Raw genomic sequence first — 117,013 nt, forward strand, 5'->3', positions numbered from 1 at the left:
GACCTAAAAGATAAAATAATAATGACAAGGCTCTTCACCAGACTAAGACTCTTATGGGACTTTGTGAGTTATCTTAAGGTGGAGCTTTAAGGAGAAGGAAAACAATTCAACTCTGCATAATCTGGAATGCTGTGCTTAGTGTATAAAACTGACGACAAGTCAAAACAACTGAGACTCACTGAAGGGAAGGCTTGTGAAAAGAAGGGTGTATTGGTCATGGGTTGTTTTTATATGTTAAAGGGAAATTAGATCAAATAAAGATTTCATTTATTTGCACAATTTTTCTGCACAATAATAGTTGCCCAGTAATTGTGCACATATAAAGACATATAAAGTCCTAAGAAAGTCACAACCTCGCTCACTTCAGCTCTGATGTTTGTTAATAGTTTGATCGACTGACACCCCTAAATTTTTTTAAAATAATAAAATTAATCACCAAAAATACAGCTAGCAGTTGTGCACATAGTGTACTTGCTGCAGCTAAATTCATCTTTACACTGATTAATCTAAGCCGTTGACAACAGTGGTGGCTGATGTCACAGCGTATTTCTACTATGGAATAAGAGTTCATAGATTAATTTGCAGAGAATATTGACCTGAAAATTTTGATCTAGATGTAGATTGCAGTGGGAATGCAACAAATACACATAAAAAGCATAATCATTTAGAGATTTTAGAGAGTAACATTAATTAAACTCATCCACCATTGATTAGCATATGTCACTTCTTATTTCACAAATTGACTTGTTTTAATTTACAGCAGTGCATCTTTCCTCAGGAAACGTCTTTTAGATGAAAAAAAAAATTATGAGAATGCCATTGATAATTGATGGTTGATTGTAATCATTATAAAGGTGCTTACTTGACTTCACAAGTTTTTCCATTGTGTTAATGCCCTTTGAAGAAAAAAACTTTCTGGTATCAAAAGTAAATCACTTATAACAAGAAATGTTCTGGTGTGTTTAAGATGGTAATAGATCTGACGGCACTATTTGAAGTTATACATTATATATTTTTTACATATTTTTGGAGTAAAAATAGAAAAGAGCAGAAAACCAAGAGCAGGGGATGAGCTGAGGATAATCCTTTGCAACAATCATTGCAGGTTTATTATTTTTACAGAATTCCAAATGATACATTTATTTATTTGAATTTTTCAAAAGAGAAAACAAGAGTGAAAAAGACAAAAAAAAAAGAGAAACTCATATATAATGTAATGTAATCTCTTTTCCTTGCTGTCAGGATGATGCATGACTAAATTGTTTTGCAGATGTAACAAATGTGTAACAAAAGCACTGAATTGAACATTGAACATGACAGAATAAAACAAATCTACTTTAACTAAATAAAACAAAAACAAGAGCATGAAAAAACTATACAATACAGGGGAAAGATTAAATAGATGCATTGTTTCTGCTTTATTTTTCCTCTGATAAAATTCATAGTACTGAAGGTTGAGTGCTATTAGACAAAACTTGGAGTATGCTTTGCTTTCTTTGTATGACCGTCAGTTAATCACAGCTGAATCATAAAGATCCTGACCCCTATTATGTTCATAATTCCTCCAGCAGCTTCGCAGCCCGGAGAGAGATTTAGTGCATCGCACCTGAACATCTTCCATATTATAGGAGCTGCATGACTGATCACTGTACTCACTGGCTCCCGGCCAGCTGTGATAGAACCAATTAAACCTGCAAACCAGCCAGTGGCCCACCTTGACCTGTGAAAATGATGATATGGTGCTAATGAAGTGACTGAATTAGAAATGCCATCTGTTGCTGCCAGGCCACCACATTTCTCAATGGCTACGATTCATAAGGGCTCTGTGTTAAAAATAAAGTGATACTCTCAATTCCAATTAGGTAACAGGTCTAATGTGAATGAGTACTCTAAGTCATCCTTAGTAGAAAATTTGTTCCTTTAGAGCAGCAATGTGTCTTTTTAAACATTGCTTTTCCCCGTAGTTTGTTGGAAAATGGTTATAATAAATCCTGCAGTAAAACTGTGATTTAGGGACACCTCTGCAAATGCCTGATAAACAAGATCAAATGTATATCCATTTTATATGTATTAGGTATAAATATATAAACCTTTAAACCTTTTGTTTGTTTATTAGTAACATAACTGATTTACAACATTATGTAGGCAATATTTTAGTATGGTGTTAAATTTTTCTCATCAAATCTGCATTTGACATTCACATTCATTTGACTATGCATTAATTTACTTTTTTGCTCTTGGGAGAATAAGAGATTGATTAATAAAATAACGCCCATTTTATCATAAATGGCATTAATGTCCGCTTGTAAAATTATAACACTGTAAGATTATATCTAGCAAATAACTCGCCTTATTTTAAATGTGTATCATGGTCCTCTCAGCACTATGATTCTCATATTTAGCTTTTCCACCACCATCCTTTGAGTTTGTTGACTCAGCAATCCTTGATTATTGTTACCTGATGCAACCAATAAATTCAATGTATTGGACAATTGTCAGTAATGTTTTCTTTTCAGTTTTTCATGACCTATTTCTGATCTGGACAGCAGTAGTATTTGCAGACTTAATCATGGTGGTTACAGTTTAGATTTTGTAACTCTATTGTCATTTACTGACCTAACGTTAAGATATTAGGTGGATATATCTGATACAGCAGTGGATTGGTTTTCTTATATTGTGTCTAGAAATACTTTTGCTGCTAAATCTAAAGGTAAACCATCTTCAGATTTATTTAAGCATAGCGTGTTTCAAGATTCTGTTCTTGGATCTGTGTTTTTGTTATTTATACCCCTTATATTGTCTTTTAAGAATGTTTAGTGTTAACTCCTATCATGGCTACACAGATGATATTCAGATATTTACCCTTAAAACTTCTGACATGTCAGTCTAAATTAATCCATGGAAATGGTTAAAATTTGAAGTATCTGATCATTTTTTTCAGTTGGATAATGATAAAACAAGAGGTTCCTATTTGTGTTCCAGGTCCTTTCCCAAAAAGTTGTTTGCTTTTGACCCAAAAAGAACAGTGGAAAAGTCTAGCAAGACATAGTATGTAATAGTATACCATATCCTGCATACTATTAAATGATGAATATGCACGACTAAAGACAAAGTAAATAAGCGTACTGTCACCACTCAAACACCATGAACAACCAACATTGGTTAATAAAGTTGTAAGTACTGTTTCCCTATCTGTTCTGTTTGTAGATATTTGTAAATATTTCTATTTACATATTTATTTGCTGTTTATTTTAATTTCTGAATATACGAAAAGCCTACATTGGTTGATTAAAGACCCAATGTGTGATCCTGACCACATCTATGGGAGCCATTGCCCAGACTATTGGAGATCAAGGTTTGTCTTCTATTTCAGCTATTTTAAAATCAGATGTGCTTTTGGGTTTCAATACACTACACCACAGTAACATTATACATTCTATGAGATCACTGGGTTGCATTTTTTATAGAATGTGTCTCTAATTTAGTGAAGAAAACAGAAAAAAGTAGTTTCTTTTTCACTAAACAGGTGAATTTCTCCAACAATTTCAGTGCCACATTATTTTATAAAAGGTTATTTTATTTTAAGGCTTTTGATACTATCTGTGCTAATGGTGAAAATAAGTGTGGAAGATGCTGTAAATGCTGCAACCATTAGCAAAAATAATAGTTTCTTAAGCTTATGATCTGTGAAATATTTTAAAATAAAAAAACTCCAAAATGTATCCTAAATATAACTATCACAAAGTGCAGAGTAGCTCTGTCATAACACAAGCAGTGATTCCAGCAGTGAGTCTATTTCTTCTGTAATTTGCTGTTTTCTGAAAATAATACCAACACAGTTTTTCCAAAAACAAGACAAACTCTACAATCTGGATGTTTCCCTAACACTGTGAAAATAAGCCACAACACATTTTCAAGGATGGGAGGCAGATTTATTTCAAAAATTCTTATCATCCATGACTGTACAACAGATGCAATGAGTACAAATTATCCGTAATAGTCACACCTTGAACATGCTGAAAACAATTAGTCATCTTCAGATCACTATGAAAAGAATATAAATACATTTTAAAAAGCTCCTTATTGTGAACAACAAATGAGAAACATGGTATGCATCCAATACAGCGTGAAACACAGTATAAATCATGTGTAGATTTCACCCAAATGTACAATTAAAACAAATCACATTGTCATCAGGTGCCAAAAAATACGAGTTCAACTTACATTCATATTCATCTCTCTCCCTGCAGTGTGGCTGACTCACAGAAACATGAACATACAGCAAAATACAACAAAAAGAGACCATTTCATGTTCTTCCCTTCACATAACTGTATTTTATATGCACAATACAGAACAATAGATGATAAGCACACAATATACTGCGTTTGTCTGCATTTTTTAGAAAAGCAACCGTTCTGAGTTGAGAATATTCAATGCTCTTTGCATCTTGCAGTATTCTGGAGAATATTTATATCCTGCATTTTGATAAAGCACACACCAGGAGTGTGATGTTTGGATGAGGCAAACAAGCTGCAACACGTCTGAAAACATCTTCCTCTGCTGTCAGTCACTTCCCGCGTTGTTTCCTTTCACTTTAAACACACCTCCCTGATCAAGAGGATTTTGCTGGTATCCAGTGTCACAACGTCTTTGTGGATGGGAAAAAAAAGAAAATTAAGAAGGTGCTTTGAAATGTATTATTTTAGTCACATGTAAATGGTGGCTACCTTGTGAGACTCTTTTGTCTCAAACGTTTTACTATTTAAGATTTTTACCAATAAAGAATGCCCCTGATCATTCTCCCAGATAAAGACTGGTCTTAAAAGCAATGAGCTGCTGCTGCATGACTTTAAACAGGCAGCTCAAGCTCATGGATCCTCCAATTAGGATGAATACAAGAAAATATGCAAAGTACAAAGGGCCAAAAGACTGTCTATATATCTACCTATGAATATTTAAAATGCATTGATATTTAATTAACAACTTAATATAAGGAGTTTGCATGTTCTCCCTGTGCATGCGTGGGTTCTCTCCGGGTACTCCGGCTTCCTCCCACAGTCCAAAAACATGACTGTCAGGTTAATTGGGCTCTCTAAATTCTCCCTAGGTGTGAGTGTGTGTGTGCATGGTTGTTTGTCCTGTGTGTCTCTGTGTTGCCCTGCGACAGACTGGCGACCTGTCCAGGGTGAACCCCGCCTCCCGCCTGGAACGTAGCTGGAGATGGGCACCAGCAACCCTCCTGACCCCATTAGGGACAAAGGGTGAACAGAAAATGGATGGATGGATGGAACTTAATATAAGTTTGGAAAACATAAGAAAATACCTTTCAGACTGATTTGTAAAACATTTAAAAAAGCAGTTTCTGGGAAGAAGTTAAATTTGGACACTCCCACATTTATTCACACTTTAAAGTGACTATAATTACACGAAGATATATTCCATCAGGTGCACATAACGAGAATACTTTTACTCTGTATTTTGAGGGAGTTTTTCCCTTTTTAAACTTTTAAACATTTAGTTTGGTGTGACTGCTGAAGTGAGAATGAATTTCATGGTAACATCCAAAGAGATCAATGGGGCCATTAGAAAGAAGATTTCACAAGTTTAGAAGTTTTTAAGGGATTAAAAGTGGCCTCAATTTTTTTTAAATCACCCATTACATTATATTTCACATATATTTGTAAATCCAGAAATCAAGATCAAAACTCTCAACTAAAAACGCTAAACTGATCTGAGCGTATAAATCTATTGTGCCGAAAGAAAATCCCAAGATAAAAGATTTCTGTTCTCGGGCACTTGAGTACAACAGGAACAAAATGTCAGGCAAGAGTCAGATTGACTCTTATGGCCATTTGTACCCATAAAGTAAATCAGGGGAAATTTAAATGTCATTTGATGAAAAGTGCAGATGTTAGAGGGTCATATCCGTCCTTATTCCCAGACAGCCATCAGTGATAGCTGCAGAAAAATGGGCCTTACATTTTCTCCCAGATGAATAAAACAAAGCGTCATTTAGAAGAACACTGATTAAAGTCTTAAGCTGTTTAATTCAAATTCTCTGTCTCCTTTAAGGTAGATTTAAACATTTAAAACCTTGAACTGTTTCTGTGACTGTCATTATCTATAGTCACCTACAGGTACTTTTCAAAAGAAATAAGTAAGAGAGTTATGTTGATAAAAACGAAGTAAACACTGACCTTATTCAGTTGTCAATGTCCGATATGTGGTTCTCTATCTGCAATACAAGCAATTGAGGCATCAGTGCAATAATCTATAGAAATAGACAGTCTGACATATAACATTTTATTCAGTTGGTTTTGTAATTTAAGAAAAAAAAAGTATGAGGGATATGTGCAATTTTACTGTTTTATATGATCAGGCCACAGATGTAAACTTAATTCTGAAAATACAATGAGAGACTCCCTTATGAAACAATTTTTATATTTGTGTTTAGGAGGCATCCTCACTCTACCAACATCTGTTACATCTCAATTTGACGTAATGTGTTTACAAGGTTATCAAGAATTTCAAAAACCTCCTGAAGACATGGAGTATTTAACATGACCAGGTCAAAATTCACAAATATGTGCTTTGTCAAACTATGTGAGGAATTGTCTTATTGGTAAATATTACCATAAAAAACACCTGGTAAAGAAACCACTGCTTAAAATTTATACAACTAGATGGCTTCAGGTTGTGCCTCCGATCAAACAGTTTTTTATCTTGTATAAGTTTAAGGTGGTATTAATATCAAAAATGCATTGAAATTACTTCCTTTTTGTGTTTTCAGAAATTCAATAAAGGTTTCGTAATCTCAAATTGTGTCTATAAGGATATATATTTTAAATTGTACAAAGAAATGTATCATATCTCATATCACACAGAAGCATAAAACGGTTCTGTTTTAGTTAAAATTTTTCATGACCGGTCTTTGTACCACTTGGGATAGCTTACGGTAAATATTAGTGACTGGGCACAGATTCAACTCAGACTACAATTTCTGTTCATAGCCAAAGACGGTACATTGCTTTCATTTGAGAAAGTGAACAACCCACTCACTCCTCGCAGAGAGAGAGAGACTATCTGCTTCGGCTCCTCACCATGTCGCTGGTTCCTTCATCTTCAAAGTCATCCTCGCCTCCGTCCGTCATCTCTCCTGCCTCTACCTCGGCTGTTCCCTCCACCTCCTCTCCTCCAGAGTGGTCTTCGGCATCACCATGGAGACGATCACACACCTCCTCCTGTTTCCTCTGCATCTCTGGCAAAAGACAACGCAGACAGTAAGAGGCCGATGCCAGAACAAAACAGATTTTTTTTTTTTTCAGTTTTATAGAAGCGACATTTCCAAATTAGTTTGCCTCTTTTGTTTGTGTGTCTTTGTTCAATACTTTAAATTATGCAAACACTTTTTGTCTCTTCCAGTTAATATATTGACAGGCGCTCCTACAGCAGACAGGTTCTGCCCTCCCTCTCTGCTGTTTCTCACCGGTCTCGGAGCGATGTTGCCTCTCAATCTTTTCCAGCCTTCCCAGCAGTGAGTCGATCTTTGTCTTGATCTGCGACAGCTCCTTCTTGATGGTTAGGAGCTGGTCTGTCTTCACTGTGAGCACACATACATAAAGTTAAAAAGCATAGTTAATGTGAGACATTAACTTCACCAAATGCACATCAAAGACCTTTTAAAACCCCTTAAGACCTAAGTTTCAAATCTCCGCCTCAGTATTCTTGCTCATTTTAATGTACGTAGTTCTTTCAATGTCCTGTGAGAAAATATATTTGCCCATCTATCCATAACAAATAGAACTTTTAATTTCTAGAAATAATTAAAGGAGTGCCCCTCAGATTAATTTCACTCCCTGCTACATTGAGAATGAAATTACTGTAATAACCTGGTATTGGTTGGAAAGCGCAACATCTCATCTTTCAGAAACCGTTGAAATTTTTCAGATAGCGCAAAGTGTGGCGGAATTACGGTACTGCTAATTTGGGTGGATCGTCGCTGATATGTTCAGTCTGGAAGCTTTTAAGTAAAACTGGAAGCGAAAATCAACAAACATTATATGAAACGATTTGATTTGATTTGATGTGTGACTGTTTTTGAATATTTGATTTCTTTATTGCAGGTTAACAGCTTACCTGCAATAAAAAAGCATTTTGAACAACCTTATTGTGGAAAAATTGAAAGAAGTGGAGCAAAGAGAAGGTCAGTCTGGTCTTTTTCGAAGTGAATTTCTCCCAGTTTTGTGAAGCGAATGTTACCACCACCATACTGTATTTACTATAATATACCATAACTGTAACAGACAGCATTTCAAAGAAGCGTTTAAATCCACTGCATAAAAAGAGATATGGCCATTTTTTATCACCATCTAACAGTAGAAATTAGAAAGATAGAGAACAGAACCGCTAGTTTCAGCAAGTCACCAAAGTCATGAATCCATGAACCCACATGAAATGGGAGGTGAAAGGTCGCACCGGGTCATAGAGAGAGAATATGATTCATCGCCTGTGAATTATTGCAATAAAGTTGTACAGTTTGAACTGGAGCAGAAAACAACTACTGAAAATATTGTGCACATCTTAAGACGCAAAGCAGCCCAGACCGTCAATCTACCACCATTACACTTGACTTGTGCAAATGTTGTTCTCACAGTTTTATGTCAGCCTGATTAAATTCTTGTTTATTGCATTTTTTTTTCTTGGCTTCTGTGACCTGCATTTGAGATTAACTGACCTATGTTTCTATTATAGAAAATTACAGTTTTATTACAGAAATGAAGTAGTGTTTCTTTAACTGCTATTAAGGAAGTTGGACAAAACGAAATAAATTTTCTTTTTTTAGCATTTGTCACAAAAACAATCTGAAATTTTTGAAGCTGGTAAAGGAATAAAGCTATGTTGATGTGAGAGAGAAATGGCAATCAATGGAACTTTCTGACCTATATTTAGGTTTCAGATACAATTCTAGAAATATTTTAATCAGATTATGATTCAATATTTTTTTCTTTATCTTTATAGCACTATGTAGAAAAAAGTTAATTCAAGGAAAATAGATCAAAATAAATGGGAAAGAATTTCTGAAAATGGTCAAATGCTTCTATAAATATAGGTAATTTTGTCACCTTAATATTTTACTCAAATGTACTTACTTTTTTTCATTTGCAAAGCCTTTGTTCCCTGGTCACAGCTTTTACTTTGGCGAGTACATTCTTTTAAGGAAAACAACACAAACAACACCAAAGTTGTAGCAATCCATAATAATTAACTCTCTCCAAGCAAAGCAGGAAAAATTCATTAGTGGAATGAAAAAGGGGGAGAAAAAGTAAACATACGTTTAGGACCAGTGATGGACGAGCCAATATTGATTGAAGAGGAGGAGGAAGAGGAAGAAGAACAGGCTCTGACCGGAAAGGAGGATTTGGCTCTGCGATTGGACGGAACAACTAGCCGAGAACGTTTAATGGGGATGACGGCTCGGGTCGGGGGCGCCACGCGGCCGTGGTACTCGAAGAGTCTGAAGGCACAAGAAACCATCAAGCTGGGAAACAGAAATGTTTAAACAATTCTAAAATGTAGAAAGAAAAGATGTCTTACATGGAGAAAAGTAACTCATGGTTGAATATAAACAAAAAAAATGCTGTTTATTGCCTCATTCACTTAGACTGAGAAAGACTCGCAAAGTATCAAGATAGACTTTAAAACTGCCACATTTATAATAAAATCCACCTCAACTTGTTAAAACAAGCCAAATTCCCCTTACATTTCACAGAAAACTGCAGATTTCAACTCTCCTATAAATAAGAAACCAGGGAGGAAGTAAACAATCTGCTTAAAATGTCAAAAGTAGGAAAGGTCTCTGCCTTGCTGGCGCAAATGACCAGCCAGGGGACTATCTGACATTCTACGGATAAAAGCATCATTAGCAAGGAGAGGGGAAAAAATCTCCTCAATATGACATTCATTAAGGCTATGATAATGCATTTACTACTCAGATGGAAATGAGGGTTATTCTGCACAAAAAATGGAAAATTGACAGGAAGGATTTTTTCACTAAAGGGCAACAATATCACAAGAGAGGCACTTGCTGACGAAGAAGTGATAGGTTGAAGCTTTTTACATACCTGCTGTAGAAATCATCTCTGTAGTAGTCATAGTCAAACTCATAGCCACTGTGGACAAAAATAAAACAAGCATTGTTTTCATTGTGTTCTGTGCATACATTAGGAACAAGAAAAGAAACATAAAAAAGGAGGTAAAATCTGGAACATTGGCATTTAGGCTGAATAATGTATTCAGTGGTGTTTTTTAAAGTAAGAGGCTGACATTTTGGAAAAATGTCATCGTCTTATTAAAGGTTTTATTAGAGAAGACTCTTGATTTGAGTATACATGAGGTGTACTGTCACTCAAAAGGGTTTTAAAAGCATATGTTACTTTATTCATGTAGACCAGTTCTTTTGTGATTATGATTAATGTAGCTGTCAGGAGCATTAATAATATTTGAAAAACATTTTTTTTTGAGAATTCAGTGAGGGAGACTATCGGTCACTGAGCGGACAAAGAACCTAATAGTCACAAAGATACAGCTCCAGTTTTAACTGGATGATCAAGAACGTGGCCAGACAGACACGGTAGTCTGCTTGAATTTAACAGAAATACAGCCGAGAGATTGTCAGATTGTGAGAAACAAGGTTTTAGGCTGTACTCCAAACATCATTCTAGGAGAAAAACAAACAAAACTCACCACATGGCTAACACCATTTCTACTGTGAAGCATGGTGGTGGCAGCATCATGCTGAGATTGTGGGGGGTTTTATACCAGAAACTGATAAACCAGTCTGCATACAAGGCAAAATGACAGCAGCCATATATATATAGAGAGAGATAACCTGCTTTACAGTGCTCTGGACCTCTGGCGAAGTCCATATTTCAACACAGAAATGACCTGAGGCAAACATTCAAAATATCAGAGGAAGGCTTCAGGAGCCGCCTGTAAATGTCTTTTAGTGGCGCAGCCAGAGCTCGGAGTTAAATTAGATATCTGTGTGCTGAGGCTGTCCATCCAACCTGACTGAAGTTGAGAAAATATACAGACAAATTGTAGAAAATACCCCGAAACAGGTCTGCCACCCAAGAAACATGCCATACCAAGAAACACTTGAGGCTGTGATTGCTGCCAAAAGTACCTCACATAAGAACTAAGCCATTGCTGTGAATACTTATGTGTATTTGAATTGTTTACATGAAAAAATCCAGATGGATCTGAAAATATATTTTCAGTTTGCCATTATGGGCTAGTTTGCACTGGATCCCTGAACTGACTGCTGTGTTGCTTAGTATTCATGATGCTGTTTGTTCACTAATGTTGTCTAAAATACCTCTGAGGTCTTCAAAGCCCAACTGTCATACTGTCTGATTTTTTATTTTGTTTATTCTTTTTTTTTTTTTCTTTGGCTACTAATATACGCCACAGTTTTCAACTTTTTATTTCCATAGCTGCATTTGAAAATCCTGCACCGTTTCTTTCCATTTCACGTTGATCACAAACAAACTGCAATAAAGTATAAAGAAGCTATTAGCTGTTATGTGACAAATTGTGAAAAAAAACAACAAATTCTTATGGCTGACATCAGAAATTAGCAAACATTCTTGTCAGACTATTTGCTTTTTCTCATCTTCAGCAGGTGATTGGACTGTACTGGTTTTTATTAAGACTGCAATTTAAATACTAATAAGAGCAAACATTTTGTTGCCAGCATTTGAAATAATATAATATAACATAAATGAATTATGCTACATTGCATACTAATAAAATATATAACTTTGCAGATACAATTAGCATTATGTTGCTTTGAGGGGTTAATGTGGTGGAATACACAAACAAAAAAGTTTAATTTCTCTGAATTATTTCTTTGGTCTTTCTCTAGACTAATGTTTTATTGTTCGATCTGCTTGATTTTGCATTCCAACAGGTAGGATTTGCAAAATATGAAAGCACCTTTTAATAATAACAGGAATGCCTCACAATCCAAGCCCCACCCTCAAAAGTTTCACCTCCATCCTGCAGTAAATTATCATCTGTGTTTTCATAGAAACACCAAAAAGTCCAAAACGTTCCCTGTATCTTCTGCATTAATTAAGATAAATTAAGATAAGTCAACAAACTTGTGGCTTCATTCAACATTTCTACAATACAAACGAAAAAGACAAAATCATTACTACAAAGCTATAACAAAAGATGACTTGTATTTTTGTGTTTAGCTCTTTAGCTTTTTGCGCGTAAAGAAAAGGGAAGACGTGTAACATACGCAAAGAGAACATTAAAAAGCACCAACATAGACTTCTGCATTTCCTTCTCTTTGACTGCAGACAATGAGAAGATGATCCGAGTTGACAACAAAAAAATCTGAAATGAAACACTGAAATAATATAAACTCATCACACACACCTGTAAATGGATGAGAGAGGTCTCTTGGAGAGGATCTTCGGTCTGTATGGCTTTGGTTCTCCTGCCATGTTGATATCTGGAAGTAAACACATGGTTATTCAGACAAAACATGTCATCAGCAGGGAAGCCATGTCAGCTTTAGGTTTTTAATGATCAATCTTAATCTTAGTTCTTTTTTCAGCAAAACAGAACCACTGTATAGTGCTACCACCACCATGCTTAACAGTAAGTATGATGGTATTAGACTTGAAAGCCTTACATTTACGTTTACATTCTTTAATTCAAAGAATGTAAACCATTAAAAATACTCACAGCAACTTTTAGCTTTTATTAAATTCCAAAAATATAAATTTTACTGCCATAGATTCTTTCTTAGAATTCTGACCCTCTGAGGTTATGGTTATGTAAAACTTGTTAAGTTTACTAGTCTATGACATAAATAAGTGTTGGTGGTTCTTCGTACTCATCCTTTCCTATTTTATTTCATTTGGGAGCTGTAATGCCGGTCAGAACTTTGGACCTTGGACATTTTTAGGTGATCTAACATGACAATAATCTCAAATTCACATTGAGATTTAGGAGGGATAACATGGACTAGCGTTATGTTTCTGTAAAGTCCCAACCTCGACTGAGCTTAAAAGTCTCTGTTTGTTTATAATAATGTGTCTCAACATTAATTTTGAGCTTTTCCATGTAGGCAAAAGTAAAATAAAAAAAACTCAAAATTAAAGTAATTGTCTGTGGGAGAATAAAATTTAGATTTAAAAAAAAACTGGAAAAAGACACAGGAAGACATGCAAGCAATTTAAAATGTAAATCAATAATCTTCAAATTGTGGGAATCTGGAGAAACCAGTCAGGTAGAACAAGAAAATGTTTGGGATACAAACAAAAACCCACAAAAACCTTCAGCTGACATACAGGATTATCTGGAAAAAAACAGCGTGACTGCTTCAAGGAGACAGTTGAAGATAAACGAGAGCAACACATGATCCAGAAGAATGGTATTACTAAGCTGGTGCTACAAAGCATTCTGCTTCCAATATGCTGAGTGATAGTGACAAACCTAAAAGCCAGACTAGACCAAAACTGAACTTCCTTGGCATGACAAGTTGATTACTGATGTTTTGGGAATGTGGAGCTTAAAAAAACTAGAGTGGCAAAATGAATTAAGCAAGTTGGAAAACTTGCATTCATCATCCTGAAAGCTGCGAATAAGACGTACTTGAACGCTTCAAAATGAGAATTATTCCAAACACAATCCCGAGATGACTTTTTATTGGCTACAGCAGGAAGATGAGAAGGTTCTGGAGAGGTCATCTCAGACTTATGATATAACTGAGCTACTTAGGGGAGAATAAACTCGAGGACTTACAGGAACTGGGGGCTTTTTGCCAAGAATAATGGGCAGCTTTACTGTCTGAGAAGATTAAATTCCTCACATCGACATCCAGCTCTTGATGTTAAAAATCTCATTAGTTGTTTGCTGAAAGAGCTCCAAAAAATGATTGCAATCCTAAAATTGTTGTGAAAGTCATGTCTGTGACGATTGTTGGTGAACCACTGATTGGAATTATATGTTACAATTACAGATTCTCAAGCACTTTTAAACCTCCATGACTTCATGTATTAAAAATAAATTATGCTTTATTTCTTTTAGATTTTCCTGTGAGTTGTATGAATCTGACAGTTAGTCAGTGTGGAGCATATTACAGCAAAGAAATACAAACTGTAATAATGAAATGATAGCATAGAGAAATGTTTCCCAACCCTGGTCCTCAAGGCACACTGTCCTACATGTTTTAGAGGTTTCCCTGCTTTAACTTGCCTGATTCAACTGACTGCAGTTCAACAAACACCTGTTAATCAGTCATCAATTGAAATCAGCTGGACTGAAGCAAGGAACTACCTAAAACATGCAGGGCAGTGTGCCTTGAGGACCAGGGTTGGGAAACACTGGCATAGAGAAATGTTTCTAGGTAAGTTGGTATTTTACACATATGCAATTATTTAAAGTGTAACTAACCCCCAAAATAACTTTTTTGCATATAAACTGTGTAAATAGGTTTTGAATTTTGACATTTTTGTGTAAATTTGTTTAATTCTACATTATTTTTGCCTAAAACCGTCTCAGTGCTGCCCACCTTAGAACAAACAATGCCTAATCAATTGATTTCTCCAAATGGTACGGATTTACTTCACCCAGCCCCAAATTCAGGTATAAAACCATACCACTCAGACTCACAGTTTTTTGACAAAAAGTCTCTAAAGATGTCTGGAAAGTATCAGTGCTTCTATCGTTCTGACCACATCAGTTTGTGACCTTATGATTTAAGTTATGCAAAACGACGATGGTTAAAGCGCACCGGCTGGTCCACATCCAAATTGTTTGGCTTTATACAGGCATAGTCAAAGTCTGGATGTAAAAACTGATTGAAATGCTGCAGGCTGACCTTGAACAAGTCATTAATGCTAAAAAAAACCCAAAAATGGCTCAGCCAAAACAACTCAGCAAGGAAAGTGAGCCAGATTGTGATGTAAAAGACTACAGCCAGTTTTCTGAAATGCTTGACAGCATTTGTTGTTGTCAAGAGGGACACAACCAGAACATTAGGTTGCATTTCAAATTTCTTTAAAGTATAATTGAATTCTTTCAACATGTCAACTCTGTTTTATATTAAATTCAGAAATGCTATTTTGGATTTATATCGTTTTAACTTGCTTGAATAACAACTCAGATCCTGAACATTTTCTGTTTACAAAGTTGTTAAAAAGATGTATTGTCACAACAGGAAAGAAGCCAAACTTTGAGATGACAGCAAATTTCATTAGTGGAAAGAGCCAGATTATGCAAGACAGAAAAAAAGCTCAAAGTCAGTGTTAGGACAGAGCGGGGAAAAAACAACAACAAAGAAATCTCCTTTAAGTGCATTAGGGAGAGTACTGTGACTGATCTGTACGCTGGTCACGGCTCCCATCATGACTGACATCCCCTCTCTACCTGCCAAGAACTGTGCTGCATTAAAGCCGGCATGTATCATTGCATTCAGTCTGTCAAGCTTGCTGTCAGCGCCTCTGCTCAAAATCAGCTCAATATTCCTTGAGTGCTGCTCAAGGGCATATACAAAAACACAAACAACCTTTTTAAAAAAACTCACTGATGATAAAACATCTGCAGCTCTAGGGATTTGGCTGTTGAAACATGCCACAACAGGGTCTGAAGTTAAGTCAATGTACCTGAAGGTGAAGCAAGTGCATAAGATGATAATAAGTCCTCAGCTGCAATGTTAACATTCTGAACTTATGAATTAGAAAGCCTGTTAGATAGGTTTCCATTTTCCTCCGGTGTTTCTTTTCTTTCAGAAAACATCTAGATCTTTATAAACACTTTCCGTAAACTCGCCACAGTGCATCCTTTCCTCATCTGCTCTCTTTCTTTAGATTGCCTTTATTTCCTCTTCCCGTCCCTAATAGACTAATGGAGTGGGGATGTGTCGGCGGCTCCGAGGTGCTTGGGGACAGCTGTACCATTATCATTAGGACAGAGGAAGACGTGAGCAAGCTTCACATTGTTAGAGTGTCTTCTCCTCTAGTTCCCCACTAGGATTATCAAAGAGTGAGCGGAGCACTAAAAAGCACTCTAAAACGACCACCTCCATCCCTCCACCCCCTGGCAGACACAAACACACACAGAGCCTCTGATTAATTACAGTCATTATTCTAATCATAGTCAAAAGTGGCATGAATATGGGTGTGTGTGCTTGCAGACAGACTTGTTTGCCCGAGCATCCATAAAAGTTGAGACTGGATGAAGAGCACAATGAGACTGTGTTGCTAAGCAATAGCCACTTAGGACTTGATGGATACTATAAACTATGAGCAGCATCACATTGAGGGGGGAATTAACAGGCTATTTATGATTGAACCATTATGAACTGGTTGGCTGCAGCAGGACCCGGCAGCTACCAACTCAAGGTGTGACAGAGAAATATGAGAAAGTTGACTATTCCCAAAGCGAGTGACTATTGAGGGGTTCTCTTGCTCAGGACAAATTGCTGGAAAAACAGCTATAAGGAATCACTTTTAGACTCTGATATCTGATGCCTGCAAACCTGCTTTGTGGATTGCAAGACTAGTAAGAGCCGAGCAGAACAGAGCATTATGAGTCCAGTGATGTATCACTAAAGTGACCCATAGTCAGTTGTTTTACCAAAACTAAACTTTGTTTCATTTAGTCTCGGTTTTATTAGTTTGAGGAGATGTTGTTTTTAGATGTGCAGCTATTAAAGTTGGAGTTTTTTTAATTGTCTAAGGAAAAAAAAAATGAAATTCACTTTTTAAATGTAAAACGATTCTGTATAATTGTGTGTGTGTGTGTGTGTGTAGGGGCGTGTGTGTGTGGAACACTACTACTGTAGGTCTTTGAGGTAAATTTTAATGTTCTCTACATTGTTCAGTGGTGCTGTGTTTTAGAACAATACAAGATGTTTCTCTGATAGTAACGTAAAACAGCAGAATGTTAGTCCCTCTAAGATTTAAGAAGTTATTCATTCAAACTGGACAAGATTGCAGCATCCATTAAACACTGAATTCTTTCTTGTGAAATGTTCACGTAATGAAGTCTACGCTTACTTTTTATGTATCTTGGGAAGGCAAAGTCATTAAATTGTACTTCATAAAAAATAAGAAGTACCTGGAGAGAACCCACACACAAACTTTATCCAGAAAGAGTAGGGTGGGATTGGAACCCATGACCTTCCTGCTGCAAGGCAATACCACTACTAGCTGTTCCACAATGCAGCCCGTTTTATTCCAGTTAGCTGAAATAATTTGATTCAGACACTTCAGCTAATCGCAAACATCAGCCTGAGAAAAATTTGCTAAAATCCTCAGTTTAATATGTTAGATGTTTAAAGAGTTTCTTGCTTTTCACACATTTTAAGGTCACCAAACAATAAGTCTGTGGAGGATAAAATATGATTAGGAAAATAAGGAAATCACTCAATCAGAATATCTTGGACAAAGGTTTGCAAAGACTGTAACTCAGAGCACCTGCAACACAGCAAGCTCTTTCAGATTTAAAATCTAACCTACGGACTTTAGTACAAGTTTTTTATACCAAGGAACAGAAGTGCAAAAATATTTATAAGACAGACTGTGAGAGCTACAGTAGCTACTCTACAGGCTGCTGTGAGAACTAAGCTCTTTATCTTTTGTCTCTTGTAGCTGCAGACTGAGCTCTGACAGATGACCTACAGAGTGGCAAAGCAGAGAAAGCTTATTCCACACAGAGTCCGTAGGCATGATAAAATATATTACAAATACCATAAAGTTCAACAGTTATGAGACTTTAGCAAGATACAAAACATCCCATTAAAACTTCTGTAAAATTAAGAGCTGGGCTTTGCTTCAGCTCAGTTTTTCCATTTCTGAGTTTTTTATTCAGCCTTTGGTGAATTTGCTGGTAATTGCTTTTTTGTAGTAGTTATGTTCAGTTCTGATCCATTTTTTTTTTAAATATGGTCTCTCATAATCCTAAAGCACATGTTAGAGCAGTTCAAATATGTAAAGATTATCAGTCTCTTTCTTACTGTAGAGTCACATCCTTTCAGATCATATAACAAGAAAGGATGTTGCCTATTCTATTGTGACATTTTAAGGTCTATAAAGATTTCTTTTAGTGTCCTGCTGTCTGGGCTAAACTGCTTGGAAAGCCAGACCAGACTATGTTAGTAGATGCTGTCAATATCTTCCACTTGTAGACTCATAAATTATTTTTTGAAACATCTTCAAATCTTTTACCAGGTTTGATTGAGTTTGGTAAAATCTGTTGATTTTACAAATTGAGGAGGCACAGCAAACTAAACATCTTATGTCTAAACAGTTAAGAAGGAATGCTCTCATCACACGTAGAAACCAAAGCTACACACCTGGTGTAGTTTAGGAGAGTGCGAGGTAGAAGTGCCTGCCGTTCACAGACACAGAGGGTTGTATTCAGGTCTTAAATCTCCTTCCTTCGGGTGGACATGGCATTGTCAATCATTTTAATGAGACCAACAAGTTAATAATGAGTTTTTCTTTCACTCATATGCTTCCTCATTTATTCCTTATTGTTTGATTCTTTAAAAGAAAACGGCAGAATTTACAGAATTTTTAACAGCAGAGACAGAAGCTTAAAATCTTCATTACATTAATTTGCTGGTCGTTAGACTCTAAACCTTGTTTATAAAAAGGAACATTAAACTTTAAATAGAGAAGCAAAAGGACCGAAGGCATGGATGAAAAACACAATGGATTCCATTTAGCACTTAATATTTAATTGAAGATGCTGTGTTCCCTTGTTGGTCTCACTATAATGAGGGATTATGTCCAAATGGAAAGCTGCTAAAATACAAAAAAATGCTGTACACAATTTCTTTGGCTATTGATTTGCAGTAATTCTTTTTCCATAAACATACAACTGTGTTTTGTTTTTCAATCCAGGCTTTCTGAAAGTATAAAACCTTTTACCATATTCTACATGCTGTGCAGGAAACGTTGACATTCTCTAACTCTACATTTCTACTAGCAGGGACATTTGAAGGTCACTTTTACTTATTTACCTCAGATTTTGTTTATCTTGGTTCTTTTTTCTGCTCATTTCTATTAACATTCATTTGAATTCTCAGTATTTCCATCATAAACCCTCAAATGCTTTTAAAAAATAGCAAGAATTACTGACAAATAGAGCTGCAATGAGGTACTGGGTTCAAATGCTGGTCTACATGGAGTTTAAATGTTTTGGTATTCTAGCGTCCTCCCAGTCCAAAAACATTGACTATAGTTTGTCCCGAGTGTGTGTGTACGTGTGTGTATGGTTGGATATAATCACCAGCCCTCCCTGGAATCAAGGACACGTGGATATAAACAATGAACTGATGAGAAGTAATTAAGGGACCATTTAGCCTAACTGTGGCATTAACATCGTTTGTATCAATGTCAGTTATTTTTTTTCTCTCCTATTATAAATTCATGTACTGTTTTAAAGAAAGTCCCATCTGGATTATCAATTTAGTTTCCTTTTAATTTTCATTTTATTCTCAAATAGTCCGTTTTTAAATGAGTCATAGTGTTTTTTATAGGACTAGCTCCAGGTTTATGAGACCCCAGTGTAACTTTATCTGCCTCCAACGGAAAAGATGAGTTTTTATTCATCCAACCCGGATCCCTGAAGAAGACAGCCATCTCCACCTCAGGGCCCCCGACTCACTTAAGACTCATTTATATTAATGAAGCCGAGCCTGTGAGTACATTGCTCTCTTAGTGAGGGCGTATTTGTCTGTTTCCACTTACCTCTGTGTGCCCCAGAGCGGTGATTATTAGATGGACTGGGCAAACGCAAACAGGTTAATCTCAATACCTCCAACTGGTAATTCAGATTGTTTTGAACCAAATATCCACAAAAGTGTCAGAGGTTCAATGGTATACAAATTGTATAAAGACTGTTTAAAATGTCGTGACATTATCACCATAAACTTTTATGTAACTTCTTAGGATTTTATTTAAAAGACCAACACAAAGTAGTGCATGAATTTGGAAGATGGCCTTCAAATGTTCTGCAAATAAAAATCTGATAAGTTTGGTATGCATTTGTATTGATGCCCCCTGAGGAAATATTTTTGTAGAACCACATTTTGTTTCAGCTACAGCTACAAAGCATTTGCACATCTAGAGACTGAATTTTTTTAATGATTTTTCTTCTTTCTTTTAAAATAGCTACAGTCAGATTAAATGGAGACCATCCAAGAACTTCAAACTTCAAGATTTGGGTTTGAACTTTAATGGGTTAGAATGTCTAATGCATTAGACCATCCTAATAAATTAATCTGTTACATGTTCACGGTACTGCTGGAAAGTGAAACCCCACCCTAATCTCATGACTTTTTCAAACTGGCACACGGTGTGCAGTTTCAAAAAGCACACAGTATTAGAACGTGTTGCACTAATAGAGCTCTGCATCATTAAATCTTAATGTTAATTCACACCAAGTGATTCTGGTTACATGCCAGACTGCTGGACTTGTTGCTGCATCCCCACAGGATCCCAGTCCAACAATAAATAGACAGCGGGTTACAGCAATTGATGGGCTTTTTATTGGAGTCAAACGCTGAAAAAAGGGAGGAGGAGGACAGAAAAGAGACAGCTGGGAAAACTCATAAATGTGTAAAAATGGAAGAATTAAACGTCACTCCCAGCAGGGGTCAGACTGCATGATGTTGCCAAAAAATATCAGAGGCTGCTTCATGTGTATCGCAGGCTGGGCCGGATTTTAGCAGGGGCTTACAGGGGCTGCAGCCCGGGGCCCCGGCATTTCGGGGGCCCCGAAGGATGTTTTATATTTTTGTGAATGGATAGTGTCAGAATTTAATCAATGACTACGATGATTTTGACAGCACCGATGAAAAATGTTCCAATTTGTTCTGGCAAACGTCCATCTTGAATGCTTGCTTGTTATTGGTCCACTTTTGACGCATCTTACGCATTGGGGAGGAGGAGCGTCAAGGGAATATTATTTTACAATGGCGGACAACAGAAAATATGACAGCGGAGCGCAGAAAAGAAGGAAGAGAAAAGAAAAAGAGCATCGCGCCAAAGAGGCGACAAACAAAATGCCTAAACTGACAGGCTTTTTTAAACCTGTTAGCGGAGATGGAGCAGAAACATCATTATCCCCCGCTTACCAAGAACTTTAAAACCAAAGAAAAAGTTTGAGTTTTGATATATTCCACTTGTACTTATATGGACTTGTAAATGCTGGGGATATTTGTATAAATATATATCGTTTTACTCGCTTTGCTTTGTAAAAGTATATTTGAGCATTGCACTTTCTTGCACTCAATCTGTTTTATAGTTTGTGTTGAAGTCCAGGCAACAATAACTATTCAGTGATTTTATTTTGTGATGCAAGCATCATATTCTAGTTTCAACCCCAACATGTGGTTTAGTCTTTCTAGAAAAGAGTTCAGAGTTGTTTGTAGTTTGTGACAACTGGCTTATTAAAGTTGTAAGTTGTCAAAACTTACTGTTCGGTCATTTTCTGCTCATCCTCTAAAACAAAACAAACACATACAAAAAAATATATATATATTTTTTTTTTTTTTGACTCTAGCCCAGGGGCCCCCATCCTCCTAAATCCGGCCCTGATCGCAGGTCATCTTCAGAGGTGGGTACAATGAGTTAAGGTAACTTGAGTAACTGTAAAAAATGCAGTCTTATTGCTGCACCAAATTAATTTTATTTTAACTTCTTATTTTTGGAATAAAACGTCTCTTACTAATGACCACTGATCTAAGCTCACAACCAGAGATAAACAATATTAGCCAAGATGTGAACCTGGTTTGCACCAAACATGTCTTCTGTCCAGCAATCTGCTGGACAGAAGAAACACATCCACATAGCATGATGCTGCCACCACCATGTTTCAGGGTGAAGATGTTGTGTTCACAATGGATTGTTTCCATTTTTAGGTGGATGAGAATGTAAGTTTGTAGTTGTGCCACTCTTAAATGAAATTACGCACATGTGGATGGTTTTTAATAAGGTGACTTCTGAAAGTGGGTTGGCGGCACTGGATTTTATTTAATGATAGTAGAGTGAAGTGGCATAAATGCAAACGCATGCCACACTTTCCAGATTTTTATTTATAAACCTGTTAGAAGACCGTGAATCACTTTGCTACATAGAAGGGTCTAATACATAAAATACTGATAACCGTAGATGGAGGCTCAAGGAATACAAATAGCTTTGTTCGGAGACTTAATTTTTTTTTTGTATGAACTTTATGTTTATTTATTGTTGCTACTGTTGTTGCTGGTTTTGTTCTTTTATGTATTTTGTTGCAGCACAACATAAATTTGTCCTGTGGGAGAAATAAAAAAACAACAACCTTGAAAGCACTGCAGCTGTTTCTGTTGAGCCAAGCACAACTTCCAGAGAAGTTACTTTAACATTGATCAATAGACTTTAGGCCTTCTGCTACTATTTTGTGTCGTTCAGGAAGAGTGAAGCAGCGGTGCGCTGTCTAAACGTTTAACACATAAACGACCTTGTGGTAAATGCTGTTTGGAAAATAAAACAGGGGAGGCTGTTTTCCTTCCTCCTCTTTTGGCTGAACAGAATTTTTGGCACAAAATGGATCACTCCTCGCAAAGAGGAAGCTCCATCGCCTCGATGATACGCATCCTGAGAGCAGGTGAGCTGTGTTTGATAAAGAGATCATTCAGGGTAACTGCATGAATGCAAATGTGCACCTGAGGGACGCCTGGCATGACACCGCTCCACAGATTCCACCTACAGCCTGTAAATCTGACAGCTGGGACTTGTATTAATCTCCCATCATGGTTCAAGGGCAGGGTCTCTTTTATTGCACCTGTGAGTGTCAGCTCGCTCTGGGCTCAGAGACCGACGGCTCCGATCGAGGAGAAGGCACAGTGAGTGAAAGTGGGCTGCAGTTTTAGCTGGAATTTTATGTGTATTCAAGCATGGAGACATTTACTGTAGCTGTCAAAGCAAAGCAGGATGAAATCAGAGTTTGATGTACCCGTTACAATTATACCACAAGCTAGGCACACTTTCTCACATAAACAACATTTACATAGTCAATATATCAATTTGTCTAAGCTTGTAAGGTTCTTGAGTGAACTAAAAGATCATTTGAAACAAAATTTGCATTTTTCTATAAACTAAAACTAGGATAAATACACCAGGCAAGCCAATTTGCCGCTCTACAGCCCATTTGAGGTAGAATTTACCGACCTAAAATCTAAATGCAGAGCTGAGCTCTCTGAAGTTTTTTTTTTTTTTAAAGCAAGTAGGGCTGTGTTTCTGCTCACTCATCAGTCAGGCACAGGATGTATCCTTGGACATGCTATACAGCACACTTCCATATAAATACTGCAGTTACTTTCCCTTACATTTGCTGCATCATATTTTAATAAAGCTGAATTCTTAAGCAGTTCTTTCCAAAACCATAAATTAATTGAGATTTAAGCTTGAAAGGTTTCAGTTTCTATATCTCATTAATTTTCTTCAACGCATCAGGAGTTGAAGCATCCTAAGCAGTACCAGAAACTGCTTTTTGTCCATTTCCAAATGGCTTTTCGACCTCAGAACAACCTACTCTCATTTTCCCTATATGTGCTTCAAAATGAAAAAAAAACAACTAAATCCATACAAATTACTTTGTTAGTTTAGTTACTGTATCCCTGACTATAAAATTGAAGTCATATTTAAAAAAATTTCTATCATCTTTGCCACCAACATTATACTGCTTTACGAGACTGAGCTTTTTTTTTTTTTTTTTACCATTTTTGTGCAGCTGTGACTTTCCTTTATGCCTTTTTGAGTTTTTCTAAGGTAATTTTGATGTATGGAAAGTTGAAGTTTCAACACATCAAAGAAAACTCAACACTCTGCACAGGTGGAATCTGATGACAGCACTCAAACCTTACTGATTGACTGGAATCGACTTGTTGTTTTCAGCTTTCAGTCTCTTCAGGTGGATGTTTTTGTTTAAAAAAAACACACTTACAGAACAAATACATCCATGCTACCTTACAATACGAGTATTGTTGATTTTTTTAAATTAACCCATAATAAGCATATTGTCTAAATCTGAAGATTCAGATGATTTAAACTTTCATCTTTCCTGTAGCTTCTAAGGGATTTCCATCTTTTTCTCCATTTTGGCATCTTTTTATTATGATGCAATAACTTGGCTTTTATGTGCAATGCTGTGAAACACATGAAGCCGGTCCGGTACATCCACATGTCCACAGGCTCATTAATCTCTGCAAGCAGCTGGCAAACAAACTGCCAGCTGCTTGAAACCACTTGTACATCTGCTCCAAAAAGTCAGTGTCTCCCTCATGAGGTGACTGTAGAAACGTGGATCTTTAAAAAATATCTTTGGAGTGCAACATCGTCCATGTTCCATACATCCAGCGTTCCTGCACATGTTTTATTCCAAACTTCCAGACTCAAATTTACAGAGTTCTCAGTCCTCATTATCCATGAATTATAAATTTGTGGAAGATATTTCTGCAGTGACCAGGCTTTAAATGCAGAACCTCTACAAACCAGAGATAGCCAGAAAGAAGAACATGGAAGGAAGGATCCTATTTGACCTAAATATACCTGAATGTCATTGTTTTACAAATTGCTTAGAAATTATGTGAATTATTAACTTGCATTTCAATGGCAATACTTCTTAATTAAGATAAGTCTTGTTCAACATTTGGATCTCAAACTCATCAGAGCTGAAATTTCCAAATAATAAATGTAACTCCATGAACAAATATCCCTTCAGCAGTCAATATTCAATTTGATAGGTAGCACGAGTCTTGCTCACAAAACTTCAGTAATGTCAAATATTTTATTTCTAAAGGACTAATTAAGAAGTTTGAGGAAATTCAACATGTTTTCAAACAACTTCAACAGAATCCCTAGTCGTGCATATCATTGCTTTTCGTTATTGAAAAAGAATGACAAACTTTTCTGCAGATCGAGAAGCCTTTTTGAATTGCTGGAACTCGTTTGTATACAGAGACGTTTAGTTACTAAAAAACAAAACAGAGAAGTTCAAGGATGCTGACATCTTGTGAGGTTTGTTTTGATTAAAGTTAGATGTTTCTTAGCATTACAGTTTTCAATTGCACTGACTATAAGCCCAGGTGTTTTTGTTATTAATTCTGTTATGTAAATGTCACCAACATTTTAAGGAACATTTTTGTGCTGTAAATAAAAAAAAAATCTTCATCTTCTTTGATGGCTAATAACTAACCTGTGAGAACAACAACCGTTTTGGTACCGGCTTTAATGTCATTAGATCCTCCCTGTACTTGTTAAGCTCATAAGATCTTTAAAATAAACAAGATAAATGAAACAACAGTTTTATGAAGATGTAAATCTGCTGTTAATTTCAACAGGCTTCATGATCATGCAGAATCATGATCAGCTCATAGGAACTGTAGATAGACAAGCTTACTGCCTTCTGGAAAACACCATTTTGTCACAGTGCAACCTAAAAAAAAAACCAATGGATTTTATCTGGACTTTATAAACTAAAAGATGTAGTGCATAGCTTTTAAGTAGAAGAAAATTGAGATATTTTCATTTTTCACAACTAAAAATGTCAAAGATGCATTTTGTTCAGATCACTTCACTCTGATACCTATAAATAAAACCAATCTTTAGTAAACATAGTCCACCTGTATTTAATTGAACATGCATTCTGCAAAGGCTTCATAACCAAACAAACTGTCTGGTGTAGATAACACCTTGAACTCCTAACTGTGAAACATGGTGTGGCTGCATCATGCTGTGGGAATGCTTTTTTTCCCAACAGGAACAAAAAAACATGTCGAGGAAGAAACTTTACTGAGTTGGAGTTTTACCTTCCAGCGGGACAGCAATCCTAAACATACAAGCAGAGAAACGGCTTAGATCAAAGTCTCCTTTTGTGGCAGAAGAAGCCAATCCACATAAATCCAATGGAAAACATGCTGTGAAACTTTAAATTGTTGTTGGCAGACTCTCCATCTCATCTAAGTAAGTTTGAGCTTTGACAAAGAATACGATTTCAGTCTGTAGATGTGCAAAGCTGGTAGAAATGTAACTTGGATGCCAGTTCCTTTAGATGTTTATTTGCAAACCATATTAAAATGCATACATTTTCTACACTTCACAGTTACCGTGTTCTTTGTGTTGGTCTATCAAATAAAACACCTCACATAATGTTGCATGACACTGCACTGTTGAGCTGAGAGTCTTCAATAAATAACCAATGTGTGATTAAAATCTGAAACAAACAGGGAGCCTTCTCCTGCAGCAATTACAGTGGAATATTCTGCATTGTAATTATAGTACATCCACCTATGTCTACTTTATGAATACGTGATTACGATGTACAAAATGTATGCAAAGTGCATGTAAAAATACAGCACCCTCTCCCTGCTTATATTAGGCCAGAGGCCAGGTACATCCTGAATAGACTGACGGTAGAATGCAGGGCATATGAGGTTCATTAATACCATGCATTATTCATTTAATCACAGCTATATTACCCATGCAAAAAAAGTCTGTCCGCACTGGCAGGCACAGGAGCACACACACCTGGAGCGGCCATGTGCATCCAACCCTCTGAACAACTCCCCCTTCCTGAAAGGGTGACAACCTGAATGCTCATTTCACTCACAAAACAAGCAGATTAAGGCTGCAGTCAGCAAGCACGCTACAATACAGGCAGCAATCTCACTGACTATCAACATAACATCTGTGTTCACAGGAAACGAAAGCGTGTGGGTTTTCTGTGTTGGATAAAGCGCTGCTAGTGTTGATGCAAGATTTGCATCATTGCTTGTTTTTCTTGTGACAAAAGAAAAAAAAAGCCTCCTGAATAACTGAAAGCAAACAAAAAATAGTTTTGGCATGTTAAAATAATAATACTAGACTTAATGGCAGAGCTCAGGCTCTTCAATCCGGAGATTATTATCAGAATTTGAAGAAAATCCAACATGAACAAACGTAAAACGTGGTTAATTAACTTTTCATCTTTTTTCTAAAACTTAAAAATTGAACAACAAAACAAAAATGTGAAAACGTAAACTTGAGCGACCTTAAATTCACTAATTAGAAACAACAACTCACATATCTGGTTGCGACGCCTGCCTTTGTACATGGTCATGTCGATGCGAATAAAACCCCGACGCTTCTGCGTTGCAGCCGAACCGCTTTCTCTGTCTGCGGACTGTCTGCTGGCGGCGGAACACCAGAACCTCCAGACCCCCAGCAGAGCCGCTGCGGACCGAACCATCTGACCGCCTGCTCCGGGGGGGAGCCGGGGAGGCGGAGCGCTCAATGCAGCAGCCCAAAATTAATCTAAAACCGCCTTTTACTCTTCCTGGTTGGCTGAAGAACCGAATAAAATGTTTTTTTATTGTTCTGTTATAGTTGTACAGGTTGTACAAGAACCTTAAATTCACTAATTAGATACAGAAAGAAAGAATTAAAGATAGATAGAAGGAAAGCGAGCAAGCAAGAAAGAAGTATATTTGTATTTCAAATAAAAAAGATTAGTTAGTTAGTTAGTTAGTTAGTTAGTTAGTTTGTTTGTTTGTTTGTAGAAATAATCATAAAGATCATCTCAAATCAGATTTCTAACAGGGTGACCAACCTCAATCTCAAAATCCAACATGGCTGCTTTACTGCAGTCATAAACTGCATCTTTCACACTTGTTAGATCCCTATTTTTGAACTTTTTTTTCTTTTCTTTTTTTTTTTTTTTGTAGTTCAAATGCATAGACATAAATTTAAAAAGCTGTTGGATCTCAGGTTATTCCCAGGTCAAAGTTCTGAAGCCCCTGAAACAGTATTGTCCGCTTCTTTATGGGTGCTTGATTTTATGTGTGTAAATTCCATCTGTAGCTCTATTGCAGCATGATGACATGCTGCAGTAACTACCATGTTTACATATAAGCACCATTTTATGCTAATATTTACTTTAAAACATTTTCTTGAAGGCATTTTTTTCACAAGCTGGCATTATTTAAGTGATTACTCACCCTTTGTGTACGTGCAAAATGCTTTCAACACAGCTTTCACACTCACATCCAATGAGACTTTGTGCCCCTCATTCTTCCTCTGGCTGAAAAAGACTTCTACTTTAATGTTGATTTCTCCATTGTTTCCCTTAAATAACCTTACAGTCCTGATAAATGACTTGTTAGAGAATTTAATTTTTTTGCCTGTACAATTTGCTTTAGTGTTAGCCATCAAGGCAAAAATGTCTTAGGAAATGCACTAAGTTCTTCTACTTTTCTATTATGGTGGATTTGAAACAACTTTAGGTGCATACCACCACCTACTGTACACAAGTGTGTAGCACTATTACTTTACATCCATTAAAGTCTATTATTGCATTGAGTTCCCCCACCTCTGCCATTATAATACTATTAGTTTGTCTGAGATTTGCTCTATTTCCGCAAGTGGGTGGAGCCGGCGTCATGCTAACACCTTGTGTAAGTCAGGAGATGCATATCTTCACAAACATGTTAAGCCTTTCCTGTTATTATATTTTCTTTTAAGTACTTAAAATAATTGTAATCTTTTTTTTTTAATTACATTTAAGTCCAAATGTATTCTACTTTTGACGGTTTATTTTTGAGTTATTTCTTTATCGTTTTATTCATTTTTTTCCCTTTGGTTTTACCTGCACTAAATTATTTACTATGGCACAAATTACATGAAGTAGTTGATCAAAGACTTCTTTTCCAAAACAGGAGAGATAGTTAAATATGCGTATAATAAAATAATTAATTTAAATTAGTTAGATTATATATAGAGGCATAACCAATAAATTGGAATATATCAGACTGAAAGTACCTTTTGAAATTAACAGCCCTTAAACAATTATCTAGCGTACATTTCGTTATGCCTGCATTTCTGTTTTAAAAATGTTTTTTGTATCGGCCTGACAATGTTCTAACCTTAAATGTTGTGTTTTCATTAACTCTAAGCGTAAAATCATCATAACTAATAGAAACGAGGCTTGAAAACATCAGTATGTGTATAATTCATCTATACGAAGTGATGGAGTTACTGAAATTAATGAACCTTTACATATTATTGTAATTTATTGAATGTGCACATCTGGCTGCCTAATTAAAAGAGCTGGTTCCTCTTCACCTGAGTTTCACCAGTAGCGGTCATATTTCAGACAGTCTTTCAGGCAATGCCTTCTGAAACCTTCTAGTTTCAAAAGAGAAGCTTTCTTCTCCTGGTTTCAGAAAAGAAGAAAGCTTTCCTTATCAGATCAAACTCTTCTCTCTGTAACCCACGTGTGTCAGACTCAAGGCCCGCGGGCTAAATCCGACCCAACAGAAGTCTTTATGTGGCCCTCAAGGCTCTAGAAATATAACCTTCAAGCTAACAGTTGTGTGTTTAAATATTATTTTATCAGTCAAACAGCCAAAAGTCCATCGGTGTGAAAAGATGTTTAACATTATTTTATCTCAGAAGTTGTCATTTGGAGACAGCTATTTATTCATATTTTAACAGTTTATTGGCAGTTTTATCAATACAGTCTGATTCAAACATCAGGTTCTGCTTAGAGTTCCCCTCCAGTCCTCCACACAAGCCTCCCCCTGTCAGCCACTGGCTTTTCTCCAACACCCTTCAACAACATAAGGACCGGGAACATTCCCACAATCTCTCAAACTCTACCAGAGTTTCACCAGTTTAACTGTAAAAGTAAAACCTGTAATCTTTCATCGCACCAAAAAAATACTAACACTTTGGAATCCACAGGAACTTGCTTGAGAGACTCCATCCATCCATCCATCCATCCATTTTCTGTTCACCCTTTGTCCCTAATGGGGTCGGGAGGGGTGCTGGTGTCTATCTCCAGCTACGTTCCGGGCGAGAGGTGGGGTCACCCTGGACAGGTCGCCAGTCTGTCGCAGGGCAACACAGAGACATACAGGACAAACAACCATGCACACACACACACACTCACACCTAGGGAGAATTTAGAGAAACCAATTGACCTGACAGTCATGTTATTGGTCTGTGAGAGGAAGCCGGAGTACCTGGAGAGAACCCACGCATGCACAGGGAGAACATGCAAACTCCATGCAGAAAGATTCCCCGGCCGGGAATCGAACCCAGGACCTTCTTGCTGCAAGGCAAGGCAACAGTGCTACCAACTGCGCCACTGTGCAGCCCGCTTGAGAGACTCACTTTCTCTATATATAAATATACTTTGTCACCTTATGATGACTTAGAAAGTGTTCCTGAAAAGAACAATATCTGGGTTTCCCTCCTCAATCAGTTGTGACTCAATCTTGGATAACAAGACATCGATAATGTATGAGTGAATGAATGGATGAATAATTAAGGTGTTAGGATTCTCTCTCCTCCAACATTTTAACATGCATGCAGCTAATGATTGTCTAAACATAGCAAATCTAATAGAAACCATGGAGCTTCTGATTCTGAAACTATCCAGTGGATTTAACATATTTATGCAGAATTCTGTCTTCAAAGATCAACTCAGAGAAAAATATTTAAACACTGAACATGTCAAGCTTAAATTAATTTCAACAGGACTTGGAGTTAAAGTGACTTACATGCATTCTGACATGAATAATTTCATTTATTCAGACACTTACATAAAATGCTGATATTTTCTTTGCAGTTAGTGCTTTTTAAAAAGCAGTTTTCACTCTGCCTTTATGCACAGATGTCTTCATTATTTCAGGAGGAATGTAATTCTTTATGAAGGATGAAATGTTTTGCTCTCTGCAGTACTTCATCAGAGTGATGGTTTGATGATAGAAAGCAACAAACACACGCACAGAAAAGGAATAAATGAATGCATAAAGAGTAGAGATCTTTTCTGCAATAAACATGCGTTTGTTTTTCTTGTTGGCATTAAAAAAACAATTAAAGAAAGGAAATAAAAGTGGTGAAAAAATCTACATTACAAGAAAAGTGAAGGAGAAACAAAGTAAGCTTTTTATGCATTTGATTGAATGCGGACACTTCAAATGCAACCCAGCTACTTTGTAGGAAATAAAACCATGAGCTTCGTACAAAGATGAGCTATTCAGTATTCAATGTTCAACTCAGAAAATCCTTTTATTCATGACCTTTAAGCTTTCAGCAATATTCTCAAATCATCAGGCAGTTCATCTCTCTATAGCCACAGTCCTTCTATAAGCATTTTTTAATGTCTTTTAAAAATGATTGGCTTTGGACTGAAGAGACACATTAACAAAGAGGCAAAGCCATTCCAGCGGCTGCGGTGTTTGGACTCGATGGAAGATGGAGTCTTCTAATTGTGATATCTAATTACGGTAATATGGAGGTTACAGTTGCTGTGTTTCTGTCTGATGCTTTCAAAAGCCCACCGGCATATTCTTTCTTCTAAACACAAAAGAAGAGAAACTGAAAGAGAATGAAAGCTGAATATGACAAACACATGGCGTCAAGGCCGGACTCCTGGATCAAATGCAAATGCCATCAACAGTAAAGGTTCTTTCACAGATGCAGAAATTAAATGAGAAATCTGCAACTCTTCAACATATTTAGTCAAGGTTTATTTTAAAATTGTATATTTGGAAGCTTGTCTGTTATTATGCATTATTTAAACCTCTTTGGGAAGAAGTAAGGTCGCCTCTCATGCAGTGATCCATAAATTTTAAAAGTTGCACAGGTGCGCTTATAGCTCCCTCTAGTGTTCATACACGCAACACGCAAAACGATCCACCAAGTTTAGAATTGAAGCTGATCTTTATTTTACCATAAGATTTGTGAAAATGCCTTTACAAAGTAGGAAAAGTAAAATAAAGCGAGGTTCAGCTGTTTTGTTTTTAATGAAATTTAATGAAAACAAAATTCTGTTAAATTTATTTACTTGTTTTGATTCCGAACAGGTTACACCTCTACAGTGCTGCTGCACACATAAATAAAATCGAATGAAAGTATTTCCCGATTTTAAAAGAGAAAAAAAGTCACCATAAAAAAGTCCAGTAACAAACCATATATACATATTTTTACTTTTAATAGCTAAAATCTTCTTCAGCTTTAAAAAAAAAACTATTAAGATTTTTCTTCAGTGCATTTGTTATGCTATTCTATCAACTAAACTTTACAAAATCAGCATTCATATTAATCTAGAACATTCTAAATGTAAGAGAATTCTTGAGGAGGGATTGTGTGGTTTATCCAGATAATCTTGTGTTGTAATAATGTATTTTATTTTAATGCAAAAATGCAACAAAATACCATAAACAGCCTCAGTTTAGATCATTTCTTTAAGTAGTGATTTAATATACAATTTTGTGAAAAATATACAACTTCAATCCCCAAAATCCAGCTGACAGACCCTAGCCCTTACAATAACAGACTAAAATGGTAACAAGTGTCCTATTGGCTAAATTAAAGTACATCCAAAACATATTGTTTTACTGGGGATCAGTGGAGTATTTATCTGTGAAAGTGTGGTGAAAAAGTGAGTTGGCCATTTCCCACCCAGTGAAAAACATTGACTATTAAAAATTAAAAAGTGGTTGAAAGGTCTCAGTGTCTCCACAGTCAGATAATAGGCCTCGTATTTATTTAACTCTTAATGATTTGCATTAATACAGACACGATAAAAAGGGAATTTTCAGAATAAATATTATTGAAATTAATTATTTTTTCAAATTATTGAAAAAAAATCTTCAAAAGTAAATGAAAGAATAAAATATATAGTAATATGGTTTTGTGGTTTAGCATAAACCCAGTGAAACTCAGATGTGTATGCATCCTTCTTTCATGTCATGTTTTTATGATGTAAAAGATTAAATAATGATGAATCCTTTCTTAACTTTTTACACCTTTGATTTAGCTTAAACTGATTGCATTAGACTTAATATTTTGTTGTATTTACTCTTTGATCCATTGTTACCCTCTTGGATTTGCGTGTACCATAGATAATGGAGAATCTGATTTAGACGGTTTGAAATGTTAATTGTTTCAGCTTTAAACCCTTTACTTTACTGTCAGAAAGCTGAAGATGAAAAGAGATTTCTTTTTTCAAGAGCACTATGAATCAAAATCAACAAAAGCATGAGTTCATGTGAGAAAAATGTACGTTTTGGAATGACTTGGACCCAAATCTGAGATGAGATGTCCTCACAATGTTAAAGATTTGGAGAACAAGTCAAGAACTGGGATGCTGACTGCAGCGTTGAATGCTGATAATGAACCAAATTGTGCTTTAATGCTGTTTTACTTTCTGTGTTGATGTATTTACTGGGCTTATTAGGCCTTTTTAATGTATTCAATTTTAAAAAATGTATTTCTTTTTGGGTGGATTGCGCATGATAAATGTAAAATTATATACAGAAAAACACTGAGATTATTTATCATGCTCTCATTTCATCACATTAAAAACGTGGCATTTTTACACTATATTCCAGGATGATTTTAATTTCAGGTTAAAATTAGCTTTGTTTATTGTCATTAATGTATATTTAACTTTTTTATAATATGTAAGCCAAAAAAAGTCCAGTTGATATTTATTTACTTTTTACTAAGCTAATAACCTTCTCCAAATTCAATAGCAACCTTCTTCTGATCTGATTATGGAGAGTTTTTTTTTTTTAAGTTGCCCTCCTCTGTTATAAACACAAACTTTTTCCAGGATGATGTGCAGTACGTATCTTAACCACCGAGTGGCGCTCACACTCTACCAAAGAGATGACAAACACACACTATCTCTGACACCAGCTAACCCTAAAGCAGATAAAAATCAAACAGATGCTTGATTATAAAAACATTAGTGTGGTTATAGTGATAGATCAATGTCCAGACAGTAGCTGAAGAAGGAGGAACAAGATGGAGGAACGCCGGGTTGCTGAATCAGGGAGTCAAGTAGCTGCTGGGTGAGAACAGCCACCATCACTGTGAGTGAATGCTTCTTTTGTACCCAAAAGCCATTGCAATCCAGTCATTTTCGGAAAAGTTAAAGTGTGTAAAGACATCGTTGCAGCTTCAGTGTCTTTTAGCTTTTAAATCCACTCAAGCGCGGGGCACATAGGAACCTTAGAGGGCCGAGCGCGTTCAGGGCGTCACAGGTTTGACCTTCCTGTCACATGTCATGCCATCAAGCAGCCACAGCCCGCTCCCCGCCGCTTCTCGCTGGGTGTAATTCAAAAGTCCTGAAGAAAATATCAAGGAATCTCATAGGGTGCAGGTTGCGCACGCCGCTGGAGCCTAATCAGATATCAAGTTCATGTATAAAAGATAAGGCGAGGAGGGTTAAATTTCACCGAGGCAGCAGAATAAAAGCAGAAGAGATCATTTCCAGAGCATAGGGAGACATTACTGCAAGCAATATACCTCTGGCACTTACGGTGCATTGGTAATATGCTGGATTTATTGTGAGCGTTTGTGTCTGTGTGTTTACAAGGACTCTGTGGATGCACCATGCCACGTTAAGCAAAGGAATATTTGTCTTTGGCTGCTACAAGAAAACATTTGCTCACCCAAGAAATGTTGGATCATTTACTATATTTTCATTTTTCTCTGGACAAATACAAGCAAAGCTTTGTTCTAAGGACATATGGTTCGTCAGCATGTGTAACAATGAGGTTGGGGCTCTTTAAGTGCATGCAGATTGGGCATGTGAATTTATGCTGACATTAGAGTGATTATTTATCTGCGACTAGTTTTTCTTGCAGCTCATTAAGTGAAAGCCTGAGGAGGCTACACATTTTCTTTCAGGGGTCATTTTATAGCTCCACTCTCATTATATATTACTGAAATATTTATTTCCACTGGAGCAGAACCTCAACTGGCTTCATTTATGAGAAATGGTAGAAGTAGCAGCCAGAAAACTATCACATTAAGCTGCTACATAGGTTTAGCATTATCTAATAATTACTGTATGCTGTAAGTAACAAGTATTTTCAGGTGCATCGACTAACTTTGTATCTTAAATTAAATTGAAAAAAACCCCACAACTGTTTAGTCTAGTTTTCTGTGCAAATATCTTAGTACAAATGCAGTAAGACAAATTGAACTAACAAGTAATTTTTTAGGAAGACATAGGTGTTTATTTTATGTCAATAATCCCTTAACATTGATGAAATAACATTGGTTCCACTGTCAGATTATGTCATAACATGGAAAAATGTCTAGTTAAAAGTGAATAAGTACATTTCATTAATATTAAGAAATTATTTACTTATAATAAGCTCCTATATCTTGCAGGAAAGTTAATTTTTCTTATTTCAAGAGTACTAAGATATTTGCACAAGAAACTAGACAAAATATTTAGTGTTTTTGCAAAAATAGCTCCAGCTCAGTCAAAGTGGATTGAGGACATTAATGTTCACATCTGGTCAGATTTTCAATTGTATTCAGGCATGACCTTTGACTAGGCCATTCTAACTGCTGTACATCATAGTTCTGGCTTTATGTTTAAGATTGCTGTCAAACTGAACCTCCAGCATTGTGTAATTATAATTAAGCGCAGAATAATTCACACAACTTTTAGTCTGCATGTTTAAAAACCAGAAGTAACTTGGAGTATATTAATGTTCAAAAGTCCAGACTTGAATTCTGTAAGTGATGCTTTCAAGGGAGCTAAAAATTGATGTAATGTCAATGAGGATCTCCAGTCCAGAAGTTAATCACTAAAGATAAATGATCAAATACCAGAGAAATCCTGCAAAAGGCTGTTCAGCTGTTATGTAACAGGTTTCGCTGCTGTAATACCAATAAAGATTTTACCATTGATCATTGAGAATCATATGAATAATGTTCAAAATGCAATCTTTAATAATATATATAAAATCAGTCTTTTCTTTTGGATGTTTTATGACTCAAGTCCTATGAGAATCACACTTTGTGGATGAATGAAGTTTCAGTAAAACTCTAAATATTAGGTACCCTGACAGTGTGTGAACTTCGTGGCCATCCATTAAGTGAGGTCGATCAGATTCCTCAGTTTGGATCATGCTTCACTAGTTTGGAAATAGCGAGGCAGACGTGGGCCAGTTCTCAGATCCCCTGCTGCCATCGTAAACTTGATTGATTTTCGAAACGCTTGGGACTCATTTGCTGCTAGGAGGATCATTTGTCACCATCACCAGACAACTTCTCTGTCCTTATCTTTAAAGGTACCCTGGATGTCTTGCAGATTGAAATGGTTTCAGCTCTGACAGAAAATGCAAAAACGTTTCTAGAAAATGAAAAACTGAAAATTCTGCATTTAAATTAGTGGTAGGAACACAGATTGTGTGTCATAATAATGTCAGTCTAACTTTTTCCTTGCCGTCACTTGGTGCAATGGACTGTTTACTTGGGTCCACCTTTACATGCTTCAACCAGTTACAGTACCTTGCAAAAGTATTCACACCTCAAGAAGTTTCACATTTTCTCACATTGCCACCATAAACCTCAAATTAATTTGAGATTTATAAGACTGCATTGCAAAATCACAAAATCTTACCAAGTATTTTTGGTCTAGATTTAAATATCTTAAGACACTTGAAATGAGACAAAACTAACATACAAGTAACTTTGCAGCAAAATATAGAGGCTCGTTTTAAGTAAATAATTCCTTAATATTGGTTTTAAATCAAATCTGGAACTGAAATATGTACTGTGTCATTTAGAAAGCTTGTGGCAAACAGATAACAGGAACTCTAATGACTAATAATTAATTATGAAGCGAATCTAAAAAGTGTGGCATGCATCTCTCTTTAACCTGATACTCCAAACTAAAATCCAGTGCAACCATTAACTCATCAAAAAAGACATGATTTGTAAAGTGCAGCATTAATAGTTTTCCTCTCAACAGTTTCTCCCACCTAAGCTGTGGATTTCTGCAGCTCCTCCAGAGTTTCTGTAGGCCTTTTCACTGTTTCGCTGAATAATGTTCTCATTCTGCAGCATCAATTCAGATGGATAATAATGTCTTTGTAGGTTTTTAGTTGTGCCTACTCACACTGTTTGTGGTTATAATGTGACAAAATATGAAAAACCCTGCTGGGTAGGAATATATCTGCAAGAAGCTGTTGCTTAGTGTAGCGTAAAACACAGAGGGAAACTATTAGCCAGACTCTGTTTTATTTATAAAACCATGACCTTTTAATGCGCACTAATTAATACATTATATCTTATTCAGGTATTACAAACAGAGAAGTGAAGACAGCGATCCTCTTTTTGCTTATAGCTGTAAGACAAACTGAATCCCTTGAGGCACATCTGTTTCCCTGCTAACCTCACAGCTGCCCCTTTTAAGAAACTGAAACAGTTCATAGACACAACATTTCCATTAGCGGCCTTAAAACCAGCAACAGCAGACATATTTTTAAACCACCTTCACTGAACACGCTAGTTCCTGCCATTATTTATGCTATGCTTAGTGAATCACTTGCTGGCTCCAGCCCCAAACTAAAGAGTGTTGGCAAAAAAGCCCTGCTAAATGGCATATCGTTCCTTTCACGCCAGAGTTTGTTATGTACTGCACTTATTTGAATAAATAGTTTGAACATGGCGATGCTGCTTAATCAGGACCTGGAGACTCGGAGCCACTCATTTTAAAAGCTCCATTTGTTCGTAAAACTAACAGGAAGTCAGTCTGATGAAATGTAAGAAATCTTCCACCTGACTTAGAAAACCTCTTACTATTAGTAGTAAATACAACATAAGGATGAGGAAAGGGTTATGCAATGTTATTGTAATGCGTTTCACATATGTTGCAGCAAAAAAACCTGAAAATGGATAAGAATCTGAGCCATAATATTAAATTAAACTGAAAAAAAAAAGACCCAAAAGTTCTCAAATAAAAAAAATAAAATAATTATTCGATTGAAAGGTTGCAGGTAATTTTCCTCCGATATCCTTTTTTTCGTTTTTTTCATACCGGACTTCTTCAGATAGTAAAAGTACCAGCTGTTGACTATGATAATTCAGGTAATGCATCATTTTAATTATTTCATTTCTTAAAACGTCCTTCAAATTCTTAGCATACATTACAGGTTGGAAAGCCACCTTATCATTACCCTAATCTCCACACATTGTGGTATTATTATCATTATTTTCTAGGCACAGAGTGTGATCTTGTAGTATAATCAAGTAACTATGTTGCCTTCAATTGTGTTTAAAATGTTAGATATATCAAATATGAGAAATTTGACTTCAAAATTTGATGCCTTGAATTTGACCTCTGTCTCTTCAAGAAGTTTTCCGACACCTTCAACATGTCATCACAATAATCCGTCTACCACCATTATTAAGAGTGTTGGGCTAACAAATGGTTTGTATTGTGGAGATTAGGTATTTACTAAATGCTGTTGCTAGCCTGGAGTAGCAGGGTATCAGAGAGGGACGAGGGAGTTATCAAAGCAGCACTCCAGGTATGTTTTAGATGAGGAAATAACATTATGACATGAGAACTAGCTCAAAAAAGTTGAATACTCTCCCTTTAATTCTACTTATAGTCAGGAGAAACAAGTTAGTAAAATACAAAATCTATATCTTCCAGAGGCATGAATAATTTTGTACTTAACTCCATGAACACTCACTGGCCCCTTTATTAGGTAAGCTGTATACTATTGATTTGATATTGTTACACACTTGCTGCAGATTTATCAGCTGCACATCAACAATGCAAATCTCCTGTTCCAAGTCGCCCCAAAGTGCTCAGCTGGACTGAGATCTAGTAGATTACTGGAGTGCCGTGATCTCATTGTAATGCTCAGGAAACCAGGCTGAAGTGATTTAAGGTTTGTGATACAGTGCAGTATCCTGCTGGAAGCAGCCATTAGAGAACGGGTACACTGTGTTCATAAAGAGTTGGACGCGGTCAGCAACAAAAGTCAGTCAGTTTGTGGCATATAAACAACATTCAATTGGCACTAAAAGGCTCAAAGCAAAATTCCCTGCAGCATTGCACCACTACCAGCAGCCTGAGGCGTTAACACCAGGCAGAATGGATCCATGTTTGATTATTTTTATGATAAATTCTCATAATACCATATGAATGTTGCACCTTAAATTCAAAACAATCAAACAAGCAGCAGGATGAATCCATCTGTTCTCATCAGATTTTAACCAGTCTGTGAATTTTATAATTAGCTCACTGCTGTGACTTTTTACTTCTTAAGCTTGTCATTTCCCGTTACATTTAACATTTTAACAGATTGTATATAGTACAGCTTGCTTGTATAAATGGTTACTTTAGCTACTGTATTTCTTTCTGTCATCTCAGACTAGTCTGTAGATTCTCAGCTGATCTCTGACACCAAATACGCATTTTTGTCCACACAGCTGCAGCTCACTTGGTAAATGCTCTTTTTATCCATTATCTGTGCAACTGAGAAAATGATTTGGTTTAAAGCCTCCACAGATTATAAGAAACATCTGACATCCACAGCCATGCACCATTTAAAGCCACTTAATTTCTATTAGCACCACATTCTGATGCTGGGTTTGAACCTCAGCAATTTTTTTTTTTTTGTTTAACAAGAAATTAAATTGAATAAAGTTAGTGGTTAAATCTGTGATTCTGAAGTTTGTCATAATTAGTCATTACTGGGTTTTAAGCAGAAATTAGCACTAAAACTCATTTGGGTTATGGTTTCAATGAACTGTAGTCAACTATTATTTTTAAGAGGTTGAAATTTAATGTCGTATGATGCAAGAAGGTAATTGTCAGTTAAATATTGTTACATCCCAAGGCCTATTTTTATTAACATGTATTAATGTCTGTGTGCAGTGTTAGCATGATATGCAGTTTCACCACAGAAAAAGCAGCATGAAACTGGACAAAGTGAGGTTACAGACGTGACCCAGCGGCGCTTTTTTTAATTTTTAAAGAGGAAGCAGAAAAGACTTTTATTTTCCATGGATGACGCTGTGAACAAATCAATAAGTAATATGGGAAAGCTTTACGGGGATCTATCAAACTCCCATATGGATTACGCTGTGAATGCCCTCTCTCCCTCGCTTTCTTTTCATCTTCTCGCTTTTATGTGTTGCTTTTACCTTTAAGGATTTCATACCTTCACAGTAAATACGTCCAATTTTATGGAATGGTTTCTAAGATTTAACTGTCCATTTTAATATTGCCAAGCAAATATATTGCTTTCTTTATTTTTGTCATAAACAGTATGAGCCAGATCAAAATATTAAAACTCCGACTGGAGTGTTTGTTTGTCTTTCTGGGTTTGGGGGTTTCAATAATGAAGCTCGAAGATCTCATACTCGCAGAATACGAACTGAATCTTCAACTTTAAAGTTTTTTTTTTTTACGTATATATGAAATTTACTTTTCTTATTTGTATTGACTCCAGTTTTATGACTCTTGCCTCGCTTTTATTTAAACTCACATTTTATTGCGTTTGTATAAAATTTGATTTGTTATCTGTAATAAAGTTTTGAACAAAGCTGCTGAAAAAGATGCTCTCACAAGAACATGTAAAGAATGTACTACTGTTTGAAATGCTTTTTTAATTAGAGATATATGTTTAGTTGAAATAACGATCTATAAGTGCATATTTATTTGTGACATAGAAGCAGTAGATATTATTCACCCTCTTATTTCAGTTGTCACTAACAACAAAAGATTAAATTACTAATGACATGTAATGTCATTGTAGCATTATATTCAAATATTTTTATATATTTATATATGTACATACATATATTTAATTCAAAAGGTTTTATCTGAGACAAGTTAGCTAGTATAAAGTACTTATATACACTGAAGTGAACAGAAACTAAGTAAAATTAGCAGGGCCGGACTTAGAAGGATGTGGGCTATGTTTTTTTTTTCCAAAGGTTAATGTGTCCCCCGGCAAGTATCTCCTTGTTGTTCCCCAAAAGATGTATTATAACTTTTTTATATCCATAAATATCACTAAATATTAATAAAACTCACCTGATATGAAAGAAAAAGGAAAGAAAAATATTTGGTGCTGCCCAAACAATTGAGCCCCTGGCCTACTGCATTTCTTTTGTTTCCGTTTCTAAAGAATATTAGTTTAAACTGCGGGTAATTTTCACATCTCATGTCGAACTATCAATCAGCAAGTTGATGTAAGCAGTACATAAAGCAGCCTTTTGGCAGCGCTTAGATTCACAAACTGAAACAGATATGTTCTTACCTAGAGACTGTCCAGCGATGACTCTGCTGTTCTCCCCGGCCACAGCCGCCCGGGCGTTCCTCTCGCTGGCGTACTGAACAAAGGCGTAGCCCTTGTGAACGGAGCACCCCACTATCTTCCCGTATTTAGCGAAGATGGCCTCGATGTCGGCCTTGGTGACGACGGCCGTGTTGAGGTTGCCGATGAAGACGCGGGAGTTGAGGGAGCGTGGGTCATTCTTGTTGGTCACGTTGCTGGTCTGGGTCTTCCCAGTCATCCTAGTCCTGGAGCTCTGCCTGCTGGGAGATACATGTGAGCGAGCCGCTTAGAGACACAGCAGAGATCAGACTCAGAAAGACCAATAGCAGGATGTAAACATTGGACAGACCTGTAATAACTACTAGACCTGTCAACATAACTAACTTTCCTTCATGATAAAACACCCTGAAGTTAGTGCAATAAACAATAATGTTGTTTTGAGACAATTTAAAAGTAATGTAATGGTAATGGCACAATAATGCAAGTACACCCTCTCAGGGATTAATAAATGTTCATTTTTAGCAAATATTTAATACTATAACAAGAAGACATTTTGTTACAGTGGTGCTTTTGTTAAAATGTGCTTCGTAATGTTGTTTGCTTCTCTTATCAAATGAATGCATTCAAAGAAGAAAAAAAACTAACAAATATGCAAGAATGACCTTGGGAGTCATAGAGGAAGTTGTAGAAACCTACATGTACAGCTGCTGTAATCTCTCCTGTACTCTGTGTAAACTTCCTGTTTGTCCTCAGAGAACTGTGAAACTTTTGTTTTATTGTGGCGGTTCAAATTTTTAGTTTAAATTTCTCTTTATAGTTATAGAGAAACTCAGTCAGAGCTTCTCTAGATACTTCAAGATACAAGAGAAGTCTTTCCACCTCTCATCCAAAAGGTTTTTCAGCTCTTACTATTCGCTTGGACGTATTAGGCTTATTAAGCTGTAATCAGAAACAATCAACCCGATATAATATCAAACTAATGGGCCAATTAAAACATCTTTTTTAGTAGGAATGACAATGATGTACCACACATCATTTGTGGTGTAAGTAGCAGATACTCTAAATATATGCATAATAAATTAGTCATATCTGTGTGAGGTATTACTCTGATTCCTTTTACAGAATGTTTGAGACAAACATCTCCTTCCACATGTGCAGGCCTAAACACATGACCATTCACCTAATAATTTCCCTGCTGGGATGAATAAAGTAATTCTTCTTCACCTAGTTACGTGACACTGATAGAGTTAAGAAGAGACAACATACTCTATTACTTTAATTACGTTGGATGGCCAAAGCAACACTTTTAGAGCTGACCAGCAGTGACTGTTGCCAGGGGTGACAATGAGGTGTGGTGGACAATGTGGTAAGTAATTTGTTTTGTGAAATATCTCAGTAACAAAGCACGTTGCTCTGCATCTCAGCCGTTTTGTTGCTTGTGCCAGTTTTTTTTTTCTTTTTTTCTTGTAACTGCGCTCATGTCTGTGCAGAAGGCGACAGTTTGCTGTCGGCGGGAGGTGAGGGGAACTCTGACTTGGAGGCAACTGTGATTCAGACGTGTGGGTCTGATGAGCCTTTCTGTGCATGTGAACTGTTTTCACGTGTTTGAAAATAGCTCAGCACACCGATATCACAACAATGTTCTCACTTATTTTCATTCTTCCTCTTTCTGAGTCCTCTTCTCTTTTCAGTGCTCATTTTTACGTCCTTTCGGATTATGTCAAGACATGAAGAAGAACCTTACTGTAACCACTATTTCTTCCCAGCAACGCACCAAAGCAGAAATACAGCTGATCTAATCAAAGAAAGGAGCACAGAGAATATATTAATGTAAAACAATAAACTGCTTACTATGGTTGTCATGGTAAGCAGTTTATGCTGTGCTACCCAAACAGATTTTTTTATCTGCCTAAAATCTTGAAAAAATATAACTAAATATTTAACAAAAAAACTAATATAATTGTCTGTTCTTTAATATTTAGACATTTTGATTACTTGGATTATAAGGTATATTATTTCCAGATGCAGAACAAAGTTAGATACTATAAGGCCTTAAGCTGTTTCCAGGCAGCCAGTCAACCCATCCGTCTGCCGCTGTTTTTGACCTGCTGGACAAATATAAACTTAATAAGGAGAGCATGATGACGATGATGATGATGATATAAACTGAGGAAATAGCTTAAAACTCGGCTAATACATCTGTCTGAGCTACTCTGAAGACTGCAGACACAGGACACCTTATAGAAAAAAAATTGTTCCATCAAATAACAAGAAATGTCCAAAAGCGCCACTACAAAATACATGTAAAACTCAACAGATAAGAATATCATTCAAAAGTTGATTTCAGTCATTTATTTCAAAAAGTGAAATATATTTATTCATGCTACAGAGATTGTTATGAGGTTGAAAACAGAAAAGTTACATGAGCGTCATTATGGCATAAACAAAGAGAAGACTGCGGAGAGAGCAGTCAGTGACAAGGAGAGTAAACCACCGAAAGGTCGCTGCTCAAGAAACTCTGACATTCACAGTGTGCTGTATGAAAGCAGCATAAATGTAAAGTTGTGGGGAAAGAAAAACTGTGCTAGTAAACAGTCTATTTCACATCCTTCTGAAATAGAAACATCATAAATGTTTTACCTGGTCTATGGAGAAAACAGACTGTTATTGCTAAAAACAGAATTTTTGTCTTTCACTCACCTTAACCAGAACTAACAGACATTATCAAGTAAAATCATCACTCTGTAATACATTTCAATTGTGAATCTATATAATATAAAAGTTTCACTTTTTGAATTAAATTACTGTTATAAAGGAACTTGTTAATGATATTCTAATTTCCGGAAATGCACATTGTTTTTGAGCTGAAAAACTACTTTTGAAGATTTTTTTTTTCACTTATTGTTTAGACACATAATCTCTGGTGTAGCATCAGGATACAATGTTCCCGTCTTATGTTGTTAGTTTCAGAGGAAAACCTGCTGGAGTATCCGACACACTACAACATGCTGTAGCCGGATTTGCCTTCATGTTGACACACTGTGTGACACTAAAGGTTCCTGACCGAGTGTTTGGATCCGAGGGGTTAGAGATGAAAAAGGACTGGATGTAGCATCTTATATGAGTCCTGAAGCAGTCTGTTTGTCACACCAGCAGTCCTTCGTGAGCTTTTCACACCCTCTGAGGACTGCACCCTCTCCTCTCGTCATGCCTCGGTCCCCCGGGGACGATCATCGAGTGTCACCACAGGAATGTGGCACATGAAGATGAAAGCAGAAACTCTGAGGATAGTCGCTTCTTGGAATTCCCTGTTGGTCGTAGTCTTTGTGTTTTTGTTTGGCTCTGAGTATGAGGACACTTTTATAATGAGGCTTGTGTACAACCAGACATCTGGCAACCACTGGATTTAGGAAAGAAAGCATCAAAAAGCCGCTGCCAAATGGATGCACTTCCTCTATGAAACCAGGAGTTTTGGAAATGTGCTGGTCCGGAGAATGCAGGTGTGTCACTTTACACAATGCCAAGACATGAACAAGAACTTTACTGTAACCACTATTTCTTCCCAGCAATGCACCAAAACAGAAACACAGCTGATCTAATCAAAGAAAAGAAAACAATCTATTAACAAAATCTAAACCAACTCAAACAACCCAAGATCCTGACAGCAGTAACACCACAAAAAACCAAATTAGCAAAAAGGTCAAGTCCTAATTGAATCCCTGATTATGTTTTAAGCAAAAAACTAATTATTTAAACTCCTGTTTGAGATCCAATGAAAACACCCCAGTCAAAATCAAGGATTAAGTAAATTTATTGTTGGGGAAAACAACATAAAGTGAGATTTTCTATTTTATCGTTAAGCTGGATAAAGGTTCTCAGTTGCCATAAATTTCTAAAAAGATTCAAAGATCTCTTGCTTGTTCATTTACTTAAAGAACATATAAGGACCAATCTAAATGCTATAAGTCCAAAGCTTATGAGGCGCCATCAACAGAGCATGTAGAAAAGGAGTTTATAGTCAAAATTATATGAAAGTATTTTCTAAAAATACGTCTCCACATTGTTTCTTCTGAAGATGAAGGAGAAAGCGTGCAGAATCGTATTTACCTTCAGCGTCATCTTACACACACATTGACACACTCTCTCCGCAGTCTCCTCCGGGGCTCCATTCACGTCACAATTTTCCCCATCCTACCTCTTCTTTACCTCCATCCTTTGCCTCCACCCACACATAATCCACCCTAAATCCCCGCACTGCTCTTTAAAAAAAGCAAAAATCTCTTATTTCAAGGCCTTAAAAGGAAGATAATTTAACTCTACTGATAATCTCATAATACAGCAATGCTGTTATTAAGTTTTCAGAAGTTAATTGCCTTAATTAGCAGCAGAGGAGAGCGAGGAAACCTGCATTTAAAAGGGTTACCAGTCAATCCAATCAAACCTCCACTGCATTCGCTCTGTCTCTGTCTCTGAACAGCCTCAGCATCCCGTCCCACCCTCTAAGTGACTGATGGATGAGAAGTGAACTGAATGTGCATGAGGGAGGCCATTAGATGGTAGACGGCAGATTAAGCAGGCAAGAAAAAGGTTTAAGTAGATCTAATGGGAGATAATATAAGTTTCCCCCCATTCAGATGTGTGCAGAGCCACGCTACAAGGCAGAGTGAAAACACTGGTTTTTATTCATTAAATACGATTTACAATGTGCTTGAAAGTGATGTCATCCAATGGCTGCTGGCTTATATATCTTTGTGTTGCTTTGTGGTTTTTTAATCCTTGAAACAATTGATGTTTCACAAAGTTAAACTTCAGTGAACCATCAGGATTTCATGTAAAAGACTAAAGATCATAATGTTAAATAAAAGGAAACATATGAAAAGTGTGGTGTGCATGTGTTCAGCCTCCTCTACTTTGATTGCCCTAAATTAATTAAAGGGAAAGTTAATATTCTTGAGAAGTCATCCAATTAGTAAACATAGCATGGATGAACCAAATGTTGTTTTTAAGGGTTAATGTGCTAACACACTACACTGCAAGAACACAAAATAAATATCTTTGGTTTTGTTTCTAATGCAAATAATTTAATAGTACATTTAAATTGTCTATTTGTATAAACAGTATATTTCATAAAACACTGGAAATAAATCCCTATTCTCTTGCAGTGTTTCTCTGACATCCACCTTCACTTGGAGATGGGAACTGTGACTGCAGCCATCTCTCCAAGATGAAAGTTTCTAAGTAGAAAGAGCGTATCAATTTTTAAACATGGCTACTCTCTTCATTGTAGGCTGCTGTGCTTTTCTTTAATTTTTTAAACAACACAACGTGCACATATATCCCCTGGTGTATCGTGTGCCGTCATGTCATATAAATAATTATGGTGGCTCGCCAAGATATAACCTGACAGGTTTGGCTCAGAGAGAATTATTTAGGGAAGCAGCTATGTCTGAATGGTGCCAGCTCAGGTGGAGAATATGTCCATAAGAACAATATAAGTACTCAACTTAACAAATTTGGCTTTTTTCAATGAGTTTCCAAAAGAAGGGCATGAGATGTTCTTGTCACAACTGTCTGGGTAACACAGCTGAGACCAAAATCAAACTGGTCTTTATCCAAGCTTTATGGTGGAAAACCAAGACAATATGTCACCCTTACCACACAATCCTCACCAGTCAAGTCAAGTCTATTTGTATTTCAGAAACGAGGCAGTTCAGTGCTTTACATGATAATCAAACAATTAAACATGTCATTGGCGGTTTTATGTTGTTTCTCCAGCAAGGGAAAAGATCAGAATTCATGGGAAGATGGATGGTGTAAATCCAGACCAATACTGAAAGAAACCCGACTGGACGCAGTGAAAGACATGAAACTGAGGCAGAGGTTGACCTCTAAATTAAATTTATAATCTGTGGCAAGACTTTATTATGTTTGGTAATATGGCTGAATAACATAATGGTTTCAATATTGATAACTGTTGATTAATTTTTTGCTTTAAATATCTGATATGCTACCAAAGTGATGAAGTGACATTTACTGCTTTTTTACTTGATAGTTTTGATGTTTATTTTTAAGCAGCTATGAGGCATGTTTGTGAAATCTGAAACTGCTGCTGCGGCAATAACTCACCAACTTGCTAGGTAACTGAAAGTTACTCAACAAGTTGTTGCTAGGTAACCAAAGAGTGAGTGAGTTAGTTGAGCCACCAATCTTGCTTTAGCTGGGTGGCAGAGGTAGAGTGACTAAAGTCTTTCCTCTGCCTACATCCCCCAGAATGCAGTGTGGTTTTGGAGCAGAGTTCAGTGAAATTATAGGATATTCTGACATATTTTCTACTGATATCAATCACGTCTTTTCTGTCTCCATAAATTTTGTTATTGCTGCATTGCCTAGACCTAGTTAAAAGACAGACATCCTCTAATCTGTGTCTGAACTTGGAGAAGAAAAAGGGGAAACTCTCAGTCTCAGCACATACAAAGCTTGTACCCCAAAAGACTTGCTGCTGTAATTGCACCATAGGGTGTTTGCATAAAGTGTTGACTCTTGTGGGTTCTAAAGAAATACTCAACACACTTCAGCACACACACACACACACAACTTTATGTTGCTCTATCCTGTAAAATCCCAATTAAATAAATTTCGGTTTGTGGCTGCAATGTGACAAAATGGAAAAACATTACGGGTGTGAATACTTTTGCAATGCTCTATAGTTGGTGGGAGCACAAAGTGTGGAAAAAAAATATGCTGTTAAAGACAGAAAGAAATCGTTATGCAGCCAATTTCACACACATCTTCTGTTCCTAGCATCAGTTTGAAAGCAGACGTTACGTTTTTCCATCTGCTGGTTCTGTTCTTTAAAGTGAAACCTTTAAAATCTATAACAACCATGCATGACTACCATCCAGGGTACCTTTAAAGAAAAGGACAGAGAGGCTGTCTGGTGATGGTGACAAATGATCCTTGTTGCAGCAAATAAGTCCCAAGACTCCAGAAAATCAATCAAGTGTATGACAGGAGCGAGTGAACAGAGAACTGAGCCACATCTGCCTCACTGTTCATTCATAACATTACAAAACTACTCAGTCTGATCCAAACCTTAAGCATCTCATCAACATCACTGACTAGATGGTCGTGAAGTTTATACACACAGTCAGGGTACCTGGTCCTTGATATTTTTGGGTAATAAATGAACGTGTTTGTTCCAGACATTTAGCTGCTCAGGAAGAATCTGAGCTATCCCTTCCTCCTCCACATGCAGCCATTATGCTTCTTTATTCCCCTGCCAACACGTGTGCTCACCGTTTTCTGTTCATTTACCTCTAGGATTGTGTGCATTGCTTCAGAAAATGATCAAAATGAAGCAATTTTACCTAATCAGAAGAGTCTCAAGTTATTAAAGATAAATATAACAGGCTTTTGTGAAATTACATTAGAAAATAATATGCTAGCCATTTTTCCCATCTTCTATTAGAGTGAACATACTTTCAATATATTTAAATAGAACCTATTATGCTTTGAACAGGTTAGGATAGCTCTACAGGCTATACAAAACATGTTCTTTTTTTTTTGCACAAAATCATTCTCAGTCTCAGATAATGAGATTTTATTTTACTCAGTTCTGCCTATTTGGAGTTCCTTTCAGAAAGAGTTGTTTTAGGGACTCTGGTCACTTTAAAGACAATAAAGCTCCAACCCCATGTCAACCCTCTCGCTTTATGCGTGTGAAAATGGCTGCAAACAGATGTGGAACTGTTCAGCAATACAGGTTTAACCGTGAGTCAGACCCAGAAGCAGAGGAAGTGGAGCCTCCTTCACAAACATCAAGAATGGAGCAAGTGGTTTCTGAATGGAAAGTTAACAACAAAACACTTTCCAGCAGCCATTGTACAGCAGTAAAACCAGTTGATCGAACCTGCTCAAGCTTCACTTGCTGATTTTTGATGTTATTTTCAGAAGGTTTTTAAATCAACTCGTTTTCTAGTCACCAAAATACTTAAGTTATTGGGAAAACAACACAATCCTGGATGTTTCTTTAAATGCCGAGGTTGTTTCAAGAAACAGTAGATACCAAAATGGAAGCACGGAAATGTGTAAAAAGTAAATTTTGCATTATAAGTCCCCCTTAAAATGTTTCCAAGATGTGAAAGTCAGAAAATCAAAATCAGAAATGAAAGTGTAGACAAAGGGAAAAGCGAAAGAAATGGCATGTAAAGCATAGTTTATCCTAAAGTAACTGAATCTGGGTTTTTGGTTTCTAAAAAGCACCGCACAGTGAACACTGCGAAAAGGTAATAAACTTTTAAAAGCAAGTAATCCCCCAACATAAAAAGGTATAATTTTAGCTTTCCTGAACAAACCAGAGTCTTTTTACTGAGCAGAGAAAGCCAGTGTAGAAATCTGTATATGTATAGGAGATGAAATTACTTTCAACAGAGCAGGGGTCTCATGCATAAAAGAGTGCGCAGTTTTCATAGTAAAACTTGGCGTATGTAAAATTTTAGACAAAAAAAAAATCGGATGCATAAAGCCGTGCACACGCACGTGGCCGCGCACCTTTTCTTTCACACACTACGCCAGCGAAAAAGTCTGCGTATATTTACGCAAACTTTGACGCAAAGTTCATTTTTATACATGCCAACTTGTGAGTAAAATATGGCGCCGCACATTTTTTGTGCGCACGCACGCTTTATGCATGAGGCCCCAGATCATTATATCCTCCGAGGTTACTTTGCTGCCTGTGATAGACGATCAAGAAACCAATGAAAATCAGATATATTGACAGTAGTGTACAAAAAAACCAATGTATTCAAAATATGAACGTATTAGGCACACATGTGCAACATGAATAGAGAATCAGCAAATCAAACGGCTCAAACTCAGTTCATTCAGGCGACCAGGAGTGTGAAGACAAGTTCCTGAAGGTCAAACCGAATGTCCAAATGAGGCAGAAAGGAAACTGAATATAGCTCAGACGTTTTAGTATTTCAGAAACTGCAAACCTATAAGTTTGTTGTTTTTGTTTTTACCAACAACTACTGCAAAACACAAAATCCCACCACGTATTTTAGTCTAGTTTCTAGTACCAATATCTTGAAATAAGACAAATTTAACTTACAAGTAACTTTTCAGCAAAATATAGGCACTGGTTTTAAGTAAATATTTTAATATTGATTTTTAAAAAGTACTAGTTCCGGGTGTGCCGTGGTGGCGTAGCGGTTAGCGCGGCCCGTATTTGGACGCGGCCTTCGCGGGTTCGACTCCCGGACCCGACGACATTTGCCGCATGTCTTCCCCCCTCTCCTTCCCCGTTTCCTGTCAGCCTACTATCATTTAAGGGACACTAGAGCCCACAAAAGACCCCCTGGAGGGGTAAAAAAAACAAAAGTACTAGTTCCACTGACAGATTGTTACTGATAACATGGAAAAAACTGTCTTAAGTTAAATAGTCTGCCAGTGAAACCAATAATTTTCTTTACCAATATTAAGGAATTATTGACTTAAAACAAGCTCATATATCTTGCTGAAAAGTTTTTCTTATTTCAAGAGTACTAAGATATTTTCAGTAGAAACTGGACAAAAGTACGAAATTTGGTAAGAATTTGTTTTTTTGCAGTGTATCTCTTTACACATTTCCAGTGAGCAAACCTTGTTGGCGTCAGAGGTCAGAGGGGAAAGGACAAAGGTGAAGTTGTCACATAAAAGGCAATTCTGAAGGTAAAAAAGAACAAATGATAAATTATAGTAAAAATTATAACAAAAAATTATGTAATAATAACTATAATTAACATGGTTTCCTCAAACAGAGCAGAACTGGAGCATTATACCTTCCAAGACGCTCATTTCCATCCTTTTCACTGGTTTCCTGTGACACTTGAGTCACCACATCCTTGCAATCTGAAAAAAATCCTCAACACAAAAGGCTTCAGTACATCTGATGTGCGTTTGGAAGAAGTCCCTTTATGTCCCTCTCTTTCCTGCACTCGTTTCTACATGCAGCTCTCAGCCTTAACATCTATTTGAAGTAGAGAATAGAAAAATGTATTACTAAATGTAATAAGGATTCTTTGAGAGGTGATGGCAAAGTCCTCACAATGTGTCTGCTGAAAATGTTCAGGTATCTGACTGAAAAGGAGAATAAAAAAATCAGCCAAAATCCAGAGAACACCATTCAGAAAACCCAGAGATCAGCTGATCAAAACCACTTTAAGAGATAACGAGGAAGCTCGGCTCCTGTGAAGTTAAGTAAAAAGAGATTAGAGGTGGTTTAACTTTTTTCCACAATAAGGTAATGCCAGAACTGAGCTTCGCTGAGCCACAGCCCAATCCCACTGCAGATCAGAGGTTTGCAGAAGAAAACAAGTAAAGACGGAGCAAATCGATGAGTCCTGAGCTAATGAGCAAAAGTATTCACACCCCATGAATTTTCTCACATTTCTTTCATGGACCAACTAGAAACCTCAATGTATTTAATGAGGATTTTACGTACAGTAAAACAGAAGGAGCACAATGTATGGCTTTCAAAATGTTCAACCACTTTTACTTTGATGCCCTAATTAAATATTGTTATTTTATGTTGTCTAAAGCTCTGGAAAAAATGAAGGGAATGGTTATCCCACCAAATATTGATTTCTGAACTCTTCTTGAGTTAAAACATTAATATTATTGTTTCTAAACGAATATAAACTTGCTTTCTTTGCATTACTTGAAAGCACTGCATCTTTTTTGTTTTTCTGACAAAATTAACAAAACATTCGTTATTTGTAAATGTTATTGTAATTGTTATTACTCAGCAATGACTTTGTTTTGGTTTGTTAGATAAAATCCCCATCAAGTGTATTGAGGTATATTGCCAGGTGACAAAAAGTCAAAAACAAAAATATATATTTTTGCAATGGACTATAAATGTAGACAAGTAGTGCATTTATTTTACTGTAAGATATCATTTCCTCTGCATCCTCTAGCCCTATACAGCCTGAGCAAGCAAATCCAGTGTTGCAGATGAGATCTATGAGGACTACCAGATAAAGGACACAAAAGATGTTTGTTGGGACTTTTTGCGAACTTCAAGCTGGTTGCTACTCACATGTGGACACAGAACATCAGCTCAACAAATGGTTCATAGTCCCTAAAGTCTGAGAAAAATGTCAAACGTCTTTAAGCAGCAGACTCTAAATAACCTCAGGTTGCATGTGTCAGAATAACTAAAGAATATTATGAGGAGGTGTCTATAAATCTTAACTCTCTTTTCAGAGAATGATATAGATTACTTTGTTAATTATCATTAATTACTCTGCCTAAATGATTAAATGAATGACTAAATGATTAAAGTAAAACAAACTGTTGCTCAAGTCAATTCTAGCAAACTTCAAAGATTATTCTTTTACAATATTCATGAGTCTTTAAGACCCTCAAAGCCTTTCATGACTGCCAGCCAAGGCTTGGCAGAAACGTCCCAGGCCAGAAAACCCAGAATTCAAAGCAGCCTGATAGGAAAGACAGCAGCGTACGTGGAGATGGTGCCGGATTCGTCTTGGCACGCTTAATTCTCGAGAAACGAATGCTAAACATCTTTATGCATCAGTGGAGCTGGGAGTGCATCCTAGCTCTTCCCTGGCATGTTGTCTGCTGCACGCTCTCTGTTTTGCCTCATAAAAGTCTTTCTTACAACCAAGTGAGAGCTCTTGACAGTAATGTTTTTTTTCTCTCTCTGTCTCTCTGGTACTTCTACAGCATCCTCCAAGCGCCGCAAAGGTTCCAAGTTTAGGTATTTCACGAATCCTCTTTGGTTCTCTCACACCGACTGTCAGAGGCTTCAGAGCGGGAATCCTTGGGAGATAAAAAAGCAAAAAACTGGTGCAAGTAATCATTTTAGTGTTTTCTCTCTCCCTGATCAATCCTGACTGACTTGTGCTGCTGTCTGAGAAAAAAAAAGGGAAGATGAAAGCGGCTCATACATGCTGACAAACGCTTGAGAAGGAAGCATTCAGGCCACATTCACCCTCCGCCACTGAAATGTTGCAGTGCAGCATTTTTTTTTTTTCTGGAGAAAACAGCAACAGACCTTTAGTGCACATTAGAGGGAAAGTCATTGTTTCATATTTGTCTTTTTGCACTTGTCCTCTTAACTTAAACTGAACTTCCTTGACTATATGTCTCAACTTTACAGGACTCCTGAAAACATTTATTTTTATTCTATTGCCTGGCTCCTTTGATTTACAGTCTACAAGCTATACATCTTGAATTAAGCATGATTATGCTTCAAGTTATGTAAATGTGCAGTCATGGAAAAAATTTAGTTCACCCTTTGAGCCACTTCTGTGTGATTTCCCAAATTGTTCATATTGTTGATAGGCTAAAGCTGGGCAATATGGAAAAAAAATCCTATCACAATAAAAAGATTGATATCACAATATAAAGCAAATCACTATTTTGCGTTCTGGTATTTTTAAGAGAGACTCGAAGATATTAGAGGGATGTTTTTAATTTAAAGACTTAATTTTAACAGTTCAAGATGTCATTTAACATTATTCCAGTCTGGACAAATAAAAAATGACAAAAATGTCAAGCAACACATGAGAATGAAACAAAAATGAACATATTCTTTCATGGACCTTACCAAGCTCCGCCCACAACCGACCCACGTGACCGCAAGTCTCACAAGCAAAGCCTGGCAGCGAGTTGTTTCTATGTAAACATGACTCTTTTAGTGCATCATTTCTACCGGATTTTCACAATATATCAGCTACTAAATGGACAGAGGAACTAACAAGTTCATGTCATCATCTGGGAGAAGGTTACTGGTTTCTGAGTCACAAGCTGGTTGCAAACCTGAGGCCAGCAGGTGTCAGTCAGTTATGGTGGATCTGAACTTTGGTTTGATGACGTCAATATGAGAAGCTACAGACTGATAGGAGGAACCAAAGAGCTCTGTAAAGGTAAAGGCAAATCTTCTGAAGTTGGGATATAATTAATTTAATTTCACATAATTATCGCGGTAGAAGCCATTTGTTTGTTAAAATTTTATGAAATATATTTGTTCTATTTGTTGTTTGTTGTGAATGACGTAAACTCACAAACGAACGAGGTAATTAGTCCAACGTTTAGAAACTACAGCGGCTGTAATGCGCCACAGCAAAGGGAAACAAAGGTAAAATAACCCGAACAGGTGATCAACTCAAAACCGCTCTTACCTTTTTACTCTCTCTCTCTTTGTAGTTTAAGCACACCTGTTACCGTGGCAACCGCCTGCGCCCCGCAAGACGAGCAAAGATTACGTTAAAAACATAACATTCAGTCCGTTACGATATCAAGTTTCCAGGCTTGATATTTATGTCTCGATTATTAATCAGCGCTTCCCTGAACACAGTTGACTGACTAGCTGTACTTGGTGCTAACGTGGCTAACACGAGTAACAGTTTAGTCCAAAGCCTTTTCTGCTAAAATAAAATCTTTAGTGTATGTCAGATACAGACACATTGCATATTGATCTGTTTAGCTAACATAAGACTGTGTAGCAGACAGGTTTCAAGGTGTATCAGTTCTGCCATTATGCTGTACTTAGCTAACGGGAAGCTAACGGTGTGTTTGTGAGCCGGCCGCGCACGTGACCACGTAGAATTAGCATCAGCCAATGAAAAGCGGCCTCTCTGGTAAGGTCCATGGATGTAAAAAAAGAAAAACATGCATTCAAATATAAATTTCCAAACTCTCTCCTTTTATAGTTCATTATAAGTACTGCTTTTTCAAGAATGAGCAATGAAGAGAAAACTATATAAAGACAAAAAAACCAAAAGCAATAGCTTGGTGCAAATTTTAGAAGCATTCAGGGGCGAAAAGTTAAAACAAACAAATAGACGTCAATGATGTCAAGAAAAGAAATTTCAGCTTTTTATACCCTCAGTGCAAAATTCAGCAGTTTTCAAAGACAGAAAATAAATAAATAAATAAATAAATAAATAAATAAATAAGCTAGACAAAGTCTCTGCTCTGTTGTCAATCTGTGCTGGGTCATATATTATGCTTTATAAGTATGTTTCTTTTTATTATTTTAGTTTTTTGGAAGTGCGGAGGTTAGCACTTGTTCCTATCTACAATTGTGAAGTTTTACATTCTGCACCCTGGCGGATGTCGCTGGTTTAGGTGGAAAAACAGATAATTTGTTTTGGGATATTTTATCGCCCAGTGTCCTTCAACCCCATTCCTTCAGTTCATCGAGACACTGCTCTATTAAAGATCTCCCCACAGCCTTTTAATCAATTTGAAGTCTGGACTTTGACTATACTATTGCAACACCTTGATTTTTTTTTCAGTTGTAGATTTATTGCTGCATCTGAGATCACTGTCGAGGCTTTTAGCTTTCCTACCTATTGCCTCACATTTGTCTTTAGAGAAGGTTGAAAAACAGACGACTTTATGGTTTGTTCATGACTCCAAGCTCCAAATCATCACGACCCTATCACCATCCATCAGGAGAGGAAAAAATAAATAAATAAAAAATTAACAACAGACCAATATACAGGTATAGAATAGAATAGAATTCAACTTTATTGTCATTGCACTGTCACAAGTACAAGCAAAGAGATGTAGTTTGCATCTATCCAGAAGTGCTCTATGAGATATAAATATTTATTTACAGATGTACAAGACTATGTATGTATAGACTATAAGGGGTCATATTATATAAATCTGAAAGAAAAAAAAACAGCAATAAAGCTCCAAAGAAACAAATGAAATGTTACTGATGGCAAATAAACTTTCTGCTTAAACTTTTTTACAAACTGTAAATTAAAACTTTGCTTACTGCAAAGCTGAATAAGCAAATTAAATGTTACAAGTTTAACTTATTTCTTATTTGAGGATTATTTCGCCTGAGCCTGTTATGGAAGAGAAACACAAAAACATGCAGGTGTCACGCAACGGCTTTTCAACAGCAGCTTTGTGTATTGGCACAATATCGTGCGCCTCCTGTGATTTCTTGTTCCAGATTTTCCCTGGATTTTAGTTTTCTGCATGTTTTTAGTTTTTCTCTTTCAATAAACATGGTTTATTCTCCCCTGCCTGCCTCCTCTCTGCATTTGGGCTCTCCACTTCATCATTGCATGACCTTCAGACCTTCAGATTTGCAGTTCAGTTCTACATTACACTTCACATTGCCAGCAAAATGATCCAGTCCCACCATCTTTATCTGCACTCAGCTTCTTCCCATCATGCTGCTTTCACTCAAACTTGGATGATGGCGGTTAAAAATTGGATATCAGTTTTTACTGCAGTTATAGTTTACTTTCTTTTCTAACTCTAATGTTCAGATTTAGTTAAGTGCAGCACACACTACGTTCACAAGAAGCTCTGAAACATGGGTTAGCAGCACTACTTCATCAATAGGTTCTGATAACATGAGTCTCCTTATTTTAAGTGATTTATCTCTCATGTGTAATAAAAATGTTTTATATTTGTTATGTGCTCATATACATATAAATATAAGTAAAAGTGAAAAAAATGTATATTTCCTGAAACAATTTAAACAAAATTAATTTGTGTCTGTCTTTTCCTTGCCAATACCCACTTCTGATGTTCCTTTCATCAGAGTTTATTCTGGCCAATGAAAAATTGAGTGATAGACTGACTCTTAAGAGTTTGATTGGTGCATGAACTCTGCTCTGTCAATTACTGAGTTTTAAGCTTTCATGTCCCCAGCCCAGAGCGTAACAATGGCAGAAAGTTACACTGTTAATATCACAAACTGAAGGAAACAGACATTACTTCAGTAGCTAACAGACACTAATACATCTAAAGAAAAGAACAACAAAAACCTGAAATTCTTACATTTTCAGACATTTATTAATACTTTTTATGATATAGCCATTAGTGAAAGTATATCAGTAACAGTTCAATGTGCTGAGCATCAAACTGGCTTTACCAGTAAAATCCCAACTCCAACTTTGAGAATAAGCGCTACAAATCACCTGACCTACAGGTAAAAATATAAAAAAACACAATCTAGTGTCTTAAGTGCTCACTTTCAAAGTTGTTAAAAATTGCACAAGAACAAAAGTCATTCTTTGTGCAGAATCATCACAAATTATGAACTTTTTGAGTTTCTGGTTGACTCAGGGAAAAAGCACAAACAACAGAGATGTGAACTTTGACCTATGGAGATGCCTTTTTACAGGCGATCCTGAACAACTGTTAATGGAGAGACTTTTTAGCCAACTTTTAACATAATTTGTACTTTTTAAAAATGAAAAAACAGACAGATTTAAATACATGTTTTTGGTTGATAGACTGGAAATCACGTAGTTTTGATTCATTCAACAAATGAAATAAATAAATTAGATATTCAGTATTTGACCTATAAGATTACTGATCAGAACCGATCAAGGGATTATTGGTTAATTCCAATCCCTGGTAGAATACGCTGCTTGTGTAGTGCTCTTAAGTTTTTTTTCAGCTTTCGCTTCATACCTCGCAGATGTAGAAGTATTATTTATAATAAGCACATTTAGTTGTTCCTTTTGAAGCAGGAGAGAATATACAAGCTTAACTACATTTATAAAACACAGCTGAATCCAGGTAGAGATTTTTTCTTTTTTTTTCAATTTTTCTGCTCCTTCGGGAGAATACACCCAGCAGGAGGCGTGAGGACTTAAAATTATAGCTGAAAATAGAGCTTAAAAAAAATCACCTCCAGCTTTTATTACTGGGAGAATTTGGTGCAGAAATAATGATTTCAGCTGAGATGACTGCTTTGATTTTCTAGCTGTCATTCAAAAAAGAAAACGAAATATTATTATTGAAAATGAAGAACTGCCACAATCACCACATAATGTGCTTAATCAAAAAAGATTAATTTAGAAAGTGGAGTGTACAGTCTAATTGAAGCGGCGCTTAATTAAATATAATTATAAAGCATGATGAATTGAACTCAGACAGATGGAGAGAATTGGCTATAAAAAGAGCAATGTACAGATTCTGAGATATGTGTAATAACAGAGCCATGCAGGAACCGGTGTCACCTTTTCTAATAGCGCTCTGTTACCCTTGCTCTTTTTTTTCCAGCCTTCTCACTGCCATAAATTACTCAGCTAATACCCCAACATCAGCAGCTAGTGCTGAATCATTCAAAGACCCCAATTAGCAATTAAGGACTTAATGAATAGTGGTCTGTGCAGGGCAATTTTGAATCCAGCCCAGGGGAGCCCACTGGAATCTAATCTCTCTTGCAGGACATGAGCAGTAACAACTGCTTATCAGCGTGGAGAACACACAGAAAAGCCAATTGCATGGACATAATGAGAAGCCAGAGTGTAGCAGCAGTGTTGAAGCAGCTGTTTACTGGGTATCAGGAATCATTTTGCTTTGGATCTAAACAAGGAAATGCGACTGTTAAGACTGTTACATCCCATTACCTCCAAAATAATAAGAGGGGAATGAGATGGGGAACCTGGACTCCTCAAAATCGTGATAATTTCTTTTAAATTCCTCGCTGAGTTTGGAAACATTGCATAATGAAGATACTTTCTGAATCAAATTTTTTCTATTTAGTTTTTACAGAATTTTTTTCTACATTTTCACCATTTTTTCTTCACCTTAAGGTGCCCAGTAGCAAAAACAAAAAGTCACATTATATACAGACAGGAAACTGCAGTGACCAATACGGTTGGCCAACACTAATACCCAGTCACACTGTTGCCTCTTTTATAACGAAAAAAGGAAATATCTGCAAAATGTGTCAACTTCTATAGTCTGATTAATTGTCATAGAAATCAATAGAATGATTGAATACTAAAATAATTATTTGCAGTCCGATAGGAGACGTATAATTGCAGTACTATTGAGGAACAATGTGATGATAATTCAGCTAAATCTTCCTGACCCTTTCCTAACCCTTTCTTCGTTATGATAGCTGCATTGTACACATCGATATTGCCATAACAATTTTAATTTGATTCATTCTGCAGACCTACAGTTAAAAGGATATCAGATGCAACTGCACTGCATTTCTGCAATTGTTTTCTACATTACATAAGTAAAGCAGAATGGAGTAAATCAACTGCAATGTTTTTGTTACAGTTTGAAGGCAATTCCAAAATGAAATACTAATATGATTAATTACACAACCTTAGGAAAATATGCAACTACATAAAGACTGAGGGAATGAGCAACCTCTGGGGAAAAAATGAAGACATTTGTATTGCCAGTCATCTTTCAAGCAGCCTACAACTGGGCTTCAGAGCAGAGTATCAAAGATTGAATATGCAGGCATACATGATGCGGTAGGTAGTGTGCTGCCTTATAAATTATTACTGTCACTCTGTCCTTTTATATTACTATTCCACGGTCCTGTAATCATTTACATATTTCTCATACATTTAATGAAGGGACTTTTCTGAACTTAGAGGCCTCGCTTGTGCAGGGACACAAAAAGCTTCTGTAGGGAAAATACACTCCAATTTCCATCAGCTTTATCTCCCCTCCCTCCTCCATGCTCTCCTTCCCTCCTCCCTGCTTGCGGGGGGAAAATATATATATATGGAGCCTCTGTGAAGCATGAAGACTGAGGGCAGACGATCAGTCGCCTAAAACTATAGCTGCACCATAATCGGATTGGGGCGACCTATAGCCCCGGCCAGCGACGACGACGGCAGGGAGATAAAACACTGCGTGACCTGCACGGGCGCAGCGGGATGAAGTCATATCTCTGCAAGATGTTTTATCTCGCATTGCACAATAATAGAAAGGCCGGTTATCTTTGAAATCGGAGTGCTTTGACTGCATACCTAAGGTCAGTTTGCAATCTTTTCGCAGCATTAGCTCACTTTTTTTTCCAAGGAGGTGACTTTGATACCAGGAGGATCATTGCGTTGTTTTTTAAAGCAATATTAGATTCCCAGAAGTTTGACTCCAAAAAAGTCTTGAATGCACTACACTGTTGACCTCTGAAAGTTATATATCTTTTTCTAATGAAGAAATTGCTGCTCTTACTCCTAGGAATTCACTTAAAATAAATGATTGCTCCCACATCTCCACATCTTTCTATAAAAGAGACTCCCCGCTTTGCTCAAGGGTGTATGAACATGTGCTTTCCCAGATCCCCTGGCATGGACACATTTCTTCATTTCCCTAATTTCCCTTTTTGTGTACCTGCCAAATATAGCCTTTGCCTTGCCATGTTAAAGTAACTGGGTCACTGGAGCTGTGATTAATTAGCTGATAATAAAACATGTTTTCTGTATTAAACCAGGCTGAGAAGTCTCGGTAATGATAAGCAATGGGAGCTAAATGGTCAGAGGTGAAACCAGGTAAATCTATAGAGAATATTCTGGGCAATCTGTGAAAAACATATCAAATGAATATAAAATATGCGCGAGGGCAGAATGTTTGTGTGTAAAAATGTAGCCTCCACAGTGTGAGTAAGAAAAACAACATGACAAAGAGCTGATTATAATTTAATTCGAAGAACAATTTGCAATTTAAATGAGAAAATGGGCCTCAGTCTGCTGTTAAATATTACAGGCTGCTACTGTTTTCAGTTTATTCTATGAAAAAACGGATTTTTGAGGATCAGCGACAGCAGGAAGACTAAAAGCAGCGACTAAATAATGCTGATTTTAATGCCTTCTGAGATGAAGCCAACAAAGACGAACAAAAACTTAAAGGAATGGCAGACAGTTTTTGCTCCAGATGATACATTCGCTTTCTCCTTTCATAAACAGCTCAAATAGGGCGTTCAAACTTAATTATCAAGCAATAAATGATCTACTTGTGGAGCTCGTTGCGTTTGTTTTTGCTGGAGTTTTGTGAGCTAAAGTAAAGGATAAAATGCTGAATGAAAAGATTAAGAAGCGGATTTTGAGGTAACATTTGCTATATAATTTGTTTTTTAGAGTTTTAAGCACTAAGAGGACCTCAAGCTCAGTCAAATTAGATGGAAAGTGTCTGTGGACATACATTTTTAAGTTAAATTCTGGACTTTAACTGGGCCGTTTTAACAGTAAACCACTCAACTGTAGTGGTGGCTGTATGTTTAGGGTCACTGTTTAACTGGAAACTGGTGCGCCTGGTGCTTATCTTTCTTGCCACTGAGGTTCGGTACATCACAGTCGCTAATGACATTTTAGAGACCAATTACGGTAACCTAACACCCACGTTTTTGGACCCTGGGAGGAAGTTCTGGAGAAAACCCATACATGCACAGGGAGAAACATACCTGTGCAGAAACATACCAGGGCGGGATTTGAACCTATGACCTTCTGGGTGCAGCCATTCACATTTGACAAAATAATTGGAAAACAAGGTAAAAATATTCTTTCACATCAATACTTTTAGTATCAAAGGGACAATTTTAAGAGTGACAACAAATCACAGCAGTAGTTATTATAATGAACAAGTGTTTTTTTTTAAGATTTAATAGATTGAAGTGCAGATAATAAAAAATCTGTTTCTGTAAGAAACAGAAGGTGCATGAAAATAAAAATAAACAAACATCAAATAACCAAATAGGCAAATAAATTAGTACAAATAAATTTGGTATCGATATAAAAATTACAACAAAAAGCTCATTAAAAGATTTGTTTAAAGAAAACTCTAAAAGAAGCGGTCAATTATCAAATCACCAGCAAAACATCTTCAGGGGAAATGCCTGAAACAAAATTCTAGTTTACATATTCAGTAGGAAGTCCTAAATTTAAATTAGTATTTTCTAGGTATGGACCAGCTACCTGGTAAATGGAGGTTTTAAAACGATTTTCCGGCATACTGTCCTTACAGTTTCATGGGATGCCAAAGAAAGAGCCGCAGTGAACTGAGTTTTTCCTCCCCTGCCTTTTGGTGTTCACTGCTGGTCAGCTGGCTACAAGGAGGATACAACTCTTTTCCCTTGCTTATATAAAAGTCGCCACTGACTCATTGTAAGTATTTCTCTCTGCAAAAAACACCGGCAATGCATCACCCATATCTCCTACTGAGGTAAAGATGATATTAATTAACAGATGGCCATCAATAACTTAAACACTGCTTTTCAATTTTGCAATTTTAAGTCTAGTATGTAAACATGGTTTAGATAAAGTAAACATTTTTTATGATTTTAACAGCAGATTGTTTTTAATAAAACAATTGCTTTAAGTTATCCCATTTTGTTGGATTTTCTTGTATGAGAAATGTAATTTTGCCATTTTTAGTTGAAGTGGTCGTATCTTCAGAGTAATTGATGCTTTAGTGCAGTAGTTCAGCTCCTTCCTATTTGAAAGTAATGCCAGCATAAATGGCCATTACAGTTTGTTTTTATTCCCCAGTGCAGCAGAAGGTGACCTTCTCCACCTCCTACAGGAGGCCCAGTTGCCTGAAATATGTCATTAGACAACAGCAGCTAAATCTTTTCTTCAGGGAACAACAATTTGTCTTCCTTGCATTTAATACTTTAAGATTATAACAACAAGAAGTGTTTTGTTTTTAAAGTTTGGCTTCACAAAGAGACATACAAAAAAACTGCGATGACTTAAAACTTCTGACCTGTGCTTATTGCTGAGGGCTTTGAGTTTATGTTGTTTTCTGTTAATCATTGATTTTATTTTTTTTGGACCACTTACCCACCACTTATGACCAAACCCACACGGGTACTAAAATTGGATCAACTCTTATTTATTAGGCTAATTACATTGACAGTAGGAGTGTGCCATTAATTATTTCTTAACAGAACATAAAAGCAGCTTTACAGTTTGATAAAAGCATGTAAACTTGCAGGTTGGATGAGGAATGAAGGCTGTCTTGTGCAGTGGTATTGTAACCTGCTGCTCAAATAATTTTTTTCTGATGTTTTTTGTTATTAAGATTAACTTCTCCACCAGCAGGTATTATATTTACTGATCATTGGCCAAAAAGCAGATATGACCCACCAAGTCAATGTGGCTCAATCAGATAATATACTGGGCACAAAGTGTTTGCATTTTACTCAAAAATCATCTGCAAATCATATTAATTATTTAAAGTGTTTTCTGCTTTAAACAGTACTGCAGCAAATGCCTAACTCAGAAAAAAACCCAAGTTGTTTCATATCTAAATTGGTGTGTTCACTGTAATAGAAACATAACCATACAATTAACTTCAGGACAATATTAATACAAGGTTTCCCCCAGAAAACTTGCTAAGCCTGGCGGTTGGGCGCTAGAGCAGTCATTCATCCAGCAGCTTGTTGTGTTTTTGAGTTAAAAATGTTTAAAGTTGACAGAAAATTTTTAAATATCACTTGATAACTGTGTGTTATTGAAAGACTGGAAGATTAGTACCTGAATACCAACTACAAAGACTTAAAAAAATGCAAACATTTTAAAAAGACTTAAATAAATAAGCAACGCTTAGCCTGGTGGGGGCACAAGTAAAGCCTGGTGGCCCGCCAGGCTTAGAATACACTGAGGGAAACCCTGTTAATAGTGTAAGCAATTTAAAAACATTTACTTGCAGTATTTTAACACCATGTGAGGTTAAAATACTACAAGTAAATATCTATATTTTCTCTTGTCTACATAATCACTGAATGAAAAATAAAACTGAGAGTTTTTAAACTTTTATTAAACTCTGCTTTAAGAAAAGGCATTCATACACAAGATTTAGGAGAACTGTTTTCACTCTTATTTTTTATATTCTGTACCTGAAGAAGTGTAAAATCATATCCTAATACCATAACATTTTAGGATATTTGATGTCAGCTCATTAACTATCATGTGTTACAATCTGTTTGCTATATTTGTGTTCAGTTGCAGTCACTGCTTTCAGTGGTTCTCAGAAAATTCTGGTGTTAATTATTTGTAGAGTGTGAACTAAAAAAGTCTGATTATCTTTTTGGCATTAATAGCTAAAAAGATGAGTTCTTTAGGACACGCTGATCTTTCCCTAATCAAAAACTTCTTCAAAGAAAGGTGTAGAGGAGAAAATCTCAAGGACTTCCTGTGAAAAATTTAAGCGGATGACAGTGAACCAAGAGAAAGTTCTGGTGGCTTGTTATCCTCTTTTCCTTTTACCTTCAGTCAGAGCCTGATTCTGTGAATGACATCGAACTCAACTTATCCATGTTCCAGATAAACTCTGTGACCAAGCCAATGACTAAGAGCGATGAACGTTTAAGAGCAGGGCTGCACTATTGCGAATATGTCTCAATTGTAATATTAGTGTGAGTAATATTCATATTGCAAAGGATGGAGTGTAATAATTGTACATTCCAAGTGTTATAAACTGACATGCCACGTTTTAATGTAACATTTTAATGTAATATTTGGCCAGTTGGACACAGACTCACGGCAGTAGACGTTCAAATGACAAAAGTTCACCAGAGTGATGAGAAAGAGGAAAGAAGAAACTTGATAATCCTCTCAATATTTACCATTTTCTGTAATTGTGCAACTTAGGCAAATATATTTCATATTACATGTTCAGTGTGGGAGACTTGCAGTATAGTGGGTGTAATGAGGTACAACTAAGGCTTTATAAGGAGAGGAGACATTTTGGATTGTGACGGCAAGGTAGGGGACAAACTTACAACTTTCGCACTTTCTCATGACTTAATGGACTGGGTTTTTTTTTTCAACCTAAATTTTGAGGTCTTGGATAAAAATGCATCTTTCTTTGTTTTTAATGTCATAAAACAACCAACTGAAATAATCTAACTTTTTTTCACTACTCTACAGACATATTTATGTATATTATTTCAATACTAAATATTGAGGAATCCCAAATAAGATGAAAACAATGCAAAGTTATCAACATATTTTACAAATGGAGATCTAAAAAGTGTGGTGTACATTTGAACTCAACCCTATGAGTCAATATTTTACAGCACTACATTGTGATGCAAGTGTTTTTGAGGAGTGACTCTATTAGCTTTCTACATTTATGGTGTGAAATTCTCACCTGATCCTTTTTGTAAAACAACTCAACAGCAGTTATTTTGGATGGAGAGCATTTGTGATCAGAAATTTCCAACTCTCAACTAAAATGTAGACTTTGGTCCATTCAAACAAGTGGGCATATTTTATTGTAACTCTGACTTCGTACGGCAGAAATGTTTAATTTTGTTTTCATGTGACCAGATCACTGTCTCCTGCATGTTTATTATAGATTTGGGCATTTGTACTTCTGATAGCTGGCAGGTTGAGAAACATGAATGAAAACATGAAGATTTCTGTTAAACCTTTGCATTAAAGTGACTCCAGAACAGCTCTCCATTAACCTTTTCTTTAGAAACTTCAGGCCAATCTGAAATTATATGAAAAAATTAAAAGGAAATGTGTTGTTTCTGAAAACATCTAAATCCTTTTAACTTCTGCTCCACTGTAGTAGTTTTAAAACAATTAATTATTTAATTTCATCAGCACAATATGCTTTCCCATGTTTCCCAGTATTTCACAACCTTAAAACTTTTATTAAGGTACTCAGTCTTAAATGCTTACTTGGAAAAGCTCCACTAATTGGTCGCACGTGGGCGTTGCTTCTACACGCTTCCTGTCAGATTTAGGATTGTGAGTCTTAAAAAGACAATAAACTCCAGCATTCGTAAACCCTGTTTGAACTCGTTCTGGAAGAGTATTGTCATTCTGCTTCTTATCTGGGATGAGACCTCATCCCAGATTTTGTGAATGGGAGGTGGAATAGCTCGGAGAGAGACGTGAGGCGGCGAGGGCGCGGGGTTAGTAACTATAACCACTCCAGACTTTCAGGCAGGAATCAGCTAGCTCCAGCTGCCAGAGTAATGAAGTGCTGGCAGCTGTCCCTGGTGCTGAAATCAGCCTCCATCTCTTTGAGCGGGGGAATATAAAGCGACTGGCCGCCGAGCTGAGATACCGACACTGCAAGGCAAATGGCACTCAGAACAAAACCCAAGTATCAGATGCATGCATAGGCACACGCACTGGCTTAAACTGCTGTCTCCCAGTAGCAAAACGCACAGGCCATGTCCTGAAATGGGTGAAAAAAGGCATTCAGCAGCGGAGGATGTAATAAGAAGCAGAGGGTGTTGCCTCATTGTGTATTAGATCTCATACATGTGTGAAACACCTACACCAGCATCATCTCTCTTTTCTCTTGTCTGAGTCCTTCATCTGTTTTCTCTTTGCTTATCTCTCCCAGGCAGGGACATAAAAGAGACGAGAGGAAGCTGCTCCTCTAATCCGTTCCTTGACCTCTCTGGGGCTGCTCAAAAATGATTTTCGTCTGTATTTGCACCTGCTAAGGGTCAGCGATCAACCTGCGGGTGCAGCAGGACGTGCCTGAACTGGACAGTGACAGATTACTGACTCGGTCTACCGGCGGCTGGATACACTTCCTCCCGCCGTTCCGAGCTCATATAGGGATTCAGTGCATGTGCATTCCAGAGCCAGCCTCCCACTTCATCCCCGGCGAGAGATAAGTATTGTTTGCGTAGCAGCATATTTCATGCTCGGCTTCCCCCACCTGTTTCCTCTGACCTGCAAAGTCTGAAGGCGGGAGAAGCTGTCGAATGTCCCCTGCTCGGGTATCTCTGGAGCGTGATTGAAAAGGTCCTCATCTCCAGCTGCTTTCAGGAACAAAACTTCTGTCAAGGATTTTAAAGAAGCGATCCCAGTGGTCACTTCAAGGACTTTCTGTCCACAAATTGTAGAACATTTTGTGTGTGTGTGTGTTTTATTTTGGGTCGGACGAGGGGTTGTCGCCTGCAGGTTTTATGGCTGAGTTCAGGCAGAAAGTGGAGGTCAAGCTATTAATCATATCCGTCAGCAAAATTTGCATAATGAATTGCTGCAGAATTTGCCTTGAAGATCCCCCTCCCTGTTGCCATATCAACTGGTGGGTGCAGACACTTTAAGTACATCAGTGTTACTTAAAAGACAAGAGCCAGTCAGAGATTTCCATAGTGGGATGAACGTGGGTAAGAAATTTGTGTTGGGTTCATTAATTAACTAATCAAGTAAAAAACTCTGACAGTAACAATACATTTTTCACATCAAATCCAATTTGATTGACAGCCAAATTAGTAAACAGACATTCTTGAGCTTATATTTCGCCTTGAATCTGCATCAGTACCTTTACACTTAAGGATAAGTCCAGTATCTGTACTTAAAGCAACATGTTTTGTATTGAGGTGACACCTTAAACGTGAAGTGTTCTGGTTTTCAATACATCTTCTGAATCTTCCTCATACCTGGACAATCTTTTACCATGGCTATTTGTGTTTTTGTATTTTTGAGTGGAAATATTTGAAAGAGCAAAATCTGCCTTTCAGTTAAGTGAGGGAAAAGTAAATTTGCCTGTTTCAGCTAGCCAGACAGCACCATGTAACAACAAGTGGGGGAGGGGCACTCCAAAAATCCAGAGAAAACTTAAAGGTCCCTCCTGCACTTTATTTGGCATCACATTAAAGTGTATTTATTCCGTATGAACTGAGCTGTATAACAGCAGTTTAAATTTTAAATACAGACTTCAAGACCTTGATGAACAATAACATGTAGTTTCTTCACCTTGATTCTCTGTGTCACAGCTTGGTGTATTTCCAAACCACTGAAATTGTTCTATAGGTATTTCTGAAAAGATTATAATAGTCCTCCCTTAGACAGCTGCAGGCAATGTGCAGTAACAGGCAGGGGAGGGGCACTATTACTTTATTCTGTGGTTAATAGAGAATCGAACAACCTTGCAAAAGGATTTATACTAAGAATGTCTTGATCATGAGTTTTCCTTTTCTTGATATCAAGTAATTTACAAGTAACCATCTCATACTAAAGTTTATAGCATAAGAATAAGATCATCATTAAACAGTCATGTTTAATAATGATCACTCTCCTGTTTCAGAAACACAGAACTTTGTTCTTAAATGTGTAGGACTTGATTAAAAGCATTCGAGCTGCTCTCTCTGCATCTCTTTCCTATAAGGGGAATTTGGTCAACAAAATAGTCCACAAGTTTTCTCACACTAACAGAAAAGACAAATTTGATTGTTTGGAAACGTCCCTGACCCAAAAAAAACGCATAAAGCAAAACTCCACTCATAACCTCAATTAAGATAATATTGTTTGCTAAGCAGCAGACTGCAGGCTAGGTATCTAAGCAGGAACCCTGACTAATTAAACAACTAATATCAGCTTGTCCTGTTTTTGGGACCCGATGAAGAGAAGAACAGGCAATTACCATAAATTTAGATGATGTGGAAACTAAAAGGTGATAAATGAAATCCATCGCATGTTTAACTGCATGTCATTGTGTTGTTTATCTACATGTTTACATCTATTTATTGGTGTACATTTTGTGAAGTTTGAAGTTTTACATAAAAAGAAATACCAGTACATTTTCCTTTAATTTTTCAACAAGTCCTCTAAAAAAGACACAACAAGGAACAAAGATCAAAACGTTTCTAACTATTGAAGGATAAATAATGTAATCCTTCAGCTGTGTTCTTCTTCAACGAGAAGATCTGAAACCTCTCGTCAGTTGAGTGCAAATCCAGCTCAGTCAAAAAGCAAACAGAAGCACAATGAAAACACCAAAACAAACTCTGGCAAAAGTTAAAATTCTCACCTATTAGAAAAGCAAAATCCTTAAACGTGAAAATCAAAAGAGTCATTTTTGCGACCTGGCACAGGTACAGCCTCCAACAGCAGAGAAACAATTCAAAATCAGATAAAATCGCACCAAAATAAGCCATGATGAGAAAGGTGAGTGAGGGGCAAAAGGCAGAAAATAAGCAAAATGTTGGAATTACATCAACACGTTTTAGGAAGCTGCATTTTTTTTTTATTAAAAAAAGAAGAAGAAGAGGGAGAATAGAGAAGAGGGGCAAAAATATCAAGAGCGTGTGCGAGCACGTAGGGCTTATATTTCTCATCGGATGTTGCCGGAGCAGCAACACTCAGCATCCAAGATTTCAATGACTGCATGCAGGGAGCCAGAAAACATTGTTTTTTCTCTCTCTCTCTCTCTCTCTCTCTTAACCCCAGTGTTGGCGAAACACCGAGGCAAGGAAGGAGGAGGAGGACAAAAATGAGGTAAAAATGTGCTTAATAAAAAGGTCAGCGGAAAATGTACTCACCGGGAGGGAGTAAAAGGGTTGAGTTAAAAAGAAACTGGGCGGTGAAGGGCTGCTGGTGTTAGCAGGCGTGTGAGCACCGAGGATCTGCGGCGCTCCGGCTGCGCTCTCGCTCCTCGCTGCCGGTGGCTGAGTCACGTGACACGGGCTTGGCTCGGAGTTTCTCAGGCAGCCCGGGTCTGGAGAGATGGGGGCTTTTTTCTCCCCTCCGTTGTCACTTATTAAGCTATTTCCTCTTCAGAACTCGGGGGAATGTGATTTGGTGGCTGTGGGGGATCCCTCCGGGAAGACATTGTTTTGTTTTCTTGTATTTTCGATTCCCAATGTAGCCCCCAAACCCAGTGAGGTTTTCTACTTCGCAGTCATAAACTTTATTGCATCTATTATGGAATGCGTCGCCGCAGATTGCAATCATGTTCCATTAAATAAAAGTGTGGCGTGCAAAGGATTCAGTGCAAACAAAGCTTATACTATTTTTATTTGTGAATTTTTTAAAAATAAGGCCTAACAAATACCTTGATTGAGGTTTGATTTCTAATTATTGGCATCACTCGTCTGAACCAAAAAAGAACAAAAAATCCGGCTGAAATGTGTCTAAATATTGTTTTATTTGACTGGATATTTAAGTTTTAAGTGTTTCTTTTTACTCAAAAGTAAAAAAGAAATAAATATTTGCAAGTTTTCTGGCAGAACAAACAAGCAAGAGTTTCAAAAAAATGCAAAATTATTGAAGGAATAACAAACAGCACCTAACAGGCAAAAGTGTGTATAAGTAATTCAGAGTTTCATTTATTTATTCTTTTTACCCACTAAAAGGAGGATTGTGTAGCTCAAAAAAAAATTTTTTGTTCAATTCTTGTTTCTTCTGCTCTCACTTTTTAAGATAAAACTCACAGTCAATATCTTTAGATGTAAAACAGACAAGAAATCCATAAATTCTCCAATCATTTTTTATTAAAAGACAAAGCTCCAGGTCTTAAGTTTATAAATTGTGATGGGAGGCATGTGGAGAGATGATCAGACGGCCTAATTAAAAACCCTGAGTTCGGGTATCTAGTTCGAAGTCTCATTAAAGTTCTTATTAAAGTTTGATCATGTTGGAAGTCATTATGGTATTCATTTCATTCAGTGTGAGGAGAAATCTGAATGTAAAGAAGCACATCTTTGATCAGCTGCATCAAAAGTAAGGACCAGACGGCCTAATTTAGTCGTACCTGATTTAATTGATCACGCTCAGGAATACCTGCTCCTGCAGAGGTGAATGCAAGCAACATAAAATCATTAGTTTTACCTGCACATGAGAAGTTCTTCTCTAAAGAAAAAGACCAACATGAAAGGCATTTCTTGCCTGTAAAAATGTTTAATCTCCTGATGGTTTCTGTAGTAGTAATCTGACAAAGTGTTAAATTTTAATACTATTGATAACCTGAGAAAATAAAAAAATTTAGTTTCCAAATGATGATTTTGTTTATTAAAGCAAAAAGCTATTTAAACTCTCCTGACCTTAAATAAAAAAGTAATCCCTCTAAACCTAATAATAGATGGAGCAACATTAATGGCAGCAGCAACTGGTGAATAGTTTTTCACTTTTCTGTGGAGAAATTTTGTCCCACTCTTCTTTGCAGGATTGTTTTAACTTTGCCAAATTGGAGGCTTCTGAAGCTGGTGAACAGATGCTTAGAACAGATAAATGTGTGGATGTGCCAAAATTTTCTCCAGCTGAACAGAAACAAAACTGAAGTTATTATTTTTGGACCTAAAGAGGAACGATTTAGAGTCAATGCACAGCTTCAGTTATTACAACTAAAAACCAGCGATCAGGCCCGAAACCTGGGAGTAGTGATGGACTCTGACCTGAACCTCCAGAGCCACATAAAGACAGTTACAAAGTCGGCCTTCTATCACCTGAAGAACATTTTCAGGATTAAAGGACTAATGTCTCAGCAAGATCTACAGAAACTAATTCATGCTTTTATCTTCAGTCGCATTGATTATTGCAACAGCGTCTTCACAGTTAGTTTATAAATCACTGAACGGCTTAGCACCACAATACATTAAAGATCTGCTGTTGTCATAGCAACCTTCCAGACCTCTCAGGTCTTCCGGTTCTGGTCTGCTCTGCATCCCCAGAACCAGAACCAAACGAGGAGAAGCAGCTTTCAGCATCTATGCACCACAAATTTGGAACAAACTTCCAGAAAACTGTAAAACAGCTGAAACACTGACTTCTTTTAAAACTCGACTAAAAACCCACCTGTTTAGGATTGTATTTAAACGTAATCAATTACAAATTTAATGATGGCACTTGACTTAATGCTGTGTTTTGATTGTTGATTCTATGTTGCATTGTGTTTCTGTGTTTGATATGATGTAAAGCACTTTGAAATGCCTTGCTGCTGAAATGTGCTATACAAATAAAATTTGATTGATTGATTGATTGATTGATTGATTGATTGATTGATTGATTGATTGATTGATTGATTGATTGATTGAAGCACAAGTGGCGTGCTTTAAGTTACAACATCTCAATTGGATTTAAGTTCAGACTTTAAATTTGTTGTTTTGTTTTGGTTTTTGCATCATAATCCTGCTGCACAGACCTGAGCTTGAAGTGACGATCTAATGGCTGGAGCTTCTGCTTCAGGATTTTGTGATGTAGAGTGAAATTCAACATTCACAGCGAGTCTTTCAGATCCTGAAGAAGCAAAGCAACCCTACACCATCACACTGCTGTCATTGTAGTGTAAATGTATGTATGATATTCTTTTTCTGCTGGTTTTAGTCCTGATGGACCCTTACGCAACGTCCAAAAGGTTTTTCTTTTCTCTTCTGTTGCCATCAACCTACATATTATTTTCCTATCAAATGTTTTTAGCAAATGTTAGCCTGACATTTTTATTTATTTATTGTTCATATTGGTTATGAAACTCTTAAAACGAATGCCATTTTACCCAGTCTCTTCCTGTTGTTGAACAGTGAACACTGAATTTGACTGAGGCAAATGAGGCCAGCGGTGCTTTAGATGTTCCTTTGATATCTCCTGGATGAATCATCAATATCCATTTAGACTAATTGTGTTTAGCCTAATTGCTCTCATTGTGGTTAAGTGCCAAGGATCCGAACATGATGTGTTGCTTTAAGATCTTTTATTCTACTTCACGTCGCCAGGCAGGTTCTGTTTAAGTAATGTCTTGATTCTGTAATTCTGGCAGTGGTAAAGTCTAGATGTGGCTTGATTTGGATAGTTTCTTACCTTTTTAATAAATATTTTCATTTGAAAACTGCATTTTGCAGTTGGCCAGGGTATCTATCAGTTTATGTTCTTAACTTCTTTTTGTGATTTGAAACACTTCAGTATAACAAAAAAGAAAAAACAGGGCATCTTTAGGGGGAACAGAGTTGTATGCTACCAGTTAAAGTGAGTGTCGTTATTGTCTCAACAGTCTTTAAAGACATGTTAGTGATTGTTAAAGAATTATAAAAGTTAGTTTTATGTGTCACCACTCATTTCAAATTGAAATGTGTGGTTTTATTTTATATTTAACCAAAAACAGCCTTGCAATCCAGCAACATCAAATGCAGATGCATCGAAGTCATATGTAGAATCAGAGAGGAACATTTATGAAAAGACTTATTCTTTTTTAGTGGCATCCCCATAAAGAAGCATAAAACATTAAAATATCATTGTTTACTGAAGTATCATAACTACACATTTTACAAAAAAAACTCACCCTTTGCTTTGAGTTGTTTAGTGAAGGACAAAAATCCATCTCAAAGGTTTTGCTTATCTATATTCATGCTGCATTTTACTAAGCTGCTTCAGAAACAAGCGCATGTATTTTCATACATGCCAAGATTTTATCAGCATCCAAAATCCAACACCCCAAACACATTACTACACAAAACTGTCTGATGAAGGATCCTCTTGTGTGTTGTATAAAAATCTATCACATAATTTGTCTTTGTGAAAGCCAAACACAGATCTTACTGCCCCTGCATGTGCGCGCCTCTGCCTATCAGCCCCTTGAGAAGTCATTGATCCACAAGGACCCTTCACTCTCACGACCGACAGACGATTCGGCAACAACAAGGACTTCTGCTCCTCCCTGACAGCATGACCACTTGCGTTTCCGTCAAGAAGAAGCACAAACCCGGGAGCCGTCAACCTTACAGAGCAAGATCAAATGAAACATGATGACAAAATGGGAAAAAGTTTTTCTCATTTTTTCTTTTTTTCCAGTTTACATTAAATACGCACCTTTCCATGTCCTGGAGCTGCCTTAATGATCTGGAAAATGCTCAATCAATATTGTGTCTCACCTGAGGGTTGCAGACGTTAACCAAGCTTTAAACTCTGTTAAAGAACGGCAGGTGTTGACATCCTCATTGATCATCAATATTCTCATAAGACTCTATGTGGGCTCACTTGATTAATCCTTAAAGTAGTTTTTAATGAGAAACTGCAAGGATCTTATTTAGGAATCTTCTTCTGGAGACCAAATGTTTGCCTGGGATTAAGTTACAAATAGTTAAAGCTGCAGGTTTCATCTAAAAAACTTATGTGGAGCTACAGTGATCTACAAAAGTTTTCACACTCTTTAAACTTCAACTACAAACTTTATTGTGTTTAATTGAGATTTGAAGTGATGTCCTAATGCGTCCTAATGCATTGCGTAAGTATGAACTAGAAGATAAATGATAAAGTGTGGCATGCATCGCCCCTAAATAAAATCCAGTTCAGAATTGCATGTGTAATAGAATAGCAGCTCCACATCAACCCATGATTCTTGAAAGATCTGCTGTGCTGCAGATCTTTCATAGGATCTGAATAATTCTCACCATTCACAAAGTTACCTGGAAATGATCTCATCTCTGATTCATCCATCACCTACCTGTCTGCATGCGTTACTGTGGTAACAACTCTGTTGTCAGTGACTAAAAAGCTGCTAGTCTGTCAACACAGCACTGGAATAAATCTTCAAGTTGAAGTCACAGTGGATGTGGATATGGATAAAGATTTACACAACAAAGTTAACAGAAGAATGAACAATGTCTGGGGCATCGTGTGGTGTGGCGGTAGGGTGGTCGCCTAGGATACGGAGGCTATAATCCTCGATGTGTCTGTCCTGCGTTTGATTCCTGACCTTGAGACTTTGGTGCAGGGTTTTTGCTTCTTCTCTCTTTGCCCATTTCCTGTCTGGTACCTGTCAATACAGGCCACAAGTGCTAATAACCTAACAGAGAAAGAAAGGAAGAAAGAATCTCATAGTCTTAGTACAAAGCACCAAACGTTTAGCCAAGAAAGTCATTCAATATGGAAAAAAACAGGAGATGACATCATAGCAAAAAATCAAATAAATCATACTTGTACTCAATGAGCATTTAATCTTTTCAATCTTGAAAGATTAGGAATAGGTCATTGTATTAGGGCTGAATCAATAACAATATATATCACAACAGATATGTAATCAATATTAATAGAAAATCCGTCTGATAGAATGTTCAATAGTTGCACTGAACTCCCATCTAGAGCCGCACAGCATTCTGGGAGATGCAGGCAGAGGAAAGACTTTAGCCGCTCGACCTCTCATGTCCAGCTAAGCTAGTTGGTGGAATCAACTAACTCACTCACTCTTTGGTTACCGAGCAACACACTAATATTTTTGTTACCTAGCAACAACCTGTTGAGTAACTTATGCAGCGGTGAGGAGTGACAGGAGAAGATGAGTGCAACAACTCGAGAGGAAGCTGGATTAAACAGGAAAGATCATGTCACCAGTTTGGCAGTTTTTCAGATATTTAAAGCAACAAAACGAACCAATGATTATCAATATTGACTGATATGAAACACTTCTATTGTGAGGCTTCTTTCAGCCCCACGTTGTATCATTTTATTATGAAAACAAACTAAATAGATATCTGTAATCCAGCTATTTTCTACCTGTTCTATTTTATTAGGAGCAGGATTTATTCCAGGATGCCATTAAACATTTTAAAAGGGGAAACAGATTGTTAAAGCTTCATTGGTTCAATAAATCCCTGCGTCGCTTTTTTTTATGACCTCAGTCCTGAGGTTTCATACATGTCTGCAATCACAGCTGAGGCTGATTTCATCCTCCTCCAGTTGTAGAAACAAGTTGTCTCCCGTTCCCAGAACAACACATCTGAGTGCTCCGAGTTGTCAGCACAAAGGAAACTGCCCCCCACTCTCCTCTGCTAAGTGCCACACATAAACCTCAGAGCAAATGCCACTCCTGCACAGTTTGACCAAACGGCTCTGCCTCCCATTCATCTGCCTCCACCCTCTTCCAACCCACGATGCATGGTAATTCTCTGGCTGGCATCCCAGGCCCCGAGCCAATGGTTCAACAATATCTGGCACGCAGCTCGTCTTCTGCAGCTGATACATTGGCTGCCTCTCCCAGTGCTGAGCCATCCTGCAAAGGGAAGAGCGGATGGCTGGTCAGTTGTTTTTTGTCTCTCTCTCTCACCTGATAGACTACATTTGTTCCTGGCATCAAGTTGAGATGTGGGTCTGAGCTCTGGCAGAGCTGAGCTGTAATTATAATGGGGGGAAAGTACATATAATGCAATGTTAATGGCAAAGGGACTGATGGTTCGCCCACAATGTCCCCTCTTCAAACACAAATAGTGCATTAGCAACAGGGACTCTTTCTCGTCACTCTGATTGAAGCTATTAAATACAATTTAGGATATGCAGAAATGGAAGTGGAAGCGGGTGACTGAGTGATGCATCTTTGTGCACCACATAAGCTTTGTTCTGATGTAATGCAGCCCACATTACTCGGGATTCTTTAGAGGGGAGAAAAACATTTTAATGGAGTTAAAATTACAGCTCTGAGAGAGAAAAAATGAGTGCTTCCCTCTCATCGTTTTTTCTCTGATGCTCTGTTTTTGTTATGTTTGACTCACACCTCATTTATGCAGCCTTACTTTGCATTTGCTGCCATTTCCAACAGAAATTATGATGCATCGAAAGTAATTTAGTTGTCTGCTGTGGGAATCAGGAAGACAACACAGTTTACTATAGAGCAATGATTAAAGAAAACGTCATTTACTAGTTCAGCTTGTGTGTGTGGGTGTGTGTGAATCGTGAGCTTCTCTTTCATTTGTATGTTTGCGAGCGAGCATCAGATCATACGTCCCATGCACTTGTCAACGGGCATGTGACTTATGAAGCGTAACCTTTTAATGTGTTTACAGAGTGACATTTCCAAAGATCTGCTGTGTTCTCTGCTGAAACTAAAACCCTTGACATTCTTCAGACTCACATTTCCCCAAGCTGACGGCTCTGTCAGCGCTCATGCCAAGTGAAGCCAACGTCAACGACATAATTACATCAGTGCCTCATCTGGCTCTGTCAAATTCTGCATTAATATTTGTGCTTGGAAACAAATTGTTCCTCTGCTTTTATGCATGTTTGAACTCTTTTTTTCTTTCTCAAAGACTTTGTGGGAAGTTGGAGATTTCGCTTTGAAAAATGAATCAAACTCCTCCAGCTGCATCCTATGAAACCTTAAAAGCAACATGCATCACTTTTGATACTGACTTCTAAATGAGCTCTGAGATCCAAAAGGCTGTGGCTTTAATCCATCTGTTTCATTTGGATTCTGAATATGGTCAACCAGATGCTGCGGGTCTCGGGCTCACACTATGAATTGACCCGAAACACTCACCAATTCACTTTGAGGTATTATTAATCTCTGCAAATACATAATTGGTAATGAAATATCAACTGGAGGGAAGTTATCCCGTTTAATGTTCTGCAGTCCAAACCAATTCTGGTGCAAATGAAATGAAATTGTGATGAAAGAAAAAGCAAACCAGTGTAGCCAGCTTAAAGGCAGCAGAAACAGATGCTTGTCTTTTGGGGGATAAAACATTTTTAGGTTAAAAATCCATTTTAAAACCTCCAGTCCTGAAAATAAAGGTTACATAGCTCTGGAAATAATTAAGAAGCCACTTAAAATTATCGATTTCTCTGATTTGCTTTTTATAGCTATATGTTCCAGTAAAATAAACATTGTTCTTTTACTCTATGAACTACTGACAGCATGTCTCCAAAATTCCAAGTAAAAATGTTGTATTTATTTGCAGAAAATGAGAAATGGTCAAAATAACAAAAGACGCAGAGCTTTCTGACCTCAAATGGTGTAAAAAAAAAAAAAAAGTTCATATTAATTTAGAAACAACCACATTAATGTTTTAACTCAGGAATAGTTCAGAAATCAATATTTGATGGAATAACCATCAGGTTTTCAGTGGGATTCAGTGCAATGGGCTCTTCATTTTACCTGGATTTGCATGTACTTTGATTTAAACTACACAAAGGTTAGATCATGTCAGGTATCAGTTATGTAAAAAAATAAAAAACGATGATCTTAATAAATAATATCTGTACATTTCTGCCATTTATGTGATGTATAGCTTGTGTTATCCAAATGAAAAACAAATGTCTTAAATCATCAAAGTAGTAAAGTTGCATCAACCAAGCTTCACAATTTTATGCATTCTGTCTACTTGGGAAAGAGAATCCGACAGTTCAGCTGTCCTTTTTGGATTTTCTGCAACTCTGCATCTTTAGCTAAAGTCATATTTTCCAAAGAAGTTTAAAAAAATAATAAAATTGTATAAAGGTATCAATCAGGAAAATGGCATAAGAATGAATTATGTAGATAACTATGAAAAGAGTAAATACAGTCATCATTATGTCAGTGAAATATGGCAAAAACAGTAACATTACAAGAACTGGATGCTTCTTCTTTGTGGATAAAATAAAACAAAACAGAAATTGTTAGGATCGCTGCTTACAGCCCTTCAGCAACACTGAAGGACCTACAATATTGCAGCTACAGGTGTCTCTGTCAAATGGAAACAATTTACCATTTTCTCCACATCTTGCCTGAGGTGTATGGTTGTAAAAAAGAAAAAAAGCTTTTTTTTTCAGAGAAAATGTTTATTCTTAACTTAATTCCCTTAAACATTTGCTTGAGATTGTGCTTCTCTGTTTTGAAACATTGTTGGACGTCATCCTCAAAAGACGATCTGCATTATTTACCTGTTTGTCAGATCAGACGGACGCTGGAAGATCATGCGGTGCCTCTGAACTTCTGAACACTTAAAACCATGGTGAACTGAACAACTTCATTGCATTGTTTCAACCTTTGTTGATCTCCTGCAGTTTCTTGCACTGCCAGCAGGGGGAAGTTGTCTTCAGCAACACATAGCAAATCTGAACTGACATTACAGTTCTATTCTGCCAAAAAAACAACAACAGAGCAATGAAAGATTTTATTACCAACTTTAGGAGCTACAAAAGAGCCTGTAAATCTAATACTATGTCATGTCCAGTGAATATTTATTAGTTTAGATATTTAAACCTTAAAGACTCAACTTTGCAATGAAGTAAAACAAGAATTGTTTGCAGATGTAGAACTATAAGATGCCCTTTGGAAAACAAATGCACAATGAATGAGCAGATATTTAACTGGCCAGCAAAAGCAGCTCAGTCAGCTGTCTTCACCAGCGTTCAATCCATATATCACTGTTTACCTTCCCAGCTGACTGTTTGAGGAGCGATGTTGCCCTCGTGTTTCCAACTTGGAAAACATGCTTACTTTCATTTGGGCCCCAATGCTCTTGTCGATGTAAATCAGGTCGGGCTCCCAGGCCAATCAATAAGAATGTGAGAGAGGATTCACTCTGTGCACCTGAGGGACTCATCAGTGACAGGAGTCTATTACTCTGCAGCGGACGTGTGAGCGAAGCCGCTTTGAATTGCAAATGCAGACCTATGGACTTGCCCGCTATGCAAACTGTGTGATGTGTTAAAGGCCACCGGGGAATAACTGCCAGCTGCACAAAGCAAGGCCCTACTGCGCAGTGACAAAGTTCATATGGAAGAATAAACTCCAAACCCTGCAAATGAATTCAAACCACAATATGGTCTGTGGATCCCAGGCATTTATATTGACGCTTGTTTCAGCGGAAAACTGTGTTTGCAACTTTAGCTCCATTTAGAGCTCATCTCTTTGTAAGAGAGTAAAGGGTACACGGTGTTATTTTTCCTTCCCTCTCTCCCTCTGTTTTTCTAGTGTTTAAAGTTCAAGCAGGGACACAATGTGCTCTAACTCTCACTCATTAGATATTATGCTAGCCTGCGTGCTGAAGAGCGCTCTAATGCTCCTGATTAATTCAGGTGAGGCAGAAGTTGGATGCCCACGCTCATTACCCTCCCATGTTCGTTTAGAAGCAGCAGGGGGATTATTAAACCTCCTGTAGGTTTTTGAAATGTTCAAAGGTTGCGGTAACCCTTTACCACATACTCATGAGCACTTACATTAAGCATTATTAGGAGAAGATTTTGCTAAATATCCTTAGCAGCGATGCTTGTTTACTGTGAGTACAGGAGAATAAAGTAGCTAAATGAAAGGATAGGTCAGGAGTTTGGATGGGTCAAAATGTTCTGACACCAAAAATAAACCTTTTGTGGTTCTACAAGGCCATCTGAAGTGACGTTTTGTTAAAAAACACAGTGATGTAGGTCAAAGTTAAAACCAGTGTGCTTTGTTACATTTGCAAAAATATGAGTGTGGGTTTGTCATGAATGCTTTGTGTCTTTTTTAAAAGCATGCTGCCGTCTATATGGATTGTATTGCAGTGAAATGTTTTCAGAAGTTGTGTTTTAGCAATTTTACAATCTTCTGATAATGTGTTATTTTATTTTAGCAATGTTTGGTAGGACCTGGCCTTCCAGGCATTTCTTGATTTTCAATAAAGAACAAAAACAGTTAAATAAAGCAGCCTTGATAGAAATGAGGATTACTTTCCCGTTAACAGCAGAGTGTGTTTGTGCACGTGGCCTGCATGCAGCACTCAGCAGAATGATTAAAGAAAGTGTACTGCTGTGTATGAAAGTGCCGGACCCCATAACGAGCAGTGAAGTGTTTCTCACAGCAAGTGCGGCCTTCAGACTATTATTTATTTACTTTTTGCTAACATCATTTATTTCAAACCCACACAAAGATTATAAGTGAAACAGTGGGTGTAGCATCACTTCTCAGATTTCTCAACTTTTTCTTTGAATGTTGGAACGCTGCATAAACATTAGACAAAAATAGATTTGCCATCTTTAACCTGACTGTCTTCTGTTCTCACCCCACTCTTCCCTGGACCTAATTTATCTCTCTAAGCTCAAGTCAGGTCATTTAGGTTCATGATGCGTCAGCGGCTGATGATGATTTGTGAGCACCCGACTGGAGCTTAGTGTCATGCACTCTCTCATTGTGCGCGACATGTGGGTCCCAGGCCTACAGTGCTGCTCTTGTATTATTAAAGAGGTTCTGTTGAACTGACCTGACGGCGACCCAAAGTAGTGGGAAGCTGATGCAGTGTGACTGAAGCTTTCTCCCTGCAGACCAGACGATACAGGACATGACTGCAGGGGATAAGCGAGAGCACATTATTAATTAATCGTTGTATCTAACTGCTAGCAGAGCAGTGTGTGCAAATGGCTAGACCTGAGAGAACAAAAGGAGGTTATGGTATGCATATATTTTCTTTTTTATCAAGAGGCATGTGTTTCCAAGTCTGATTGTTCCTGCAGCTGACTATCAAATGCCAAAAGAGCAGAAGAACAAACGCTTTGTGTGTGCCGTGTTCAGCAAGGTAATTTTCTACTCATGCCACCTTCTCCATAACAAAGAGGCAACCTTGTTAACTTTCCGAAAGCAGCCTCAACTATGCACCAGAATCAAACTACATGAGATGCGGAGAATAATTTTAAAAGCCAGCTTTCACTTAGAGGTGCAGCGCGAACCTAAACAGACATGCTTGCTCTCCCCCAAATAGACCAGTATGCACATGCGAGAATAGCTTTGAGGCAATGGAAGGCCTCACTCTAATGGGAGGGCTGTTCTGCTGAGAAGCTGTTACTGTCAAATATGAAAAAGCAGCTGCTACCTCCTCTTCGTCTCCTCACTGCCATAAAACTTCAAGCATCACTCACAGAATCCTCCGAAAGAGAATTTCCTTCAAGCACGTCCGGCCTTTTCTTCATGATTACCCGGAATATCACTCAGATCCCCTCTGATGAACATAATTCCCAAATAAAAGTGACAAAGGTATATCTTAAGTCCTGATTTTAAAGATTGCTGCAGAGAAAATAATTTACATAGATTTCTGACATCTTCAACCCAGCAATCTGCTTTTCCTTTACTGCCTTTTCTCTCCAGCATGCTTCCAGTAAAAAAGAAGGAGCCTGGTCTTTTTTTATAAGCCCCAAAAGTCAGCACGGCTCCCTCTTCAACTATATCTGGAGAAATGATCTCCTTCATGGATGGCAGCTGCCTTCAATCTGAACTCAAAAGAGCATCAATAGTCATCTTGGTTCTCTGTGTACTTTGTCACTGTTTCCTCAAGACATTTTTCTTTGAATCCTACCCTAAAACTCATAAAAATATGAAGCTTTGACTGCAACAATTGAAAGTCTACACTATAACACAGAGACAGAGACTTCCAAAGGCAGCGGCTCCGAGGCATGTTCCCAACAGCTTGTTAAACAAAAAGTGAATTCCTCTTCGCACGTGTTAACCTTGACATCTGTGAAGCATCTGTTTCATCGGAGCACGCCTCCAAGCTGCACACCGGTCAGATATCTGCTTTAGAGGCAGAGTACAAGAGAAGCACGTAAACCCCGAGATAAAAAGCTGTGCTGCAGTGATAATGATTAATTTATTTCTGTTATGTCTTTCATACAGTTGCACACCTTTAGATGTCATGAAGCTTTAACATTTTTAAGAATAAATACAGCAATCCAGAGAAAAGGGAAGAAAAGAAAGCTTTTAGCATCAGCATGGAGATACATTAGAAAAACTGTCAAGGTTTTTCTCTGCTGGACAGAGAAGATGGAGAGTTTTTATGACTTGCTAGGTCATTCCCATCGGACTCAAAAGAACATTTTTGACCAGATAGGAAACCTTTAAAAACATCATAGGAAGACTGATAGCACTCAACCAAATATACTGCAGAGATGAACTATTTTACTGAAGGACCTGAACTGAATGCTGATTAGAGAAAACATCAGAAGACCAAAAGCATTTTTTGAAATGCTGTAAAAGAAGTTGAAAATGTGACTAAAACATTTACATATCTTTGAATCAGTGGAGAAGCTTTCATTAAGTATTGGGTAGTGGTGTTAAGTAATAGATGAGCTTCACTAAACTTTTCGTGTTTAAGGATTATCAATTCTTTAATATTTTTTGCAAGGCAAAAAAATTACTGAGATGTTTTTTTCTGAAACTTTCCTCAAATTTAGTAGCTCACAAGATTACAGAATCTTCACACAATTTTGAAAGACAAAAGAAGATGGACTGAACAACTTAAAATGTAAACTAGACAGCTAGAAACCGGCTGAAAATAGAGAGTGCTATCTATTGTGAAATGAGTCCTGTATTGATATGAACTGAAAAATCATTCCTTCAAAAGCGACATAAACATCCAAATTTGTTTACAATATCACTCAGAGACTTTAATTGTTGAAAATATGACCTGTGGTGTGTGGAAGCTAACATGTTTTGGTAAAATTAGCCTCCTGTTGTGTTAGTGCTTTGCTGTACGTTGCAGATGCGAACCCTCCAATCAGAGTGAACCTGAGCTATTTCACAAAACAAATAATGGGTAAAGCAGTTAAAGATATTGTAAAGATACAAAATACTTAAAGCTGTAACTGCATCAAAATTTACGTCCGTTTGTTTCCTTCTTTCATGCTGTTCACGATATGGTCACTTTTGCAGAGCCCTGTACCACCAATGATTCCTCTCTTGCCTCCAAGATGATCGAGTATAATGCGGCAGCTTTTTTTTGCATTTCTGTCAAACATTTAAAAAAAAAAAAAGATACCTGAATGAAAAAAAAAACTCTTTCTATGTAGGATTAAGGGCAGCAACAAAGACCTTTTATAACCTCATGTCCTTTACTCCTGCTTTGTGACGTTAGCAGCATATTTACTGAAGGTCAGGCGTTTGCTTCAGCAGACTGGAAGAGAAAGCAGGATGACACATTCTTTGTCTGTGAAAGCAACACACTATCAGCTTTGTGAAGGAAGGATAACTGGCCAAGGCGTCCAGACTTGCCTTCCACATCTCTGTGGCAGTAGCCTTGCAGGAACAGACTCCCGGTGCGTCTCATTCTCTTTCACTCACAGCTGGATGACTTATTCAGTTCCCCCCTGAGCTACCCGCGTGCTTCATCTTTTGTTCTCCGCTGACGAGATGCATACTGTAATATATTCTTGAATGGCAGCATACATTATGCACAGCTCTAGGATTTTCCATTTTGTTCTTTCACAAAGGGGTTCTGGTGTATTTGTAAAAAGAATGAAAATTAAAATAACGAGTGTTTTTGTTTCTTAATGAAAAGTTTGTCTGCATGTTTTTGTTTTTGAAAATCTTCCACAAAAAAAATAAAATAAATAAAATGTAACTGAAAAATCTCTTTGAAAAATCTCACATTGGAAACTTTGGACTGTGAGTTATAAAAGTCTTAAATGGATATTGTTGTTTTGCTCGTGTTGCCAAGGAAACATGGGTTATCCATCAAAATATTTCTGAAAAAAAAATGTTATTTGGTGTTAGTTTCTTTGCTACATCACAAACATCTGGGATTAAAACAATCAGGCTGGACTGACTGCTTTTAACTTAACAAAACCCTCCCACCAAAGCGTGAACAATTCCTTTAAACATATCATTAAACACTTGCGTGTATTGTTTTTTTTTACATTCCTATAACAGTTCAAATATATTTGTTTAGAAATATAATTGACATAAGTGTGATGTCCTTACAAATACATGAATGAATTTGTAACACCATCTCCGAGTCATTCAGAGCTCGACCTGTGAAGCTTGCTTCCACTAGACTTCAAGAGTTTAAGATTCAGCAAGTAATGAGATAATCTGGGCGGCAAATGCTTCAAAGCAAATCCAAACATTGTATATCTGAGTGAATCTGAGTGTGTGTAGTTTTTTCATCCATAATGTGGTCAGTTCCATACATCTCCCAGGGGCTCCAAGGCTGCTGGGGTCGTCCAATGCTTTTAAAATGCTTGAAGGTCAAAAAGAAAAGAAGAGAAAAAAAGTTAAAACAAGTATTAAAAGTCAGACAAAAATCACACCCAGCTAAAAACCAAGAGAGAACTGAACACTTGTTTTTGCAATCTAACTTCAATTTTTCGCCTCTCATAACAATCTCTGGCTTTTGTGCTTATTTTGTGTCTGTAAAGAAGTTCAGCTTCCATTGTTAAAAGTGGGGAAAGTATTGAATAATGAATAAACTACCAGGCAGAGGAGCACAGTGGCAGCATGTGCTTTCAACACAAATAAACATTTGTTTTCAATGCGATAATACAACAGAAATCATTCAACAGACTTGAAAGAGGTGTCCCATATTTTCATAAAGTATTTGAAGTTGCCATGTTATGCTCATCTGTATTTTGTTTAAAACTTTAACAGACTGAGTTTGATGTCTTTTGCCGAGGGAATATTCCCTTCAACTACTTCTGAAAATTTTGACAGCCTGCTCTCAATAGACGTAGGATCATTCTTTCTCCACAGTCTTGTTCTCTTAAGTAATGCGGAGAGGTTTCTGTAAAGTCTGACTTATGATAAAATATAACTTTTTCTGTCTTTTTAATGTGAGTTTGCCAGGCAACAAAAACTCTCTGTTGCTGCGGATGACTCAGTACTAGAAAATCAATGAAGTGGTGATATTCTGCACCAGCTTTGTTTACTGTCTTGTCTGTCTTCTTTGCAGAAACTTTTATTGCATGTAAAATTGATTGGTTAAATTGCTGCTTTAAAATGTAGACATAGCAGCTTGAAACCTTTCATATTTTCTCTCAGTACAACCACAAACTTGACAAGGAAGGGCATGATTGCAAAGTGGAATTAAAAATCTTTTACTAATTCAAATCTGAAAGGTGTGGCTTGTATTTACTCAAGTCACCTGCTGTTTTGTAATGGCTTCATAGGTTTCTTACAGAATATTCACCAAACGGCGTCATGAATACCAAGAAACGCAGCAGAAAGGTCAAGGAGAAAAGTGATGAGAAGTTCAGGTTATTGCTCTGGTAAAAATTATGCTGTGGGAAAATGTACCTTCAATCAATCAATCAAGTTTATTTGCATAGCATATTTCAGCAACAAGGCAGTTCAAAGTGCTTTACATCATAAAAAACACAAAAATATATAAAAAATATACAAAGTTATAGAATTGTGCCATCGTTACACATCAAAATGTTGATTAATGTTTTATTGATCATGTTTCAAAGGAAATGCTAAACAGGTGTGTTTTTAGTCTAGATTTAAAGGCATTCAGTGTTTCGGCTGTTTTGCAGTTTTCTGGGAGTTTGTTCCAGATTGTGGTTCATAGAAGCTGGGACATTTGTCTCAATCCTGGAGGAAATCCTGTGGAAATCCAGAGGCTGCAAAACACTTAAACACTTAAAACCATGGTGGAGATTCAGCTTCCAGCAATACAACAGCCTAAACATACAGTCTGAGTTACAATCAGACGCTTGAATCAAAGAACGTTCATGTGTCACAGTGGCCTAGTTAAAGCCCAAAATAAATTACATTTTGAATCTGTGACAAAATTTTACATACTCTGTCCATTCAACATGACTGAGCTGGAGACATTTTTCAAAGAAGGATGAGCAACAATTCTAGTATCTAGATCTGCAAAGCTGGTAGATCTATCCCCCCGCAGCTGTGATTACAGCGAGGAGCTGAAGACAAGTTCGCACTGTGGTTCTCTGAGTTTTACAGGCATAAAAAGTCTTTTGTGTTGCTTTTGTTTTTCAATTTGGATTATTTTTGGTTGCTAGTTGTTATCACTGACGGTTGTTGATGCTAGTTAATTTGTTTCTTGTGTTCTCATTCTTAGATGTTGGGTGTTATTTTTAATAAAATTTTATCTTTTTCTGCTCTGTTCAGCTTCTTCTGTGTTCACTTCTTCCTTTATGAGACACCTTCCTTCAGTTTGCCTCGGATCAGTTTCCTCACCTGTTCATCTTATTCTTATTGTCTGTTTTCTTTATAGATTTATTTATATATTAAAATATTTTATATACATACTTCTTATTGTATTTATTTTATTTTAAATTTACTTATCATACCATGCATATGTATAGCATTTTTCTTTTTATTTGTATCGCCTGTTTGCTAATATTTAACTATTTGAATGGAGTAGCTTGTCACCAAATAAGCATCATTAAATTATCTGATTCTGATTCTGCTACTTGTCATCCCAGTTACCATACATCAAGTTCTTATTGTGTTCCTACTTTAGTCATATATTTTTGAAATAGATTATAATTTGGACCACCAGAAGCATCACAAATCTTGACAAAAGAAAAATTTGTATTTATCCTTTTGCATCCACTTTGCGATCATGCACTTCTTTGTGTTGGTCAACAATATCAAAATCCCAAATCAAATACATTAAACATTTTGTAAGTGGCGAAATGTGGGAAAGTGTCAGGCATTAAAACACTTTTGTTTGTGTTTATTTTGAAATTTTCCAACTACTTCCCCCTCCTAAAGTCATGTATATTCCTGCTATACTCAGTGTGTACATGGCCAATTTTAGTTGCCATAGTTACTGACCAAAACTGTATTCTTTTCCTACTAATTTTAATTTGAGGGCTGCGGTCTTGATTGAAGGCAATGATCTTCTCCTGCTCCCAGGAGGAAGGTATTGTGGAGAATTTGCTGAGGCCCCGTCAGCAAACACCCAGACCCTGCTGATTCAGGCAGGACAGAAAACTCCCGCCGTGTCCTCCAAGGCCAGGACTTAGCACGAAGCCGTGTTTGTATCTAGTCAGCTAAAATCCCCGTCTACGAGTCTCGCAGAAATGCCAGCTGAATTACAAGAGCGGAGCAAAGCTGCCTCTGACTTCTGTCACCCCAACTCCTGTTTGTTTGTCTGTGCGTCTGCTAACTTCCATCTCCTGGTTTCTGTTTCATTCCCGTCAGCCTTTCTTTAAGTCTCCATCTGTCCATGTGTGTTTGTCTGTCTGTGTCCCTGGAGTCCAGACCGAATGCATCTGAGTGCAAATACCACACATAAACCTCAGCTTCCCCCCCCTGTTCTCCTCCCATACATGTTCTCCTCCCGGTGTGAGTCAACGCCGCCCAGCAGAAGGCGTCTCCAGGTTTATCCACAGATTCGATTTCTCCTGGCAGGGCCAGCGAGCTGCGACAGATCGATGACAAAGCCTGTCAGTGCAGCTCACCATTAATCAAAGCTAGATTGCCCCTGAAAGCCCATGCACCATGTGGTTAATGAATTAAAGCAGCCAGCCAACATTGATCAGAGCAGCCGACAACCGTCTATATCTTCCTTTTTTATGAGTATTCTTGAGTGGGCCAACTGATTGTTGAGAGATTTAATCACTGCCTAGTTGCAATTATGTTGACCTCTTTACTCTGATTTCATTTATATCATTTTTATTTGCCTCAACACCTGAGGAGTGGATCAAATTAGATCAAACAGATGCTATTTTTTAAGTTTTATTCTTCATGTTTAAGAAACAGCTTGAAAACATCCATCTTCATCAGTGTTTCAAACACTTTTTTTGCCCTTGGAATTCTTTTAAAAGGAAATGTTTTATGCAAAGGTCTACATGAAGCCTTTGCCACACAGAGACTTCAAATGCTGAACATCAAAGTTGACTTTAATACTCCTGGGCAATACTAGGAATGAATAGTTCAGCAAACATTACAGCCAAGTTGTCTGTTAGCATTTTATTGAACTAGGTACTGTCTTATTGTGTGAAGTATTGTTGGATCTAGTGTAATATTTAAGTTTTAGATTTTTTCTGTTATATGCGCCCTGAAGTGCCATCCAAGGTGAAAAATACCAAAAGTAGGTGACAAACAAGTTATAAGTAAATAAAAATAATAAGTTTAAAAACAGGACCGCAACATTATTTTTCTTTTTCTATTCTTAATTTCTCATTGTAATAAGTTTTTAGTTTTTATTTCAGTTATTCAGTGCGTTTCCAAATACAACCGCTAGGGGGCGACTACCGTATCGGCGGCATAGAGAAAGTTGGGCACACAGACGAAGAATAAACCTGCCTGTTAGATGCTAATGGAAGCTCAGCATGTGCGTCTCATCTTTTCTAAATCACAGGTAAGTAAAAATGTATTTTGATCTATATATATTGGTATCCTTTAACAGTTGAAGATATTATTGAATCAAGAATCGACTAGTGAGTAAAGTTATGCAGTTTGTAATTAGTATTGTGTAGAAAACGGGACATATTTCTCGAGGCTAATTATTGGTAATGCTAACGGACTTTGTACATGTGTGTTGAGCTAGCTGAGAAACAGCTGAAGGACTACTGAATTCACTTTTAACTTATTGTTTTTGCCATTTTTTATGGTTTTCACACAATGGGCATTAATTTGGTGTTTTTATTAGTAAAATAGACAATTATTTATGGGTTATTACAAAAATAAGATCCGGCGAGGAAGTAATGGCTGCCTATGTGTGAAGCTTAATAAAGAGACATCTTTACACCTTTTTCAGTTTCGTAATAAATTTTTTGTGTAAGAGTTCAAATATTATTATTCTGTGAAAACAGTGGACACAGTTAAAAGCTAAAATGCTTAAATATTAAATTATATTTTATTTGTAGTTATAACCAAAGATAGCAAAAGCTAATAATATGAATAAAACCTATTATAATACTTAATTGTAGCTGCAGCAATCTTCTTCCATGGTTTACCTTTTTCTCTTTAATTTGGCCAGGGAGAGCAGATGTGTTTTCAGTCTGGACTTAAAACTTAACTACTGACTGATATGATAAAGCCACAAACTGTCAGAGAAAAAGGGACAAGGTATTTGAGTTAAAGCATTAACTATAAAAATGTATATGGTTTAAAGAATTAAAAGCCATCTGTGAAAAGGTTTTGCCATTTTATAAAAGTCATAATGTTAAACTGAGCATGTTAAAATAATTCTCGTTTGGTTTAACGGAATATTATAGTCATTGGTGATGTACTCAATCTAAGGGCTATCCATTGCAGTTACCTGAAGTACTTGATACCTTAAGTATTGTGCAGTATGTTCATTATACAGAAGAAGAAAAAAAAATACCATATAACCCTCAGCTCATCAAGTTTGTTGGGTAACAGTGACATGCATTCTGCTTTTTGCCTCTCAGATTGAACTGAAAGACAAAAACTATTACTAATATATTCTTTTAGAAATTCTTTTCATAGTAACTACAATATTGGATTTTTTATGTTGAAGTTTGTTTTACAAGTTACTGTGGAAGATCTGACGTGCTCCTGCTTATCTCTCCTTCATTCTGTAGAAACAAAAAAAATACTAGTTAGTAGTACCACAAAAAGTAGTGACCTCTTTTTAAAACTCTTATAAAATAAACCAGACTTGAGAACCTTGACTCAGAAAGAGAAAGCTCTGCAAGATTTTAGTTTTCTTAAAAAAGTTGTTTTCTTTTCCTTTGAAAACCCGTAAATTTGTAAGCTACATGTTTTGTTGTAGTTGTAAAACAGAAGCAACACTTTTCAACACAATATAGTCTCAGTGGGTTTTTTCCTCCTTGCTTGTTTTCTTTATGAGACCTACCGCAAACTTGAAGTGGCAGAAACGCTCCCATGTTGAAAACAATTAGGCTCTTTTTCACACATAGCTGCATATGTGGCTTTTACTGCTAGACAACATAATAAAGTCAAAACCAGTACAGGCATATTTTTCATTTAATTAGACTAGGAGTCATAAATTAACCAGAATTGGACAAATGAAATAATTGCAGATGATTTTCTCACACAACTGGTTGCTGATTTGAATTAGACTCCAGCATGAAGCACATCTAAATGCAGGAAGTTCATCAATTCAAAAGCACACCGAGAGCTGTAGCAGCGTTGACCTCTTAAATGACTCACTCCTCCTGCTTGTCACAGTCATTTTCTCACATGCAGTTTTAGTCTCTCTCACTGCAAAACGTCTAATTTTTCCATCGCCCTTCATAAATGCCATCATACTGCAGAAAACAGAACCACAAAACTCAATCTCAATGTGCAGAACTAGTGTGGCGGTCCCAACAGACTGCTGAATGCAAGGCCCTGTCAATTTATAGCCATACTGTACCTGTTCATTTTATTGCCCCCCCCCCCTCATTCAAGCAGCAATAGCAGCAAACAAAATAAAATGAAATTCCATTTTACATGCAGTCGCACAGACCTGTTCAGGTGAAAAAAGGGAGTTTTTTTTATTCTTTATTCATCTTAAAAAAGGCCACCAACTTCAAACGCTTGCAGCATAGCCAGCAACACTCTGCTTCAGCTCTGGAGTCCACTTAAAGCAGCACTTCAGATCTGGTCAGCTGAAAAGTGCATTTGCCTGTGAGTTATTAATAAATATGTCCACTAGGTCAGTCAGGGTACTTCTGAATGAAGGATGGTTTCAGAATATAAATCTCAGGTAAGATTGAGACAGAAGATGAACTATTGGCTTTGTGACAGTAAAGCTTATTTGCAGAACAGAAACTTTTTATTTTAAATCTGAGTTTTAATCTAAAGCTGCCACGCTTTGTGAGCGGAGTCGAATGAAAAAGTTGGAGTTGCGTGACGAGGTGGAGGTATAAGTTTGGCTTTCTTTTTTTTGCGTAATAAATTTTATAATTTTTCAGCGCCACATTGAGATGGACGTTAAAAAAACAAGCGTATCTTGTGCTAGGTTTTATTTGGCTCAGAGTTGATCGTAGGGGACGAAATTGATTTTGGCTAATGCGGTATTTATAGCTTTCTGGTGAAAAATATTCCAGACTAATCTTTTGTCATCTGTTGGAGGATCTTTCTAAACTTTGTCCACGTTAATTTTGTTAATGTGACTTCTAGTTTTGGACTTATAAGATGAAACATGTATTTTCTACCATAGCACCACCTACAGGTGAATGTGGCTGAATATTTTTTGTTTTAAAGCAATTAAACTAGATGTTGTTTTTTTCAGCTTAGATGAGTAGGTTGTGTGCGTGTAAACAAAATATTGAATATTTTAGCAATGACGCCAAATTGTGTGAAACTGAGCATTAAATGCTTGAGATCTATCTATAAACACCTTTTATTAAAGTTTGTGATTAATCAATTTGAGATACTTTCAATCAGTTCCAGTATATCTTATTCCCATATCCATATGCAGCATAACAAAAAGGATAGTTTCATGGATTTATGTGAGAAATGTGTAGAATAAGAGGCAGTCCTTGAGCATTCATTTTGAAAATTTGTGGCCATTACCTTGTGAGTCCATTGTTTTGTTCACTTACTATTGCAGTAGACACTAAAGTTTAAGCATGTTGTGAAACCTTTGTGCCAGTAGTATCTTGGTTGCGAGGCAACAGCTCTAAAGTCTTCAAATATTCTGTTAACAGATGTTTCTAGAGAAATATTTTCAGAAAATATGTCCTTTCTGACTTACAAGTTAAATTATTTTTGTTTGATTTTCTTTTTGTTGTAACACCTCTTGATAATGAACCCCACTTTCATTGAAAATCCTATTGATTTTCTTTGACATTGTGTTAAATTTGAAAGGAAAATGTATGTTTTGAGCAGCTCCCATTAAAAACCAAATCCTCCTTGCCAATGCCAGATAGTTTATTCTGTCAATGACTATTGCTTTATTTTTAGTGATATTTGAAGAAACAAGACAACTATGAATTAAATTAACAGATGCCTCAGTAGTGTCTAATAAATGCACAACCAGTCAAGCATAGAGGCTCCTGTTAATGATGGTCACCAGCTTGGTCACACACTCCTGAGGAATGGGATCATGTTCACTAACCATTTCTTCAAAACAAAATTTGTCTGAAGCTGTAAAACCTACTTCAGCCTTTCAAATATAAGAAAAACATTTAACTTTTAAAAATATTTTTGGGTGTTTTACTGTTAAATTAAAACCCACCACTAATTTTATTTCTATTCTGTTGTGCCTGCAACTTATTAGCTTGTTACTTTCAACCATGTTCAGAGCTGGAGAAGTGTTTTGGATGAGAAACAAGAGAAGCAGTCCAATTGATTTCCACTCAATTAGCAATTAACACTAGTGGTATTGGAGAAGATTCAGCTTAAGTCCAAATCCAGCTGCCCTGCCACAATGAATCAGTCTAAAACACTGCAGAACCATAAAGACTAGGGATGTAACAATGCACAAAGATATGCCGAAAATTTTAAGAATTGCTCTTTTGGTTGTACCAAAGGCTTGTATAGAGATAAATTACATAATTAATCAACTCTTTCCCCGAAACAACAAGATGAGCAAGTTTTAAAAAGTCTTTATTCGTTATGCTATCTATCTATCTGAATAACAACAAACAGTCGCAAGGTGTGTTCATGGCAGATGAGTTCATCATTTATTCAGTAATTAACACAAAGCAGACAGCCGTGATAAACCACTAGACTAAATGCGTTCCACTGCGACACACTAAAAGCCGCTTATCTTAATATCATAACGCTTACAAACCAACGCAATTATTCTTCACAGGGGCGTGAAATTGATTCCAAACATTTTCTTTTTCTCCTCCACACACGGTTTGATCTTTGCTCCTCAGGACGACCTTCAATAAAAATTCAATTTCTCACCTAAAGGTATCAGAGTTTCATCTTTAATAATACAATTGTGTGCAGCTCAGATTATGAAATGATTTTCTCTCGTATCGCTGAGGAGGCGTTCTGGTGATCCAACCAGCGCTGCGTAAAAAATGCTTGATTAAAAGAAAGATGTTTACTGATTGAGGGTTTATTTTTATTAAAACAGACGTGAGAATGAGAGTGTGAAGGTGTGCCAGATTTAGTCAGACAGATGGAAGAGAAGAGAACATGAACTCTGAGATCACCATCTGGTGGAAGCCGCATGAAAACATTAGGTCTCCTGTTCCAAAATTATCTGAAAACAAAAATATAATGATCTATTGAACGTTGTTTCTTTGGGGGGGAAAAAAAATCTAATTACAGTTTTCTCAGTTGATTTTTTGCATGAATTACCCTCAAAAGTCAGTCTTTCTCAAAATCCTTAGTTTGTCTCTCAAGAATAAATGTGTCAATGAACATGTCAGTATCTCAGAATGACAAGTCGTCGTGTCATTGGGTACGGATAAGACAGTCAAATTGCTTCGTCGTGTTGTCAACATAGCAGGGTACTCTGTTATAAACTATAGCTGAAGTCTTGATGACAACAGTTGTGAATTGTAATTGTAGGAGATCAACAGGAAGAGACTGGACAAGATTCACGTTTACACTTTTTCTGTAATTTGTTGACAAAGTAAAAAAACAGTAGCACAGAGAACATAACAAAATTTCCTTAAGGAAAACAATATATGCTGTGCTGAAGGAATTACAGTTCAGTTATTTTTTTAAACCTGTTGACGTTCTTGGCTTTTGGGGCACAAATTCTCATAAACATCACAATGAATATCTTTGGTGATGCAGCGTGGAAATAATCTTTTAGAGTGTTTTATCCTGCCGCTCCTCCTCTTCTTTTCTCTTTATATCGAACCCGTCCAGATCTTTCCCCTCCATGAAATACAACTTTGAGCTATTTTAGAAAGCATAAAGCTGTGGAGTGGTTTAAATATTTGTATTATTTTATTTTTTTCATGCAACTCTTGCAGAGTGACTATAATGTGCTGCATATTACTTTGTCTGAGATATAAACACTTTTTTGCAAAACTTTGTCTTTAATGTAATTTCTTACCCTAACCTGAACACTACCATGGCTTTTTATTAAAACGTTGCAAAAATAAAATTTAAATGACACATAATTCAGACATAAGAAAGCAAACTGGAACAGTAGCTCTACATGGTGCAGCACAGTAATGGCAGAGTAAATCTAATTTATTGGAACAATACAGACGTTTCAGGATTGCTTGAGTCATCAGTTTTTAACAGCTTGCAGAGACGAGCTTTAGAATATTTACCCCTTTTTGCTGCACAAAGTGTCATAAAAGTGCAGAAGTTGGGATAAATGTGATAATGATGACCTCATAATCTTCTGAAAATTAGAATCCAGAATTAAAAGTAAAGTGACTTTGTAAACAAGGTAATTTTTTTATGAAAAGAGACACTTTACTGGAGTTAGCAACATATGAAGCTTTCAGGATCCTCCATCTTTAGGTTGTCATTATTCTCAGTGGTTCTGGGTCTTTACATCTGTCAGATCTGTTTGCCTTCAATATGCAGGAACTTCATAATGTTGACCAGTAAACAAGGAACCAAATCTGCCATTTTATTAGCCCATTTTAGACTAGGAAACAGTAGAATTATTCTTATGGTATTTCCTAAATATTATAAAAATGTCCTGTAGTGAGATCAATTTTGATATTTTATCTTGTTGTAAACTGCTTTTAAACTTTCATCCTTAGCACAGATGTTGTTTGATGCATAAATATTAAGTAAAGGAGAATTGTTTAAATTTTGTCCACTCATTCTATAGCATTACATGATTACATTAAATTAGAAAAACTGTTAAGAGATGATGCTTGTAGCTACTACACTGCAATTTGGCGTGAAAGGAGAATGTTCCAACACCAATGGTAGAGATTATTACTGTGTAGCAATGACTTACAATTGTTTTAAGCAATACACAAAGTAATTTCCAAGCACTTTGTCAAACTTATTAATGACAACATTGTACGTGGCTTTCCCTGCACTGTTTCTTTTTCATTCTACACCTTTTGTTGCAGTATTTCCTATATTTTAATTAATAAATTAGGTTATTGAATCCCCATAATTAATTTTCCAGATACTCACATAGCTTTAACTGCTTCCATTGTGCCAGAGTGTTGGTAAAATTGTGAATAAAATTAGATTTGAGGTTAGATGTCCTTTTTGTTTGTTTACCTGGGGAAACCGACTCGTAGGTTTTGTCCTTGAATACTGTTTATAGCATATAAAATTGATAGAGTATGAAAAATGTATTCAAAAAATGTTGCGGGGAACAAGCAACTAAAAAGCTAAATTGTAAAAATCACAAGCTCAGCTGTAGCTTACATGACCATGATTGTTTTTATGCCCAATTTTATTGTTGGAATTAAGTTTTCAGATGGTGAAACATTCAAAAAGGATGGATTCTGGTTTATACTACCTTGCAAAAGTATTGCTCCTGGCAGTTCTTTCATGAAAACCACACTAGTAAAGTGTATGATTAACGTTTACCCCTGGACTCTTTTTACTTATTTAGAGTCTTTGAAAGAGAAATGGGTGCACTGGATTTTCTTAAAGGATTTTAAAAACTTTCCAGATATGCACTATTTTGTGTTGGTCTGTCACAAAATCCCACTAAGATACAAGTATATGTACAGTAGATAATACAACACATTTAAATGAATTATGTTATCACTTTTGTAACTCATTAGAGGCTATGATATAGTAAATGTACATAAGCATTTTACATAAACCATACAGGTGCAACAATGAGCTATTTTATTAGTTATTTGGAACATAAAATGGTGAAACCCCAACAGGGCACGCCATCTGCTACAGGAATATAATGGCATTATCCACAACAGCTGGCAGTCGATGCTTTAAAAGGACAGTCACTAAATAAACTCTCTGCAACAGAGTCAAATTTGTAAAATATTAGCTCATACCTATGCATTGTCACATTTATCTTTAGCTTCTGAACAGATGTTTCTGTGACAGTCTAGGCCTGTCGCGATAAACGTTAAATCAATTAATCATACCATAAATTAAAACTGTCGACGTCATTTTAATTATCGGCATTATCGTCTCTTCCGGCCTTTTTCTCTTTCTGTTAATGACACTGAATGAAAAAGGGCTCTGCTCCAGTGCTCTCCACTGACTCCTCCCTTCCTCATTTCCTTAGTGTAAAGCCCAGCGCACAGGACACGATCTTAGAGCTGTCAGCCGATCACACATTAGCCGACAAAAATCCTAGGTATAACGGTTCGATCGGGTTCGGTCCTGCCATGTGGTGTCCAACAATGGGCACAAAATAATGGCTGCAAGTCCAGTGAACTAATTTTAAAACCGGGCATTAATCAATGCTTTACTACAATCTACCTGCAATGCATGTGGCTAGTGTCAGTCCTGCCTGAATGAAAATCATTATAACCTATTTACGTCACGTTAACGAAGAATAGCTGAAAAGTTACCGGGTTTATCAACTGCAGTAGCAATTTCGCTCCAACTCCTCCTCTTGTCATTTCTATATCCTTTGCATGTTGAATAAACATTAATGTTGTTTCCACATATCATCTCCAATGTCCGCTGGACTTCGGGTTGCTCTGTGTCAGCTGTTTGGGATTCCCCTCCTTAATTTCCCCTCAGAAAGCAAGGAGGAGAATCCTCGCTTTCTGATTGGCTACCTGTCACATTCAACAGGCTGCGTTAACGATCCCAGTGGGGAAAAAACCCCTGATTTAGATCTGAGCAGCAAGGACGATCTACCATAACACACCACACAATCTTAGAAAGACCAACGTTTTAAGATCATGTAGTGTGAACTATTGCATCAGGTAGTCGATGTGCCCATCTTCTCTATTTAAATCTAATTATTACTGAAGGGCAACATAATATACAGACTTCATAATCTGCACTCTTTTGGTTGAATGCAGTATTTATTTCCACTTTGGCTTTATGTTTAGTTTCTTTTCAAGTACATTTTTTGTTAATGGAGACTGAGAATCCATTTTATTTTTGGTTGTTTTGTTTATTTTGTTTATCAGCTCAAGTGTTAAGTGTTCTTTTGAAAATAAAGTGTATCTATCTTTGGCAGGAAATCGCATGCATTATTACGTCATTTCCATTAAATCAGTGTAAAAAGGTCTTCAAACAATATTATCGTTTATCGCAATAATTTTTGAGACAATTAATCGTTGAGCAAAATTTGTTATCGTGACAGGCCTATGTGACACAATTGTTTCATTTCAAGAAATTAAGTCTAATAATTTTTTTTTAGTCAATCTTTTTTATTAAGAACGTGATAGAAACTGAACAGGTGAGGTTTAATAAGTTTTTACGTAACTGAAGACTGAAGAAAACATTAAATATATTGTGGATAATGTACAACAACATCTTTCCCACTAACATGATTTGACTAATTCTACTGCTCTATTACACATCTATACATACATGTCTTTTCTACAAAGATCCAAACAAAAACTATTTAATGCACAATTTCCTCATAATACCACTATGTGCTGTTTGGCTCAATCTTTGACATAGTAAAAGAACTTAAGACTGCTTTGCAGTTTGAAGCTGAATTATTTTGGGATTTGTTTTTGAATCTTGCTAAGGTCTTAATGATAATATAAAAATGTTCTGCCTTGCAAAGTTCATATGAACTTAATTCCCTCCTGTAAGACTGCCTAGCTGGTGGTAAGATTTACTTGTGCTTGCTCTGGACACCCCGAAGGAAGTCCTCAAAGCGTGGGATAGCATATTGGTGGACAACAGCTTCCTTTGCACCATTTTCTTCATCAGCTATTGGCTCATCGGCAGAGGCGGCGGGTTCGGCACGGCGCAATCTGCAGTTGTAGTCATACTCGGGGTCGCAGTCAGGATCCGGAAGAATAATGCCGTCCTTTCCAGGCTTTGGGGCCTCGATGCCGCCAGGTGGAGCAAACTTTGCACAATTAGGATCGTAAGGGTGGCAGACGGGTTCATCAGGAGCCTCAGAGCCAGACTTGACTGGGCTGCAGTCCTTGTCATAGTGCACATAGCAGTCGTAGTCTTCCTTGGTCTTGCCACGGACTCCAAGCTGGTAGCGGACCTGGTTGATTGTTTGGTTTGTGTGTGTGTTTCAAAACAAATGCAAAGCAGATTTATGACTAAAAGAAATTAAAGCATTATTCAACACCCATTTCATTTTACTACATATTTTAATAAGTCATATGTTAGCATGACCATAGAGAACTAGTCAAAAAGAAGTAATTCAAACCTAAGAAGAGGACTTTGGGTTCAGACCTGGTGCTCGGGGAGCTGCAGAGGGGGCCTGCGCAGGGCGGCAGCAGCTGCCAGTATGCAGTACGGGTTGGTTCGTGGGTCACAAGTCAGAGGAGCCACAGGAAGTGCATGTTTGGGGGCGTACTCCAGGACGGGTTTGGTGAGGCTTGCAGGCCTTGTGGCGCTCAGAGGGTTGCAGCCCACATCAAAGAGAGGGTTGCAGTGCTGCTCTGTGGGTGCCTCCCCAGCTGCTAGGGGAGCAGGAGCAGCTTTACTGACACAAAGAGGATCCACTGATGGGTCACAGCTAGAGTACATCAGGTGATAGAAGCCACTGGGGGCCTTTTGCACTAAAGGGGGCTTGCAGTAAGGGTCCATGGGGTCGCAATTGAGGGCAGAATAGGATGGAGCCGGACCCAGCACAGGGCGGTACCCAAACGCTGCTCTCAGGTGATACTGCAGGCATTCTACATCTTCAGGTTGGCAAATCCTGAGCAGCTCAGACTGCTGCTCATGGCTCAAGAAAGGCTCCAAGACTGGACCATAATGGTAGTAACCATTGGGGCTCTTCATGGACAGCACAGGGGCGAGGATGGGAGCTGGTACCTTAGCTGGAGCCAGTTCGGGAGTTTTGGATGAAAGGGGGTAGAGGCAGTAGGGGTCAAGGTAGGGGTCGCACGTCCTGATGGGAGCAGCCTTGAAAGGGGCAGGCATGACCACTGCAGCTTTGGGCTTGCTGGTAAACTCAGCAATGCATTCTGGGTCATCGGAATCAGCACAGGTTCTGTATATTTCACTGAGGTGTTTGAGGTAGTGGTTGAAGGTGGGCCCCTCCTCGGACCTATGTTTGTTTTGCAAATAGGCCAGATACAGACGATCCAGATCCTCCACCTGAACAACAGGGGCGAAAGCAGCTAAAATTAGCATAATGATGTTTCAAACAATTTACAAGCCACTGAAATTGGATTTAAAATAATTAATACATGATCAAAAGCTTGAAAGCCAAAGGCCATTTTTTGTTGGCCTGTTTTGTATTTAAAGCAGGGTATGAGCCTGACTTAAACAACATAAATGTCGTGGACATAAAGCACTGAAAAATATCTAAATATTTAAAGAAGATAAAGGCATATGAATACTTTTATGCAACCAAGATCTGTGCAATAAATCATTCATTGTCATCTGAACTGGAAGAGGAACTTTGAGTAAAACAATCCGGTGTTCTTACTGCCTGAAATTATTTATTTAATGTAGTCAATGGGGAAAAGGCATTTTAATACAACAGTATAATGCAATCTGATGGAATGTTTTGAGGAAAAAACGAGGAGCTTCGTAATTGTGACTGGGATAAAAATGAATAAATGATTTGAAACATGCTCCACTCACCCCCTCCTGGTTGTGGCTGTCCATAAAGTATTTGTACCATCCCCAGAAGTCAGGCGTACGTTTGAACTGGGGCACAGCCACGACGGGGACATTCCTTCTGTTGCGAACCAGCTTTTTCAAGTTGGTCATGGCCTCTGCTTTCACATTATCAGATACTGCAGCTGCTGCAGAGAGAACCAACAGAGAAAATAAACTAATCTTAGCTAGGACATTGCCACAGTTTGTCCTGAAAGTAACTCAAAATCAAGACCATCTATGGGTACTTGAAGCTAAAACACCTTCGCATAATCTTGTTGAACTTGTTAAGGATATGTTTTTTGTGTGTCATTTTATAATGTTATAGTCATAATATCTTACATTAGCTGCTCATATATTTGTGTTTCCATGTAAGATACACCAAGCACAGATCGACACTAAACACAAAATCAAGTGGAAAGACTCTACGAGCAAGCTTCATTGGCCCATTATTTATACAAAACTAAGTCATAATAACTAGGTTTAAGAAATTATTGGTTACACCATGCTCAACTAAGCTAAGAATCTGTTCTTGGTCAACCCATTTGTTTCATTTCTAATGTAAATGTTTAGCTTTTATGCTGAAGATGACGTATATTCTACATCTGTACCTTATCAGACTACATCAGGTGATGAGTTTCTGTAGATTTTGTACAGAAACTTTCTTCCCACTTTAAATTTAATCCATCCTCTATCTGGTTAAACTCTTTTTAGTTAAGTTGAAATGCATAAAGAATCTTAAGAGATTTTTTATTTATTTTTTCGGTTCTGAAAGTCTCAGAAACCGGTAAATAAAACTGGAACTTGGCTTGCTCTTCTAGATCAAATTTCTGATTCATCTTTTCTGAGGCTGAAAACCATTTCTCTGACAATTTCACGTTTATACTATTATGCCAATTTTATTTCCGTGAAAACATTTTCACAAACTCAGAGCACTTGTTACATTCTACCAGTCTGGAGTATTCGGTTTTATCACACACGTCAAAGCTCTGACTCATCACTATTATATTATATTATATTCTCCCGTTGCTTGTTCTGCTTTGTCTGCGGTATTTTAATTTCTTTGCTTTCTGCTTTTGTATTTCAAAGCTAACATACATAGTACAAAAAAGTACAGGAGTTTGTTGTGTTCATTGCCAATATTTGTCTCTGTCGACACCCTAAAAGCTTGAGTTGTTGAAAAGGGAACTGAAACTTGTTTTTTGTTTTTTTTAAATCAAAAACAATTCAATCTCATAACATGTCTGAGTAAATGTAAAAACAAAAACTAGGTTTTTTAGATATGGAGATAAATGGTTGTAAGTACTTTGAGAATTAAATGTTTTTATATTTATATTGGCCCACTATTTTAAGTAATTTAATGATAATGCAGTCTTGTTGTTTCTCTTGTTTATTTTAAACATAACTTTAATTGTTGTGCTGTAAATTCTTTTGAGCATTTTGTGTTGTAAATGTCACTATTTTAAGGCCTTTTCACTTTGTTTATACCAACAGCTCAAAAGGTCAAATTGTTCCTATAGTGAAGATCAACCTTTTATGACAAGTTATTTCTTTTTTAACTAAATCTACTTGCATCAAATTCTACTCTTCAAGTAATACTGCAAAGAATCTTAAAATATATGAAACCTAAATCCAAAGTTTTCATTGCAAACACAAAAAGGACACTAGAAGTTAGAACCATCTGTTTCTACATTTTTCCAAAACCTAAAGAAAAAAAGTTTATTTTAGCTTTAAATTAAAGAGTAAGAACAGCGGATCCTCATATTAAGGAACATATTTCAGATTAGTTCATGTTAATCTCAAACAAAGACACTTTTGATTGTTGTTCATATTAAATAACAAAGACAAAGCTCACCAAATGAAAACCTAATTTGAATATAATTACCCTATATTATGGCTTCACCTATACTATGTAAATCCACTGTGAACTGCATGAGGTTCATGCATGCTGAGAAGTGAATTTAATGCTTTTTTTCTTCTGATACATTTACAAATTGAACATTTTGAAACCCTGGAGTTTTCCATGCCACGTCAGACAAATCCTCACCTTCCTCCTGCTTGTCCTGCCCCACTGGAACGGCCCCCAGAAACTCTGTAAAAACACAAACAGGAGCCACATTAGCAGCAGCAGCAACGCTCGCTAACTGGAAACAGATGTTGGGCTTTCTCTCAACATCAGGGAAAATGCTGAGCTGCTAATAAGCCGTCGGGTGAAAAGCGGCAGGTGCTGGAGCGCTGGCGCCCCGATGCAGGCAGCATCCTGCAAATTAAACACCCCTCCATCCAGCCTAAAGCACGTTGTGTCGCTTAGCTTTGAACTAAAATGGTGGTGTTTATGCCCCCGCTGGAGGCCTCCTCAAAGTTTACCTGTAAAACTACAAAGAGTTGGCCCTCACACAAACCAATTATTCATGCACTGTAAATGTAGCCAGTGGGGGGGAGTCTGGGTGTCTTCTGATCTGCCGGGGTTTTATGGAGACATTTATGGTGATAAGAAAAACAGCCAAGTCAGCTGATTATTACAATGTCCAGTTGTCTATGTGTATTTTTATCTCTAAAAGCTACCAAAAAACACCATCTTAACGAGATGTTTTACTTTCCAAAAGAAAAACATATCCTTGTCCAGACATAAATTTCTCGAATTGCCTCTCAACAGTAAAGTCACTGTAAAGCAACAAATCATGTTAAATCACACCAAGAGCAATTTATCAGTTAACTGTAGTTATTTTAAATGAGGCACAGGCGTTTTTGTGTTGCTGAAGAAACAATTTCAAACATTGACATCAATGCTCTATTGTTGGAATCAACTATTATGCTTTATAATGGACTAAGTGTATTTTTACCTGTTATGTTAAGGACATTTAGGCTGAATCCCATTTCTGAAGGTCATCACCACCCTCAGGACTCACCTTTCCTCCATCTTTCATTATTTAATTTAGTTAATCTTTAAAATATGTCACTGAGAAATGGGACACCTATGCCAAGTCATCCGTTTTTTTACTGGTTACATGCAGATTTTTATATTCAACATACTTGAATAAAAATCCTGAACCTTAAATCATAAATATCATGTAAACAATTATGAGTTCTTCATCATATGTTGTTTATTATGCTTCTAAAGCAACATGAATATAATCCTACTTACTACTGTGTCGTAAAGTAATTAAAATGTATTTGGATTTTCTTTACATCCAAAGGTAAAGAAAATAAGTTTCTTTACCTAAATAAAGAATTGTATTTTCTTTATCGCCAAATATTGACAGAAATATAAGACCGTATATTTTAGTTTCAAAATAGCAGATTTTGAGAAGAATGCTAATTTTCAAACAGTTTTTGCTACCTATCACAATGTTATATGTTCAGTAAATTACTTAGGTCTTCTTAGTTATAATTATAGCTTAGCTTTTAATTGTCTGAATCGTTTAATAACTTTCTGGTATTTTTCAAAGTTGTTGCTTTGAGGTTTTTTTCCCTCCACCTTTATGTTTTCATATTTTACCTGACAGACAAATGGTTGAAAGCTATGATAAATAATAGAAATGAGAAAAAATGGCATTTTTAACTTGTCATTTACATCTCACCTGGTAATAAGACAATTGCTAACAGGAGTACTGTGAGGATGAGTGATGGTCGTGCCATTTTCTGTTTTCTGTGCTTCCTGTAGGAACAGACAGGGAACAATACTCAGAGTTGCCACAGGATCAACATTAGGCAGTGCTATATGTAACGCATTACAATGCAACTCGACTTGGATTGATCTTCTCATTTTCTTTCTTTCCTGTGAGGAGTTTTTCATCTGCCTGCTAGGAATGGAAATCCTTGATTACACAATGCTTTCAGAACAAAGTGAAGGGTTTTATTTAACCGGCTGATGCAGAGACAATAGAGAGGATTGAGGACATGCACTAATAGAGCTTTAGAGGGATTATGGAAAATAATCAGAATATCCAATACAGCGACTGAACTCCACAATCAAACCACCAAAAGCTTGTTATGCCGTCTTCTGTTGCTGTACAGATGGCTGTTGAATTACAGCTGCTACTCTCAGTAAGATGAATAGTTTTACTGTGGCTTGTGAATCTTTTTAAAATTGTGAAAGTTGCCAGCAGCCTCTCTAAGAAAACATAGAAATAACTACTTACCTGCAAAGGTGTAGTGGATTTGGCCTCCTAGGATCACCTCGAGATCCAGCGCGTCTCTCTGGAGGGAGGGGTTGCTTCTCCAAGCTGTCTGAACCCTAAAGCTCTCTGCTCCCCCGTATGAGTCGGACAAGCAGGGAAACATTTTTAAGGAGCCTCCCTTGGTCATTAAAAGACACAAAAAGGCATGTCATAAGGCTAAAACGCGCTGCCAGGCTCTACAGGATTGGCTCCTGTGCTGACAAACATCCAATCAGCAGCAATCCTGTAATTAGGAAAGGTGAGCAGCTCGACTCTCTTCCTGGACAAGCTGAAGCTCACAGTTTTCTTCCTTACTGGGATGAAATTTGGGGTGATTTTCCAGTTAATTTGACATAATGTTTTGAGATAAGTTAAGAAGTTATTAAGTTTAAACTTGAATTGCTGTGGCAAAAAAAGCAAGAATGTATTTCAAGTATTCTTGGCATGCTCCTATAGATACATAAACAGCAATAAATACAAGAAAATATTGTTTGTGCTTGAGGTTTTATTTGAATGTAGCTGTTTTGCAGAAATTCACATCAATGAATAAAAATATTTCTTAAACAACTTCAGTCTTGCATCAGATCACTGAATAAATGAGAGACAAATATTATAACACAAGAATATCCAAGTAGTTTTTGCATCACCATGTTTGAAACTTTCAAACTTGGTGTAATGAGTCTGCAGCTGAATCACTCAATTGTTATCCTCTTCTGAGGATTTGAAAGCTATGTAATCCCTTCACAAAGATGAAAAAAAAAGTTTTGCACTGATAACTCCTGCTTTGAACATTTCTTTCTTCTACATGCATCTTTTATATGGAACAACATGAAGAAAAGTTGAGTCGTTAGGCAAAGTACACCTCATACAGGGTACCAATAAAGGCAACAAACTGCTGCTTCAGTAGGAGGCAGCGCCTTCAGGACCAGCATACAAACAGCTCTGCTTGTTGGGTTTATAGTACAATCCTGAAGCCTGGGCTCTGCCACGTAGCCTTCACAGCCTGCAGTCTGTGTTAGAGGAACGTACAGAGTACCGTGGGAGCAGTGAAAACTGATGAAAACAAGCTTAAAAAGATCAAACCATGCAACCAACCTCTGAGGGTGCAGCAGCTCCTTGAAACATTCAAAGACTGGCATTTATTTTTAATTTGTGGCCTTTACTCATTGACAGTTGCACTTTGTATTTAGGTTTATGTATTTAAAATGGATTAGATTGACAATTTCAATCCAGTTGAAACCAGACATTTACTACATACAAAAAAACCAAACATTTCTATGTTTGAGTTCAGTTACAATTGAAAGGAATATTTTTCTGTTATTATTTGAATTCAGAGGTTTGCATACTTTTCCCTTTTTGAAATTGGTTTTCTTTTGTACATATTTCACAAAGCTTCTTACAATAGTTTGCTGGATTTTTGACCCATTCCCGGTGAAAGCATTGCTGTTCCTGAGTCAGTTTATACACACACACTTTGTGGTGATCACCACTTCAGACTGACTTTGTTGTCGTTAAGCTAATTTGCAGCTAATTTGGAGAAATGCTCCGGGTCATTTTCCGTTTGTAGAACCCATTTGGGCTCAAGCTTTAACCTTCTTGCTGATATGTCTTTGTGTTAATGCACAAAATATTTAAGGATCAGTACAATACATATGTAAATATCTTATAATTACTGTTGTTCTCATAATTTTTCATCCTCAACTTAGAACATTTTTGGCACATTTATAGTATTGCATCAAAATCACATTCATTTATTAAATTAGCTTAAAAAGCTTAATTATTTCAAGCTGTGTTTGAGTTTCTGTTTGTCATTTTTGCAACGCTTACAGACTTTTTTCTGACTTTATGAATTTATCATTTCAAATCCAAGCCAACAACGTTGAGATCAGACAATTTTGCTTAGTCTAAATCAAGATGAACCATCTACATATATAATTAACTTGGACTTTTATATGAGTAAGTATGTAACAACTTTAGAGATGAAATCAATTACATTTTGTCAGCTTTTTTTACCAGACTAACATTATGCAGAGCAAGTTGTTCTTTATGCTGAATGGGACACAAAATCAGTCAAAGATACTAAAGCATTTAAAAGCTGGAACATTTGGAAGAAGCTCAATGTCTTGAGGTTTGGATCTGAATGTTGTTGTTTGTAGCTGAAAATAAGGTGGATAGTTGGATCTCAAGTTTCTGCAAAGGTTACCACTAAATGTAAATGTAGTATTTATTAACATGCATGCTCCTAGGACTTTCTTCTACAGGTTCTTTTTTATCTGTCTTCCAGAGCTCAAATCTACTATTATCAACCTCCAGTACACTAACCAATAATTTCATTGATGTACCTTTTGCTTCCAATTTACTGCATTTATTGCTCTTCCAGACAGACTCTCTGAATGTGACTTGCATGTCTGAGCAGGAATTTTAGTGCCAGGGCACTTAATGTCCTAATTTTACAGATATTGTCAGATTTTCATTCATAATAGCATCTATAATTTTGCTATTTCTGACTGAGTCACAGTGCTGGGTTGGATTTTCAGACAAATGAACAGCCAACATAAATTTCAATGGTATTTATTTCTTATGGCAAAAAAAGTATTGCTTTTTCAGCAGGCAACCCTCTAACGAACATATGTGCCTATTAATGGCAGAATTATTTCTAGTTTTTATATATATTTGCACATCTACTGGTAACAACAGAAAATGAACTTAAATTTAAAATTCAAATTGAAAACTAAACGTCCACCAGTTTCAGCAGCTGTTCCGTAATGATGCCGACCATTTGGTCGTTCATTTCTGTGGACACGTGTCTCTCAGGAACCGTCTGACTACCGGTGACTCAGCCCTGGCAATTTTCACAGTTTTAAATTAACGCGACTGTCACTGAGGGAAGCATACTGTTGTGTTCCTTGGCTGGAAGTCCGTATCTGCCTGTGCTTGGAAATCAGACAGCGACAGATGTCAGCCAGAAACAACCATGAAAAGTGTAACTCATTGGAGATTAAGGGTAAATAAAACGCAGGTGTTTGGTAGAAGAATAATCCTGTCGTAATCTGATGGTCAAAACAGATTAAGCAGAGTCAAAGAGCATGTAAAAACTCAAGATTTGAATGTCAAAACTGGCAACTTGTAGCCAATTTGAGCTTGGTTTGTTTTTCAGTTTTTGTCTTTACTAATAAATATTTATTCTAAAAATGTGGATTTTTCAATGGTTTGTCCAGACTGAGAAGAAATATCCTAAATTAAATTATTTAAATTAGTTTGGCTGTGATTTTCAGCCTTAGCAGACTGGAAATTTGCTCACTAAAATATACAACATATCTAAAAAAAATTAGAACAAATATGTTCATTTAGATTTGCTGGATGAAGAGGAACTAAACTTGATTTAATTCACACATGCGTGTTTTCGACATAATTGCGGTCAAAAAGGTAGAGAGCAGAATTCATGGTTCCAATAACTACAATTATTATACAAATTAATACAGTTATTGATGTAGAAATTTCTAATACTTTGTTTATAATTAATTAGAATCATTCTGCTCCCACCATGTCTGTCATTGTGATGCAGTTTTTCTAAAATGGTATTGACTACAGAAGTAATAGAACGTGCAGTTTTAACGAGTTTTTTTCTCCAATGTTTTTCCCCATTACTTACATAATCCTGAATCAAGAAAACTGACCTCAACTACTAGTTAATGAATTTATACCCATCTAACCAAAACAACAACCTAAAGCAACATAAACTGTGACTACAAAGAACTGAATTAGGAAAATCACCACTATTTTGCAATAGTGGTGATTTTCCACTATTGATTTGTTTGCAATTTTATGTTCTCCATAAGCCTCGATTTGCTTACAAAATCACCCAGAACGGTAATAAAGGTACATACCACATAGCTGTGCATGTGACCTTCATATCTGGTATTGATATTCAGAAAGTTTCTCTATATGAAGTCACTTATCAGATATCCTCACATTTAAATGCCATCTACACACACACAAAAAACATGTATGCATAAAAAATTCATTTCTTCTGGACTGCAGAAACTATTCCACTTCTCTTACGACTTCAGTAGAAATGTCACTTTTTTGCCTGGCTGATGTAATCCACAGAAACGCCGGTGTTCATGTTCTGATTTCGGGTTGAGGTCCAGAGAACTACAAGTAAGGTGAGAACATGTTTCTGTTTGTGATGCTCACCCTGCACTCCGAGCTTACTTTGTGTTTAATGAGCATCGCTGCAGCTTCAACCCACAGTCTGCTAAATCATTACCTAAGCTATACTCACAGGATTTTTTTGATGACATTGCAATAGTTGCAGATAAATTTATGTTAAAGGTTTTAGTTGAAAGATACTTAGCTTTAACTTAAAAATACTTAAATTTTTCTGATATTAATTTTTTAAAACATATCTGAAAAGGTAAATCAAATAATAATATGCAGAGCTGGAGCTTCAACACTAAAGTTTCCCTCTTTCCAGATATCTTCTGGTTTTGCTTTTTCATAATACCTACATGTTTTCCAATCATCGCAAAAAATTTAAATACAAGACTGATAAAATGTTTTTAAATATTAAATTCTTTGATTCATTAGGTGAAGTTCTATAAACCTGTAGAATTGAGAACTGAATTAAATCAGATAAACTCATTAAAACAATTAACGTAACAAGCCACCATAACATACACAACACAAAACGTTTTATATTTAAGATATTGGAACAATCTAACAATGTTGTCCCTCTGAACTTTACAGACCTGCAAGCAAAATAGTCATTTTAAACCCAAGTGCTCAGCTTTTATTGTACTCCAGAAGTCTTAATTTACATTTCTGAGCACTTCAAGGACAGAAAGATTTAAAATTTTAAGATGATGAATGAATAAATTGAATTTATTTTTAATTAGAATGGTGTAATTTTTCTCTAAATGGTGACACATTTAAGGATATTAAAATAATCAGACAGAAACTCATTTTGGTCAGAAAGGGTTCTTCTTATTTTTCACCAGAACATGTAAAGTCAAACAGATAATAATTCACTGATGTAGAAATCATTTAAGCCGTTAGAGTGAACCGTCGTTTATTACATGCCATCTGCAGAATTTCCAGGGGTGGCAGCACATGGAGTCTGTGTGCAGAATATGTAGCTACAGTATAATTAAACTCTGAACAGGTGTTTCCAAGCACACTAAAGCCCCAAGAGTAGAAGAAAACACAAGCAGCATACAAGCCCATAATTTTAGCATACTGTATCCCTGGGTTGTTGGGAGTTTCACAACATCTGGAGAAGTTTGAGTTACTTTAAAAAGAAATCTGAAACTTGTGCCACTAACAAAGAAAATTATATATTATTAGACTGTAAATCATTATATTGCTGCACACAAAGTATGTAGAAAGGGGAGGAAAGTGCAGATTTCTTTCACCGTTCTCATGTGGACTGGATGCGGTCATCTGTGAAAACAACAACGGATCCATTACAACAAGCTCATAAAATAGAAAACAAAGATTTCCAAAAGTGGGAAATGATTACACTTGTGCTGGTTTTGAGGTTGCTGGGACCTGGGGAATGCCCTTCCTGTGGGTGTGACAGTTTATGAGACTAAAGGTTAGCAGGAAAACTGTACGAATCTGTATCAACACGTAGCAGAAAATGTGCAACATCCTGCTGCAGGTGGTTGACATTTAGCGCTCATTATAAACCAGCACCCAGGAAAACTAGCTGCATTTTCTTCTGGTGAATTTAGTGCCATTAGAAATTCACTCCCTGTAAAAAAAAAAAAAGAGGTTCTGTTCACAAGTTTGGGACTTACTTTGAAAACCTAATTTAAGTCTTTTTGTTAAATTTCATGTTACTTAATACAAAATATTTAAGGGTTAATTCCAACACATATTAAAAATAAAAATCAAATTTTGTCAAACATTGGATTTTATATACCACAGCTTAGTTTCATTGCTATGTTACTGTCTTCTCTGGAGTCATAATGTTTTTAACCAACTCTTCTGTGAGGAGAAAGTTATATATCTTTGCAAAGTGCAAAACTGCAAGAGTGACTCATCAAGTCTTTACATTTTGTCTGCGCAGAGCCAGGCTATTTTCTGTTGCTTTAAATTGAAGTAGTCTGGGTTGATGGGCTTTTATGCCTATATGTCTATTTTCGGTGAATGTTTCTTTTTTGTTCTGCCATCAAATGTTGACCTGTATATCATAAAATGATTCAAAGTAGAGATGCAAAGAGAAATCAGGGTGTGACGAGCAGAGGTGGGCAGTAACTGGTTACACACTTGTGTATATTTCTAGTAGCTGTTGCACTGCATCCTACTTTTTTCTTTTATTTCAGTGAGATTATTTTAAAGTAACACTACTTTTATTTGAATACGACTTCTGGCTACTCAGCCACCTCAACCACATGTTAACCAAGCAATACAACAGACACTCACTCTCCTTTGTTTTGTTTATCTCTGAAGTCTGCTGTGCCATTTTAAAATCACTAGTATAAATTATCACTGCAAGTATTTTTACACTTTTTTGTGATAGAAATGTATATTACTTACTTTTAAATGTTGATTTCTGAAACTGATAGTTGTGAACAGAAGTGGGTAGTAACTATTTACATTTTCTCAGTTATAGTTCTTTGTGGGGAAAATGTACTTTTAACAGTAGTTTTACAAGATCATGGTTTTACTTTTACATTATTAGTATTATTATGAAGTATTTCTACTCTTACTTTTGTATTATTATTCCACTAATAAAATACATATTCCCAACTTTATGTAAAATCATAAAGTTGCACGCATTATGCGTGTCAAATATTATTGCCTTAGACCAATTATAAAGAAATGATGAACGAGAATAGTTGGTAACTCTATTCTGTATATTTGTAGGTTGTGTCTTCTGTGTGTATGCTCCTTTTTTCTAGCATGTTATTTAAAAAACAAAACAAAGTTGGACAGAACCAGACAGAAAACAATACATTAAGCCTAATTACAGCTTCAAAAGAGACTAAACAGAGACTTCAGTTTTTTTTACACACATTGTAAAACCAGAGTTGTAGTTGTTTTCGTACAGTTTCTGTCTCGTTTATGGGGATAGAAGGGCATTTTAATCTCTTTATATTGACCCATCCAGATCTGAGACATTTTTCAAAAATTAATTAATGTGAAAAGGCAGAGCATTTTATTAACAAAACAGGAAATATATAAGCTGCTATCACTATTTCCAATCTTGCCACATATACTGATGATTTCAGACATTAATGTTGGCTGCATCTGAGCATGGGAAAGTGGAATGAAGTCCTGTCATGTTTTAATGTAGATGTGCCACTTATACACTTTCAGTCTGAATACGGCATGCATACTGGGATTAATGGTGTGGAATTCATAGTGTCCTGCTGCGTCAAAACCAGGTATATAACTTTTTTATGTCGTCTCGTTTAATTTTCTTTTCACATCAAAGGATCAACTGATAAGCTAATAAAGAAATTTAAATACTAAAAGTATGTGTAGTTGGACAGTTGTTGGTCAAATTATTCCGACAGAACGTTTTGGTAGTTTCACTTTTGATTTCAAGCATCCAGCATGCCGATTGAGGGTGCATTTACACCAGCTCTGATTGATCCGCTTTAATCAAACTAGACTAGAAAGTTTGTTTGGGAGGTGTGAATCAAAAAGCAAACTAAAAACGTAACTTAGCTTATGTATCTAGCGCTAACTGGAGAAATGGATCTTGGCTATTTTTCCCTAAGACAAGGGTAGAAGATATGTCAACAGTGGCACAGACGTTTAGTGAATGTGATATGTCAGGGATAATGTAGCAGATTTTATTCCACATGTCCAAAAAAGTACTTTTCCATCTTGTCTTTCCACATCCATAAAACAAAAAACAAACACACAGATTTGTTTAACCAACTCTTCTGTGAGGAGAAGGTTTCACTTTAACAGTCTTCAATAATGTACAACACCTAAAATAAAACATATGGCAAGAGATTTTTCAATTCAATGTTGATTAGTGTCTGCAGTAGGAGATGTTTGCTTTTCACATGGGGACAAGAGAAACATTTCTCTCTAGCAAGCAAAATGAACACCGACAGTTTGTCAGATGCAGCCTTTGTGTCACCAATGAAATATTTATGAACCTAATTATCTGCAGTAGAGGACAATATAGCAAACAATGTACCCATTGATTAAACTTTTCATTATGCTTACCATGTTTATTGCCAGGATTGTTGCTGATACATTAAACATAAAGAACCACTGCTTAGTTTCCAGAGGCTTAAATATATTATAAAACTCACAAGGAACGACTTGTAAGGTGGAGTTGAGCTTGGACGTTTCCTATAAGGCTAAATACATTCAGGACAGCATAGTTGTTTGTGTAATTAGTTGCTGATTCACATAAGGGTTTATTTTCTTTTTATGCATTTTTTTTACTTAAGACACTGTCTTAACCTGTCAAACCACAATCATCTTTGGGGCGTTGTGGAACCAGGGAATTAAATGTTTCCAGTATATATGTTTTCCAATGTCCAGATCAATGGATAATGGACCCATGGAACAACAAATCTAAAGATAACAAAGCAAAAATGTTGCAGCAAAAACTTGGTGTAGATCATTTACTAGAATTTCTATTTTGACACGAGTTCCTTGAGGAACTAAGCTCTATTTAATTCAACATGGTACAGTTGGCTGAATTAAATATCAGCAAAGGTAATGGGGTTGGTTCTCCAGACAAATTTCTGTTTTGTGTTCTGGGTTTTTGAGTTCAGTGGGCTGTTCTCTCGAGCATAGACACCTGGAAGCTTTTTATTTTTGCGTTTTTTAAAATAAAATATCAGACGCAAACAATCGCCGACATGTTTGGAGCACGCTTTACGTGATTCTTTCACATAAAACTCCACGAATATCAAGTTTACTGTTGGGTTTTTTAAATGTTTTGGTGCCGGTGCTGTGCATGCACTTTAAAGTGGCTTATTTCCTCTTGTTAGATGCATTTTGTATTTGTATCAGTAATTTAATTGCACAAGTGTAAAGAGTATATTTTCAGTTAAAGAAAAGTGATCAAATGTGATTTTAAGGTGAGAAAACTGCCACAAGTTTGTCTTTCATCCCTATAACCTGCATAAACAGCTGATGTAATTCATATTTTGGTCAAAATTAATGAACATCAACATTACATTCACAAAGATCATTTGTTTCTCTGAAATTAAACAAGAGACATCAAATCTCTAAGGGTGTATTCAGACCAACCCAGGATTAGATTCCTGAATCAGACTCTAATCCGTTTGTCTAGAAAGTCCAAGTTTTTGAGGAGGTATGAATGCAAATTTGATTTCCAAAACGGACTTAAAAACCGAACTCTGATCCGCCTAAAAACCGGTTGAAGTGGACTCTTAAAACGGTAGAAAACCTGTCTGAATGCAACCTGACTAGAGACAATTTCAAAAGCAGGAAGTTAGCTACAGTGCAGGACATTCTGGTCAATATATTACTCTCTGTTCTCTCTTAACGAAGATGTTGTGTCGGTTGTCATATCAACGGGTTTGCATGCCAACACTAAGCAAGGAAAAGCAGAATATAAATAGTTTGAAGTTTGTTTTACAACTTTTTATCAGCTTATTGTCCCATTGCTGTGGCGCTCTGCAGCAGCTGTAATTTTTAAACCTTTAATAAATGACAAAAACTGAACTAATTGCCTCGTTTGTTTAAACATAAACATCAAATAGGATGGAGAAATTTGCTTAGTCCTCTCTTGCATCTTGATAGAAACCAAACTGTTTATAGATTTATATCAAGGGAGCATACTTACAAACATCATCAATTTTCTCAGCTTTAATTTAAGCCACGTTTATAGAAATCGGGTAAGAAATAAAGGCACTGCGATCATTTTTGTGATTCCTGCTCATCCCGCATTAGAACAGCCTGGTTTAGTGGACAGACTCGCCACGTAGTAATGGCGCCTGCAGGAGCGTAGCTAGCGTTAGCGGCGAACATGCGATGTCCAGTCTAATAATGTATATCAATGAAGAAATCCTACAACCGCTAAAATCTGATACTGCTCCGTTTTTGTTTACTTTTTGTGAAGAAGAAAGTTGGTTTTGTGTCGATTCCTTCAGTAGTTCTTGGTGCAGCGCCCCCACAGGCAACGGGGGGAACAGGTTTTTCAGTTAGTTTTAGTCATTTGACACAGTGCAGTGTGAATGCGAACTAGAGTGCTGAAAATGTAACAAATTTTGCAATTTTTGTCCCCAATCGAACCAAGTTTACCAAATTATCCGGTCTGAATACACCCTAAATCTGTTTCTTCCAAAAGATTGAATTGATATTTTAGCTAGTAAAACATCTATAGCAATAGTGCCATTTTAAGATGCTAATAAGCAAAGAGCCTCATGAAGCCTTCGAGAGAGAGATGCACAATCCAATAAAGTTATTTTCCACAGAGCTGCTGTAGCCTGGATATTTCATAACATACAGTAAATGAGGCCAAACCGCCAAAGCCATTTACGGCTGTGACTGAGGAAGAACCGAGGCGCATTATGCACCTGATTGTTCAGATTAATGAACATTTAAAATCTCTTTATGAATAATGTGTGGGCCAGGGAGGATTGAGAAGTCGTGTCCATGAGGCAGTAAAATGGCACACATGTACATCAGAGGGGAATAAACGCTGTCACCTCGGATGAGCCTCGCACCAAGCACATCCACGTTGCTCCCGCCGAGGGGTCTGCGTCGAATCTGTGTCACACATGGTGTGAAACCGAGGCTGTTTGAAGCGAAGCCTTGGGACAGGGATCACACTCCGGCATGAAACGGGGTTTTATAAAAGAGGGGCGGGGAATGCTGTAGGTTTCAAGGCCAGTAAAGAGATTTCCTGCTGAGGAAACAGAAGAGCTCTGACGCCCAGGAGCTAATCACTGAGCACTAATAGATTCAATCTGCCCTGACTGACAATTCTCCATCCGAACATGACAGTTTCCTCCTTAGTTCACTTCAATTCAGCCAACTGGAACAGACATAATGCATTTGAACATTTCTAACAAATGTTACATCCTAGAGCGTTGTCACTGAGTGTAAAGTTTTATCAAACTCTTTCGAAATATCAGTACTTGTAGATTTAAGCCTAGAACTTGCTAAAGTGTAATTTTGTGTATTTGAATCCTTTAAAAATAATCTTTTTCTAACCAAATCTCAGAAGTCTCATTGCACAACGAGAAGCTGATGCAATCAGAACAAAGATTTTGCTTTCTGGCTTCCCACGTCCCAGCAGAGACCGGACTGAAGCTTTTCATCCAGCTGCACAGGAATGCTGGATGCACACTGCAAAAATAGACTGAAGTATCAGCCATTTTAAATAATTTAAGTTTGTTGTGGCTGTTATTGACTTGAGAAAAATATGAGCTTTCATTTTACTTTTTCATTCCCATGAAACTGCTGTTATGATTAGTGTAGGATTTTCTCCCCCACCACTTTTATTTGTGACACAGGGGACTCCCTGGATGTGACATTATTCTCTTCTCAGGTCATGCACAGGGTAACCTCCAGTATATTGTGTTTTTGCAGCAGAATAACTTTGCTTTCTCTGCAGACGCAAGATTAAAACCATAAAGACACAGAGAACTCTTTGCTTCAACAATGTTGAAACCTTTCCTTTTAAATCTTTGAATCTTCAGCTATTCAGATACGTTATCTATGACTTGATGCGTTTTTAAAGCGAATCATGTGTAAATTATATATATATATGTAACCATTTTCATATATGCATATACTGTTGTTTTGATATGTCAAAGACTTTAGAGGATATGTTTGATTCACTGTAAACAAATATTTCCTGTTTAATAGGGATTAAAACATACATCCATAATCAATAAGTCAGAATATTATCAAAATATTAATTTCAGTAACTACATACGTAATGTAGAAGTTTATAATATTGGTATTGACATTTTCAGCTAAATTGGTATCGGTATTGAATCTATAGTAGCATAGAAAGATTGACACTTTAGTTTCAGATTCCATCTTGAAATTTTGTTTTATTTTTGTGTTGTAGTTTCTCAACTCTACCTCCAAACAAATTGTTTTGATTTGCTCTCAAATTCTAATATTTTGAGCTCAAGAAAAGGAAAAAGACATAAAAATCATGTCAATATATTGTTCAAGTATTTTGTACACACCTATAAACTTTGTCCAAAAGAATGACTCAAAGGAAAAACTTACAAAAACACCTGAAAGTCAGAAGTTTGAAAACTTAAATTAAAGCTATTCTGATGTTGGGTGATTTTGCCAAAACAATTTCCCTTTTCCCTGCTGTTCTGAGAGATAAACTTTTGTTGTGATATTTCCCAGCACTGGAAACAGAGGTGAGGTGCAGGCGGTTGCTGCCAGCGTGTCTCAGGAGACTCTTGATAGTTTTGTCCACACCGCTGGGAATGTTTTATTGGTTATAGCAAGAGAAAAAAAAAAAAGTCCACAACTGTACTTCTGTTTTCCTCCTACCATGTATAATCCCATTTCCCAGAGGAGGAGTTAGATATCAGGCTTGAAAGAACTTTTTCTTGGGAAAAGTCTGTGGAAATCTTTGAGCTTTCAAAGTTTGAATCAGTTGAAGAAAAACTTCAAGAATATTTATTCATTATTCACGTCAAACATATTCTGATCTTTTATGGTTTGTCTTTCCGTTTTTGTTAGTTTGGTTTCTTATATATGTTTTTTGTGAGATTTGTTTGAATAATAAATATAGTCTCTGGAGTACAGTTTTCTAGAAGCCTCTCGATAACATGTTGGTAGAGACAATTTATAGTGATATAGTGTTGATGAATATCCTGGTTTTTTTGTTTGTTTTGTGACTTTTACTACAAATTATTCTTTGAAAATTCAAATACATATTTTTAGAAATAATTTCTAAAATATTCAAAAGAAAATGCAGCTTTGAAAAGAGAAATTTATATTGGATGCTACTGACACGCTATGGGCTGGCGAATCGAAGAGCGGCATTCATTTTCCTTGCCGTTGATTGGCTGCACCTCTAAGTGGGTTTGGGTTTAATACCTCAATAAGTAGAATTAGATACTAGTGTCTGTCATTTGTAGTATTTGTTATGTTTGACCTGAAATTTGCAGAAATATCTTTTAACTAGTCCAACATGTTTGTATTTTTAGGCTTGTGATTAGAATGGTTTGTGTCTTACCTTTTAACATACGTGAAAAAACTTTACGTGTGAATGAGTATTTGCTTCCCCCAGCCTGTCAGACAGCAAATATG

The 117,013-nt window shown here is 36.8% G+C and overlaps 2 protein-coding genes and 1 long non-coding RNA gene across 8 annotated transcripts; 1 reads left to right on the plus strand and 2 right to left on the minus strand.

The window, feature by feature from the left end:
- Positions 1-3,910: 3,910 nt before the first annotated feature.
- Positions 3,911-69,356, minus strand: LOC114146990 (RNA-binding Raly-like protein). Of its 5 annotated transcripts, none has more exons than XM_028021490.1 (10): positions 69,211-69,355; positions 41,151-41,428; positions 12,449-12,524; positions 10,123-10,170; positions 9,334-9,515; positions 9,151-9,210; positions 7,488-7,601; positions 7,102-7,259; positions 6,199-6,236; positions 3,911-4,649 (listed from the first exon to the last, which is right to left on the minus strand). In XM_028021490.1, the coding sequence occupies exons 2-9, from the start codon at positions 41,404-41,406 to the stop codon at positions 6,204-6,206; spliced, it is 927 nt and encodes a 308-aa protein (XP_027877291.1). In that variant the 5' UTR covers positions 41,407-41,428; positions 69,211-69,355; the 3' UTR covers positions 3,911-4,649; positions 6,199-6,203. The 5 variants fall into 5 exon arrangements, with proteins under 5 accessions (XP_027877291.1, XP_027877292.1, XP_027877294.1 ...); XM_028021491.1 differs by having other exon boundaries at positions 41,151-41,425; positions 69,211-69,331; XM_028021493.1 differs by lacking the exon at positions 69,211-69,355 and adding an exon at positions 68,700-68,916.
- A 3,215-nt stretch (positions 69,357-72,571) lies between these two features.
- On the plus strand, positions 72,572-73,474 carry LOC114147054 (uncharacterized). The gene is made up of 2 exons (XR_003596014.1): positions 72,572-72,625; positions 73,179-73,474. It is a non-coding gene; the product is annotated as an uncharacterized LOC114147054 (long non-coding RNA).
- Positions 73,475-97,181: 23,707 nt separating this feature from the next.
- On the minus strand, positions 97,182-103,894 carry and2 (actinodin2). 2 transcript variants are annotated; one of them, XM_028021853.1, is made up of 6 exons: positions 103,754-103,894; positions 103,193-103,269; positions 101,659-101,703; positions 99,597-99,757; positions 98,235-99,104; positions 97,182-98,040 (listed from the first exon to the last, which is right to left on the minus strand). In XM_028021853.1, exons 2-6 carry the CDS (start codon positions 103,248-103,250, stop codon positions 97,654-97,656), a joined length of 1,521 nt encoding a protein of 506 aa, XP_027877654.1. In that variant the 5' UTR covers positions 103,251-103,269; positions 103,754-103,894; the 3' UTR covers positions 97,182-97,653. The 2 variants fall into 2 exon arrangements, with proteins under 2 accessions (XP_027877654.1, XP_027877653.1); XM_028021852.1 differs by having other exon boundaries at positions 99,597-99,760.
- Between the last annotated feature and the right edge of the window lie 13,119 nt (positions 103,895-117,013).

This window comes from Xiphophorus couchianus, chromosome 6 (genome assembly GCF_001444195.1).
Source record: "Xiphophorus couchianus chromosome 6, X_couchianus-1.0, whole genome shotgun sequence".
In the NCBI taxonomy this organism is placed as follows: Eukaryota; Metazoa; Chordata; class Actinopteri; order Cyprinodontiformes; family Poeciliidae; genus Xiphophorus; species Xiphophorus couchianus.

Coding starts and splice junctions, on each gene's coding strand:
- LOC114146990 (XM_028021490.1), bottom strand. CDS start 41,406: ATGACTGGGAAGACCCAGACCAGCAACGTGACCAACAAGAATGACCCA. Junction 10,171..12,448: donor CCTCTCTCATCCATTTACAG/GTGTGTGTGATG, acceptor TTTTGTCCACAG/TGGCTATGAGTTTGACTATG. Junction 9,516..10,122: donor AGAGATGATTTCTACAGCAG/GTATGTAAAAAG, acceptor TTGTGCCTTCAG/ACTCTTCGAGTACCACGGCC.
- and2 (XM_028021852.1), bottom strand. CDS start 103,250: ATGGCACGACCATCACTCATCCTCACAGTACTCCTGTTAGCAATTGTC. Junction 101,704..103,192: donor AGCAATTGTCTTATTACCAG/GTGAGATGTAAA, acceptor GTGTTTTTACAG/AGTTTCTGGGGGCCGTTCCA. Junction 99,105..99,596: donor ACAGCCACAACCAGGAGGGG/GTGAGTGGAGCA, acceptor CCTGTTGTTCAG/GTGGAGGATCTGGATCGTCT.